General features: G+C 40.9%; 3 protein-coding genes and 1 long non-coding RNA gene across 6 annotated transcripts; 3 read left to right on the forward strand and 1 right to left on the reverse strand.

Annotated features, from left to right (window-relative positions):
* Positions 1–19,476: 19,476 nt before the first annotated feature.
* Positions 19,477–20,447, reverse strand: LOC139064298 (uncharacterized). Its single transcript, XR_011517371.1, has 2 exons — positions 19,932–20,447; positions 19,477–19,816 (listed from the first exon to the last, which is right to left on the reverse strand). It is a non-coding gene; the product is annotated as an uncharacterized lncRNA (long non-coding RNA).
* Positions 20,448–23,940: 3,493 nt separating this feature from the next.
* enpp2l (ectonucleotide pyrophosphatase/phosphodiesterase 2-like) lies at positions 23,941–58,016 on the forward strand. The gene is made up of 25 exons (XM_015973346.3): positions 23,941–24,117; positions 28,410–28,515; positions 29,414–29,563; positions 33,994–34,119; positions 34,222–34,282; positions 35,582–35,679; positions 35,786–35,865; positions 36,111–36,230; positions 38,371–38,426; positions 39,194–39,259; positions 39,473–39,545; positions 39,648–39,756; positions 41,480–41,605; positions 41,692–41,723; positions 41,859–41,986; positions 45,778–45,856; positions 45,999–46,086; positions 46,571–46,743; positions 46,847–46,907; positions 47,262–47,401; positions 48,803–48,944; positions 49,032–49,109; positions 50,773–50,905; positions 52,899–53,052; positions 57,681–58,016. The coding sequence occupies exons 1-25, from the start codon at positions 24,100–24,102 to the stop codon at positions 57,849–57,851; spliced, it is 2,568 nt and encodes an 855-aa protein (XP_015828832.3). The 5' UTR covers positions 23,941–24,099; the 3' UTR covers positions 57,852–58,016.
* A 6,978-nt stretch (positions 58,017–64,994) lies between these two features.
* Positions 64,995–114,789, forward strand: LOC107394417 (venom phosphodiesterase 1). The gene is made up of 25 exons (XM_015973344.3): positions 64,995–65,142; positions 65,746–65,833; positions 67,791–67,925; positions 69,881–70,006; positions 73,020–73,080; positions 73,620–73,717; positions 74,038–74,117; positions 74,990–75,109; positions 79,622–79,731; positions 82,873–82,938; positions 83,024–83,096; positions 91,825–91,933; positions 92,989–93,111; positions 95,006–95,037; positions 95,223–95,350; positions 95,864–95,933; positions 96,067–96,154; positions 96,290–96,462; positions 104,008–104,053; positions 104,169–104,323; positions 105,002–105,137; positions 106,298–106,375; positions 106,457–106,589; positions 107,083–107,239; positions 113,595–114,789. The coding sequence occupies exons 1-25, from the start codon at positions 65,098–65,100 to the stop codon at positions 113,766–113,768; spliced, it is 2,604 nt and encodes an 867-aa protein (XP_015828830.3). The 5' UTR covers positions 64,995–65,097; the 3' UTR covers positions 113,769–114,789.
* A 3,772-nt stretch (positions 114,790–118,561) lies between these two features.
* On the forward strand, positions 118,562–129,856 carry LOC107394416 (tumor necrosis factor receptor superfamily member 6B). 3 transcript variants are annotated; one of them, XM_070547647.1, is made up of 5 exons: positions 118,562–121,048; positions 121,119–124,495; positions 124,597–124,999; positions 125,315–125,491; positions 128,064–129,856. In XM_070547647.1, the coding sequence occupies exons 2-5, from the start codon at positions 124,493–124,495 to the stop codon at positions 128,399–128,401; spliced, it is 921 nt and encodes a 306-aa protein (XP_070403748.1). In that variant the 5' UTR covers positions 118,562–121,048; positions 121,119–124,492; the 3' UTR covers positions 128,402–129,856. The 3 variants fall into 3 exon arrangements, with proteins under 3 accessions (XP_070403748.1, XP_070403747.1, XP_054600967.2); XM_070547646.1 differs by having other exon boundaries at positions 118,562–120,689; positions 120,805–124,495; XM_054744992.2 differs by having other exon boundaries at positions 118,562–124,495.
* Positions 129,857–136,482: the final 6,626 nt, after the last annotated feature.

Here is a 136,482-nt window from a genome sequence, read left to right on the forward strand (position 1 = left end):
TCCTCACTTTTAAGATTTGTATTCAATCAATGGTCATGTTTCAGTGGCTGATCATGAGTCAAACAGCCAGCATGGCTGGAGATAACAACACTTAGATAACAGGGACAACTGTTGACAACAAAACAAAAAGCACACTGATATTCACAGATAATGTAGTCTTTTGGTCTCTCTCAATGAAAACTTCCAGCACCCATTAGACTGACTTACAGCTGAGAATACATCACAACATTCAAGTTGTAGACCATAGTCCTCATTTGGGAATGGGTGGATTTGCTTCCACTGGGTTGTGAGATAGGTCCTGCTCCAAGTAGAGGAGTCTGGTTTATTAGAGAGTTTAGTAGAGAGTTTAGAACAGATTGGAGAATAACATAAACAAGGAGACTGTTTCATGGTCTACTGCATGCCTATTCAATTCCAGGCGTCAAGGGATGGTACCTAGCACATTTAATTGGTTTCTCTGGTCCAACACACTGAATTCAGTGGTTGAATCACCCATTCAGCAGTTCAGCAGGCTCTGCAGAAGTCTGTTAATTACCTGCTGATTGAAATCAGGTGTGTTGAAGCAGGGTCAAAACCATAACGTGCTGGATACCGGCCCTTAAGGTCCGGAATTGAATAATCAGTCAATGTACCCAAACATCGTCTATCTTTATGACATTGTGAGAGCTGGGTCATTTGCAAAAGGCTTATCAAAGAATGGTTTCATCACATTGAAATGAGCTTGTAGAGGGTGTTTGGACCTTTGAGTATAAGATGCTTTCAGGATACATGTGCATGGGAGGTGCTTTGGCCATGTACCACTGGCATTGAAGGCAGTTTTGATTGTTAATGCCTTGATGTACCCTATATCCATCCATTTATTATCTTCCTCTTGTCCTTTGTCTTGTTGCGGGGGCAGCCGCCTAAGCAAGGAGGCCCAGACTTCCCTCTCCCCAGCCATATGGGCCAACACCTCCGGGGGAATCCCAAGGCATTCCCTGGCCAGGTGAGAGACACAGGGTGTTTCTCAGTGTCAAGGTGCCTGGACTTGCGAGGCGATGTCTTGCAAGGCCAGGCGCCTTGTTTACGAGGACACTGTCCTTCCTTAGTCAAAGAAAATGGTTAAACTGAACAGACTTGCATCATGTGACCGCGGCTTCGACGGCGGTCATGTAATGTCACGGGACATGGGAGACAACGTTATATTTTATACATATGTTTCAATATAAATATATAACGAGCCTTTAACTATTTAAATTTTGTATATATTTGTTAAATTAAATATGTAAGTAAGTTACTACCCGCTAGCCACCGAGGCTGCAACTAATAAGCAACTAACCAACAACAGATAACTTCTTTGGATCTAAAAAAAAAACATTTTAAATTAGTCGACTTACGTTTAAACTTGAAATTTGCCCTCGAAGTAGCTGCCGGGTTTTGATCTGCCGTCCTTTTGAAAATACTGTGGCGTATTCTGGGTAATTATTGACCAAGGCTATCAGAATCAGAATCAGAAAAACTTTATTTGTCCCCGAGGGGCAATTAAAAGGCTAGGCTACAAGACACCTCTCGTGTATCCTTGCTCAGCTAGCTAAACGGCTAACAAGCGCAGAACAGATGGCTCGGTAGAACACATCTGGACAGCTTCTGATGACATGTCTCCTAGGCAACCGGGGCGGGGCCAAGACATCAAAGCAAGGTTCCTTGGCATTGAGAGACACCCATAATCCCTCCAACGTGTCCTTGGTCTACCTTTAGGCCTCCTCCCGCTTGGACGTGTCCAGAAAACCTCACCAGGGAGGCGTCCAGGAGGCATCCTGACCAGATGCCCGAGCCACCTCAACTGGCTCCTCTCAACGTGGAGGAGCAGCAAATCTACTCCGAGCCCCTTCCGGATGACCGAGCTTCTCACCCTATCTCTAAGGGAGAGCACAGCCACTCTTCAGAGAAAACTCATTTTGGTCGCTTGTATCCACGATCTCGTGCTTTCGGTCACTACCCAAAGCTCGTGACCATAGGTGAGGGTAGGAACATAGATCGACCGAAAAATCGAGAGCATCGCCTTCTGACTCAGCTCTCTCTTCACCGCGACAGACCGGTACAACGGCCGCAACACTGCAGATGCAGCACCAATCCGCCTATCGATCTCATGGTCCAGTTTTCCCTCACTCGTGAACAAGACCCCGAGATACTTAAACTCCTCCACTTGTGGCAGGACCTCATTCCTGACCCAGAGAAGGAATTCTACCCTTTTCTGAATCAAGACCATGGTCTCAGATTTAGAGGAGCTGATTCTCATCCCAGCTGCTTCACACTCGGCTGCAAACCGCTCCAGCAAAAGCTGAAGAACACGTTCTGATGAAGCCAACAGGACCACATCATCTGCAAAAAGCAGAGACCTGATCCGCAGGCCACCAAAACTGATGCCCTCCACACCTTGGCTGCGCCTAGAAATCCTGTCCATAAAGGTTATGAACAGAATTGGTGACAAAGGGCAGCCTTGGCAGAGTCCAACTCTCTCTGGGAACGAGCCTGACTTACTGCTGGCAATGCGGACCAAGCTCTGACACCGGTCATACAGGGACCTAACAGTCCATATCAGAGGACCTGGTACCCCATAATACCAAAGTACACCCCACAGGGCCCCCCGAGGGACACGGTCAAACGCCTTCTCCAAATCCACAAAACACATGTAGATTGGTTGGGCAAATTCCCATGCACCCTCCAGGATCCCCCTAAGGGTATAGAGCCCTCACTGTAATATAAATTTGTTGGTAATTCAAAAAGTAGCTTGAGATATTTTGAGAGCTGACTGTAATTCATCGTAGGCATTAGCTTAATATTATCCTCTAGCCTTCTTTAGCTGATATGAAAGCAAAAGGATGCTGAGGCTTCTTAGTGGTCCAAGAAATAACTTCTGGGTCGCTCATGTTACTGGCTTTGGATCTTTACTAAACACATTTGTAGAAAACAATTCATTGTTTCTATTTCTGTTTATCTAAGTTATTTGAATTTCTTGAAACTCCAGATTATTGCTGAAGGTCGTTTAAATTATCAAACAGATTATTGTTTAATTTGAGCTGAATCACCAAATGTTACCTACAGCTAGAAAAGGGAGGTTAATCAATTGATTGGATTGTTTTTTAGTATCAGTGACAACTGTTATTGTTCAGAATAAAGCCTCATTTATCTATTATGGAAACCCAGTGAACCAAAACAAGCTCTTCCATCTTTGACACAGTGACCCCAGCGATCACACACCCAGCACATGTCTGAGTCTGCTGACCGCTTTGTTTACTTTCACCTTGGAAACAGTTAAGTTCTTCGACTGACATCTATAATTGTTATCAAGACGAAAATGTCTGATCATCACAACTGGGAATGCTTCTTATTGAACTCCTTTTATGTAACTGCAGATTTCAACTGTTGACTCTGGTTTTATAGATCTGCTTTTACATTTTGGCCCTTTATTGTGTCCGGAGTGGGTTTAATGTCAATTTTTGTGCTTTATTTGAGTTCATTTAACTCAATAATTTTAAGTTAATTAAACTTTTCATGACCAAATGTGATTTTTCTTAATACAATGTGTTCTGTACTTTCAACCTCAAACTGCTCCAGATCTTCTTTTTCTCAGTACAAACATCTTTTGAATATTTACGCATGAGAAAAGTGGGTTGAAAAAGAGCTTATTAAGAAAAAGAAATACTATGTAAATAGTAGGAGAGATGACATAATTTATTACACAAGTATATTCTCGCAGGAAGGGACCAAACTGCTTAATTCTCCCTATTTTTGCTGCATAGAGATGCTTTTATCTCAGAAAAGTGCCCTGAAATAGATGTCTGGTGCGGACTTCCCGTGACACTTCCCTCCTTAGCGCCGTCCTCATAAACACAGCAGCTTGGTGATCTAATGCTGCCGTGCTCCATTGATTTCATGAATCAATATGCTCATCGAGTTCAGGGCTGAGAACATTGCGATCGATGCACAGAGTGTTATACGGACTCAGCACACTGTTTCATCATTGACTGATTTTGTATATTTGAACATAAATTGCACTTTTCCCAGTGATTCTCAGTAGACATTCCTGACACTTGGAAATGTCGTGCATAAAAAAAAATACATCTTATCATCTTGCTGGTCTTTGCACATGCATATGCAAAACTGCCAGTGTTAGTGGATTTTCACCTTGGGATGATTAAAAATGTTGCAAAACGTTTTTATGTGTTGCATTTGTTTCATTTCATTTGCCTCAGCAGATACTTTGAAGTCACCTTGGCAACTTTGGAGTTTTTTGCTCTGATGTCACAGTTTGGTGCGGAGAGGATGCAAATGAAGGAAAATGTGCTTTAGACGAGTACTTTTTCAAAAAGATAAATTATTCAACACAACCTGTAGAATCCTGAAGAATGGAGTACATGACATTGTTTATGCATGTGAAACTGAATACGGATGAGTCCCAACACTAATCCTCTTTTGTCATCTATGTCCTGTTTTATGTAAGGTTTTAATGTGATTTAATGCTGCCCCCTGCTGGACAAATGCCTTTCTCAGATTCAAATTAGGGTTGGAAAGCCACTGGAGCAAGATATTTTTGGTTTATATTCAACAGTTTTTTCTTTTATTTTGCACATTTGGACATTTTATGGTGGCATTCATGGAAAATATAGTTTTGGTTTGTAGTCATTCTCTGAGCACGGTTACTCTTGGTAATGAGAACGTCATCAAACGTGAAGCAAGTTCCAGATTCATACCCTGTAAAAAGTATAATGCATTAGTTTAAATTTAGATGAAGAATAGGAGGATAAATGAAAAAATAACGACCTTTTCAAATTGTCGTGGATGTTTGGAGTTTAAATTAGTGTTTTTGTTTGCAGGTTTTTATAATTTGTGCACAACCATTTGACCTCATTTAGTCTTCTGGATCTTCAGAATTTCAGTTTCAATAATGTTCTGAATGATTTGGTTTAGTCCTGGAGACATTTTCCATTGTTTATCTTCTTTTTAACGTTTTAAAGCAGTTGGCACACAGCTTCCTTTGTTTTCTTCGGCTCCCAGTCATTCAGCACCTTGGCCTCCTGTTCTCCATCTGATCATCCAGAGATCGGCCTTGCCTCCTCGGTTTCTCTGCCAGATCCTGATCGTTGCCTTTGGCATGGTTTCCTTCATCCTTAAAGAGCTCCAGCTGTTCTGAGCTTTCGTGTTTCGTTTGGTCATTAAAACACAACATTCATTTTAATTTCTGTGCTTCAGGATCTGGTCCGTATTTTAACTGCTTGTGAAACAATATTTACTTAAATTGACCTAATTAATAACAGTCAAAATAAGATATTATATATGTATCAACAAGTTTTAAAACTACCAAACAGGCAAATTTCATTTTATAAAAGCAAATGCAGAGACAATATTTTGCTGTTTTCTGTCATCTGGGAAAGATATGAAAAGCTAAAATGAACGATATGTCACGCTGAGCTGGAGGTTAGGACCCAAAAACGCAGAACACACGAGACAGGAGCAGATGTAAATAAATAAATCCTTTATTTTAAGGAGGAGACTTGATCCAGTGGTCCAAAAACTAAACAGAAGCTCACAACTGAGCACGGACTCGGGCAAAACTCGGGAGGGAACAGAACAACGTAGACACAACACAATCGACCGACAAACACTGAAGGACAAGACAGGGTTTTTAAACACTGAGGGAGGTGATCAGGGGAACAGGTGGCAGGTGTGAGGAGTGAGATCTGGAGGAAAAAGCAGGTGCATACAATAACCTAAATGAGAGGAAAGAAACAAGCAGGATGGCAGATAAACCTATAAAACACGGATAAAATTAAGGCCTAGTCCACACGTAGCCGGGTTTTTTTTTTTTTTTTAAACGAATATCCGCCCCTCCCAAAAAACTTGCATCCACACCACCGTGTTTTAAAAAAAAACTCTGTCCACACGTACCCGGATAAATACGTTTTTAAGGACATGCCAGACCTGTAGGCGGCAGTACTTCCCCCGTTCTTAACCTCGTCCTTCGTCTGTGGTCTTCCACAAGGAGCAGTAATTCCGCTTGCAAAAACAAACAAGCAGAAAGCGCTTGGACGATTGATAAAGCGAGCGCAGCTCTGAGGGCATCCTGAATCTTGATTTTATATGGAAGAACAAAAATCACTACATTCGAAAAAGCGATTTAATTAAGAATTATGAAGATGGTGGTATAAAAGCTATAGATTTTGAAATTTTGAATGGAGTATTAAAAATTAAATGGCTTAAATCCTTCTTAATAAATAGAGAGGAAATTTGGCATACAATTCCGAAATTTATATTTGAAAAAGTTGGAGGAATGGAATTCCTATTAAGATGTGATTTTGAAATCCCGAAGTTGCCTCTCAAACTTTCTGAATTCCACAGACAAGTCCTCTTTTTTGGAAAAATGGTTTTCAAACATAACTTCAGCCCACATGATGTTCCGATATGGAATAATAGAACTATTTTGGATAGAAACAAAACCATATTTGTAAAAAGTTGGATGGACAGAGGAATTTGGTCAGTGACACATATTTTAGACGAAAATGGAAATACCCTTTCACTTAAGAATTTCAATCTCAAATATGATGTTGACATTTCTGAAAATGAATATAATAAGGTGATTAAAAATATCCCAAGTGCTCTGGTTCATCTAGTTAAAGCTTCTATCGGTTATATATTTAACCCTAGACTCAAAATATTAGCAGTTGATGGGATAGAAATTTTCAATAAAAAATGTAATAATATTTTCCTGAGAAACAAATTAAACAAAACCTTTTATCCAAACCCAATACTCCGATTCTCGTTACTACACAACTTTTCAAAAGGAGAAATTAAAGTTTTGAGAACCAACTATCTAAAATTCTCTTTACCCCCAAAGTATAAAGAAGTCCATTTTAAAATCTTGAATGATATTTACCCATCTAACCATTTTATACAAACTAGATTTAAATTCAATGTGGAAAAATGTTACTTATGCAAACAAAACGATGAATCGACTAAACATCTTTTCTATGAATGTGATCAAATTTTAATGATGTGGAAATCACTCCATGATTGGCTGAACTCCAATCAAATTTATATAAACAATTTCAAAGTTGAAGATATCTTATTTGGCATTATACTAAAAGATAAAAATAATGAATTTCTAATTAATAATCTCATAATCTTAACAAAATTTTTCATACACAAATGCCGATATCTCAAAAATCCACCTACGTGGAATAATCTCAAAAATGAAATTAATCTGCTGTTGAGATCCATAGGTAAAATGTCCACCCCCAATGCTATAAAGCTTTATGATTTCATTATGAACACTAATCTCCAACTGCTTTTTGGATGATATACACAATTGACCTTGTTTGCTCTTTAACTTCCCCCTTGTAAAACTTTATTTATATTCACATAATTTGTTTTTTCATGCTGTCTTATTTGTATCCTTTCATGTTCTATTTTTTTTTTTTTTTTTTTTTTGTTTATTGTCTTTTTACTATACCAAATTGAATTGTAGGTACAAAATGAAAGTTAAGATGAACACGAACTTTGGAGCTACTCTGTAATGTCATTCTGCTAACAATTTCTGAAATGTAGTCGTTTTTGTTCGTTTCACAAAGGTTCAATAAAAGTTCTTAAAAAAAAAAAAAAAAAAAAAAAAAAAGCTCTGAGGGCATCCATGCTGTCAGCTAGTGTAAACACAGGTCGCACACGTGATGTCAGCATTTTTTTGTCGCGGAAAGTGACGTTGCGGACCTTAAAACTCCGGTTTTGTCTGTCCACACGCAGACACCCAAAACGGAGAAAACACAGATCTTCACTTTGGCCGGAGTTTTTAAAAAGATCTGTTTTCGTGTGAAAAAACTCCGTTTTCGTGTGGATGACAGGCCAAAACGTAGAAAAATATCTACGTTTTGGCAGATCCCCGGCTACGTGTGGACAGCGCCTAAATCTGAAGACTGAGGGCAAAATTAAACAACTAATAACTAGATGGATGAGGAGGATTAAAATAAGATTGACTAGGAATTATCAGGGAGTGATTAGGACACCTGAGGGAAGTGTAGAGAGGGCTGGGGACAGAGGGACACAGAACATGACACGATACAATTAGTTTTAATAGGAAACACGGATATTTGAAACATGTAAGAAACATTTTATGTTATTATTTAGATTAACTGTATAAAGTAAAACTGGCATCGTTGTAGTTGTTTAGAACCAAGTATTTGTTTCTAAATCATCATTAGATTGTTAGCCTCTAGCCTTCTTTGCCCAATATTAGAGTGGCATGGCTTTTTAGGGGTATAAGAAATAGCTACCTGCCACTGGCTCCTATTATGATTACAACGCTGCTGCTGCTTTTTTGTCTTTGTCAAATTACAAATGCCGGTGCAGATTTAGCAACCTCACACATGACTGGAAACCTCACGGTTTAGTTGGAATAAAGTAGAATGCCTTATCTGGGCCAGGGATGAGGTCCTGCCCCAAGTGGAGGAGTCCAAGTTTCTCAGGGTCTTGTTCTCGATTGAGGGAAAGATGCAATGCTAGATCGGCAAGAGGATTTGTGCTGCGTCTGCAGTGATGCGGGCATTGTACCGGTCTGTGGTGAAGAGAGAGCTGAGCCGGAAGGCAAAGCTCTTGATTTACCGGTCTATCTACGTTCCTACCCTCACCCATGGTCACAAGCTTTGGGTAGTGACTGAATGAATGAGATCGCAGATACAAGCGGCTGAAACGTTGTTTTTCTCCACAAAGTGGCTGGGCTCTTCCATAGAGATAGGGTGAGAAGCTCGGTCATCTGAGAGGGGCTCAGAGTAGACCCGCTGCTCCACCATACGGAGAGGAGCCAGTTGAGGTGGCTTGGACATCTAGTTAGGATGCCTCCCGGACGCCTCCCTGGTGAGGTTTTCCAGGCACGTCCAACTGGGAGAAGACCTAAAGGAAGACCCAGGACTCACTGGAGAGACTATGTCTCAGGGAACACTTTAGGATTCCCCGCAGGAGCTGGCCCAAGTGGCTGGGTAGAGGCTAGGCTACTGCCCCTGCGACCCGACCCCAGATAAGTGGCCGGAAATGGATGGATGGACGTATGATTGGCTCTGGAACCAGGAAGTACATGAGTGAGGCAGACAAACAAAAACTACGCTCCTCTTTGGCCTTTTTAAAAAGAGAAAACTGACAACCTCTAACCGACTGAGAAGTAAATTATTTTCAATGTAAACTTCCTTCTGAAATGACTGAGATTTTAGACTCCAAACTCATCCCCTTTAAAGATCCAGCTGATGACTTTAACGATGCATCTCCTGAGATAGAATTTAATTCAACTATCAACTAGAAAAATGTAATGCTTCTCTTTTGAATGAAGGTGCTACTTTTTAGGTAATAACATTTTCACTACTGACATTAGTTTGTGACCCTGTTTTTTACTTTTAGCAGGTACAGTAACAAAATGACCCACATGTGGTTTTGGTGCTCTGCATAAGAGTTTTGCTGTGTTTGATCGTCTATTTCAGGCCAGAATCATGATGTTCACGACTCAGAAGCCTTGCAAGCTTGTTCACTAATGTCAGTTTTGACCGGCGGCGGCACGTGGTTTGAAGGAGAGGCAAACAAATAAATCAGGTTGAGGTGGCTTTATTGCAACATGTTTGTCACCAACATCTCTCTAATACCAACACTTACTGCCTTTTATAACTAAGTGACTGATTGGAAGAAACCAAGAAGAGGGGTAATCAAAGAAATAATAACTAAATAATATTTACAGAACCCAACTACCAAAATAATAAATGGTACCAAACATTATTTACATAAATACAAATCATACTAAATAAATCCAAGTTCAATCAAACAGAAACTAGGTTTCACATAACTCCTCCAAAAATCACACCTCCTTATTTAAGTGGTATGCTCCAGCAGCTTAAAAGCAGCACCTGGGACACAAATGTCCCTTTGCTGCCCCGCCCTGCTGAGGAGACAACACCAGAAAGGTGAGTGAAACTTTAGATCAACTTAAACACAAATTGACATTTAACAAACATTTCCTTTTTACACAGGAAGGGTGGCCAGTCCCTCTGCTTCTAAAGAATCTGTTTTTAAATGTCCAACAAAAAATAAATAACTTCAATAACAAAACCTTTTGTCTGTAACTCAATCAGAAACATAACATAACTCATAATGAATGGAACCCCTGGTCTCCATTACAACTAAACAATTCAGAAGTGTGTGTTTTTCTGATTGTTCTGAGAAATGTGTTTCAGCAACACATTATCTACAAATCTGACTCCATAAACCTTAAATTGTTGACATGTTTGATCTCAAGTCCTGGACTGTTTTGACAAATAAAACAATAACTAATGGAACATTTGGAAACTTGAGTTTATTCCAACATGTGGCAATTTTGATGTTCAAGCAGACTCCCCACAGAGATGTACTGAAATGCTGACTAATAGATTTCCGTTTCGTGAACTTTCATTGCACTGTCTTGTAAAGTAAGAGTATGAAGTCTAAGGAGTTATGTAAAAGGTCTGAAATCATGCTTTTTTTTACACCTTCCAGAGTAACCGTAAGTCCAATCCATGATAAAGTATTACCAGTGGCATAATTAAGATGTCATTTTCTATTAAATTTTGTAGTGGAATACATTTTTTAATTATGACCAATAAGATGCAATGATTCCATATAAATATGATATATCAATCTGATTGATCGTTGAATGTTTAATCAGAAGACTCTGTAGGGTTCTTTGCTTCTTCCGGGACCATAAACACACTTTGTATTAATTCAGACAGAGTCAGGTATATACGTTTTTAAATGAATTTCATTCTTTTTCATAAACTAAGGATTATACATGACAAGATATGAATAATGACATGTGGTGTGGTGTGGTGGATGTGAGGTGAGGTGATGTGATGGAAGCTAGATGTTGTAGCAACCGTTCTTTGTATCTGAGAGAAATTGTGAAATCTGGGTGTAAAAGACTTTATTGTTGGTTTCTAAACTAGAGAGTTGGTTATTAATAAAAAACCTCACCAGACACAATCTGTTGTGTCTACTACCCGTGTGGAGACCCCCAGTGCAGATCCAGGACTGTCACAAGTCGGGTGACCTCAATGTATCCGAAGTAGATTAACTCCGATGCGACCCGTCCAGTCTTGAGATGTCTCCGAGTCACAATAGGAGGTAGAATGCTTGTTTGCTTCCAAGGTGGAAGTGTGACTCTTAAGGAGCCGTTTGGCTGTATCAGCTGCAGTGTTGCAGAGAGACTTTGACAGAAGGTCAAAGGAGTTTGTTTCAAAAGAGGCTTCTTTCCCGATTTGGCCCGAATAGGGAGTCGGCTGGAAACTGAATTAATGCTGAAAATCTGGCAAATCAGGATGTGCCATGTCTTGAGGCTTTACCAACATCCCTCAGAAAGCCACGCCCCCTCTCTAGATACAAAAGGTTTAACACTTTGTGAATGAGAATGTCTTAAAACACTTATGTGAGGTGAATATTAACCTTAATATGTATCTTATCGTAATGTGTATCAGTGTAAACAATGATTAACACAAACACATACTGATCATAAGATCTGAAACAGATCATTGTAAGAGCAATATTCATTTTAAAACCATCATTGCTTTAAGCACAGATTATACAAACATTTGATTTAAACATCTTGTTCATTCAACACATGATTATTTAATTTATGATTTGTAAAATCATGGAGTCTTAACTTATTCAGAGTGAAGATTGTTGATGTCTGGCTTTCACGCAGACAGTTTTGCTATTTCTTTCTTGTATGTCAACAAGCAGAACCTTCTGGGCTTGGAAGGCCAAATACAAAGTGGATTTATTTCTGTAGATGAAAGGTTATTATGTTGATCAATTTATAAGTGAAAATTCTTTTAATTCCATGTTGTCGTTCTTTTTTTAAAACACAGAAACGGTTTTGTTACCTGTAATTGACGCTACAGTTTCGCCGACGGCTGCCGACTTCTTCAGGCTGATGCTGATGGTGGCGCGTCACTTCCTTCTCCGTTTATCTGCGGGCAGCAGAGGACGTTGTCGCCCTCTACTGCCCGCTCTCCCCTCTCCGACGATGCAGTCCCATGCGTGGTCCAGCGTGTAAACTCCGCCGTCCCTGTTCATGGTCCCACATCCACGTCTCCTTATCTCGATTGCCTCCTTGATCCATCTTTTGTATTTTTGTTGTTCGGTGGTTATGATCCTTGTGTTGTCCCAGTCCATTATATGGTTTTCTCTTAAGCAATGATCTGTTACGGCTGACTTTTTTATTGTACTTTCTGCTTCTTCTTTTGCTGCTCTTGTGTGTTTTCGATTTGCCTCTTTCTCACACTCCTAAAAAAAGAACGACAACATGGAATTAGAAATAACGCACAGCAAGAACACACCTAAGATGAAAATTCTTCTTCCGGCTCTTGGAGAGTACAGACACTTTTTTCCTCCTCTCCTCCCTATCTTATCCCTGAGGCTCTTTATCTGTCTTTGGGTGTACGGAGCTTCCACATTTTTTCTGAAAACTAGAAATGATTAAAAATGGACCTGGTCAGCTGGTCACTCAACGTGATTGGCAAAATTTTCTCAATGATGAGAACGGGAGAAGGGGCTCCCGGGTGCCCCTTTGGGACAGATCCAGTTGGGCACATCATGGACTCCTGGAAACAGTGGAACCTGATCTGCTTATCTCAACAGTCTGTAGAGGATTCTGAAGATGTCTGGATATTTGTGGTGTTGGTGTCAGGTTTCCTGCTCTTTGGCCTTGGAGGTTACCTGACTTACCGGAAAATTAATGAGCTGTCGAGGAATATTGGCTCACTCCCGGAGCTCAGACATGGATTCCACCGCGCTGTGAATTCAGACTCATATAACTGTCGAGATGAGTCGTAAGCTTGGAACTTTGGCTGAGATTCATGCATTGGCACAAAAGATGGATTTGATCAAGGAGCGAGTGGACAAATCAGCATGGATTGGGATAGATTATTCTACGCCATTATTGGATTTTGAGAGGTTGAGGACCAGCGGAGCTCTAAGACAGAGAAGAAATTATCTCTGTCTGGCCCCAAAGCAATTTCTTATGTGAATCTGGTGCCCTTGAGCCTGTGAGGCTGAAGTGATCCCCCCCCCCAGAAGAAATGTGGAATGCTGCCGTCGCCATGGCAACTCTGTCTCCCTATCCCGGCCTGGGCGGGACTGCAAGCTGTGAAGGCAGCTGAATCGTTCCAGGAGTCACTGTGCCCTCTAAACCCCAATGACCTCCCTCCCCTTTCCAGACTGAGGTGAAGAGCGCTGCTTATTGCTGCTGCTGATGCGCGGAGACACCCAAAACCCTACCACCCCACCTAGTGGACACTTATGTTGTGTAATGTTTGAAGTCTGTTGCATTTCTGTCTGAGGTGTTTTTTTGCACAGCAAAGCTGCCCTCTTTGTGGAGGGTTAGGCCTAGTCCACACATAGCCGGGGCTTTTTAAAAACGAATATCCACCCCTCCAAAAACTTGCATCCACACCACCGCGTTTTAAAAACAAACTCTGTCCACACGTACCCGGATAAATACGTTGTTAAGGACATGCCAGACCTGTAGGCGGCAGTACTTCCCCCGTTCTTAACCTCGTCCTTCGTCTGTGGTCTTCCGCAAGGAGCAGTAATTCCGCTTGCAAAAACAAACAAGCAAAAAGCGCTTGAACAATTGATGGATCGGGTAGTGACAGAGCGCAGCTCTGAGGGCTGATGCCGGCTAGTGTAAACACAGGTCGCACACGTGATGTCTGCATTTTTTTGTCGCGGAAAGTGGCGTTGCGGACCTTAAAACTCCGGTTTTGTCCGTCCACACGCAGACACCCAAAATGGAGAAAACGCAGATCTTCACTTTGGCCGGAGTTTTTAAAAAGATCCGTTTTCGTGTGAAAAAACTCAGTTTTCGTGTGGATGACAGGCCAAAACGTAGAAAAATATCTACGTTTTGGCAGATCCCCGGCTACGTGTGGACAGGGCCTTACTCTGAAGTGCCTTTTTCCCTCCACCTGATCCAATCCTCATGTAACCCCTCTGTTCTCTATTAAGGTAGCACAACTCGGGTTGCGAATGACCACAGTCTCCAATTCTTGTCATGTGTCTTTGCCTATGTATGTCTGATCTCTGAATTGTGTGTACTAAAACTCTAATTTCCCTCTGGGATTGATAAAGTATCTTTGAATTTGAATTGAATTGACCCTTTTGGTGCGTTAAAATATAAATTATTTTCATGACTCATTCCTTCAGTCTGGAAATAAGATGCTTGGATTTCATTAAACTTCGCCTCCACTTGTGTGAATTCCACAATAGTACACAGATGCAGACCCAGAGACTCCAAATGCATGCTTGCTGCAGATTCAAGCCAACATGTCACGCTCAACTCTTCACTAGCTACACGGCGATACTGAGAGTTAGTGTTTACAGTCCAGGCTAAGAAGGATCAAGACTCAAGACTCCCTGGATGGGGAGGAGTGGTCCGTTGTGACATAGCAACAACCCCATCCAACCATCTGCAATAGTTTAGCATAGCTTACTACAGCTGAAGGGACGAAGCAGTCGAGACAAGAAAATGTATGCGTGAAGCCAAAAATTTTGCTGGGTGTTTTTTTCGTGAGGAAATAATAATAAAACATAGTCAAATGCTTCAAGACGTGGATTTTTTATGACATGGCTTTTAAGTCTAATGATGGTTCCATCAAACACTTTTAAAAAGAAGGAGCTTAGAATCTTCCTTAGAACTGAGCCACAATCACTGTTTTTCTGCTGATTTCAATTTTAATCTGTGAGTCAGTCTGGAGACAACCAACACTTCCTTTTGCTATTTTAAAGCCTTCCTTTTCCATGCGTGGTTGGTTGTTTTGATTTGTCAGCTTGTTTTAACTCGATGGCTCATTAAGGAGGCCCTTGGATGGCTTTTGTGTCCATTATCAAATGCACATTGCCAATAACCATTGTTCTTGATTAAAACAGTGAAACTCACCATCTGCATTAGAGTTTCTTGTATGTCAGTGTGTGGTCCATGAGTAATGGTAGGAAAGAATGAAAAATGTAGCCTAGTGAACTAGACCAAATTCTTGCTTTGCAAATTTTGCACTAGGCACGCTCCATTGGAACCTCCGCAGCTCCGACCAGGAATCTGGCTGGCCAATCACAGCTTTCTAGAGGGGTTTCAAACACATAAAGAGCTGTGATTGGTCCATAATGGTGGGCCAATCATAGTGCTCTATCTGCTTAGTGAACAAATCACAGAGCTGTATCCGCTTTGTGGGCCAATCAGGGCACTCTATATGCCTGGTGGGTGGGATGATGCAACAGAGTGAAACAAGAGTATGTCACATTCATTGTCCAGTGGAATGCAGAGATCATTTGAAAGACAACGGTAGAACCCGCCCCACAACCGAGAGCCGTCAATGGAGAGTGGCAAGACTAAATAATACATTTATTTAGTCTGGCTTGCCAGGCTACTCTCCTACAGCACCTTGGCAGGACTAAATAAATGTTATGAAACATTTTGTGAACATCACTAAACAAATATGCTTATGTTTTTTATTCATGTTATGAATGCAACAGTACAGTTCTTGCTGTCAGTATTTGCAAGATATTGGTATTTGGGCCTGTACTGGTTAGGCTTAAAAGAGTTAAAACAAAGTCTATAGCAGGGGTGTCAAACTCAAATTCACGCTGGGCCGAAATGAAACTCTGGGACAAAGTCGCGGGCCAAACTTAATATTTTTTGAATAATAAATAATACATGGACAGACAGATGGAGATTTCCTCTTCTGTGATGAGAGTACCGCTTGTGTCCATTGTGGGGAAGAAGTAGCTAAGTTGAAAGGTTTTGACCCTCACCTGAGTTCATGAAATCTGAGCTGTGACCTTAAATGAGCTGCCTAGGTGACGTGCAGAGCTCAACCATTCAAGGGGGGGGGGGGGGGGTCCTTATAAGGGGAGCAAATTCTCCAGGCCACTGGTAAAAGATGCTGTAGCATGCCCAGACTCTCTCAGAAGTTCCCCCCAAAAATCCCTGGGAGTCCCCAGGGGCAGCTGAAGCTGGGGGTGTCCAGGCTTCTATATTGGATCTGTTACCATAGCAACCTAACCTTGGATAAGCAGGCATGACAACACTCCTGAACTCAATGGATGGACACCTGTGCCATGGACGACTATGTGCTTTGTTACCAAGTCTTAGAGATTCGGTTTGTTCTCTACTTTGCATAAAATAAAATAAAAGCCAAAGTTTGAGAAACTAAAAAAAATATGTTCTTACAATGGACATGTTTCTGTTTCTTTTATAGGCCTGACACCAACTACACGTATCAAATGGTGAAGAATGGGAAATACACTTTTAAACGTCTTCGGGAAGCAAAAACACTGATTGAGATGAAAAGATCTTGCCTTTGGGAGCTAACACACAAGGAAAATAGAGATTAGACAAAGGCCAACTTTCCTCATATTTTAATACATCTGCAGTGGACTGTAGTAGAAATAAATGCCTTGTAAGTGGTACTCCAGTGCTCCTGTTTGAGGACGTATAAGTCAGTTGGCAGACGGTGTTAGAAAACGGCAGGATTTGGAGTCTAGATATTTGGACATCTTACCTCTGATTAGCAATGCGACTCTTACCACTCATCTGTTCGTTGTTGTTGTATCGTCATACAAGCCTGAAGGAGTTCTACTGTGAGGTGGAGATGGTAATGCTAACGATTAGCTCCTACTAGTTGAGATGTTCTCTGCTGTTTCCTGGAAGCTAAACCAACAACAGCCTTTCCTACCCCGAGTCAAGATGGGTGAGTCCAAGAACGTTAAGTGAGTGTGATGTAGATCTGTCAGTATTTTCAAATCCTAAAGTTTCACTATTTTTTTTTATCAGAAGCTAATGCAGGAGACTATTTTCATGTTCAGCCTGCATGAAAAACTCAGTGACCAATTACAATCAGAAAGCAAATGTGACCTTTAAACCTTACTTTCTTAGACTGTGGGATCGTTTTTAAAGAGACTATGCAAAGTGTTAACTAGAAAAGTTCAATATTCTCACAGAATTCTGGATAAAACATGATCATCCGCTGCTATTTTTAAAAAAAGTTATCGAAGACTTATGTTTACTCCAAAGCTTTTAACACCTTGGGCTGAAAGGGTTGTCCTGTTTTTATGACTCTTAGTGTCTGGTTTTATTTTTGTGCTTGTTTTATGTTTTTTTATTGACTCTTGTCATTTGATTGTATTTTTTTACGTTAAGTACTTTAGGCAACATTGTTGCATTTAAAGTGCTTTATAAATAAACTTCTGATTGAGTATAAATGTCATTAACTTTTGGTATTTTAAATTATTCCTAGTTTGTTTGAATGTCTTTTGATGCTTTTTTGCATCTTAATCCAGGAGCTGAAACTCAAGCTGCACACTTCCTCTCTCCTAGGATCAGCTCTTTAAGCATGGCTTTGGGCCGCCGATTCACAATGACCAACTGATTGTTCTGCTGCTTAGGGACTGTAATCTGTGCTGGGGGGGGGGGGATGAAATCTTTGTGCTTTGGAGTCTATCTTCAAGACAAATCTCCTGCTTCACAGGCCTCAGCAGCTTTGTTCAGAAAGCTTTGAACTGTTTTGTACTGCTGAAATGTTTTGTGTGTTAATGTGCATGAAAGTGTGTGTGTGTGTGTGTGTGTGTGTGTGTGTGTGTGTGTGTGTGTGTGTGTGTGTGTGTGTGTGTGTGTGTGTGTGTGTGTGTGTGTGTGTGTGTGTGTGTGTGCGCGTGTGTGTGTGTGTGTGTGTGTTTGGCATGCAGCCGTGCCTCTGTATATGTGCATGCCCATGCATTTGTGATTGTTTATATATGTGTGTGGTCTTTGTAATGTGAGGATTTGTCCCCTGTGGTGATGGATGTACAGATCACTTTCAAAGCTGAAAGATTTGTTCCCCTTTGAACAAAATGTTCCCAGCAGAGCGCAGACTGTCGGCGTTAGAAGAGCCGTTTTTTAAAGCTCTGTTTTTACACGTTTTGGAAGAGGAGTAACGCCATGTTCAAAATCAAAAAGGAGACACGTTGCTGTTAAAAGCTGATTCTCTTGCGGAGATCTCCCGTAGAGTTGTTTGCTTCGACAGAATGAGAGAGACAGAGGGCAGAACGACTTTGGATGAGAGAATTTTTCATGCCTGTCTTCTAGTTGGATGCTCCTTATGACAAGAACAAAACTGCAATGGAAGGCTTTTCAACAGGTTTAGTTGGTCCAGTTCTGTTTTTTATTTGTTTATATATTGAGCAGAAACAGCCGAAAATTTTTAGGTATTAATAAAGTGCACGCTAAAGTCCAAGTGCAAGTTTCTTGTTTGTAATCAATAAAGTTTTATTGCCTTTTTTGAATTCAGACACTAGATTTAAAGGGGACCTGTAATGCAAAACTCTCATTTTGTGGGTCTCCACTGCCTTTATAAACATTCCAAACATGGAAAACAAAGTCCGTCTGTGTGCTGTCAGTATTTACTTTTAGGTTATTTGAGCCTAAAACAAGCTGTTTAAAGAAGTCCTCATTTGTGATGTCACAAATGGGGAAATTTGATAGAACCTCTCCTGTGCAGAAAAGCAGCTACTGGTGGTGAAGCAACAACTCTACTCTGAGCCCCTCCAGGATATCGAAGCTTCTCAGCTGAAAGCTTTGTCCGTTGCTTCATGAGATGTGAATTAAATTGTGATCCTTCTGACGGCTGGAATGTCTAAAAACTAGATACTATTGTGATATTTTCATAAATCACATAAGAGCTCTTTTAAAATCAGAATTATTAAATAAAATAAAAATTACCACAAATTGCATCCACATTTATTTAGTTTTAATCCTAAAGCTCAATAAACACAATATTTGTTCAAATGCAAGATATTCTGATGACTGACAAACCAAAAATAAAATAAAATGCACCATTGTTTAAAAAAACTGATCGGGTTACCTGAAGAGCAGGTTCACTGAGAAACCACATAGGCTTGGTTCAGAAAAGCCTGACAAATCTTCGTCACACTGTCACTTAGCATTCATGTACACACTCATCTTGGCTGGCAGTGGGGAAGGTTGTTGTTGGTTTAACGCCCAGGAATCGTCAAAGAATGTCTAGACTAATATAAGCTAACCGTTAGCATTAGTAACTCCACCACATGGCAGAACTCCTTCAAGCTTGTGTTATTTGTGGAGATAAAACATTAACAATAGCTAAGCAAATGAAGTCAGTGGTAGAGTTGTGTTGCTGTTAGCATTCAGAGGCAGGATGTCTACATTTCAGGAAATAAGACTCCAAATCCTTTAGCCAGTCTGCACCCAGCTGGCATCTACGTCCTCAAACAGGCACACTAAGGCCCAGTCCACACGTAGCCGGGTTTTTTTTTTTTTTAAACGAATATCCGCCCCTCCAGAAACTTGCATCCACACCACCGCTGTCATGTTGTGTGGTAGATGCCTAACCCACGACATACAGAATCAGTCCACAGAGTCAAAGAAGATCGCAAACAATAATTTATTAGAAAAGGAGAACAGAAGGAGCTGCTAGGAAGTCTAGCAGTATTCGGCAGAGAAGCGAGGTTCGGGTGTGGAGAATCAGGTTGGAGGTGAGACCTCGTGAGAGAGGGAGGAGTGACCGGTCTGGGGAGGGCAGGAGGCTTACTGGAGGCTGATGAGCTTGGAGTCCAAATGAGGAGGGAGCTGAGCATGAAGGGTAATGGTGATCCAGGAGGGAGGGTGGGCAGCCTGGAGTGGGAAGACCAGAGGAGGACGCTGAGAGACGAGTGGACAGTGAAGAAACCAGGTTGGTAGCAGCAAACGAGGTGAACTGATAGGTGATATCTGCAGGAGGCAAAACAAGCAGTCAAAAACACAGAGATCTCAAAAATCAAAAATCCATAACCCAGAAATTCTCAAAATCAAAGCTTATTTTGGATTTGGCTGTTAGGAGAAATACCCAAGTTGAGTTAATCATCCAGCGAAGTGAAGGCGTCTCTCAGGAGCTTAAATATCCCTGGCCAGCTAATCAGCAGATTACCTGCAGCCTCCCAACTTCCAGGCACGCCCACCTGCAGAGGAGAGATGAGACTCTACACCAATTAGTGTGTGAAAAAAAAAACCCAGACCGTGACAACCGCGTTTAAAAAAAAAAAAACTCTGTCCACACGTACCCGGATAAATACGTTGTTAAGGACATGCCAGACCTGTAGGCGGCAGTACTTCCCCCGTTCTTAACCTCGTCCTTCGTCTGTGGTCTTCCGCAAGGAGCAGTAATTCCGCTTGCAAAAACAAACAAGCAGAAAGCGCTTGGACAATTGATAAAGCGAGCGCAGCTCTGAGGGCTTCCATGCTGTCGGCTAGTGTAAACACTGGTCGCACACGTGATGTCAGCATTTTTTTGTCGCGGAAAGTGACGTTGCGGACCTTAAAACTCCGGTTTTGTCCGTCCACACACAGACACCCAAAACGGAGAAAACACAGATCTTCACTTTGGCTGGAGTTTTTAAAAAGATCCGTTTCGTGTGAAAAAACTCAGTTTTCGTGTGGATGACAGGCCAAAACGTAGAGACATATCTACGTTTTGGCAGATCCCCGGCTACGTGTGGACAGGGTCTGAGGCTTTTTATCCCCATAGAACAACTTAGGCTATCTTCATTCCTACTATAAACCACTGCAAATGTATTAAAAATATGAGTAAAGGTGACCTTTAATGAAGCTAAATCTTAGACATCAGCTAATTCTCCTCAAAGCGGGCATCAACAGTCTCAGAAATTTCAAAACATAGCAGACCAGTTTAGAAATATTGCTAGCTAAGAATATTCATTAGGTGAAAGGAATAAAAACAGTTAAGATCACACTGCTTCTATCAATTTGCTATGTTCACTTTAAATGTATAACACATTGGCAATGCTCACATGTGTTCTGTCAACAAAATAAAGATGGTGTTTCTGTCGGAGGATTAGAAAGATCTGTTTGACCGCAGATGATCTAGACTTGAACACTAATCCCAGACCTCCAGCAGTTGACCCCGCTGCTGAAATGTGAAGCTTTCTGTAAAATGTGATGGGGCACCTATACATGGATGACTGGGAATTAACACCAACAACACGCACAATCACGCGAAAGGGAAATGTCAGCAACACCTCATCTCTACGTGTTGTGTCTGAGCTGTGGGATTATCATGGTGTGAGATGTTTGGTGGGTGGTTTGAACTCGTGAGCTGCTGCTGGTGCTCTTCTTACATCATCTTTTAACAAACGTTGCCAGGAAATCAGAAATGAAAGGTGCACAAGCATGCAACCATTCGTTAAATGGATGAATGAACGAGCGAACAAACAAACCAGCCAACCAACCAACGAATAATCTGCCTGGAGCTTGACCATGTAAGAAGTGGAGCAATAAGTGACTGACGATGAAATCGGACCACGTTTTCAACATTTATCAGATTAACTTTCTTGATGCACGATGATGATGATGCTTTAAATTGATTATTGAAATCCTTAAGGTTTAAGTTTTTTTTTTTTTTTTACCGTGTCCTGTCTGGCTGTGAAGCAAACAGAAATAATGTCTGAATGCTGGTGACAAGCCTTACAGATTTACTCTCAGGTGGAGCATCAAAGCGTCTGCTTTTAATGTCACGCCTGATACTTAAAACTTTATTGTTATTGTTTTTGAATGCTTTGTAATTCAGACCAGACACGGAGACAGAGGTGAAAGAGAAAGGAAGAGAAAAGTTGGGGGGGGGGTTCCACAAAAATAAACAATAATTAACAAGAGTCTGCTTCTAGACCTGCAGAAAGAGAAGAGCAGAACAAAAAGGGACACACAACAATACATCAGGAGCAAGCTATCACTGCGTCAGCCTGATGATGAAATATAAAATAAACATTGTTTAACTTAACAATCACACAATAATAAATCACAGTGCATTTAGTGGCAACGACAGCCTTGAGACATGTGTTGAACGTGCCCAAGCCCATACTTTTGAGAGCACCATGTGAGCACCTGTGTGTGTACACGCGCTTGTTTATGTAAGGTTTCTCTAGAGGAGCGTACAACAGAGAGTGTGAGGGACCACAGATCTGCCATCTGACAGACAGGTTTAAGTTTTTTTGAAGACATTATAGAAGAAACGTGTTGTGTTTCGGTGCACTCTGACCATCTGAATTTCGGTAAATCATGCAGGCTGTGTTGTTCCGTTGTGAATCTCTTGCAGTGAATCACGAGGAATCACACCCGACTCGTGATTGTCAGCAGAAAGAAGGGACAGAAAACTCATAACAAGTTTCTTTAAAAACTCAGCAGCCTTTAGGTTTTCTGCAGTTTTTGCATTTTTAGGATTAATCACAAGTAATCTGTGGAGTTATGCTTCTCACACAATAGTAGTTGGTTTTGTTGTGTATGCGGCACCGATTCAGCAAAAAAGTGAAAACCAGATTTTGTCAATATTTATAATGTCTTAACGGAACTATTTATTCCTCATCAGGGTCACAGGGAGCTCTTGCCTATCTCCAGTACTCACTGGGTGAGAGGCGGGGGACACCTTGGACTATGGTCCCTTACAGGGACACACAGGGATGATAACACAGCCACACACTCATTCAAACATTAGGAACATTTAGCATATCCAGGCAACCTAAAATGCATGTTTTTGGTCTTTGGGACAGAAAAAACCCCACACATGCATTAAGAGAACAATCTAATTCCATGAAGAAATGCAGAGATTTAAACCTGCAACCTTCTCACAGCAAGGCAACAGTGGTTACTGCTTTAACGTTAGAGTAAAATATACATACATGTGTAGGTAAATCTAAACATTTGGAATCCGGTGGAAATAAACAAATATAAAAAACATAAAATGTAAGAATATATTGCGGAAGTTTTAAACTATATTAAATGGAAGCAGCATAATAAAACAAGTCTGGGGTTAACGAATACTGTAGAAGTAAATATGTTGGTTTAATGCATTTTTTATTATTATTAAAAATGTTTTATTTTTTTTCTAAATACTTAAGTTAAACTTCATCGAATTTGATTTGATTTTAGATGTTTTGGTGAAATGTTAAATTTTAAGATGCGTTCCTAAATATTTGGGTTTAACTGTGTACATTCAGAGTTATTTCTCAATTGTCAGGAGTCACTTTACATATTTAGTTTTGATTCAACATATTAAAATTTCATTTAATCTCTTTAGACTTAATTTTAAATATGTAGGTTTCAGTGTTCTATTATTTCTTCTAAATATTTAGATTTACCATTATAACTTCAGATTTGATTCTACATAGTTCTGTTGTATTTTATTTATTTCGACTTAGTTCTGAATATTTAGTTTTAACTTTAGAAAATAATGAGCTTTTTAACATTTCATTTCAGCATTGTCTTTTAAAGCTGTTTGGTCATAAACAGCAATTAGAAAAAAACATTTTACTTTTTCAACTGATGCCCTTTAAACTGAAATCCCTTTGACCTATGTTTCTCTGCATTGACCTAGAAAACTGCTGACTCGTCAGTAAGCCAGCTTTAGCCTAAAGTCTGATTCAGTTTTTTTTATTTTAAATTTTTTGTTTCTTTTAAATGAAACAGGAATCAGAAATCAGGGAACTAAATAAACAGCTGTCAAATAATCACGTTACTAAATTGCACAAAAGTTCAAGATCTTATGCTCCCCTGTTATCAAAGATCTGTTGTGTGTGTGTGTAGGGGGGGGGGGGGGTGATTACACAAACCCTCTTCTCCCTGTGAGAGCCTCCCCTCCTCCTCTTGACTGTGTTGGACTCTGGTGCATCCACCCGACCTGACGCACTCTTGTACCAGAGCACAGCTGTCACCATTACTTCACGCTCATTGGCCTAGCACTGAGAGAGTCAGAGTGAAGGCAAACAAGCAGGGAGAGAGAGAGAGAGAGAGAGAGAGAGAGAGAGAGAGAGAGAGAGAGAGAGAGAGAGAGAGAGAGAGAGAGAGAGAGAGAGAGAGAGAGAGAGAGAGGAAAAGAGAGAGAGAGACAGAACTGGACCTCTGTGCTGAGTTCCATCGATCTGAGGTGCACGGAGGATTCTCTCTTTCGGGACACATTTCACAGATTTGGGACCTTCTGGAATGCCAAAGTTGGATTCACTGCTTGGAACATGCTACTGGGCAATTTGGTACGGTAAGACTGTCACAGTTAGTGCTTGATCTCTGGTGTATAGCCGCTATTTGGATGTCCAAAGGTTTCCCACCACCCCCCTTCCTCCTCTCCACCCTCCCAGAAAAACACAGATAGGGCTGCTGCAGGACAGATATACTGACCTGTCAGAGAGAGAAGCGCAGCTTCTTAGCTTCACTAACATTTGCACGCTTTGCCTTAAGAGAGGAGGAATTACATAACTCTTAGGATGGGTATGAATCATGCAGCGGACTGGCTGCTGTTCATTCTGACCCATGCTGAGCTGAACTGGGGTTGATGGATCGGCTCAAATGGATTTATTTACCTGGGGGAGGTAAAGGTAAGCAAACGCTGTAGGTTAACGGTCACACATGGATTGATCTCATTTCCGACTGTCTCAGTTTGGCTCGTCATCAAACATCATTAATGATTATAATCCACACAGCATCACACATTTTACTGGAAACAAAAAGCCAAAAGGCAAATAAACTGATGTACAGTATGTTCTGTTTTACTAAGTAAAGCTTCACAAAAATCTGTGGTTGTGCTTCCCGATTGGTGGGTCAGCTAAGACCAACTTTCTAGGAAACTTAGCTGATTTTTGTGATATGAGACTAAATCTGATTCAGCCTTCTGATGGAGAATATTTCGAGCAGAATGACGCCGCAAATGTATTTTTGCTGGTGTGATTGATCGAGATGTACAGCAGGAACACGTTTTGGCATCCCTCTGCACGTTGCTGGCTCTCTGATAAATGAGCCAGAGATAGGAGTTTAAATTCAAATGACAACCCTCTTAGCTCCTGTTACACTGAACTCACCAAAGGAGAACTGAGAAATGTGTATAAGGAAGTATTGCTACTGATCCCAGAGTTGGGAAATTACTGAGCAGCTGTAGCAGCAGGAGTACGACATACAGGAAACAAGACAACATAATCCACATAAAGTACGATATAAAATATAGCGATGACAGCGACAAATAACTAGTGATGTAAAAAACACTCAAAAGCTGTTTTAAAAAGGAATTTTGAAATGTTTTCTATTTTAAAAAACTGTTTTCTAATTAGATCTTTTCAATTTTTTACACAAAATAAACTTACATTTATTTTTATATCGCTAATTCTAAACAAGTAATCTCAAGGCCCCTTACAAGTTTCCTATGCAAGGAAACCCAGCAGATTGCATGGAGTCACTGACTTGTTGTGTCCGAGACTTTACTGCAAGCCTCATACTAAGCAAGCATGTAGTGACAGTGGGGAGGAAAACTCCTTTTAAACAGGAAGAAAACTCCTACAGAACCTGGGCTTTGAGAAGACTTAGCATCCATCCATTCTCTCCTGCTTATTCAAGGTCGGGTCGCAGGATCAACAGCCTGAGCAGAGAGGCCCAGACTTCCCTCTCCCCAGCCGCTTGGGCCAGCTCCTCCAGGGCAATCCCAAGTCGTTCCATGGCCAGCTGAGAAACATAGTCCCTCCATTATGTCTTGGGTCTTCCTTTAGGTCTCCTCCCAGTTGAACGTGCCTGGAAAACCTCTCCAGGGAGACGTCCAGGAAACGTTCTAATCAGATGCCCGAGACTGAGCTCCTCACCCTTTCTCTAAGACCGGGTGTACACCGTACGACTTTCTCACTTTTTGAGCTGATTTTTCCCACGTGCGAGAATGCACAAGATCAGGGCGAGTTTTGCGCTGAGTGTCGTGTAGTAAACGGGGGTAACGAGAGGCGAGTAACACCACGTGACCAGCTCCTGGTCAGCAGTCGTCAGCTCGCATGGATTTATCCCGTGTTTGATTTTTGCATGTCCGTCGAGAGTGCATCGCACCGTACTAAAACACGGCTTGCCAGCTATTTCCCTATTTTTGTTTTATTTACACACCTTTTTTTTCACACACAATGACAAGGGTTGTCAAAAAAACATTTTTTCCATGTTTATGTCAAATTAAACTGATAAAACATTCATTTAATTTCTTTGTTTTGTATTCCTCCTCCAACTCCCACAAGTGCCTGTGTGCCCTCCTCCTACAGCACTCTCGAAGGACAACAGACATCAATAACAACTCAAAAAAAAGTCTAACAAGTTGCATAAAAACTGCTATTTTCAGGTCCGACTGGTTGCTACCAGACGTACAGTGTGAGCAGTCAGGTCGCATCCAAGAGTTGGGTCGTGCGGTGCTCTGCGAGGAAGTCGTACTGTTTGAGCTGAAGCTGAGGGCTACGAGTGAAAAAGTTGCACAGTGTCCACCCGGCTTAAGAAAGAGCCCAGACTCCCTCCAGGGAAAACTCATTTTGGCCGCTTTTAGCCACAATTTCATCCTTTAAATCAATACTCAAAAGCTTGTGACCATAAGTGAGAAATGGAACGTGGACCAATCGGCAAATTGAGAGCTTTGCCTTTCTGGCTCAGCTCTCTCCTCAGCACGACAGACTTGTACAATGCTTGCATCACTGCAGATGCACCACCAGTTTTGTGAACAAGACCACAAGATACTTGAATTCCTACACTTGAGGCAGTACCTCATCCCTGACCTGGAGAAGGCATTCTAACAGTTTTCCGACTTAAGATCTCAGATTTAGAGGAGCTGATTTTCATCCCAGCTTCTTCACACTTAGCTGCGAACGCCTATGGAGAACGATGGAAACCACGTTCTGATGAAGCCAACATGACCACATCATCTGCAAAAAGCAGAGACTCAATCCTTACCCCTTCTTTCCACCATAGCCGTCAGCAGCACGTTACTGCAGCAGCACGTCATAGCTGCTGATAGGAACCGCTGTGGTCAACAGAACCTTTTCCACAGCAGCCATCAGCAGCGCGAGTCGGCCGCGTCTCAGGAGCAGCATGTCGCGGCCTTTACGCGCCAGTTCTATTTTCTACGCACGACGCCTCTGAAACGGGTCAAGTTCGACATTTTTGGGGAAGGAAAGACAGGAAATCTGACGCGGAAATGGAGCGAAGCTCCCGAGATTTTCAGAATAAAAAAACGTACTGCCTTCCGGTTGCTTTACTTTAAAAAAAAAAGTTACTAAATGTGCGTCCCCGTGAGAAGTTATCACCTAGCTAGCGGTCTCCTTTGTTTTTCAGGTCCGTATTGGCGATTATAAAACGGACAGAACATAAAACACAAACCTTTTGGAGCCATGTTGTAGTTTTCTCCTGCTTGTTGTTGTGTTTACTGACGAACTGCAGTAACGTGCTGCTGACGGCTCCGGTGGACAGAAGGGGTTAGGCCACCAAAATTGATCCCCTCAACACCTTGGCTGCGCCTAGAGATCCTGTCTATAACATTTATGAACAGAATCGGTTACAAATGGTGGACTTGGCAGAGTCCAACTCTCACTTGGAAACGAGCCCAACTTACTGCCGGTAATGCAGACCAAGTACTGGCACCGGTCACATAGGGACCTAACAGCCTTTATCAAAGGGCCTGGTACCCCATACTCCCAAAGTACCCCCCACAGGGCTCCCAGAGGGACGCAGTCAGACACCCTCTCCTATTCTACCAAACACATGTAGATTGGTCGGGCAAACTCATACACACCCTTTGTTTGTGGTTTAAATATGATTTCAATGAAGCATGCATCCAAAGCAAATCACACCATCTAACAAAAGGCTGAGAAACCACCATTCTCATCTCTGGTTTCCTGTCCAGTGACGTCTCACCAGCCTGTTTCACACATCAACTATAACCGGATGCATTCAAAGTGTCAGTGAGTTATGTTTTATGAGTAGAAAAATGTAAATAAAATTGGAAGAATCCACAATAAAACTTTTCCCAATTAAGTTTTCCCTTAGATGGACACATCATTGTGCACCGTCATTCCATCACAACCCTAGACAGTGAAGGCAGGCTAAAAACAAAAATAAACAATAGAAAGGACAAAAATTAAAGACTTATCTGGCTTTTTAACAGAATGCAAGAAAACACTGACTGACATTGTTAAAAAAAATGTAGCTGATGGCATTTTTACACCAGCTGATTCACTTTGTCTTCAACAAACATATAAAGTTGCATTCAAATGCAACCTGATGGGTTGTTAAGGGGGTTCAGCATGACCTGGCTTTAACAGCTGTTAGCCTTTGAGGTCTTTTTACTCCCAAAACAAATAATGACTAAACAATGACTGATTTATTACAAGATAACCTATGTGTTGCCTTGGCCATTTGGTTTGGTTCAGTGGGTGCACCATGACACACAATGAAGCTCTATTCATGCCTGAGCAGCTGACCTTGAATATTTGTAGTAGAAAAACCGAAAGCAGGCTTTCAAATGACATTCTGGGGTTTTGTGCAGGTAGTGGTTGTGCTCTGCCTGTGGAGTACCAATGTCAGCATAGCTTACGTGTTTCAAGCTTCCCGACCTGTAGAGGGAGTAGACAACCCACCACATCACACTAAAGGTGAGTCTTTTCAGCAACTAAACTCCTGACTTAGGGGTTCACCCGCAGCTTGTATTTATCATCACAGATCTGCCACCAGAAAACAAAAGGCTTTTGTTCTTGTTTCCTGGGCAGATGTTGTTCATTCAGTGCACTCTGCAGGTCTGGTTTGGATTTAGTTCATTTCTATGATGGAGTTAAACCACAAATAAAGACATTTTGTAACGAATTCTAAATAGATTGGTGCAGATGGTTGCACTCCATCAAGTATGCAAGTAAAGCAAAGAACAATTGTTAAACACTAAATACTTTCCCGCTTCTCCCCCCTACTTGTTGAATGCAGAAGTACAGCTGTTGTAAACAACCCTTCTGCTTGCTGTCGATTGCACCGGCTTTGCAGATAATGATACAAACGGGTACTAAATAAGCCATGAACTACAAGGATCCACACTGTTGAGCAAAAAAATATTATTACTTACAAATTCAGTAACAACAGGGCCAGGTCACCATCGGTCCGTGATATTGTAATGAGTGTAGACCGCACCAATATTCACTAGATTTAGCTCTTTGCTTTGCTTCTAAAGACATTACTCTCTTACTTTTACTAGCCTAGTTCCACCATAATGCCTCCTCCTTTTCTTGTGCTGTGTTTGTTTGTTTGTTTATTGATGATCAGCAAGTTGAAATGCCAACTGCTAACCTTCATATTAGTTAAGGGCATAATAAACAGCTATTGTCATAAAGTAGGTAGAGCTCCCACTAGTGTCAACTTGAGCCACCTAAGTTTGTAGGTCAGCAGAGGGCAACAGAGTGCCATCCCACGTGATGTTGCTGGAGTTTCTGACTCAAGAATCACTGAAACCTATGTGTATGGCTGTTTGCAGCAGTCTTCTTCACTCTGGCTCTCTGCTCCTTCCAGGTATATCAGATTGGGTCAGCACAGCAGGCTCCTGTAAGGGGAGGTGCTTCGAGCTGGAGGTGGCCGATCCTCCGGGATGCAGATGTGACAATCTGTGTAAAACCTACTACAGCTGCTGCTCTGACTTTGACACGCACTGCCTGAAAACAGGTCAGACTTACACAGTTCAAACCCACCTGGCACAGAAATGTATGTCATGCTTTTGCTTTTTCAAAAGGCAAAGCATTTTACTGGTCACAATTATACTATAACCCTCCCACTGTCTTTATGGGTGACCCCACGAGGAAAGTTGACCATAGAGCAGGATTGATGGTTTATCCCTTGGGTCCTTGGGTGTGGCAGGGGTGAGGAGTGAGCACCACCTCACCCCTGCCACATGGACCTCAAGGGATAAACCATCAATCCTGCTCAATGGTCAGCTATCCTCGTGGGGTCACCCAAAAGACAGTGGGAAGGTTAAATAAAGGGATGAAAAAAATAGATGTTTTTCCTTCATCTGAGAATCTCACATCGTTGGAACTGCAACGGTTTAGACAAATAAAGAAAAAGCAGTTGTCGAGTAGAAAACACTGCTACGTAAAAGACATGTTTCAGAAAGGCACAATATGGGGTTTGAATGTCAGAAAGTCAAGCCTATAAACTGTAGCTGATAATAAACTTGACACTCCCATATTTCATTTGTCAGAATTGAAAAAGCTCCTTGGATGAGAAGCAACATGTAAAACGTCTAGTTACCTTCATTCAAATCCCTTTGGATTACCATGACATGGATGACTGAGAATCTTCCCCAGCAGAAATTCTCTAAAACATCAATCTGATCTTAATCTATATCTTGGCTTAATCAAGAAAACACAACCAGAGTTTCATCCTGAAACAATTAAAGGCCAAGTTCACTGAGAAACCACGTTTTACTTGTTATTTTAAAAATATGAGGCACTCTGAGTTCAATATGCAGGCTAAATGTGAAAGAATGTGCTTTAGCTGCAGATAAAAAAATGGACTAGGAAACTCGGGTGGCAGACCAAGGCGGGAGCCTTGGCGGTCCAATCCCCGGACAAGAAAACTAGTTTTTGGGACATGGAACGTCACCTCGCTGGCGGGGAAGGAGCCGGAGCTTGTGGCAGAGGTTGAGCGGTACCGGCTAGATATAGTCGGACTCACCTCGACACATTGCATTGGCTCTGGAACCCGAGACCTGGAGAGGGGTTGGACACTCTACTTTGCTGGAGTTGCTCCGGGTGAGAGGCGGAGGGCTGGGGTAGGCTTTTTGTTACCCCTGAGACTCTCTGCCTGTGTGTTGGGGTTTACCCCGGGGGACAAGAGGGTAGCTTCCTTGCGCCTTCGGGTCGGGGAACGGGTCCTGACTGTTGTTTGTGCTTATGGGCCAAATATCAGTTCAGAGTACCCACCCTTTTTGGAGTCCCTGGGACGAGTGCTAGATAGTGCTCCATCAGGGGACTCCATTGTCCTGCTGGGGGACTTCAATGCTCACGTGGGCAATGACAGCTTGACCTGGAGGGGTGTGATTGGGAGGAACGGCCCACCTAATCTGAACTCGAGCGGTGTTTTGTTATTGGACTTCTGTGCAAGCCGCAGTTTGGCCATAACGAACACCATGTTCGAACATAGGGATGCCCATCGGTACACTTGGTACCAGGGCAGCCTAGGTCACAGGTCGATGATAGATTTTGTAGTCGTATCATCTGACCTGCGGCCGTATGTTTTGGACACCCGAGTGAAGAGAGGGGCGGAGCTGTCAACTGATCACCACCTGGTGGTGAGTTGGATCAGATGGCAAGGGAACATGCCGCTTAGACCTGGCAGACCCAAACGCATAGTGAGGGTCTGCTGGGAACGCCTGGCAGAAGAACCTGTCAAGACGGTCTTCAACTCCCACGTCCGGCAGAGCTCTGACCACGCCCTGAGAGCAGTGGGGGACATTGAGTCCGAGTGGGCCTTGTTCCACTCTGCGATTGTCGAGGCGGCTGTTGCTAGCTGTGGTCGTAAGGTGGCCGGTGCCAGTCGTGGTGGCAACCCCCGTACCCGCTGGTGGACACCAGAGGTTCGGGGAGCCGTCAGGCTGAAGAAGGAGGCCTACAGGGCGTGGCTGGTCAGTGGGTCTCCGGAGGCAGCAGACAGGTACCGGATAGCCAAGCGGGGTGCAGCAGTGGCAGTTGCCGAGGCAAAATTTCGTGCGTGGTAGGAGTTTGGTGAGGCCATGGAGAAAGACTATCGATCGGCTCCAAAGAGGTTCTGGCAAACTGTCCGGCGCCTCAGGAGAGGAAGGAAGCAACTCGCTCACACTGTTTACAGTGGGGATGGGGAGCTGCTGACGTCAACTGAGGCTATAGTCGGACGGTGGAAGGAATACTTTGAGGAGCTCCTCAATCCCACCAATGCGCATTCCGAGGAGGAACCAGAGCTGGGAGGCCTGGGGATGGACTGTCCGATCTCGGGGGCAGAAGTTGCTGAGGTAGTCAAACAACTACACAGCGGCGGAGCCCCGGGGGCGGATGAGGTTCGTCCTGGGTATCTCAAGGCTATGGATGTTGTAGGGCTGTCATGGTTGACACGTCTCTACAACATTGAGTGGTCATCGGGGGCAGTTCCTAGGGAGTGGCAGACCGGGGTGGTGGTCCCCATCTTTAAGAAGGGTGACCTGAGGGTGTGTTCCAACTATAGGGGGATCACACTCCTCAGCCTCCCTGGAAAGGTCTACTCCAAGGTACTGGAGAGGAGGGTCCGATCGATAGTTGAATCTCAGATTGAGGAGGAGCAATGTGGTTTTCGTCCTGGCCGTGGAACTGTGGACCAGCTCTATACCCTTGCAAGGGTGATGGAGGGGGCATGGGAGTTTGCCCAACCAATCCACATGTGCTTTGTGGATTTGGAGAAGGCTTATGACCGTGTCCCCAGGGGCACCCTGTGGGGGACGCTCCAGGAGTATGGGGTGGGTGGCTTTCTGTTAAGGGCCATTCAGTCCCTTTACCAGAGGAGCGTGAGTTTGGTCCGCATAGCCGGTAGTAAGTCGGACCTGTTCCCAGTGAGGGTTGGACTCCGCCAGGGCTGCCCTTTGTCACCGGTTCTGTTCATCACTTTTATGGACAGAATTTCTAGACGCAGCCGTGGTGTGGAGTGTGTCGAGTTTGGTGGCAGGAGAATCTCGTCTCTGCTTTTTGCGGATGATGTGGTCCTCCTAGCTTCATCCAGCTCTGACCTTCAGCTCTTGCTGGGTAGGTTCGTGGCCGAATGTGAAGCGGCTGGGATGAGGATCAGCACCTCCAAATCTGAGACCATGGTTCTCGACCGGAAAAGGGTGGCTTGCCACCTCCGGGTCGGGGGAGAGTTCCTACCTCAAGTGGAGGAGTTTAAGTATCTCGGGGTCTTGTTCACGAGTGAGGGTAGGAGGGATCGGGAGATCGACAGGCGGATCGGTTCGGCATCTGCAGTGATGCGGACGCTGAGCCGATCTGTCGTGGTGAAGAGGGAGCTGAGCCAGAAAGCCAGGCTCTCGATTTACCGGTCGATCTACGTCCCAATCCTCACCTATGGTCATGAGCTTTGGGTAATGACAGAAAGAACGAGATCGCGGATACAAACGGCCGAAATGAGTTTCCTCCGTAGGGTGGCCGGGCTCAGCCTTAGAGATAGGGTGAGGAGCTCGGACATTCGGGAGGGACTCGGAGTAGAACCGCTGCTCCTCCGGATCGAAAGGAGCCAGTTGAGGTGGTTTGGGCATCTGGTCAGGATGCCTCCTGGACGCCTCCCCGGGGAGGTGTTTCGGGCATGTCCTGCCGGCAGAAGGCCCCCGGGTCGACCCAGGACACGTTGGAGAGGTTACATCTCCAATCTGGTCCGGGAACGCCTTGGGGTCCTGCCGGAGGAGCTGGTGGACAAGGCCGGGGAGAGGACGGCCTGGAGCTCCCTAGTTGGGATGCTGCCCCCGCGACCCGGACCCGGATAAGCGGAGGAAGACGACGACGACAACGACTAGGAAACTCTGATTAGAAAAGTCTGATAATTGCATGTCATAATGTCAAATTATCATTCATGCACTCAACCATCTCAGTTCGCGACAGGGAAGGCTGTTGTTGGATTAGTGTCCAGGAGAGAGCAGAGCACATTCAGCTAGTAGAAACTAACCGTTAGCATTAGCAACTCCACAACATGGCAGAACTCTTTCAAGCTGTGCTACTTGTTATTAATCATCAACACTGCAGAACAAAGGGAGTCAGTTGTAGAGTCGCATTGCTACTAGTCAATCAGAGGCAAAATCTCTAAATATCAGGAAATAAGAAATCCAAGCCTAGCGTGTTCTGCTCACCTCTGCTCTGGCTTACTTTCGACAGCGATCGACTCACAGGACATTGTACTTGAGACCACTGCAGATGTGTTGAAATAATGAGCAAACTTGGTCTTTAAGCAAAAAGTAGCTTAATACACACAACATTTTGTGATATATTTTAGACACATTGGCTTATCTCTCATGTGTTCACGATGTTTTGGATTGACCACAACTGAAACATCTAGGGGTTCTGTAACAAAGTCAAAGTAAAAAAATGGCCTTTATTCCATCCAAGAGGGAGGGTTTGAGTGTACGGAGGATCGCTGCGGGGAGGAGAGGAATGAAAACCATGCCTGCCACTGCACAGAGGACTGTCTGGAACACGGAGACTGCTGCTCCAACTACAAATCCCTCTGCAAAGGCTCGTTTCATGAAACGTTTTTCTTAGCTGGTAACACAATCTAGAAATGGAGTTTCAATGTGGTCCAGCATCAGTAAAGAGTGCTTGTCTCTTTGTTATCAGGTGAAACTTCCTGGTTGGACGAAGAATGTGAGGAGATCAAGAGAGCTGAATGTCCTGCAGGGTGAGACTGGGTTGTGCAATTATTATTCTTGGCTGGGTAAAAGATGACAGTTTCTTCAGACAAGTATATTTGTGTGTAAACACAAAGACATTGTAGCTTTTCTTAGATGCTTTTATGCTCTTCTCACATCACAAATAACGTTAGCACAACAGCTTGCATTTTTCATTTGACGACATTGGAAAACTAGTTCAGCTTGTTTGTAAGTAATGACCTTTCATTTTATTGATAGGCTTTTCATCATTCTTATATGTGTTTCATTTTGAAATGATAATGATATAAAACAGCAGAGAATTGCGTAGTACAGGTTCAATTGCATTTGTGATTTGGGGCAGGAGTAGCTCAGGAGGTAGGGGATTATTGGAAGGTTGCAGGTTCAATCCCAGATCCCACCAAAGAATGCTGCTGTTGTGTCCTTGGGCAAGACACCCTGCCTAGCCTGCTGGTGGTGGTTGGCGGGACTGGTGGCACCATTGTTTGGCAGTTTTGCTCATTATCACCAGCGTGTGAATGGGTGGATGACTGATGGTGTTGTGAATCGCCTTGAGGGGTTATAGACCCATAAGGCCCTATTTGCAAGGCACTGCAGTTTGTGTTTTCCATAAGGTAGAGGTGTCAACCTCTAGCCCTTAAGGTCTGGTATCCTGCATCGTTTTTGTTGTTTCCCTGTTCCAAAACAGTTGACTCACATGTGCAGCAGCTCATCAAGTTCTCCAGACACCTGTTAATCACCTGCTGATTGAAATCAGGTGTGTTGAAACAGGGAAAACACTAAAACATGTGGGACAGCAGCCCTCGAGGACTGGAGTTTGACACCTGTTCCATAAAGCATTGGAAAAAGTGTTGCACACTCTCCTCCAATAATTCCACATCAAAATAATTTATTAGATCTTAGTTATTGGCTAGACTTAAACATTCATCACTGGTTTATTATGCTCATATAAAGAGCATCTTTAGGCATTTAAGAACTATAACGTCTTTCGAAATGTTAATGGTTACTTGTACACCACAGGGAACTAATTCACATGGACATTAAGGTCATTTGATGTTTTTGATGTTGTTGCTGCTATCACACTGTCTTTTTCCATTGATGTTCCAGTCTCTAAAGCTATTTTTGTCCTCTTATTTGAGCTTCTGTTACAGAGCGGGAGCTCTTAACTCAATAGGATTCATCAAAGGTTGAGACTGGTCCATACATTTATATGACTATGTTTATTTAATGAGATTTCATCACTTGAACAATAAGGATATAGAGAAACTCTTTAAAGTTAAAGTTGGACTTGTGTCGCCCTTGTTTTCCAGTTTCGTCCGTCCTCCTCTCATTATGGTGTCTGTGGATGGGTTCAGAGCCTCCTACCTGAAGAAGAGCAAATCTGTCATCCCTAACCTGCACAAACTCAGTACACTTTTATTATTTGCGAGACATTAATGTTCATCTACTTGTCTTGTATTAAAATTAAACCGTTGTTTTATTTTTACTCAAAAGTCAAACATTCTTTTTGGCAGAAAGCTGTGGTACATCAGTACCATACATGCGGCCAGTTTACCCATCAAAGACATTCCCAAATTTATACACCCTAGCCACAGTAAGTGACTTTGGACAGTGTTGACTGATTACTTAGATTTATCTGTTTTGCAGGACTTCTATAGAGCGTATAGTAAAAGCCAGGCTGTTAATGAATACCTGCATGTTTGAACACTAAGTGCACACCGATGCTTGCCAATAAACTTGTCTAGTTGGCCCTTTTGCTCTGTTCATGTCGTGATGCTGTTGCAAGAAAGAATTGTTTAATTTATTGCTTCGATGTTGCACTATGGGATCTCTCTTCAGGGTCTGTACCCAGAGTCTCATGGGATTGTGGGAAACACCATGCATGACCCAGAGTTCAATGCCACTTTCAGCCTTCGAACACGAGAGAAATTAAACCACCGCTGGTGGGGCGGACAGCCGGTCAGTATTGGCTTTTTATTGAACTCGAATTACATCAGATTCTGTTAAATCAGGGGTGCCCAGTCCTGGTCCTGGAGGGCCACCATCCTGCATGTTTTAGTTGACTCTTTGCTCAAACACACCTGATTTTTGCAGGGCTTGATGAGCTGCTGAATAGGTGATTCAAACTTTGACTCAAGTACAGACCCCTACAAAAGTCGTTTTACATTTCTAGAACTTTCTGAATTATTTTACATTGAGAAGCATTCAAGAGTGGTTTCAGATGGGCACCCAGTGAGGAAACAAAAGTAGGCCTTGTCACTGCATCATGAGGGTACTTAGAGCCGAGCGTACACTATGCGACTTTTTCACTTTTTTGAGCCGATTTTCCACTCGTGCGAGAATCCACAAGATCGGGGCGAGTTTTGCGCTGAGCGTCGTGTAGTATACAGGGGGTTACGAGAGGCAATTAACACCACGTGACCAGCTACCGATCAGCAATCGTGAGCTCGCACAAACTTCTGGCGTGTTTAATATTTTGCTCGTCCCTCGTGAGGGTATTGCACTGTTGAAGCGGCGCTGCGAGCAGCTGCGACCCAAAAAGTATCAGAACCGCTCACGGCGCATGCGCAATCCTGCATCAGCACCGCTCGCCCGCTATTTCCCTAATAACACACGTTGTTCGTTTTTGTTTCTACACGTTTTTTTTACTCACAAAGATTGTCAAGAAAGCGTGTTTGTCGTGTTCATGTCAAATTAAACTGATCACAAAACACGGATTTACTTTCTTTATTTCGTTTTCCTCATCCAACCCCCATAAATCCCTGTGTGTCCTCCTGCAGCACTCCCGAAGGACAACAGGCAAAACAAGACCAAAAAGTCTGACGTGTTGAGTAAAAACTGCTATTTTTAGCATGTTTTTAGGGCCGACGTGTTGCTACCAGACGTACAGTGTGAGCAGTCAGGTCGCATCCGAGAACTGGGTCGTACAGTGTGAGCACATGACTCGTGAGATCTGCCCTGCGAGGAAGTCGTACAGTTTGAGCTGAAGCTGAGTGCTACGAGTGAAAAAGTCACACAGTGTCCGCCCAGCTTAAGGGGCTTGTGAGAAGGTAGTGTAGCCAGAAGGTAAACTGCAGAACGGTGAGGTTTTTTCCTTGGGAGCCAATACGCTACCCAGGCTGTTATTTCATTGCTCTTTACAAGTCAGAAAAAGGATCTCCCAAGCCTCCACATGGCTTCTTTTAAATAGAATAGAAAAAAATATCACACCTGGGAACAATCAGCACCAGTCAACCATGCTCCAACAATCAAACCCAAAAGGAAATAAACATCCAACTAAATGTACGTACGTTTTAACATAAACAAAAGACAAAACTATTTATAAAGTACAAGAAACAGTTTTAAACTAATACTAAAAAAACAAAAGAAACAAATCCCACTTCATTTGGTTTGTCCAAATGAAGTAACCAATCAGAAGATGATCCAGGGAGGCAGTACTGGGTGGGCCGGGCCCTCCCCTCCCCTCACAACCTACTCTGGATACAAAGACAAACATTAGATTCAAAAGGGTAATTACATCAGCATGCAATGAAAACCCATTACATCAAAACCAGTGCAATATCCACATTTTATCTGGTTAAAATATCACACAGCAAAGTACCTTCAGACTATAGAAAGTATATCAAAGGGATGAATGGGAAATAATTCATACCACTCCGTCACAAGGCCCCACAAATGTTTTGAGACTTTTTGAAAACTGTGGGGAATACAATTTTAAATTAGTGAAAAACAGTTGCTGCCTAGTGTGATAGTGGCTTTAACTTGCTGAATAAAACCCAATTAGACATTTCTTTTTTCCTGCATTGAAAATTTAGCTTCTCCATATCCTTATTCATATATATATATATATATATATATATATATATATATATATATATATTTGCCTTTAAAGAGCTGAAACATGTACACTGATTTCTAAATCAGGGTATAGAACCGGAGGGAAAGTAAACCCTGAAACATATTTGATCAGATTATTCTGTTCTGACCCCACGTCATTCATAAATTTCACAGATAAGAAAGTCGCCTCAAATAATAATTTACACATTTAAAAATAAGTGAGATCAAGTATCTGATTTCATCTCTTCCTTCTGTTTTGCAGATCTGGATCACTGCAGAGAAACAAGGAGTGAAGGCAGGCACTTTCTTCTGGCCTTGGTACTTAAGTTAGTAGTGAAATATTCTTCAGTACTTTCAGAAAAATAAATGCCCTCAGACCCAAAAAATTACATAGTAGGACACATGTAACAAACCTAGCTATCCAATGATCCACACAGTTTATTTATTAATTTATTTTTTTGTGTAAAGCTCACTGAGCTGTCTGTCGAGGACAACTTGATATATTTTAGAAGACCTTTCAAAATGTCTCAAAGCATTCGAGAGTTCCCAGTTTCATTGTGTAAGTCGCATGTCCTGCTCTGGTGTTGTTGGAATTTTGAACATGTTTGCATTTTACAAAAACAGATTTTCTCTCAAAATGATTTCAAAGCCATCACAGGTGTGTGGAACTGGCCTAAGTTTGGTTTCAATGAGCTTTGAAAATGTGAGGAATGTGAGATTTTTTGGGAAGGGTTGGTGTTATTCCTAGTGTAACAAAAATGGGATGATTCCAGAAAAACACAAGACCCCCTAATCATTTGCACAAATGTTGCATCATGTATTTATTTTGACACGCATGTCGACACATTCCAACTGAAAAAATTCTGACAGTTTTGTCTCACCAAGGAGTCACCAACAGTTACAACCAGGAGATACTGACTTACCCATGACATAGTTATCGCAAAGTAGGACTAATATTTCTTCAAATGTACTGACAGATGTACACTGTAAACATTTGTAAAATAGCACTGCAACAAATTAGGATCTGCTGAACAGCTTTTGGATTCTGTAAAACATTTTCAACTCTTAAAGATATTTTTTTCCAGGGTGATTCCCCTTGAGAGGAGGATTTTGACCATGCTTCACTGGCTACATTTGCCTGATGATGAAAGGTGTTTTAATCTGTTCTTCAAATTTTAAGTTACTGGTTTTGTTTTAAAATAAAACAAAAAGTAAATTTAAATGTTCAATATTGTTATGTAACGTATCACAATGTTATTTTGTGATGTAATTGCAGCTGTGTCAAAAAGTTTAGTTTTATTTTTGGTTTCTGAAGCTGAAATGATACGCAGCTAACGTGACTGCCTTTGTAAACCATCTTTCAGGCCGTATGTTTATGCTGTCCATTCAGAGCAGCCGGATACTTTCGGCCATCGCCTTGGACCACTCAGCAGTGAGGTACGTGTATGAGACCGGAAATGTGTTCATTCATTTGCACAAAGTACATTTTGACATGTCATAAATGGGCCTGAATGTCTGCATTTTGTGTCTTGCCCTAAGCTGGACAACACCCTGACAGACCTTGATAATGTCATTGGCCAACTGATGAATGGACTGAAGCAGATGAACCTGCACCGCTGTGTCAACGTTATTATTGTAGGAGACCACGGTACTCTGACCTCCCTGATCTTTACATAGATCCTTTTATTTTACCGAGCCACGAAGGGCTGTTGCTGACTCTAGCATGACATCAGACTGTTATTCCTGAGCGTCCATTCAGAGAATTCCATCCATTCTATGATGAATGTGTTTCTGTAGAAGTCAACTATAGGAGGGTATTTTCTTTTTATGCAAATTTATTAACACCAGTCATTATTAACTCCTTTTGTTCCATCATCCAGTGCCATGAACCCCCTACCCCCCACCCCTCTCTCTGCTGGTTTCTGTAGATATAAGGAAAGGTCTGATAGGTGATATGCGTCAGCTGCTCTTCTTCACACACCTGCAGATGCGTTAAGCTTGGTTTATGCTTGACAAATTTACTTTCCGCTTGGTGATGCGGCTCGCGGATGGAACACGCTTCACAACTCGCAGCGTTTATGGTTCATGCAGCTCGTCTCTGTGGTGAGCCAATATTCTCCCAAACTGTAGGGGGCAGCATGGAGCTCTACAGCATGCATCCAACAATACACCATAGTAGAAGTAGAAATTACTGTTCACAACACGGCATTTCAGCATTTTTAACAGCGTCCTCGTCTTTTCCGACAGTGTGAACTATTTCTCTCCAAGAATTATTAACAACATGTTGATCACGGTAATCTCTGAGAGCTGAATCATACAAATGTCCTTATTTACGAACCTCTGCCATACTAGTTCTTGCCGGTCCGCCATGTTTTTCCACGTCCGACCATCCGCGTGGTTAGAAAATTTCCTAGGTGCGCGTTGCGGAAATTTTGGGCCGTGTGGAGGGGCGTGGTTGTTAAAATGACGCAAAATGACGCAACTTTTCCGCGCGGAGCCGTGCGGACCTCGCGGACGCGTCAAGCATAAACCAACCTTAAGCCACTTCACCTTCATTCCTTTCCTGCAGCCACGCTCCACCCAGCACCCCCCAGTCTAAATAAAAATTCCTGATTTAAATCATAATTCAATTCTAGATTGTAAATGGAACCTTTTCAGATTACAGATAATAAAAAAGCAAAAGCAATCCTAAAAACATTTTAAGTATTACGTCCTAAATTATTAATACAATATACAAAAATGCTAAATGGTTAGTGCCGTCCAGGGTTCTACACCCCTCCAAGGCACCTTACAACACAAACAGCAGTGGTGATGAGCTACAAAGTAGCCACAGCTGCCCTGGGGCACATTGACGGGAGATGAATTTGCAATTTTTATTTTACTCAAACCAAAATGTTTTTTGTATCATATTTAAGAATCTTTATCTTACTTCAAGTAGTGCCTTTTTGCCATGTATGAAAACGTTTTAGACCATAAAAAAATGTTTTTTTTTTTACTTATCTGAAAGTTGTGCTTCTTTAGTTTTCAACTGATTATTGAAAAACTGGATATCTGTGTGAATTTTCTCTAAGGAGTGAAATTCCTTAAATATGTAAACTGTAATAATTTTCTCACAGAACGGTATCTGCAGATGTGGTGAAAAGTTTTGAGGTTAACACAAATATTAACCTTTGTAAAGAGGTAAAACTGTGTAAAAACATACATTGAAAGGGATACATGTAAAAACTACAGGCTTTAATGACAAAATACACTATAATTTAAATACGGTTATTTCTTTTACTGATATGTAAAAATGCACAGTTTGGTTCAATACTGTACCCTTTCAGTTTTGCATGAGGCCCTAATAACCCTAATGTGTATTTTTATGGCAGGAATGGAGGAGGCTCACTGTGACAGGACAGAGTTTCTCAGCAGCTACCCTCTCAACCTGGACGACATCATGCTCATACCTGGGTCAATTGGAAGAATACGCCCCCGAGACTCCAGATCCACTACATGTAAGACGGCCTTTACCTGTAACCTCTTTAATAATAAAAACATTAAATAAAAACAAACATCATTTTCTCTATGCTTTTATTTGCAGATGACCCAAAAGCGGTTGTTGCAAACCTCACTGTGAGTAACAAAACCTGGGACATCAGAAAAATGTCATAAAACAGAGCAGCAGATTTTTCAGCCATTATTCTACTTTTCGGTGCGATAGACAAAGAGAAGAGTCATAGTTTTTACCTCAGCTTTTTCCTGTTTCAGTGCAAAATGCCAAATCAGCACTTCAAACCGTATCTGAAGCAACATTTACCCAAAAGGCTTCACTACGCCAAAAACCGCAGGATAGAGGACGTCCAGCTGCTAATGGAGAGGAAATGGCACATTGCTAAGTAACCCAAGTCACACCTTTTCAGAAATATTTCATTTGGTGTCAAAATACCAAACAACTATGACAGAACTAGATAATTTTTTATAAAGTTTTGAGAATATATGGGAAGAAATGTCTTTTTAAGTAATGTTTTGCTTGGTTGTGAGGATCTAAACAGCATCAATAAGTCCATGCTTTCGTTCTTTTTTTAAACACAGAAACAGTTTTGTTTACCTGTTTTGTAGCTACAGTTTCGCCGACGGCTGCCGGCTTCTTCAGGCTGACGCTGATGGTGGCGCGTCACTTCCTTCTCCGTTTATCCGCGGGCAGCAGAGGACGTTGTCGCCCTCTACTGCCCGCTCTCCCCTCTCCGACGATGCAGTCCCATGCGTGGTCCAGCGTGTAAACTCCGTCGTCCCTGTTCATGGTCCCACATCCACGTCTCCTTATCTCGATTGCTTCCTTGATCCATCTTTTGTATTTTTGTTGTTCGGTGGTTATGATTCGTGTGCTGTCCCAGTCCATTATATGGTTTTCTCTTAAGCAATGATCTGTTACGGCTGACTTTTTTATTGTACTTTCTGCTTCTTCTTTTGCTGCTCTTGTGTGTTTACGATTTGCCTCTTTCTCGCACTCCTTTCTGTGTTCTATTGTCCGTGTATTGAGTTGGCGTCCGGTTTCTCCTATGTATGTTTTATTGCTTATTTTGCATGGGATTTCATAGATGACTCCTAAGATGTTCAAAGAGAAATACGGACAACAAGGAACGAAGGACTTCCGCCGTTTGGAGCGATTACACCAGAAACGCGCACGTCTAAAAAAACCACCTTCGCTTCTGTTTAAGATGCCGGGATGAAAACATCACACCCACAAGCCTACAGCTGAAAACATCGATCCGGACCAAGACAGCACAAAATATAATAGAAAGAGCACAGAGAGCACTGCTCAAGGAGAGGATAAGGAACGTCATAACCAAACAGAGGCGTGTGGAGGACGAACTGGAAAGAGGACACCTGGACTTGAAAAGGAATTACAAACTTGATAAACAAATGGAGGAACTAATTAAAGGACACATGATGGAAAAACAGGAAAAAGAGTTCATAAAAGTAAAAGAAAGACACATAAAGAAGTTAAACAAACTCATAAACAAGAAAAAGAGGGGAGAAATACAAGGCAACTCCACACCAAACTCATGGGTATGTAACATTTCACAATACAAACTAACAGAAGCAGAAGAGAGCATATTAAAGAAAGGTTTAAACTTTGCAGTCACACCAAAAGAAATACCATATGATGAATTTATCGTAGCAACAGAACTAGCATGTCAACAGATCACAGATGAGGGAAAGAAAGCAGAACTTAGAAATAACATAGTTGGGATATTAAAAAACAGCCAAATTCAACACAGCAATATTACAAAAGAAGAACAATCAGCCATGACAGCTTTATCCAAAAATGAACAGATAATTATTCTACCGGCAGATAAAGGAAGAACTACAGTAGTTATGGACAGAGAAAAATATAAACAACAGATGAAACAGATGCTAGAGGACAAAAATACATATGAAATACTTAAAAAAGATCCAACAGAAAACATTAAGAAAAACATGAAAAAATTACTGAAGCCACTGCACGAAAAAGGCAAAATAACAGAAAAAATGTACAAACACTGGATTCCCACGGCGAATATAACACCAAGAATATATGGAACGCCAAAAATACATAAACAAAACACCCCACTTAGACCAATAGTTGACAGCATAGGTACACCAACATACAACATGGCAAAAGATATCAGCAGAATCATCAGCCCGTTATTAGGAAATACAGACCAACACTGCAAAAATAGTATAGAACTGGCAAAAGAACTAAAGGAAATTACAATAGAAGACAACGACATACTCATCTCACATGACGTCACATCTCTGTTCACAAAAACACCAACCCAAAAAACCATAGACATAGTAGTTAACAGAATCAGACAAGACAAAACTTTACACAAAAGGACAAACCTCACAGCAGATGACATAGCACAACTGATAGGACTGGTAGCTAACTCCACTTACTTCACATACGATAACACAATATACAAACAACTGGAAGGCGTCGCCATGGGTAACCCGTTATCAGCCACCCTGTGCGAGTTTTTCATGGAAGACCTGGAACAAAAAGCCATAGCAACCGCCCCCCCAAACTGCAAAATAAAACTATGGAAACGCTACGTGGATGACATACTGGAAATCATACCAAAAGGTCAAACAGAAACACTAACACAACACTTAAACAATATTGAAGACACGGGCAACATAAAGTTCACTTATGAGTCAGAAACAGAAGGCAGCATAGCATTTATGGATATGAAAATCACTAGGCAGACCGACGGGACCCTAAACATAAACACATACAGGAAACCAACACACACAGACCAATACTTATTATGGACATCAGAACACCCCACCATACACAAAATGTCAGTAATCAGAACATTATATCACCAAGCAAACAAAATAACAGAAGAGAGAGACCGTAAACAAGAGGACAAACACATACAACACGCTTTAAAGACCTGCGCATACCCGACATGGGCAATAAACAAAGCAAAACAACAAACAACAACAGAAAGCAAAGAACAACCCAAAAAAAGAACCAGAAACCCAGAAAGACAAGAACCAAGACCAGTGATAACCCTACCATACATCAGAGGCATAACGGAAAAAATAAGAGCAACAATGAAAAAACACAACATAAACACACCAACAAAGCCATACACAACAGTTAGAAACAGACTAGTGCACCCAAAAGACAAAATATCAGCTGGACAAAAATGTGGAGTCATCTATGAAATCCCATGCAAACTCTGCAATAAAACATACATAGGAGAAACCGGACGCCAACTCAACACACGGACAATAGAACACAGAAAGGAGTGCGAGAAAGAGGCAAATCGTAAACACACAAGAGCAGCAAAAGAAGAAGCAGAAAGTACAATAAAAAAGTCAGCCGTAACAGAACATTGCTTAAGAGAAAACCATATAATGGACTGGGACAGCACACGGATCATAACCACCGAACAACAAAAATACAAAAGATGGATCAAGGAAGCAATCGAGATAAGGAGACGTGGATGTGGGACCATGAACAGGGACGACGGAGTTTACACGCTGGACCACGCATGGGACTGCATCGTCGGAGAGGGGAGAGCGGGCAGTAGAGGGCGACAACGTCCTCTGCTGCCCGCAGATAAACGGAGAAGGAAGTGACGCACCACCATCAGCGTCAGCCTGAAGAAGCCGGCAGCCGTCGGCGAAACTGTAGCTACAAACAGGTAAACAAAACTGTTTCTGTGTTTAAAAAAAGAACGAAAGCATGGATTTAGAAAGACACAGCAAGAACACACCTAAGAGCATCAATAAGGTTTAAACGAGCAATATGTAAGAATTCTACAGTGAGATGATAAAAAACAGTCTAAAGTCAATCGTATTGGAAGGAAGCTTACATGGAAACAGAATACAAAGTTACTGTTTACTCTCTGAGAGCCCGTGAGGTTGCCCAGTCTGGGCTGAGCTAAAGCTGCAGCACCTGGCAGGCAAAAAGCTCTAGAGTTGTATAAAGAACCAAAGCCAGTAAACAGGAGCCACCTAGAAGTTATTTCTTGTACACCTAAGAAGCCACAGGATCTTTTTTGTTTTATTCTATGATCTAATAATGATGAATTAATAAGTAATTGTCCAGATCCTCATACATTTAGATACATTTCTATGTAATTTGTCCAAACAGGGCAGAATTTCACTGCTGGTAACTTATGCTTTTCAGGAAAGTGCCAGAAAAACCGAGGAATCGATGTGGGTTCTCTGGTGATCACGGCTTTGACAATAAGATCACCAGCATGAGGGTATAATGCTGTTTCACACTTTAATCATGTCTCTGTTCTTACTAGCTACAAAATCAGTTTCAATTGTTATTGTTCAGATGTCTACGAACAAGAATTTTGAGATAAAGTATAATGTTTTTTGTATTTTTTTTGTTTCCTGTAGACGATCTTCATCGGCCATGGCCCAAGCTTCAAATTTCAGAAAAACCTGCCAGAATTTGAAAATATAGAATTATACAACGTCATGTGTGGTGAGAAAATGTTTTGCTTGTTAACAGGAAGTAAAGCAGAGCTTGTACGTTTAAAAGTGTCTTTTAACCAAATACAGTGATCCCTCGTTTATCGCGGTAGATGTGTTCCAGACCTGGCCGCGATAGGTGAAAATCTGCGAAGTAGGGACACCATATTTACAGTATTTATTTAACAGGTACGTATTCAGTATTCAGACTTTCAAAACCCTCCCTTTACATAGAAAAAAATTACTTGTTTTTTTTATAGTTTTATTACAAAAAGTGTATTTTATGATGAAATTGATGGAAAAAAACCAGGAATTTCTTGATATTTCGCATAGAAAAATACCGCGAATCGGCGAATTTCCCTTGAATAAGGCTCCAAAGAAAAAATCCGCAAAGTCGTGAATCCGCGATAAATGAACCGCGAAGTAGCGAGGGATCACTGTATTGGATTAAGTGGTTTTTCTTTTTTTTTTCTTACTTATAAAAACTTTACTCTCAGACCTGTTGGGACTGAAACCTGCTCCAAACAATGGCACACACGGCAGCTTAAACGACATGTTGAAGGATCCGCCATTCCAGCCCACCATGCCGGAGGAAGTGACGCCTCCTTCACCGCCGTCTGATTCCAACATTCCTGTGATCCAGGATCTGGGCTGCAGCTGTGATGATGAGGTCTGAAGGCATCAGATAAATCATTATTATTATGTTCTAGCAACAGCAACACATTATTTTGGCAAATTACCACAGTTTTAAAAAGATTGGTTTGTTATTTCAGAACAGGGTGGAGGAAATTGTTGAAACTTTCACTCCTGCACCAGAGGGAATCCACAGCTCAAGTAAGATTATTTCTGCTATTAAACTGTTTAATAATAGTTTTGGAACACAAAGTATTTAGAAGGCTGAAGTCACTGAAGAGTATTTAGGCCAGTGTCACTGAGATCCTGCAATCATATTCATCCTGAACGCCTGATGCTTCCATCTGCTGAATTGTCACAATATTTTCTGAAAAATCAGTAAAAGAGCTCAATGTCACTGAGATAATGTAAAAAAGACATAAAAAACTTTCTGAAAAAGATCTTATCATAAACATTTTACAGAATTTTCACAGTAGAAAATAAATTTTTTCCTGTCTTTGAACAAAGTGGTTTTTAATAAACTATTATTTATTTATGACTTCCTCTTTTTTTCAGACAGTACCCACATCCCGTTTGGTCGACCGGCAGTCATGTTTGAGACTCAGTACAGTCTTCTACACCATCCAGAGTTTATTAGTGGCTATAGCAAAGAACTGGCCATGCCACTCTGGACGGCATACACACTGAAGAAACAGGTATATGTACGCAAACTCAACCAAATGTGAATACACACATCGTCTTTGCATAAATTAAAAAATAAACACTTAATCCACTTTTGTACAAGGACTTTTTTTTCTATGTTTTGGCCTGTCATCCACACAAAAGTCAATATTAAATGGTGCCAAAAGTGATTGTTTTAAGATCTGCAAATTCTACATTGTCAGCATTTGCTTGAGGACATAAAAAACCAGCGTTTTAGATTTTGCAGCGTCACTGCCTGCAACAAAATCTCCTGAAGTCATGTGGGACTTGTGTTTTTACTTGCTAGCTAGTTTTTATGAGCTCGATTACTGCTCTTTGTAGAAGACTACAGGCGACATTAAGGATTGTCATTTCCAACACCTAGTTATTCCACATCCAAGGAATATTTTCAGAAAATATTCCATAGATATGTGAAACTACTATCACCTAAAGGCTTGGCGTGCCTATGAATATATTCAGTTTAACCCTCTCAGGCTCAAAATAAGTTTTGATAAAAAGACGAACAACTAAGTCCTTCAGGGGTACTTCTGAGTTTAACAATGCTCATGAAATACGTATGTGGAGTAACCAGGTAGGTAGGTTTTACTGTTGCATTTCTGCAACACCTGCCTCCAGAGGGTTAACAATAACCGTGCTAGATGTGTACATGTCCTAAATGGGTGAAAATCCTCTGAGAACCAGGATTAGACACTGTTGACCTAATTTATCAATTTATTATCTAATCTTTGACAAAATTATTAGAATTTTTTAAATCTAAAATTATCTACTGTCTTTAGCAAACAAGTGCAAACAGCCTGCATTTCTGCTGTTAGTTATTTATTGGACACAAGAGTCCATTGCAATTTACTCAAAATGGAAATTATCTACCTTTATATTGCATTTGTGTAAAACATAAATGTCAAAAATAACTAAAGTTTCTAAAAGAAGAGAGCAAAAACCAACATTTTATTAGTTTATTACTGATAATGTAGTTGTGTTGGTTTTTCAAGATGATAAATCAGCTTTCTTGGTGTTTACATTTAAAAGAATAAATCCATTTTGTCCCATGTGTCCAGATTCCAATGGTTCTAAGTGAGGGTTCACAGAGGAGCTCTAATTTTCTGTGGGTAGAGAGTTGTTTATTCCTCTGAACCAGGTGTTGGGTCACAAAATCCTGGTGCAGGCCAGGCAAAGAACCCATTGTAGAGTTTATTTGAGGCACACCAATCATGACTGACCAAATCTTAGCAGCCTGCAAACATAAACTCCCACTGCTGCAGCAAACAGAAACTCTGTACAAAGGCATACAGTTGATTGTTTTATTAACCTTTACAGGGACAAATTTACAAGATCCGGGTGTTCATGCATTCATGTGTTGAATGACCCAATGTTTGGTTTTTGTTTTTGCCCCACAGGATGACCTGACTCCATTACCGGAGGTTTCACCAGGTGTTAAATGTATCCGAGTTGACCACAGAGTTTCACCTGATCACAGCCAGAGCTGCACAGCTTACAGCCAGAACAGCCACCTCACCTATGGCTCCCTATTCCCCCCTGGTGGGTTTTTAATGTTGTTTTAAAAGGGAATAAACTAACTTCTATAATCAATATATCAATTACGTTTTCTTGTGTTTACATTGACAGAATTTGCAACATTCCCAGAATCCAGATACGATGCTTCTCTCATCACCAACACTGTTCCCATGTACCCAGCCTTCAAGAGTAAGTCACTTCTGTCATGGTCTGCGTCTTTCCCCATGTGTCTCCTAATGTTTCTCCATCCCTCTCTAGATTCCCTTTTGTGTTCTCTTAGCGCCCTCATGTGTCCTTTGTCTACATCTCTGTTATGTGTCTTAAGTTGTAGCCCTTTAAAATCATTCCTCCCAGGTCCTGTGTCATCCAGTCATCCTCAGCCCCTCTAGTTGTAGCTCCAGCCTCTTGTTCCCAGCTTAGTTTGTGTGTGTGTCAGTGTGTGTGTGTGTGTGTGTGTGTGTGTGTGTGTGTGTTTGTATGTCAGCGTTTTCTGATGCTCTGTGTGAGCTTTGTGTCTCATCCCAGTTTTGTGCTCTAGGTGAGCTTTTGTTCTTCTGGTGATGGATTTTTGACTCCCTGCCTTCAGATTTATTTTTGCTTCATCCTACAATTAAAATGATTTATTCTTATATCAACTCCTGCCTCGTGTCATCCTGGGTATCTGCATTTTTGGGTCCTAACCTTCCCATAACGTGACACCTTCACTAAAATGTCACAATACGTAAAAAAGGAATTTTAGACGATTGTTGAAATATTGTCCAGGAAGGAGGAGACAAAAGAAGTTTGAATGTAAAAATTACAAACATAAACCTGGAAATCAAAAGCACCACTATCACCACGGTCCACAGACGTTTTTTTTTTATCTCTTTTGCATCAGAGACATCCAGCAGTGTCACATAAGACAAAGGACAGAGAAGTGTTGATGCCAGGTCTGAAAGAGGGCAGGCTGATACCCATTGTTTTGTAGAGAGAGATGTCTTATCAGGACAAAACACTCTCACAGCCAAAGTCACATGAACACACAGATCATCTGTGTTTTACATATGGTGTTGTGTTTGTACGAAGGCTGTAAAATGTTTAAGAGAAATCATGTAGGCATCATTTTTTGTACACTATTGACATTTGGCAATGACATTAGACAGAGGAAAGTGAACTTTAGTGTCATCCTGATTCTGTAATGTGATGATCAGTTTCTGGATATTGCGCTGACCGTAAAACTAACAATGATTCTTTTAAGGATTTTACATGAATTCAAAAGGTGGAGAAGTTTAGTAATTATCCTTTTGCATTCCTGAACAGGATTATAAAAGTGCTAGAATTTTTGCTTTTTATTGTTGTTGTCTTTTTAAGTAGAAACTAACAAAGTACCACAGTTAGGATCGGTGTGTCATGTTGTTCAGAATATTTGTTTTGAAGCAAAAACGCATTTCTTTGTTTCTGGAACACACACATGTTTGCATTTCCATACTTGTGGGGACCCGCCGTTTTCTTCCATTCATTTTAGTGACTGAATTATGCCTAACTATACTCATTACTGATCTATTCCTAACCATAACCTTAAGTAAAAGTTAACTAACATCAAATTTCTAGAACCAAGTATGAATGAGTTTTTTTCACTGTGGGGACCAGCCAAGTGTCCTCGCAATATCAAAATGTCCCCACGTCATGGGTTGTATTTGAAAAATTGTTTCCCCCCCCCTACACACACTCACTCACTCACTCACTCACTCACTCACTCACTCACTCACTCACTCACTCACTCTCACTCACTCTCACTCTCTCTCTCTCTCACTCATTCTGCCTGTGTGGGCACATTTTAATGATTTGTTTAAAAACATATTTCTTTTTGTAGGAATGTGGAGTTATCTGCAGGGGGCAGTGTTGAGACGTTATGCAGAGGAAAACAATGGCATCAATGTTCTCTCTGGGCCAATTTTTGACTCCAACCATGACGGCCTTAGAGACACGATAGAGAAGATAAAAGAGTAAGTTTGTAGCTGTTGGCTGCAAAGACACTTGAATCGTTCTACAGACTTATACTTTTGATGATCTGTCTCTTGCAAAATGTGAGCGGTCACATTCGTAGTTAATGCTGGAAGTCAAATAAAGCAAAGCAAAACAAAACAGTAAAAAGCATTAAATACTTGATGCCCAACACTTTTGTCAGCATTGAATATTTTAAATGTTTTATTTTTCAAAATAATGTGTCTACGTGACATTCCACAGTGATGAATATGATAAAATTAAAATGTCTTTACTGTCTTGGAACATACACAGGCCTGAAAAGAAAATGAAAGCAACACCTTTTGCAGTCCATCCATGTAAATAAAGAACAAATCTAAAAAATTTAAATAAAAAAATGCTATCATTTGTAAAAGGTTAATGTAAAAAATAACTACACATCTTGCATAAAAAGAAAAAATTTATTGAAGAAAATTAATTAATTTAACTGAAGAAAAACCAACTTACTTTGGTAAATTACCAACTTTGTGAAAACATTCTGTTTTAATAAACTAGCACATATTATCTCATTACAAATGTCCAGCTTTTCTGATAGGAATTTTTGCACGTAGCTTTTATGTGAACAGCAAAAAGTGGAAGAAAAGTAGAAAAAGCAAAAAAGTTGCATTTTAGTGGCTTTAAAACAAATTTGACTGTGAAAGAGATTTCCATCCAGCAGGGGTCAGCGTTACATCACATTACAACATTTAAAAAGCATAAGATAGAGATGAAACCCAGATAATTACTTCTGAGACTCATACACCTTTAGTTTCACATGCATGAAAATATGTTTATTTTCCAGTCTGCTGATTTCTACAAGTTTATTTCTTTATGTATGCTTTACGTAGGAAAAATACAGTTATGTTTTAGCAGTTTTTCTTTGATTTGCGTTATCTCTACATCAGCCTCGTGAAGACTTGCTCAGGTGCAGGGTGTAAATATATCGTGGGCGACTGCAGAAACAACATTGCTCTGACTCATTGTCATCTGTGGTGACAAAAGTCAAAAATGTCTGTCAAACAGGGTAAATCAGGTGCTTGTCCTTATGCACACCTGCAGCTTTAACCCTCCCCTGTGGAGGGTGTGAACCAGTGAGGAATGTTGACCATAGAGCAGGATTGATGGTTTATCCCTTGGGTCCATGTGGCAGGGGTGAGGAGTGAGCACCACCTCACCCCTGCCACATGGACCCAAGGGATAAACCATCAACCCTGCTCAATGGTCAACTTTCCTCGTGGGGTCACCCATAAAGACAGTGGGAGGGTTAACAACAAGCCCTGCAGGCAAAAGAGTTCCCTGCAAATACAAAAATAGTAAACGACAAAGATATGACAAGTCACTGTTGCAACACACTGATTGTGTGTGACCATAATTCTCGACCTTTGAATACCGTATTCCTCCTCAGAGCACACTGGTCTGGTCTCTATGACCAACACCATCATTACTAATGTAAAAACATAGTTAGTGCCATACTGTGAATGTTTCATCAGTTTTCTATATTTCTCCTCTAAAGCATTTTGATTCAAATCATTATAATATTAATTTTAAGGACCCTTAGAGTAGAATAAGTCCTCATGAAACCATCGATTTAACAGTTACAGATCAAATCTACTTAATGTTAAGTTTTGTCCCAAATGCCAACATCATGCTCTGTAAACAACAGTCACATACATACCGGTACATTGTAGCTGTGTTTTCCAACCCTGGTCCTCAGGGCACATTGACCTAAATGTTTTCCATGTCTCTGCTTCAGCACACGTGATTTACATTGCCTCCTCAGGAGGAAATCAAGTGCTGTAGATGTTAATCACTCATTCATTTAAGTCAAGTGTGTGGCAGCAGGGAAACACTTGTGTTAAAAGGGGCAACATGTAAAACATGCAGGGCAGTGTGGCTTGAAGACCAGTGTTGGGAAACGCTACATTATAGTGTCAGTGGCTTATTGCTGCACATTTCTAACCTGTGCTTTTCTATCAGGTTCTCTGATGACTCAACACCTGTTCCTAGTCACTTCTACACTATTGTGACAAGTTGCCAGGAGATGAACCAAACAGTAGAGGAGTGTGATGGAGCTCTAAAGGTCTTGTCTTTCATCATTCCTAACAGACCAGACAACAGTGAAGCCTGTAACGTAAGTTACTATAGTAACAGTAGTGTCAATTACCAACCCTGCCCTGCCTGAAAGGCTCGTATACAATATTCTGTTTGCTTCATTTTCATGAATACGAGATTAAAAGAGGAGAGGACAAGAATTTTTTTTAGCTGTAATTATGATTACTTTATTTTTTTATTACCCTTAATAGCGTGACGGTTAAATATGTTTGAATAGCATTTTTGTAAACATCTCCTTGTTGTTCTGAAGTTCTTTACGTACAGAGCAATAACTAATTCATGAGTAAAAATGCAATGAATTACATTGTACAAAAAGGAGTGTAAATTGTTCTATTCATTAAATTACTAGGCATGTTCCAGATTTGCTTTTGCCAATATCCAAAATACCAGAATAGTCTAATTCATAATTTCTGATACCAACATGTTCCAATCACCCTCTCATAAAAATAAAGATAAACTAAATACTTTTAGGTAACTAGCATTATCTCCTACCAAGCTAACTTAAACTTTAAACATTATTTGTGCAAAATATGACAGCTACCTCATTTAAAGTTAGGCAAAGGAAAATAATAAAATTTTCCTGAGATATTCCTGACAAACATCTCAAATTCAAATTCAAATTCAAATTTTATTTGTCACATACACAGTCATACACAGTACGAAATGCAGTGAAATGCCTTACACAGCTGCTCGTGACCTAAGAGTTGAAAATAAAAAGACTGTACACCTCGGATTAAAATGAAGGGTAAATTAACTGGGAAAGAGTAAGGTAAAATATATCTGAATTAAAGTTGAATAATAGAATAGCTTTACAACAAAATACACAACACAATACAAATTAGAATAAAAGGTTAATTTAGCTGGGAAGGAATAAGATAAAATATATATAAGTTGAAGCTGAGAATAAAGTAACTGTACAACAAAATACACAGTATGTAAATGTATAAGAATGTATGAAGAAATAAAAATATCTGTACAAAACAGCCGCTGAACAAGTTTTAAATGGAAATGAAAAAAATATATATATAATGTCCAGAGTTGTGCAAACCACATTTTAGTGACTTTGTAGTGCAACTGTGCTTAAGCAAAGTCCAGGCTGTTCAGTGTGTGTGAGAACCAACATCTACTACAAAGCGAATTTAGACTTAAACTATACCTAGAACCCACGATAATCAGACTTTTTGAGTTAGAGGAGAAATAGTTGAAGAGTTTGATGTAAGCATGGGGTTTGATGTTGAATTGCAACCATAAAAACAAACCGAAAATCCTAAAATTCCTTTTACAGATTTTGGGAAATTTTCTGGAAAGCCTTATTCGCAAAGCTCAGTAAATGTAGAAGGGTCATTCAGGGTCATGGGTCCCATGAAGCAGATCTTAAAAGAGCCTCACTTTACTTTAGAATGTAATGACATTTGCAGTGACTTGTTCTGACTCATTTTTAACTGTCACCTGCGAAACTTAGTCATGAAGACTTGCTCAGGTGCAGGGTGTAAATATATCTTGGGCGACTACAGAAACGACATTGCTCTGACTCATTGTCATCTGTTGTGACAAAAGTCAAACATGTCTGTCAAACAGGGTAAATCAGGTGCTTGTCCTTATGCACACCTGCAGCTTTAACAACAAGCCCTGCAGGCAAAAGAGTTCCCTGCAAATACAAAAATAGTAAACGAGAAATATATGACAAGTCACGGTTGCAACACACTGATTGTGTGTGACAATAATTCTCCACCTATGAATACCTCCTCAGAGCTCACTGGTCTGGTCTCTATGACCAACACCATCATCACTAATGTGAAAACTGCCATACTGTGAATGTTTCATCAGTTTTCTATATTTCTCCTCTTAAGCATTTTGATTCAAATCATTACAATATTAATTTTAAGGACCCTTAGAATAGAATAAGTCCTCATGAAACCATCGATTTAACAGTTACAGATAAAATCTGCTTAATGTTAAGTTTTGTCCCAAATTTTAATCATTATGTAGACACATGTAATATTATTTTAAAGGCAAATTAATAATTACCATGTATGAAATAAATTATTAATTAAGTTATTATTAATGAACATGATATTGGAGAGCTCCTGTTCACCTGAAACAATATAAATGCTTTTACTTGTTTTAAACTCCAATACAAAAGGAGTCCATTAGGGTGCAAAATAACTTGTTCTGTTAACTCTATGATAATATTTATTGTTACACGCACTAATAGGGGCAGCTGATCACTTTCTTCCTGTTTAAAATGGCATGCAGAGGCCCAGCCCAAGCCTTCGAAGGGCCCTAAGCAGGTTTTACTTTGAGTGGTATGTTATTGTGGCATATTAAAATTTTTTGAAAGCAACATTAACCCTTTGATGCATAATGGTCACTACAGTGGACAGGTACTCAAAATTGTTATTTATTTGTTTTTGCTATTAAGCACAGCTGTTGAAGACTTTATTGCATTTGGGCTCCTCCATTTGGACTTCGGTGAGCCAAGCCAACATATTTCATGCTCAGAATGTACGTTGTCCACTGAGGTGGACATGAAATAAATTATTTGTAAATTATAAAATTTTACAAAAAATATTTGTTGAAATTTGTTTCATTCACACCTAAAGATGAATGAAAAAAAAAAGTTAAAAAAAATCGTGGTTGAAGATTTCATAATTCATGCATCAAAGGATTAACACTGAATTTACAGTAAACAAGCTGTTTTTATTAGTTTTTTGTTCTTAAAATTTAGAACAGATGTGAATTAAATGTGCAATCACTACCAAATAAAACCAAAAGGCACTACATAAATTATGCTATACAAAATAACATGAATTATTTCTCCATGTTTATTAACATGTACATTTTTTATTAAGTAAATGTTATCTTCACAACATGCCCTATAGGTTAGAAATTGTAAGTCGCTTTGGATAAAAGCGTCTGCTAAGTAAATAAACATAAACATAAACAAATCTGTGCAATATGATGGGTGCAGCGGAACCCATGAATTTAAATAGGTGTGGTGGAAAACTAAACGTGATTAGTTAGAAAATGCAGGGATAGTGCAGGGGAGTAGCAGTTTAATCTGGCGACTGGGAGAACATTCTGAGCCAAGTCTTAAACATCAGGATAAAATATTTGAAGCTTTCTGATGGAAGCCATGGAGCTGATTCAAGGGAATGCCGGGTGTAGCCATGCTGCTGCATTATTTAATGAAAATTTAGATGTAATTTAGGAATTCTAACTCTAAAGCGAATGCAGCAGGCCAGTCCAGTCTGGTGTCACTTCAGCATTTGCTTAATCAGAGTGAACACTTGCTAATTTTAAAAAATGCTCGTGGACCGTTTGTTCCCCGTTCGCTGGCCGTCAGAGTGGTGGGGGGTGGGGATGGGGTTGATCATTCTAGGCTACAGTAACATGGCACCAGTGCGTTATGGGAATCAGGAAGTAGAATTAAATAGTAAGCAGCTGCGTTACCAACATGTGTGAGGTCTTCCAGTTAATAGCTCCTAAGGCACCGCTGTTTGTTCCCTCTTTGTGTCTGTTAGTAGAACATGTAACATTGTGTTCATGCTTATTTCAGTTTGTTAGATTATTTAGAGATTGTGGACCTAAAATGGTTATGATATGTTAAACTAGTTGTTACGGTAACAGACAATGTGTGAATTTCTATAACAAACTCAAAAAATTTGAATATGGTACAAAGTTCATTTATTTCAAGAATTCAAATTAAACTGAGAGACCATCTAAAGGGAACCCTTTGCAGGTGTTTTGGGTTTATTAGCTGATTAGCGTGTGACAATTTGAGCCTAATGACAAAAATACTTCAAATGTCTGAGATTTTGAATGTGGGGTTTTCGTAAGTTGTAAGCCATAATCATCACAATTAAAACAAATAGTCTTGAATTATCTTGCTTTGCATGTAATGAGTCTATCTCAGGGTATGATGGCGGGTGGCGGGGTCACATAAAAGTGATGATGGATGGAAAGGCTGGTGGGTGGAAGTTTTTTTCCTGTGATGTAAGTTAGTTTTTCTTTTTTGGTTTTCTGGCACATTTACACGTAAATGATGACATCATTTTGTGTCATGCACCCACAAGACAGGAATAACTTTGACTTTCACATCTTTCCAGTTTATTTCCGTCATGATGCCAAAAGAAGCAAGCATGTAAAAGACTATTGAAGTGGTTCCCCACTTTATTTGTGGTCTATCCAGATTTGTCGTGCCCACATCAACATTTACGACTCACGCTGTTTACAGTGTGTGGAAATAACAGGACTGCTTTTAGTTTCTTCATTTTTATATTTCTTTCATTCATTGATTGATTCATTCAATTTCTTTTGACAACAAGTTGGCGCATTGGTTTTGAATTGGCGCACCCAATGATCAATCTTATGTTGGTGATGAATTAAACATTTTTTGACACAGTCTAATTCTTAAAAGTTTATTTGCATGAATTAGAACACATTACTCACTGTGTACCACAGATTTTTTCTGTGTTTGTAGTTCAGCAGTTTTCTGATGTGTGGACTACAGAAACATGTTTTTTTCCCCTCACTGCCCTTTGATGGTTGAAATTGCAGTGTAATTGTGCAATCTCAGAGTGTTTATTGTAAAAATGAGTGCCAGTTGTTGGGTATCCTCACAGTCCCCCATCTGTGTTTCTGCAGAGTGATGAGGATGAGTCCCAGTGGGTGGAGGACCTGCTGAAAGTCCACACGGCTCGAGTCCGAGACGTGGAAATTTTGACGGGTCTTGACCTGTACCGATCCACCAACCTCACCTACACCAGCACCCTGATCCTCAAAACCTACCTGCACACGTTTGAGGATGACAACTAGAAGCACAAACACATACGTGATATTGTCCCGCGTTTTCACTGCATGCTTTCTGGTGGTGCACAGCTGTTCAACCTCTAAAGGGACTGTCCCAGACATGCTTTGAAAGTGAAGCACATTTTTGAGAACTGAAACAATTAAAAACAATATTCTTTGTTAAGATCATTACAGGATTTGTTGATGCTTTCACAAAATTCAGAAAGTTTAATCAAGCTCAGGACGGAGGCAGAACAAGGGACACAAAGCTGTCAGAGAACATTTCAGAAATACTGATATACTCGTCAGCCCACTTAAAGCACCAAAACAGTTTTGTAGCCCTGCAACCTTAATGGATCTTTATTAATAGTTTTACTAAACATCAGATGCATTTAGTCAGGTTTAACACACATTTAAAGTTTGTTGTTGACTTAAAAGGAAGAATATTTAGTAGGTTGCATTTAATGTTACCCTGAAAATTACACAAAAATGGTCAATAAAAAACAAAACGAACATTTCAGAACATTGATGTTTGTAGAAATTAATAAGCTGAAAATGTGTAATAATCTTTTTGAGACTCATGCTTAATCGTATTACTGCAGATATTGTATTTTCAAGATAAAACTTAAGTACGTGGGCTCTAAATTAATTGTTTTATAAAATAGCTATATGTCTGCAGGCTGAAACTAATATTTGCCATATACAGATAATATACGTAACACACAGGATAGAAAAAAGGTCATTTAAAACAAAATATGTAGCATTTATGTTTTTTTTTTTTTTTGGATCACTACTTTGAAAAAAATGAGTACTTCTACTGGAAGCATCAGTGGCGCAGAACGGCAGCAGAACTTTGCTGCTTCAAATAGAATCCATTACAGTCTATAGGGGTAATCCAAACCAGCCGTGAGGCGGACATTTTCCGGTGCGTCCCAGAAGCACTGTGCTGCTAAAGATAGAACTGGGCTCTATTTTTAGTGCTAGACAGAAAATCACACGGTTTCAGTGTAAAACCTCTGGTAATTTTCTAAATTAAAGACTATTGCATCAATGCAATTTCATCTATGTAGATTAGGTCTATACATGCAACCTAACGGCTTACTTACTCTCAGCATCATTCAAGAAGTGCTACGGCGTAATTTTATAGGCTTTAATCCTGGCAGGAGGAACAACATTATATATGACATCAAACATAATTTCCAACTTTTTGGTTTAATGGCGGATGGCATAAACAAACCATGACCTTTGGAGACTCAAGAGATCTTGTGATCTCGTGAGTCAAGCACGGAGGATGGCGGACGTCTCAGGGGATTTTGTGATCTTGCATGAACTGGCACGCAGCAAAACTTGCGAGTAAACCGTTCCGCGCTGCTGATAGGGGGTAAGATGGGAATAAGGTTGTTTCAATGGGTGTATTTTTCACAGTGCAATGTGGAAGAGGGAAAATATCCATTTGGTTGTTTGACCTTGAGAATGACCACTCAATTCCAACAAGTACATCAGTAGGGCCAGGCTACAGACCCTTGGGGGAAATCTCCACTGGGAAAATAGATCTTCAGCTTCACCAGAATTTTACATACTTTTACTAGCAATAATTATTGTTATTATTGTTTGTGATCAATTGAACCCAATCATTGTGAAAATGGTTCTACAAAAGTGCAGCACTTAGAATAAAAATCTGAAAGCGTGACTCTAAGGACAAATACATGTTAAATATACTCTTTTCTTGAAGTTGCTGTCTTAAAAAAATTATCATCATGGAACGAAAGCACACAAATTTATCAGTAAAAGTGGCTTGTTTTCAGTCAAGATGAGGCCATGTCCATTAGGTGGAAGCTGCTCTCAAAGTTTGCAGTTAAACTATGTTTCAAGGTAGTCTTTCTAGAAAGACTTTTAAACAAATTTCAATTGTTATATCAAATATCATTTTTTTTTTTTTTTACATTTTTCTTTACAAAGTCTTTGTGCATGCCTACTTTTTCATGTTTGGCGTGTTCAAGAGTCGGGTGTCTTTACTCATTGGAAAAATTGAAGGAATTAATATTCTTTAGCAAATTGTAGCTGTCAAGAACCAGTAAAATGAATTGTTTGTTTTGCAGTACTTCCGTTTTAAGCATAAAAAGCACTTGTTTCATTGTCTCATTTAGCTTTTGACTTTGTTTTGCCTTTTTAAAGGTGCAGTACTCGTGCACAGAACTCTGTACAGAAAAATTAGTCAAGAACCGGTCTTTATATATATATATTTACTTGCATAACATTACATTGATTATTAATGTAGTCAAATACAAATAATCAATGGAAGGTCAATGAATTGACGTTAGAAGCTCTTCAAGTTGTAGATGAAGCTATTTGTATTCCTGTAGTCTTTCAAATAAAAGATAAGTAGATTGGGAAATCCTCCAGTGAGTGGATCTGAGTTGGTTTTTCTTCTGAACAATTTATGAAACCAAATAACACTGGAGATAATTTTTACCTGCTAGGCAATCATGAAGCTCGGTAAAGCAATACCAGGTTATAAAGAACACAATATGCAGTTCAGTTAACTTTATTCGTAGCAAGGCCCTTCACAAAGTAAACATTCCAATTGAACCTACTCTTCGGTGCACTGAGTTCAGTTCATTACACCTATGGAAGAAAACCCAGCAGACTGTATGGAGTTACTAACTTGTTGTGTCAGAGACTTTAAATGATACATGATGAACAACTTGCACTTGTATACCACCTTTCAGAGTCAGAGGACTCCAAAGCACTTTAGACTACAGTGTATCTTTCATCCATTCACACGCTAATGCTGATGATCTCTGAGTAGCCACAGCTGCCCTGGAGCCCAATAACAGAGGCAAGGCTGTTGAACACCACCAGCAGGCACTGCAAGTGTCTTGCCCAAGGATACAACAGCAGAATTCTATCTCAGGAGTCGGGGTCGAACCTGCAACCTTCCGATTACTGGACAACCAGAAAAACCTCCTGAGCTGCTGCTGCCACATATTACAGCAATCTCATACTAAGCAAGCATGTTGTGACAGTGGAGAGGAAAACTTCAATCAATTCAAGTTTGTTTATTTAGCACCAAATCACGACAAGAGTCGTCTCAAGGCACTTCACATAATAAACATTCCAATACAGGTCAGTTCATTAAGCCGATCAGTAAAGCCGGGCGTACACGGTGCGACTTTTTCGAGCTGATTTTCCACTCGTGCGAGAATCCACGAGATCGGGGAGAGTTTTGCGCCGAGCGTCATGTAGTGTACAGGGGGTTACGAGAGGCGATTAACACCACGTGACCAGCTACCGATCAGCAATCGTGAGCTCGCACAAACTTCTGGCGTGTTTAATATTTTGCTCGTCCCTCGTGAGGGTATCGCACTGTTGAAGCGGCGCTGCGAGCAGCTACGACCCAAAAAGTACCAGAACCGCTCACGGCGCATGCGCAATCCTGCATCAACACCGCTCGCCCGCTATTTCCCTAATAACACACGTTGTTCATTTGTATTTCCACATGTTTTTTTTAACTCACAAAAATGGTCAGGAAAGCGTGTTTGTCGTGTTCATGTCAAATTAAACTGATCACAAAACACAGATTTACTTTCTTTATTTCGTTTTCCTCATCCAACCCCCATAAATCCCTGTGTGTCCTCCTGCAGCACTCCCGAAGGACAACAGGCAAAACAAGACCAAAAAGTCTGACGTGTTGTGTAAAAACTGCTATTTTTAGCATATTTTTTAGGGCCGACGTGTTGCTACCAGACGTACAGTGTGAGCAGTCGGGTTGCATCGGAGAACTGGGTCGTACAGTATGAGCGCATGACTCGTGAGATCTGACCTGCGAGGAAGTCGTACGGTTTGAGCTGAAGCTGAACGCTACGAGTGAAAAAGTCACACAGTGTCCGCCCAGCTTAAAATGTTTCATATATAGAAAATTTCTCCTTCTCCTTCTTCTTCTATAAAAGGAACCCAGCAAATTGCATCAAGTCACTGATTTACAGCAATCCTCATACTAAGCAAGCATTTTGCGGCAGTGGAGAGAAAAACTCCCTTTTAACAGGAAGAAACCTCCAGAGGATCCTGGCTCAGTATAAGCAGCCATCCTCCACGACTCACTCGGGATCGAGAAGACAGAACTGACACACACACACACACACACACCATCACCCACACACACACAACTTTTATACCAAGTAGTGTTTCTATGGTTACTGTTAAGCAGAGCCGAAATAGATACTGGCCTAAACTTGTTTGTGTCTGGAGAGAACAAACATGACTAGAGTCTGGATGCAATGAGAACACACAATCAATCATTTATTGGTACAGGAGTCTTTGAGTGCACTGAAAAGTGCTATATACGTTTGATGTATAATAATAATAATAATAATAATAATTATTATTATTATTATTAATTATTATTATTATTATTGTTATTATTATCATATGTAATTCTAAAATTCCATTAAAAGGTGTACCTTTAGATTCCAATCAAAAGAAAATGTAAAGGTGGAATACCAAGTCCTGTATGGCTTCCACACTAGCCCCGGCTCCATTCCGCCTAGATAGGGTAGGGAGTGCTCACATCCCCATAACCTGGATTTTTTTCTGCGTGCAACCGGTCGTTTTTTTCAGTCCACTTCCAAAGGAGGCCAGCTCAAAGTCATGCCTACCAGTGTACCAGAGGGAGCCTCCAATTGATGGGTAGAATCCAGTGGGGGCTTCCTGAATGCACGATTCATTATCATTCTCTATGCTGAGGAGAAAACATCTCCTCTGACTGAAGCTGTCTCTGTGTGATGAGCACACACACAAACAGTGCTGCCAGGGTTGAGCTGTCCCACAGGAAGATAGACACAGCAGTTTGGATGCAATATCAGTGTCTCCAAAATGAACACTGCTAACACTTGCCTTTGTTAAATATAAGGGAGACACCACTGACTTATCTGCACATCTTTAGCTCTGCCAACGTGCCTGGAGATGTGCTGATGACATCACGGACATCTTTGAGCCAATTTTGGAAACCGCCCTTATGCTCACGTCTGCATTCTGCATGAGGATGTGTGGAAGAATGTGTGTAATCAATGCAGCCAGGCTGGGGCTGGTAGAGTGGAGCTGGCCCTAGTGTGTAAAGGGGCTTTAGAGATAGTTATTGTGCACACAGTCTATGGATCATCATCCCACTAGACACGATGAGGTAGGTATTCACACTACATCTTTCTGCCCCCCAGGTAAGTGATGCCAGTCAATGTGGTTATAATATAGTGGAGAATGTGATTAATAGATTATTTTATCAAACAAAACATCAGCTCTTTGGTCTCGACTTACCCTTCACACTCAATGTGTGGCAGACGGCATGAATCAGCTTTGAGATAATAACAAGTCTGGAGTCTCACAGTTCCATGCCTTAGTGACTAGTCTGACCACGGTACTGTCATATGTCTTCTGGCTTTCTTGTGTTCTGGCTCAACCACCTGTTTTGGTTTGGGGCCATGGATCACTGAGAACCTCTCACAGCCGCAGATGTTTCATTTAGAGCCATGATGTGGCAGACCTTAGAATCACCTCGGGGTGGAAAGGAACCACCAGTGTGGTTCCCAAACAGCTGTTAACCATGAACGTTCACGTGAGAAGAAGAATGATGTACGTGATAAAGGTTTTTCCAAGTATCACGCTTAAGCTGCTATACTTGCAACTTGTCTGCAGCAACTTACATTTCTGGATCCTGTGCTGGAATCCTCTGTAGGTAGAAAAGTAACCACCATGTGTTTCCACTACACAAACCTGGGCCAAAATCTATACCAGGATATAAATGGTCCTGCTAGAAAGGCATTACTTTAACCCTCCCACTGTCTTTATGGGTGACCCCGTGAGGAAAGTTGATCATTGAGCAGTATTGATGATTTTAAAAATGTACTCAAGTAAAAGTAAAAGTACAGATTTTAAAAATGACTTAAAAAGTATAAATATACAAAAAAAAAACTACTCAATTACTGTAACGTGAGTAAATGTAATTTGTTACTTTCCACCTCTGGTTATAATATAGTGGAGAATGTGATTAATAGATTATTTTATCAAACAAAACCACAGAGGATCCAGAAATGTAAGTTGCTGCAGACACGTTGCAAGTATAGCAGCTTAAGTGTGATACTTGGAAAAACCTTTATCACATACATCCCTTGAGGTCCACGTGGCAGGGGTGAGGTGGCACTCCTCACCCCTGCCACGTGGACCTCAAGGGATAACCCATCAACCCTGCTCAATGGTCACCTTTCCTCGCGGGGTCACACCCATTAGGACAGTGGGAGGGTAAAAAGATTTTGTTCCTCCCACTTACCCAATTAACTTACCACAAATGCTCAATTTTCTCAGCATTACAAGCCACCAATTAGAAATAAACAACATTATTCAAACCTTAGAAGAAACACTGAAAACCAGGGTTGGGGAAAAAAGTTGATGTTCCAAGAAAAATTGAATTCCAGGGTTAATTTGTTCCAGTTTTTAAAGAGAAAATACTGTATTACTTAAAGGTCTGGAATACATGCATGCTTTTATACTTGCCAACGTTTGTTTGAACACCTGTCTAAGTTGTTTTTGTCACATCAGCTGAAGAAAATAACGATGAGATTTGGGAATGTCTTGTTGCAGCCTGTAACCACCCCTCCATGTTTCCCAACATCCCTCATTATTCATCCTAACAACGTGCTTTCTGGTGCCTTAATGACCCCATTTGACTTCTTTTGATATGGAGGAGTAGCAACTTTACTTCAAGCTTCCTCCAGATGATGCTGTTCCTCATCCTACAATGCTCGGCCCAGCCACCATTTGGAGATATCTCAATTATGTCAAGGTTCTGGGTTTGGGAGCCCTCAGTCCAAAGTCAGAAAATGGATCCAATTCAGAAAATCACTTTAACTGATTAAAATTGTGTCAAAATACTTCTATACACTATGTATGTACTTTCTGTATTTAATCCTAATATTTGTCTAAGTAAAAGTAAAAGTTTCAGATTGCGTTCAATTTCATATCCATGGATAGAATCAGTTTTTTCTGTTATTAGAGGCCCTGGATTGATCCACATACTTATTCTATCCTTTACGTCTGTTGCATATTTGTGTCTGAAGTTGTGAAGTGCCAGAATAGCTCCTGAGATGTGAAGTTATTGCTACTTTCTGACAATCAATAACTTATCTGAAGTCTCTATCCGGTCCAGAGGTCACCGTAGTGATATCTCCTCTTTTCTGTTTCCTTTTCCGTCTGCCTGTGTGAAGCCATCAGACCTATTATAGACATGGATTGGAAGAAGGAGGCACAGAAAAACAAGAAGAAAATCATTGTGAGTATTTCTCTTTGGTCTGAAATGGTTTTAATATTAGCATTTAGTTTTAACACTGAAGTCATTTGACTTTTTTTGAGAAGCTGTAATGTCCAGCATTTCTTATATAGTAATAAGGATTTTGATTGCTTGATGGAAAACCTGGTATATTCAATCTTTTTATTTGTGCACAATGAATGAGAGAGTGACAAAGTACAGTGCAATGCTTTATGGAAAAGTTGCCTATCATTTTATAGGGTGTCATGACTTATTATGCATATTCATTGTAAACATAAATACACTGATTATTAGATTCCTCTTGCAAAAATTGATGTTATGTGTAAAGTTTCACTGTGACATGATTACCACAAAATGTATATAAGTTATTTTAACTTACTTAAATCCATTTATCTTTAAAAATCCAAGTCATTTCATTTCAAATTTGTTGAGAATAAAACTCCTCTTTGAGGATATTGCAGAAGAGTCACGTGCTTGATACAGAGAGAAATAGATTTTCAAAATGTATAAATGTGTATGTCCCTTTATCTACAACTATATAAAATATATGACTCAACATGTGATCACTAACACAACTTTAAATGTTCTCTTTTGTGCGTGTGACAGATAGGTGTCTTGGCCACATCCATTGTGACCCTAATCCTTGGTCTTGGACTTGGTCTTGGACTGGAATTGGAGAGATGTAAAAGCAAAGGTGAAGTCAGACACACACACATACATGCGCACCCACACACGCACACACACAGGCACATGCACAGGATGCAAGCACGCCTGCCTCAGCCTGCTCAGATACCTCACAAACGTTTTCTCTGACATTCATAAAGCAAGTTTTGCTTCATTTCATTTGAACTCATCACGGCTTTTTAGGTTTACATTGCATGCTAGTAACGAACCACACATGAAGTCTGATGACCCAGAAAGATAACGTTTTATAAGTGTCTAACAAATGCTAGATAAAAAAGTTGATTAGGCATTATTAAAGATTGTGTAAATATTACTTATCGCTTTAAGAGGTACTTAACCGGGACAAACTATGAGGTAAAGTATTTACAGGAACATTGGCATTCACAGGAAACTTTTCCTGATCCATACTTACATTGTTGCTGTTTTAACCTAGCCTAGGAAGCCATCCTTTTCTATACTGCCTGGCCAAAAAAACAGTCGCCGCCCAAAAAAATCTCACACACTAATATTTTGTTGGATTACCTTTAGCTTTGATTACGGCACACATTTGCTGTAAGAAATGTATTCTTAAAATAATTAAAAATAAATTAAAAGAAGAACACAAGAAGTTAATCAGTGTCAGTAATCCTACCTACAGTATTTGTGAATGTACCACATAAGGAACCAGCGATTAGTATTGTAAAGTTGAACCAAAATTGATCTTAAAGCAGATAAATTATGTAAAACTATTGAAAAAACCCAAAGGATCTAAGAACTGAAAAATAAGAGAAAATGGAATTAGGATTAACACAACAGTTAGCTGGATTACTCGGCTTTAACTGTTATTGACTTAGTCGTCACAGAACTACAGGAACCCACAGCACGACCATCTCAAGTCACCCAAGTCTGCACGTCATGTTTAAACAGGAAGTATATCCATGTTCACGTGTACAAACACAAATAGAACTTGTGTAACCCGACAGAGAGAACTATGGGACAGAAAAATCTAAAACAAATGAAATCACCCGCCTTTGTGAGGTGAAGATTGAATCGGACGAACCGGATCACCCGGCGCAGGCGGAAGTTCCTGGTCAGCCGGACTATCACAGACTGGCGCCGTTGGTGCAAGACCTCTAGATAAGTGGTTTCCCAAGCTACGGACCGAGTCCCTTAAGGAGGCCACCTACACAGAGAAGTGACGGAACAGGACAAACACCAACCCAAGAGACAAACAACAGTTGAAGCATGCAGTGAAGAAAACAGTCAGAGGAGGACTGTGAATTTAAGCACCTGGAGTAGTATGTGAGAGACGTCAGCTTCCGAGTGCCACGTCATTGTGCGAGTCCAGTGGGCCCCGGTTTCTGAGAGGTTGCCAAAGGCACTCATCAGTTTCTGAGTATACGCCATTGCGGGGTCAAATTTAACAAAAATGTGTTGTGAGAACAGGCGGTAGTTAGTCATTAACAGGCCTGGGTGCTCTCGGCGCGTGATACCCGAAGAGGGCCCAGGTTCATACAGTCGCGGTAGGGGAGGCTGTGGAGGAAGCTTAGCTGCATTTGACATCAGACAGACACACGCAACTAGCACAAGATACTTTGTCTGCCCCTCAAAACTGAAACCAAGGACGCTTTAGACTGTAGACTGACGCAGCCTTACGAGGGTAAACTATATTTATAATAAATTGAGATTGTACTCTAGTTCCAGTCAAGACAACAAATAAATAGTGTCTTAAGGGGACCTTAAATAAAAACTTCAATACATAAAAGAGGCACTCAATAAAAAAGAAACATGGAAAAGAGCGGTATAGAACTTTCAGCTGGCATTAAGATTAGGGCTTTTCTACGTTTGTGACAGAAACAATTTATTTTGTCAGATGTTTTGTTGCAGTTTAAAAGACGTGTGAATGCATGATTGATCATCCCATTACTGCACCCTTTTGAAGTCCTTTCTAACAGTCAGTCAAAAATCAAGATGTCCTCGTCTTTCAGTCGTCCCCCAGACTTCCTGCAGGGACAGATGCTACCAGCCTTTTGACGATGAGGTCCCCGGCTGCAGGTGTGATGAAAACTGTTACACCAGCAACAGCTGTTGTCATGACTATTATGACATCTGCACTGTTCCAAGTAAGATGTAGTTTTAGAAGTTATCCTTTCTTCTTTGCTTGAAGACCACCAGGAAACATTTGCTGATCCTTTATTAGACCTTTCCTCTACTTTTGGCACCGTTGAGCATCGTAATTTTGTTTGATAGGTTTTAGTCATGGGTAGGCATCAGTGGCACAACTTTTGAGTGGTTCCGCTCTTACTTTTCTGACAGTACTTTCAGGCTTCAGAATAACGACTGCTAATCTCCATTTCTCTCTCTCCCTTTGGGAGTATTGTAAGGTTCTGCTCTCTGGCCTCTTCTCTTTTCAATCTATATCCTTCCCTTGGGCAAAATTCTGGAGAAATATGGCCTTGCTTACCATATTTATGTAGATGACTGTCAGATCTACTTGACCATGAATTACCCAAATGCCCTCTCACTCCTTGACAAACGCTTAGCGGAGGTGATGGGTTGGCTGGTTGTCAATATTCGGACCCCCGTAGTCATTCTAGACTCTTCTCCTGTCCCTTCTGTTCTCACGTTTAGCCCTAAACAATGTGTGACTAGTCTTGGGGTCAAGCTTGATGGAGGTCTCTCAATGGTTCCTCACATTAATGCTGTGGTTAAGTCTTGTTTCTTCCAACTGCGCCGTTCAGTTAGTCTAAAACTGATCTTGAAGCGCCCGCACTTGGAATCTGTCATTCATGCTTTTACTACTTCCCACTTGGATTATGCCATCTCTATCCTATTTGGTGTCCCTGCTTTGGCTTTAAATAGACTACAGGTAGTTCAGAATGCTGCAGCCAGTTTCTTGACTAACCCCGGCTTTCCACAGGAGCCGTCAGCAGCGCGAGTCGGCCGCGTCTCAGGAGCAGCATGTGGCGGCCTTTACGCGCCGGTTCTATTTTCTACGCGCGACGCCTCTGAAACGGGTCTAGTTCGACATTTTTGGGGAAGGAAAGACAGGAAATCGGACACGGAAATGGAGAGAAGCTACAGAGATTTTCAGAATAAAGAAACGTACTGCCTTCGGTTGCTTTACTTTAAAAAAGTTACTAACTGTGCGGCCCCGTGAGAAGTTATCACCTAGCTAGCGGTCTCCTTTGTTTTTCAGGTCCGTATTGGCGATTATAAAACAGACAGAACATAAAACACAAACCTCTTGGTGCCATGTTGTAGTTTTCTCCTGCTTGTTGTTGTGTTTACTGACGAAGTCACTCGTGTGACTTCGTGCTCGGTCGGCGACAGCTGCTCCCCTGCTGCTTCGCGTCTCGTGGGAAGGGCCAAGCAGCAGCTTACGCAAGCAAGACGTGCTGCTGCAGTAACGTGCTGCTGACGGCTCCCGTGGAAAGCTGGGGTAATACTAACAGGTGTACTCACATCACTCTGGTTTTGGCACATCTGCACTGGTTACCAGTAAATTTCCGTGTCAAGTTCAAGATCCTGACTTTTGTTTTTAAGATTCTGCATGGCTCTGCCCCAGGGAATCTTTCTGATTTGATTAATCCCTCCGTGCCGAACCAGGCTCTGAGGTGATCGTCTGTTGCTTTGTATACCACCAATGAGATGTATATTGCAGGGTAAGCGGGCTTTTATGTCTGCCGCCCCCACTCTATAGATTACACTCCCTCTCTCAGTCTGTCAGTCAGGCTGCCTCCCTCTCTCGTTTCAAATCAGACATACTTTAATGACATGGCCTTCTCTCATTGTTGATGTTTTCTAGTTTTATTGCTGCTCCTGTTGTGTTTCACTCACTGTGTTTTATCTTTGTACCTGTCAGCTGTCATGCTGTGTTTTTAAATGTGCTTTAGAAATAAATGGTATGGTATGTCTATGGTTTTTGCTTTACCAGCTTTTTTTAAATAAAATTAAAAAAAATTCAAAACACAACTGACACACCTGGCTATAAAAACTGTCTTTTCTCTACTTTTTGAATTTTATTTTGATATTAATAGAGTTCAGTTTTCTACTTACCTTTTTATTTCCTGTTCAGTCCAGCAGTGGGAATGCACAAAGCTGCGCTGTGGTGAAACCAGGCTGACGGAGAGCAAGTGTCACTGCTCTGACGACTGTCTGTCTGCGGGAGACTGCTGCACAAACTACAAAAATGTCTGCCACAGTAAGGCTTTAGAGAAAATCAAGTGCAAGTAATCTCCTAAATGAAAATACATTTTTTTTGTAACACTTTAGTTTAGGGAACACAAATTAACCATTAATTAGCTGCCGATTAATATGCATATTAGTGGACAACTAAGTCTGAACTAGTCATTATTAGGCATTTATTAACAGCTTATTACTAATGCTGTAATTCTAACATTAACAGGCCAAAAATTAAGAGTTTTATCAAAATAAGCCATTCATAATGGTTTGTCAACTGAAAATAAATGGTTTGTTGCCGATTAATGCATATTATAATTAGCTCTAATCAATATGTGGCTTTTAACTAAGTAATTCACGGGGAACATATTCTTGCCTTTAAATTGTTAATTAATACTAAACTACTAGTAATTAGGTATGAACAAAATCTGACTTTAGATTAGAATAGGGAACATATTCTTGCTTACAAGTGGTTAATTGATTGTTGTTTAGGTGCTATTAACATGGAGTTTGGTGTTTATTTACATACTAGCAGAACATAATATGTTTGGTTATTAATGCAGAAGAACTATTCCCATTGAATTACTTTGTTAAAAGCCACATATCGATTAGAGCTAATTAATGTGTGCGTTAATCAGCAACAAACCGTTTATTTTCAGTTAACAAACCATTATGAATGGCTTCTTTTGATAAAACTCTTAATTCATGGCCTATTAATATTAGAATTAAAGCATTGGTAATAAGCACCTAATAATAGCTTAATGGTGACTAATTCAGACTTAGTAGTCCACTAATTTGTATATTAATTGGCAGCTAATTAATGGTCAATTTCTGTTCCCTAAAGTGTTACCAAGGGTTTTTAATTTTTCCAGTGCTTATTGTGAGCTCAAGGACTTACGTCTCTGTTTATAAGTCATAGGATTTGATGAGTGAAAGTGCCATATGGTTACTAAATCTGTGTTATAATTAAATGTCCAAAGTTCAGTATTGTGCAGCACCTTTTAGATGTTTATAAGGACAACAGCTGCCTCTTGTCTCTTGCCGGTACTTTATTTTGGGGAATTTTTTTTAAGTCTCAGATGTGTACAAGATTCATGTGAGGTAAGTTTGTAAGAGGGATCTGTTTGTTGAAGTGGTTACTTTAACTGAATGATCAATAAGATGTGAAATTCCACATAAATATTAATTATCAATCTTATTGGTCTTTATTTGATTTAATATGAACTTAGCTTCTTTGAACGGTCAGGGAAACACACACTTCATAATAATTCTGTCAAGGGTATAGTTTATAAAAATGAATTTAATACTATGTTTCTAAACTAATGATGACACAAAACAAATTATGATGAATGATGGTTGAAACAAGATGACTGAGACAATGAATGAAATGACTGAATGTAAGCTTAGATGTTATGTAGCAAAACTTTAGTAAGTGTCTTAGAAACTTGTGATGTCTGAGTTGTAAAATCAGTCTGACTGTATGGTTTAAATAAAATGTCAATTATTCATAAAACCATCTGGCGCCAGCGTGCAGAGTCTACTAACCCTTGGGTAAAGATCCTTGTGTGATCCAGGAGATCAGAGAGGTCAGTACAGACAGACTGCCAGTGGCGATGACCTCTGAGGTATTGGAGCTGTAGCTCTGCCCCAAACACAAATCAGTGATACCTTCCAGGTGACCGCAAGAGGCTGGCGGATCGACTTTGCATCAGATGCAGCTTGCAAAGAAGTTATTGATCAAAAGGAGAGGATGGTTCCTTGTGCCTCGCTTACCTCGTCGGCCGACCCGGGTAGCTCGAAAGAACTGGCTTGTTCAGGGAGTGAACTAGCTTTTATTAACTATTGTTTATCAATTTGGACAAATCAGGGTTTGACAAGTTAAAGTGGGTGTTTATCAAAGATCTCAGACACCACTCCTTTCTCTAAACACTTAGAGAGTTTATTCACCTAATGTGGAGTAAATCACATTAAACATGTGAATATGTTAAACATTCATAATATTATTATTAATGTGTGAATATACCAATAAATATACTAATCTGGTGTGATTTAAGATCTGAAATAAATTATTACAGGAATAAACATTCATGTTAACTCATCATTAATAGAGTATTGGACACATTAAAACACTTTGGATGTAAACATATTGTCAATTCAACAAAACATGATTATATGTATCTTATGAATTTATAAAGTCATTTTATGAGCCAGAAAAGATTAACTTCATTCAGAGAAGATTGACATGAAGTCTCACATCTTCTGCAGCCTCTTGATACCCTGTGTGATATCTCACAGGATTAGTTTTGGACATTAGTCAAGATCATAGATTCCATATTTGCACCGCGATGTCAGCGTGGTCTGACCGTATGAATATGGCGTGTAAGTTAAAACGTTAACCTCTGGTCATTTTGATGAAATCTATGGACTTTTGGCACGCTACGTACAGATGAAACACATTTGGAAGCCACAACTCAAAACAAAGATTCAGTTCCTGTTTAGTCATGTGATTACTGTTGAATTGCCAGCCGTTTGCTGATCGCTAAAGGCCTTCGCTGCCAGCGTTTCTAGCCATTTTTACTGTTTGTTTAAAAGTCGCAGAACGTTGCACGCTAGGATGATGTTGACGCTAAAACAACCAAAACAAAGCGGAGACTCACCTCTTACATAAGGAAGAATCCGCGCGTTATCCATTCTTTCATAATCCGTTGTCGAATTGTGATCGACAGACGCTTTTCCGGTTCGTGCCTCACTTTTTTTACAGCAGCAGCCCAAAACGATCTCCTAACACATGGATTTTCTGCTTCCTGATCACGTGACGTGTGACGTATGCGGATGAAAATTCGGCTTCAGAGCTGAGATGTTTGTTCTCACGGTGCGGGGGCTCGTTCCGATGCCCAAACAGTAAAAAACTACAAATGACGACTTTAGTCGTCATTATTAGTGAATGAGTCAATCACGAGATTTTGAATAATGTGTTGAGCAGTATAAAAGAAGACTGTTTTTCAGTAGTCACCATGTTTTCTGCCTTATTATAGGAGAAACACAATGGGTGGAGGATAAATGTGAAGACCTCTCAACACCAAAATGTCCTGCAAGGTAAGGTCATTTAACTACCCGAAACACTGACTCCTCATACTAGGACGTTGGCTGTGTGCAGAATATGATTTCCTAAATACATTAGATATGTTTTTATTCACACGAGATTTTTGTTTTTATTTGTATAATTTACTTTTATTTTACTGTCCCACCACTCCCAAATAGTTATGTGAAATAAAATAATGTGCATCAAGCAATCCTTTCAATGAAAAGTTGCACAGTGTATTCCTGGCTTTAGCTATTTATTAGAGTGACGGGCTTCCATATTATGTGCTTCAAAAATAGATTTTGATACACGTAGTAAATTTTTATGAAAAATACTTCCATAATCTCAAATTTCTCTTTGAAGAACAAGATGTTCAATGTTAGTTTTTGTCGAATTACCTGGTGTAATATGAAGGATTTCAGTGGAAATACTAAAAAATTCTTCAAATCATATTACAGATCTGATTGTTATGCAGTGACAGCAACTCTGTTATTTTAACCAAAGCATGGTCACATCAATGTTTAATCAGTTCACTATTTTGTTTTTCTTATAGCTTCAAGCGACAGCCACTGCTCCTTGTTTCTTTGGACGGACTGAGAGCCGAATACCTGCAGACGTGGAACACTCTCATCCCTGTTCTGGACAAACTCAGTTAAATAAAATTTTTATAATTCAAGAAAACACTCAGTTACAGCACATGCATGTTTCTTTATTATCAAAAAATCATGAAAAAAGTTTGTAAAATTTATTTTTACTCTGTTAAACTCGACCTCCTGTTGAACTTTATTTACGATGTGTCAGAACGCAAGTACAGTTGTCCTTGGCCATTAGCCATGCAGAGACAATGCTTGAAGTAACCCAACCCACATTAGCAGCAATGACACACAAACTGAACTTTCAATCCAAAGAAGAAAAAAGAAATTGTGTCCACAGCGATGCCCCGAGGTCATACGGTGTTTTGGTGTCTGCAGGAAACTGTGGAACGTCAGCTCCCTACATGCAAGCAGCATTTCCAAGCAAGACTTTTCCCAATCACTACACAATTGTTACGGTAAAGAAACTTGGCGTGCTGAAATTCAAAACACTCATATTTTTGCTGAGGGTTTGTAAAATGAATGACTGGGTCTAGATTTGACGCATCTGCAGTTACTCAGCTTTGCATCAATAGATCTCTAGATTCTATTGAAACTAGCCTAAAAACGTTTACACACCTCAAGATAGGAAATATTACCAGTCTGACAGCAAATTTGTCTTCATGCCAAAACTGAGTCAGGCAAATATTAGGCAAGAATGCTTTTACATGGCTTTCTATTATTCAGTTGTCAATCAATTTTCCATTTAACATCTTTACATAATAGTTGCTTGTCATGTGAGTACTTTTAGAAATTGCACTTGGTCATTTGCCATGCTGATATCATGCTGGAACTAATCCATCACACATTAGCAGCAGTGACACACAAACTGAACTTTTATTCCAAGGAAGACTCAAGATAAATATGTTTTTTTTTTCACAACGATGCCTCAAGGTCAACAAGTTTATCAGCAGGAAACTGAAACGTTCCATGCAGACATCATTTCCAATTTGGGTTTTTTCCCCACCACTGAACCATTGTTTTAGTAAAAAAAAAACTCACCCTAGCATTAAATTAAACATTCACGGCGTTGCTAAGCATGCCTTTTAGATGAGATTATCTAAATTTGAGTCATCTGACATTTCTGAGCCTCTCTTCTTCCAAATAAATGTTAATACACATCAAAAGCGGGAATCCATTTAAATCTGATATCATCTTCATGCCAGTTAGCATTTAGAAAAAGGTAGTCAGGCGAAGAGTGCTTTTACATGACTCACTATTATTTATTAATTATTATTCAGTGTATTGGTCATCAAATATTTATCAGTGATTCCTGGCATTTCTTTTTTAGGGATTGTATCCAGAGTCCAATGGTTTGATTGACAACAGCATGTACGATCCAGTGTTGGATGCCAGTTTCAGCTTGTCCAGTCCTGAGAAAGAAAACCCAGCCTGGTATCATGGACAACCTGTGAGTCCTCTTCAGTTCAACCTACTCTGACTCACAGAGAGTGTTGCCAAATAGAGACAAGGTTTTCCAGCCCAAAATTATGTGAAAACCAGCCACAACACCCCAAAAACCACCCAATCTATATGGTGGTATAATAACTGTATGAGCATTAATGCACATTAATACTATGTACAAATACATTTAACAAACGGTTTTCAAAAAGCTACAATCCAACACAAATCGCCCAGTTGTTCTCCTGAAACAAGTCTGAACCAGGCAACCAGCCAGCCCATCACCTGACATGCCATGTCCTCCCACGTGTGTGTGCAGATTGAATTTACTCTTCACATTTAACATACTACAACATTTAATTACTGGTAGATTTAAATTTAAAATTCTTACCTTCATGTAGAATAGACTGTTGGCTGAAACTCCACATCTGAGTGTGGATCATCTGAGCACTGAGTTTTCCTCCTTTTACTTAACTATTATACAATCCATTGTGATTTCTGATCAGTACATGGTTGAGTTAAATCCCCCCAAAGCAGTCAGGGAGGATGGAATGTTGCTATGTCCATCCAGTCCTTGTTAGTCCTGAACGCACATTCATCAAACTTGACAGAAGCGCCAAGCCCACACAATTTCTGGAGTTCTCTTGAATCAGGTCAACCTGATAAAAAGCTCTTCCAACAGGTGCATTTGAGAGGGGGAGATTAAGGAGTTTCATTGCTCCAAGTGCTAAATCCTGAAAGCATTGGTTTCCTCCAGCATCTTTGAAAGATTCCACCTCCAACCAGAATGCATCCATCGTCAGGTCAGGAGAGAAATCTGCAGAGGCAACATTTCTCCACTGTGTCTCCAATAACTCTTGTGAGCCTGAAAAAAACCTCCTTTGGCAGGACTTGTACCCTAGTGGACATCACTGTTGCAGGACACAGAAGCTCCAGCTTTTGGAGCAACTTCACGGATGTGGGTAAGCGCAGTTACTGGGCCAAGAGTTATTTTAATGAGTCCATGCACTGTGTCAGACCTGCATGTTTTTTCTCAGCTGAGAAAGAACTGACATCTAACATCTGACTAAACGTGGTCCCTAAGTCAGCATCTGCTGGTGACAGGTAGATACTTGATGATTTTAGGTCAAGTTTCAATGTGGACACATACAGCCTGTTGAGGTCCTGAAACACAGCAAGGTTATCCCCCGTCTCCAACTGAAAACACATGTTCACTGCTTTTATCTCTGACAGCACAGGACGGAGAAAATGCAAATCTAAACTGTTGGTCTTGTCTTTATACATTTCACTCAGGAGCCATACTGAACAGCAGTGCTCAGAACTGGCTACTAAACTAAAATGTAAAGTGAGAGCATCTTCTTGGTCAAGAATCATATCAATGCAATCTGCTTACCAGCAAGTGAGACTTGGCGAGATGAGCTTTAAAGGACACCCCCTTAATTGTCTCATTAATGGACCTTTAGTCACTTTGACATTTAGCTGAATGTGCAAACCAGTTACAAGTCTCCTTGATCGTGCAATCAATATTGCTTGGGAGTTGCTGCATTGCCTTTGGAGCCACAATGTCCAATGAGTGACATACACACCTGATTAACTGCAGGTTAGGCACTGTGTTTCTTTTTGAGGAGTGTGTACACAGAATGAGGCCTTCCAACCATGACACTTGCTCCGTTCGTTGCTAATGCCAACCATATTTGCAATATACAGCTTGAAAAACTCTATAATTGCATCAACAATTCCTGCAGCATCTGAGCTTGAAAGTTCACTTAGTCCCAGATAAGTGCTGACAAACCGCATGTGTTTTTCTGACTGGTACTTAACACATATGCAAAGTAACTTCTTTACAGTGATATCAGTTGTTTCATCCAAATAAAGAGCGTATGGTGAGTCACCGATGGCCCCTCGAAGTTCTTTTTGAAAGAACTGTGCCAAAACTGATTTGATAACAGCCGTACACTTGGTTCTGTAAATCTGAAAGGCTCCAGTCTCATCCTGCAGAATGTCAGACATATTGTCCCCTGCATTGATTGAAGTATGACAAGCTACATATGTTGCAATGCGGAGCTCACAGCGTTTCTGGTCGTCATAAATCATGGTGGTAGCATTGCTTGCTGGTGGCACCATGAAATTCTTGACAATGGTAAGGCACCGCATCTAACGCTTTATTGTTTTGGCGTGGTCCTTGAGGTCTTTTAGGTGAGCCCGTAAGTCCGTATTGAAAACTTTGCAATAAGCCTTGCCGCCATCATTTTTAGATGGTGCTATCCAAAATTTGAGATCTTTGTTACTTTCCCACTCTTTCCTGTAACTTTTCTTCTATTTTCCCCACTTCGGCATCTTACCATGCTAAGTTTGTGAGCCACACTGATTTCATCTGTTTGCCTGCTGCTGAAACTAGCACACTGAGATGTTAGATGCAAATCCATCCCCTCTCCATTGTCAACGCCCTATCAGATTACAATAGCCAGTCAGTGGTGGGGGAGTGATTAGGGACGTTGCTATGAACCAATAATGATACATTTTTGGCTGAAATGTGTTTTAATACATTGATACAAAAACCGCCAAACTTCCTCCAAACCAGCCCAAATTATGGCCACCCACCCAAAGCAAATAAACTGCCCAACTGGTGGTAAACCACTCAATCTGGCAACACTGCTCACAGAAATTGTGTTTTGCTGAATCTACACTCAACAAAAATATAAACGCAACACCTTTGTTTCTGCTCCGATTTTTCATGAGATGGACTTAAAGATCAAAAATGCATTCCAGATACACAATATTACCATTTCTCTCAAACATTGTTCACAAATCAGTCTAAATGTGTGATAGTGAGCACTTCTACTTTGCTGAGATAATCCATCCCACCTCACAGGTGTGCCACATCAAGATGCTGATCCGACATCATGAGTAGTGCACAGGTGTACCTTATACTGCCCACAATAAAAGGCCACCCTGGAATGTGCAGTTTTGTCTCACAGCAAAATGCCACAGATGCCACAAGCATTGAGGGAGCATGCAATTGGCATGCTGACAGCAGGAATGTCAACCAGATCTGTTGCTCGTGCATTGAATGTTCATTTCTCCACCATAAGCCGTCTCCAAAGGCCTTTCAGAGAATATGGCAGCACATTCAACTGGTCTCACAACCACAGACGACGTGTAACCACACCAGCCCAGGACCTCCACATCCAGCAGCTTCACCTCCAAGATTGTCTGAGACCAGCCACTCAGACAGCTGCTGAAACAATCGGTTTGCATAACCAAACAATTTCTGCACAAACTGTCAGAAACCGTCTCAGGGAAGCTCAACTGCATGCTCGTCGTCCTCATCGGGGTCTTGACCTGACTCCAGCTCATCGCCGTAACAAACTTTAGTGGGCAAATGCTCCCATTCGATGGCATCTGGCTTGTTGGTGAAGTGTTCTCTTCACTGATGAATCTCGGTTTACATTGTTCAGGGCAGATGGCAGACAGCGTGTGTGGCGTTGTATGGGTGAGCGCTTTGCTGATGTCAGTGTTGTGGATCGAGTGGCCCATGGTGGTGGTGGGGTTATGGTATGGGCAGGCATCTGTTATGGATGAAGAACACAGGTGCTGATGGCATTTTGGATGCACAGAGATACCGTGATGAGATCCTGAGGCCCATTGTTGTGTCGTACATCCATGAACATCACCTCATGTTTCAGCAAGATAATGCACGGCCCCATGTTGCAAGGATCTGTACACAATTCTTGGAAGCTGAAAATGTCCCAGTTCTTGCATGGCCAGCAAACTTACCGGCCATGTCACCCTTTGAGCATGTTTGGGATGTGCTTGACCGGCGTATACGACAGCGTGTACCAGTTCCCACTGATATCAAACAACTTCGCACAGCCATTGAAGAGGAGTGGACCAAAATTCCACAAGCCACAATTGACAATCTGATCATCTCTATGCGAAGAAGATGTGTTGCACTGCATGAGGCAAATGGTGGTCACACCAGATACTGACCGGTTCTGAGTCCACAGACCCCCAATAAAGCAAAAAACTGCACATTCCAGGGTGGCCTTTTATTGTGGGCAGTATAAGGTACACCTGTGCACTACTCGTGATGTCAGATCAGCATCTTGATGTGACACACCTGTGAGGTGGGATGGATTATCTCAGCAAAGCACAGGTGCTCACTATCACACATTTATACTGATTTGCGAACAATGCTTGAGAGAAATGGTAATATTGTGTATCTGGAATGAATTTTAGATCTTTAAGTCCATCTCATGAAAAATCGGAGCAGAAACAGAGGTGTTGCATTTATATTTTTGTTGAGTGTATGTTTTTGGTAAATTGTTTTTGTTTATTTTCTTCTACTAAGTGAAAGAACACATAGTCAGAAAGAGCACACGGAGAAGCATAAACCCCCAACTCAAAAAAAAATGTACCTAATAAAAAATAAGTAAAACAACAACAGTCCTGTTTAATGATTTGTAATTTATTTTTTTTTTTCACAATTTAACAAAGACCCGATTTGTCCATGTGTCAACAGGTTTGGCACACAGCAAGCTACCAGGGTCTAAAGTCTGGGACTTTCTTCTGGCCTGGATCAGATGTCAAAATAAATGGAAGCTTTCCTGAGCTTTACAAACCTTATGATGGGTAAGAAATTAAAAAAATCTACACAAAACATGCTAAAGAGGTGATTATTATGTTTAATAGGCACTTTTCAATGTCTGGAGATTCCTGGTAATCTTCCCCAGATGTTCACCGCATGGTGCGTCTCCATTTCACTAGGCCAGGCTGAAAGGATCGCTTTCCAGGAGTACTTGCCTCGGAGTATGTACTCCCAGACTGCCTAGAGTTCCTGGGCGGACGTGTGGTGAATTCATGCTGACAGGTTGTTACTCATTGGAAAGTGATACTAACAGATGTGGCCAACGTTTATATAATTGAAAGAAGTTGCCAAGTTAGAGTTATAGAGGGTTTCTTTTACCTTCGCTTTGTTATGCATGACAGCGTCATTGCTTGTTGACGAGATTTCCTATTACTTTGATCTAACTGGTTCGGATAATTTAGAGTCGTTTGTAGTCTGACTTTTACTGACAGCTTAGTCTGACCCAGATGAAGTTTTCTATTTTCTTGGATCTGATCAACACTAGTGGTTTTATTGTGGTGGGGCTGTGTATCAATAGGAAAGAGCGTTTCTCCACTAATCAGAACGTCAGAGGTTCAACCCAAAGCCCTGGAGGGTCAAGTGTTATGTCAAAGTAACATTGGCTGCTGATCCCCAAAAAGTGCACACATCCCTCACCCACAGTGCCATAATAAGGTCAGCATGCTACATCTCAGGGATGGGTTAATCAATTTCCCTCTGGGATTAATAAAGTATTTTTGAATTGAATTTAATTGAATTGGGTCAAAGTACAAATTCTACTTTATTGTACTTTAGTACTGTTGAGTACGTGTTCCTAGGTGAATAGTAAAAGAGAATGAAAACAATTGTTTAAAGTTAAGCCCTGACTAGGCCACAGAAAATGATTGTTTACAGGATCCTGGGTCGGTCGCCGTTTAAGTCCCTGACCACCATACATCTCCTTCAGAGGACTCTTTAGCCCCCTTCAGACAGGCCATGAAAAACAGAAATGTTCAGGACTCTGTCTGTAAGACCTTTGTGTCCGAATACAAACATCCGGATAAACTTTTCCGTAATTAAACCGGACGAAGCCCCTAGTAACAGGTCCGGACTTGTCATGAACAGGGTGGCTGCTTCAGACTGGTGAGGCTGAGTTCCGGACAGGGAGGAGGGGGAGGAGGAGGGGACCGTGGGACGCTGTGCGCACCTAGATAGCCCACTGCTGTAGCATGCGGCAAACCATGGCAGCTCGCCTCCTACGGTACCGTCTCCTAGACACGCGACGAAGCGCTTCACACCACTTCCGTGATTCCTTTTAACCATTGAGCTTCATCATCCAGGTCTCTTATGCGTCTTCGTGTGCGCAATTATGCTTAACATAAGTCCGATCAGTGAGAGGAATTCCATCTCTTCGTCTGCCATGTTTGACTGAATGGCTTTGTTTGGGTAAATGATGCACCTCACAGGTGTGTCACATCAAGATGCTGATCTGACATCATGAGTAGTGCACAGGTGTACCCCCCCACCCCCCCGCTGTGTGAAGGCAGCCGAAAGGTCAAGTTCCGGTACAAAAGTGGTGTGTCTGAAAACACAGTTCTGGTTAAAAAACGGACTGAATTGTCCGCACATATTCCAGAATGTCAATCTGAAAAGGGTTTTTGGGAGTTCGACTGAAGCCTGTCTCCTGACCCAGGGCTTTATACTATTACAATCACTAAGGGAATGTGAAAATGTGGTCTCTTCCCATTGGTCGGCTGTTGTCCGTCTTTCTATAGAATGAAAAGCACCTCATTTCCAGGCAGTCTGCAAAATATCATGTCAGCACAAAAAACACACTTCCTTCTATTTATTGCTCTTTTCTAACTGAGACACTCGGCCCTAATCCGGGTCATAAGTCTCTCAGTCCGTTCTGAGGTCTGGTGCCCTATCTCCTTGTGCACTTTGACCTGGGCCACCATTAACTCGTGTAATGCTCTAGTGGTCTATGTTGCTGAGTTCAAATGTGTAACCTCATGCAGCCTTTAAACATGTATTTATTGTTAACCTTAAAGAGAGACCATATTAGCAGCTTTAATAAAAACTATGTCAAAGGCATTTTAATAAATGTGAAGCTTTAGTTGTCAAATCATAGTGAGTAAATAAATGGTGCTTTCATTATATAGCATGCATGAATAAACATTCTTTATTCAGTTATAGAAAATAGGAGACTCGAGAATAAAAGACCTTTAATACTTTGATTGAATGATTGAGTCAGAGTCAGTATTCTTTATTACACAGTGCAATTACGAAACCAGCTAAACTTATGGATCTTAAGTGATAATAAAATACTCAAAAGTGATTATAAGATATCAAATAACTATTCTATCTCCTTGTGTGATTGTCTGAGCATTAAGATGAGTGCTAGCAGGGGGTATGATCTACAGTACATTGTGGCATTAAAACGCTTTCCTTCTCTTCATCAACATTTTGAAGGACATGGGTTCTCTCCTTCGTGTCCATGCAATCAGAAAGTGCACGAGATAAAAAACATTAAAACATTGGTGATTTTGAGCTTCGCAACAACTTCGACTGTGGTTTGCAACCATATGAGTCCATTTGAGAGCTGGGGATGGGATCCTTCTTTCCTTCCCCCACACGTGGGAATGTTTGGGATATATACTCTGAAAGCCCTACTTTTGGGCATACTTTCTTCACCTTTATCAACTTTGGGCTTCTGCTGAGAAAAAATCCACCAAGACTCTTTCCTGGCATCTTTACTGATGGTATCCATGACGAAAGGCGTGTTTATCTCTGTTCCTGCACCAGATATCAGCCGTTGACGCAGCATTTATGTTTTTGAGGTTGGAAGTGGTTTATATGACCTCAATGGTTCATCATGTTATGCCGCTTGTTTATCTAAATGAGATAGGGCAGTCAAGGGAAAGAACTTTAACCTTCTTCCACCTCAAAAGTATTTGCTGAATAAATGAGCATCTTCTTCTTCATCAAGTTGACTTTCTCATGTTTTAGGCAATGAAGAACCTGAGGCTTGGTCTGTACTGGTGGCCATTTTTAACTGTGATAATCCTGGAAGTAGTAAAAGCAATGGCAGTGAGATGAGAGTCAGCCCCATACTGCGACATATTTGCTTTTGTTCAACAAATAAAATGTTTTCTTTATTCCCCTAGAAAAGTGCCATTTGAAGAAAGAGTATTTACCCTTTTGAAGTGGCTGCAGCTGCCAGATAATGAGAGGTTGGTTCATTCTATCAAATTATCAACAATGAGAAAAATGATCTAAAAGTTTTATTTATTTGACTCAAGAAACATTTTCCCTCAGACCAGATTTCTACACGTTGTATCTGGAGGAGCCTGATAAATCTGGGCACAGCTTTGGCCCCGTCAGTGGAGGGGTAAGATTATCCCAGTTTATTAAGGAAGCAGGGAAATCAGTTAATGTTAATTAAGCTTAATAGCTTGAAATTTTAATAGTTTAACATGAGTTTTGAAATCATATCTCAGCATCAAACTATTTCAGTTACCACTATGAATGCAAAAACATTTTAATGCACAATTGTAAACGTCCAATACAGTACATAGAATGTTTTTGACGATACAGATCTCTAGTTCTTTATGTGTCATAAAGACACATAAACATTACAGCACATTGCTTAGTATGAGGATTGCTGTAAAGTCATTGACACTAGTCAGTGACTTGATGCAATTTGCTGGGTTCCTTATATAGGAAACATTATTTCTGATTGGCTTAATGAACTGACCTGAATTGGAATGTTTATTATGTGAAGTGCCTTGAGACGACTCTTGTCGTGATTTGGCGCTTTGCAAATAAAATTGAATTGAATTGAATTGAATAATATAGCAAGCAACAACATAAACCACAGGTAATCAAATAGTACCCTCTCCAGATGCTGAGACTTTAACACAGATGCATTACAAGGGCAACATGTTAATAGATCTCTTCAAATATCATACGATTGTTTTTAGCCACTCACAGTATTACATAAAACAAGTAGCATCAGTTGATTTGCCCTGAACATAATTCCAAAATTACTATAATTATATTTCTGGTTAAATAAGATGATTACAATTTAACTAGAAAGAGATCTCTTTCAGTCAGAGAAGGAAATAAGTTCATCCAACAATAAAACAAAATGTGTTCATCAATAAATCTAAGAAAAAGTCGGCTAATGGCTACATCAAAGCAAAAGCCATTGCGATTTGGCGTGACTCCACTGCTTACTAAAAGCCAGTGTAAATTGTGTTTGGAACATCAGTTTTAATTAATGTAACACACAAAAACAATGAGCTCATTCAGTTGTACATCCAATGGTAAAATGTTGACGTTCGAGAACTCCAGACTAAGAGATTTTGGAATGTTACCCTTGTTGAGTCACGTACGTTTAGACTTTAAGACAGTAAAACATAAATACTCCTAAAAAATGGTCCACTCTCACGCAGATGGAAAGTGGTTTTTATATACAAAACTTGTTTTAATTGTGAGAGGGGTAAACTGCTGCTGAGAGATTGTCTTTGCTGGAGCAGAAGGCTTATCAAAGCAAGAATCTCTTTAAACGTGCAATTCATGAATACGACACCGCAATTGTGCGCCTTTGTTTGAAAAATTATCAGTATATGGAAAATGGACAGGGCTGCAAAGTGGTGCAGTGGTTTGCACTGTTGCCTTTCAGCAAGAAGGTCCTAGGTGCACATACCTTTCTGCAAGAAGCTTGCATGTTCTCCCTGTGCCAGGTGTGTGTTCTCTCTGGGTACTCCGGCTTCCTCCCAACACCTAAAAACATGACTGTCAGGTTGAGTGGTCTGTCTAAATTGTCCTTAGGTGTGTGTGTGTGTGTGTGTGTGTGTGTGTGTGTGTGTGTGTGTGTGTGTGTGTGTGTGTGTGTGTGTGTGTGTGTGTGTGTGTGTGTGTGTGTGTGTGTGTGTGTGTGCTTGGTTGTGTGTTTCTGCAGTGCCCTGCGATGGACTGGCAATCTGTCCAGAGTGTACCCCGCCTGTTTGCCCGTTGAAAGCTGGAGATAGGCACCAGCCCACCTGCGACACTGCATAGACAAGTGGGTTCAGATAAAGGATGGGTGGATGGTTGGGAAATGGATGTTTGAACAAGTGACAGATAAGAGGACTTTTGCAACCAATGGTGGCCAAACAATATATAGCGTGTTTTCTACACCTGCCAAGATGATTCAAGGCACTGAACCAATATAAAAACAAATCACAATACAGCCAATAACACAGCAATAAGATACAGACAGTAAAATAAACAAAAAGCAGTCATGTCCTATTGTCCTCATTGAGTATTGTGTTTAAATGTGTGGTTTTTTCATTTATTCAATACATTTGCAGTGTTCTCTAGTGCAAATCAGTGCCACTAAAAAATGCTATGATGCTCCCATTCTGAGATGCAGAAGTTTGCTGGTGCAGAGGTAGGCAGAAAACAGCAGGATTGTTTATTATTATTGGTGATATGCACACACCGCACTTCTGATTGGCTAATAAAATTCGTTCAGCCATGTTACAAAGTCACTATCACAAAGACACTCTCCGCTCTCGCTCTTTGCTGCAAAAAAGGCTTTCCTGTGGGTGGGGTTGAGCCAAGATGGGCGTGGCTATAAATGCAAATTCACAGTGTGACATAGACATGTCAGGGTTTTCTAATCTTAGCATTTCACTGTCAATTTTCTATCAGAAGCTAATGCTGGAAATAGGTTTAGAAGACAGTTTTCATGTTCAGCCTGCATGAAAAGCTTGAGTGACAGAATGTAGTTAGAAATATTAATTTAAAAAATGGTTATTCAGTCAACCACACATTTAAAGCTAACACTTAAAAATAAACCTTTTGTCAACAATCTTAACTCATTAACTGTCATTGGCAACTAAAGTTGCGTTTTTTTAACAGGGAGGCCTGGGAACAAGCCCCCGCACAGTGAAAATAAAAATACGGCTCTATGGCTGATCTTCACCAGTGTATGTCACACATCACATGACCAGGAAGCAGAAAATCCATTAATTAGGTGATCGTTTTGGGATGCTGCTGTGACAAAAGCAAGTCACTAACTGGCAAAGCTTCTGCAGCTCACACTGTGACAACGGATTGTGAAAGAACTGACAAGGCTAGAAACACGCTGATTCTTCCTGATGTAGGAAGTGAGTCTACTCTTTCTTTTGGTAGTTTTGGTGTTTACATGATCATAGAGCACAATGTTCTGTGACTCTTCAAAAACAGTAAAAACTCAAAAACACTAACAGTTAATGAGATAAAAGTAAATAACTGGCAATACCACCTTAACAGCTTTTCTTAGCTTCTGCAAGAGTAAATTGCCTCCTCACGTGGCTCTTGAGAGAGAAGTCTGCAGCAGCTAAATTGTTCCCAGTACAAATTAACCAGAAACAAGTGAACTCCTGTGCAATTTTAATGCAATCACAAATAGCGTGTATAAATGAAGACACTTAAACAAATGACACAATGATAAAGGCAGCTAAAATTGGATTGGCACCATTTTTAAATACATCCAGAGTAATAAAAGCAGAAGTGAATTTAGCCATGCTACACAAGGAGCTAATCACAAAATGAAATAATGAAGATTTTGATCGAGAATTCCGGTCAGAAATGAGTCACTATGCCAAGAAAACACTTTACTCTTTGTTATTAAAGCTCTGTTGTCGCTTGGCTTCCTGGGGCTGGAGGCTAGGAGGGGAATCTGGCCGTCTGGCTGGCGTCTGGGTGGTGGGTTGCTTTGCTCGGTGTTGGGCGGGGGAGCCTGCTCATCAGCACCCCAGCAGTAAGGGTCGACCTCTGGTAACCAGTGATGGTTGTACCCCATGTGCAGCAGTACCGGGACCAGAGTGAATAGGGTGTGTATTGGGAGCCTGAGTGGGTGTCTGGCGTGCATTGTTGTAAGTCTTACCCCGGCTTTCCACCGTAGCCGTCAGCAGCACGTTACTGCAGCAGCACGTCATAGCTGCTGATAGGAACCGCTGTGGTCAACAGAACCCTTTCCACTGGAGCCGTCAGCAGCGCGAGTCGGCCGCGTCTCAGGAGCAGCATGTCGCGGCCTTTACGCGCCGGTTCTATTTTCTACGCACGACGCCTCTGAAACTGGTCAAGTTCGACATTTTTGGGGAAGGAAAGACAGGAAATAGGACGCGGAAATGGAGAGAAGCTCCCAAGATTTTCAGAATAAAGAACGTACTGCCTTCCGGTTGCTTTACTTTTACAAAAAGTTACCAACCGTGCGTCCCCGTGAGAAGTTATCACCTAGCTAGCGGTCTCCTTTGTTTTTCAGGTCCGTATCGGAGATTATAAATCGGACAGAACATAAAACACAAACCATGTTGTAGTTTTCTCCTGCTTGTTGTTGTGTTTACTGACGAAGTCACTCGTGTGACTTCGTGCTCGGTCGGTGACAGCTGCTCCCCTGCTGCTTCGCGTCTCGTGGGAAGAGCCAAGCAGCAGCTTACGCGAGCAAGACGTGCTGCTGCAGTAACGTGCTGCTGACGGCTCCGGTGGAAACCCGGGGTTAGGTTGTATGTGCATGTGTGAGCATGAGGGAGGGAGTGTGTGACAGTGTTTGTGTATGACTGTATATGTCAGGTGGGGCCTTTGACCCCCTCCTCTCTCCTGGGACTTCTTTTGATGTCACACACCTTCCCCTCCCCTCCCCCTGCCACATTTGGTGTGGAGTGTGGTGCCTTGGTCTGCCTGAGTGTTCACGGATCCCGGGTCAGGGGGTTTAAGATTTTTGGCGTCTGCCTGATTAATCCCGGTGTCTGCCTGGTGGGATCTGGGTCCCTGGGCTCTGTTGGGTCTCCGGCGGGGCTGGTCGCCCCTGGGTCCCGGGTCGCTGGGTTCAGGGCTCGGCCGGCTTGGGGGTGGGAGGCTGCGGGTGGGCCTGTGGGTTTGTCACTTATATGTTCCGGGACTCTGCTGGCTGCTGGTTGTGGCCCCCGGGGCAATCCTCTGCGCCTCTTGAGGGGCCAGGGGCTTTTCTGGTTGCAGTCTGCCTGGGGTCCCTGTGCTCTGGGGCAGCTCCTGAATCTCTGGGACTTGGACTCCCTCCATCTCCTACACATCTTTGGGGGGCAGATCTGTGGCCCCTCACACTCTCTGTTGGACGCTCCTATAGAGAAACCTTAAATATACACTTGCTTGCTGGCTGCTCGCTGCCCAGCCTGAAGGACTTAGCATACCCCTGTTATCTCAGCAGGGCTTCCAACATCATTAAGGACAAGTTCCATCCTGGGAACCACTTGTTTCAGCTGTTGCCATCGGGTCGTCGGTACAGATCCCAGAGGCCCAGGACAAACCGCTTCAGAGACAGTTTTTTTCCCAGGGCTATCATGGCGGTTAACAACAAAAAGAACGTGCTAATTTGAAAGCACATGTTCTTATCTAATGTTTGCAGGTGTAGCCATGATGGAACTGCACAAGCTGCGTGGTTCTAATTTCATATAATTTATGAAGGAAGGATTTGTCCAGACTGAATTTTAATTATTGTAGTGTTATGTATTTCCTTTAGGGATGTATTTGTCCTGATTGAATTTTAACTGTTAAGTGTTATGTATTTCTTTAAACTAGCACCCGGGAGTGGCTTCCAAATTTCGTTGTACGAGTGTGTACAGTGACAATAAAGGATACTCTAGTCTATTCTACATAAACAAGCGCGTGTACACACACAGGTGCTCACATGGTGCTCTCATAAGTATGGACTTGGGCACGTTCAACACAGGTCTTAAGGCTGTGGTTGACCCTTAATGCACTGTGATTTATTATCATGATTGTTCAGTAAAACAATGTTGATTTTATTTATTTTTTTATATGATTTTATATTCCTCGTCAGGTTGACGCAGTGACAGTTTGCACCTGTTGCATTGTTGTGTGTCCCTTTTCTTTTTTTCTCCTTCTGCAGGTCAAGAAGCAGACCCCTGTTCATCATTGATTGTTAATTTTTGTCTCTTCCTTTCTCTTTCACCTCTGTCTCCGTGTCTGGTCAGAATTACAAGCATTCAAAAACAATAACAATAAAATTATAAGTATCAGGCGTTAAATTAAGAGCAGACGCTTTGATGCTCCACCTGAGAGTAAATCTGTAAGGCAGACTTTAATTCTGTTTGCTTCACAGCCAGACAGGACACGGGAAAAACAAAAAATAAAAAACACTTTATTGAAAAAGGGTGAACCTAAATGAGTGATTCACACCGAGTAGTCATATTTTAGGCAGATGTCTGATACCTGCACAAAACAGCAGTTTCATAGGGGAAAACACTCAGGGTAAGAAGATAAATGATTCAAATGCCAGGAAATAAAATGAACTCACTGGAATGTTTGGAATTATGAGAATGAAAATGTGAAACATGAACATTTCAGAAATTGGCAGAGCATGATCCACAAAAGTTGTGTCCTTAACCGTGTGTCTGATAATAACTCAAGCCAGATACGTGAAGGAATGTGTATCTTTTTGTCCAAACACATGTTACCGATTCCATATTTTCTGGCATTTATTCACACCTGGATTTAGAATTTTTCATTAATATTATCTTCTCTTTTCTGGACAGTTACACCATTTTAAAAAATCCGCAAAGTTCATAATTTTTACACATTTAAATTAATCAAATTCAATAGAAAAAAATATTATATTCTAGTTTTTAGTGATTGAAGATTGAAGAAGTGTTGTGATTTTTATTTTTTGCTATTTGAACATTAATTATATGTCTTGTTTAGCTCAAGGTTTGACCATCACTGTTTTTCAGAGTCCTGTAATGCAGTCTCGGTGTAATATGACAGTTTTTCTCCTTTTACACCTGTCCATCACCTTTTAATTAGTTTTCTGCTTTTCATTAGGATTGGTGTTCTGTTTCTCACTTTCCCTGTAATTCCCCTCAAATATTTTTAAAAAGTAGATTTTCTTTTTTGTTTTATTTGTAAAAATATTAAATAAAAATGTAAAATGCCCCCAAAATTTGTTTATTTCATAAGTCACAGAAAATGCAAGACTTGCATGTTAGAAGGACAAGTAGTAGCTCCTGTGTTGCTGCAAGGTGGCAAGCATGCTGCAATCGTTTGTTCAAAAGCAAGTCACGCCCTACCAGAGTCTTAGGCCACTACCACTTCCTGTTTGAAAAATGCAACAAATGCTGTTGCCCAGCAGACCAAGAAGGCAGAACAAATATACGCACAGGCTCACAACAACATCGTCACATCATAATGTACCAGCTAACGTCATAGGTTACCTCTTAGCCAATAGCGATGGCGGATTTAAATTAAAATGCAGCGTAGAGTTTTTTACCTGAAGAGGGCGCAACAATGACTTCGCAGAATATTTCAATTTTAACTAAGATGCGCTAAAGGGCCAAATTATTGACTACACATGTCTACATCACAATTAGACACATTTATGCAGTTTATCAGCATAAAAAAGTTGAGTTGGGGGTGAATTACTCTTTAAGTAAGTAAGCAAATGTTATTTATATAGCACTTATCACAGACATAGAATCACAAAGTGCTTCACAAAGATGAAAACAAAATAAAACATAAAGTTGTTGCAATCTGAAGGTGTTCAGAGACGTGTTAGCAGTGACATAACTGTTTTTAAAGCCAACCCAGTCTGCTTCAGCCTGAAAGGTAAAATATCATGGCCTTCCTGGATGAGGGGGTCCTAATATCGAAACTTATTTAGAATGAGAAACTTCCGAGTAACAAATGGAACAGATAACAGTGGGGGGAGTTCAGCTTTCTTTTCATCCAGTTTATCAGGAAAAGCAAAAATAAGAGAAAAACGCCCAAAACGAAAGAGCTTCTTGTGTATCTGTTGGCAGCAGATGTGTCCAGCTGTCAAAACAAACACATCCTGTTTATGCAAGGCCTTTAAGAGGCAGAGTCACTCTCTTGCACTTATGAGATGAATGGGACTGAGTGTTCTCACGAATCAGACAAAAACAAATCAAGGCTAAATCATAAAAGGTCAATAAGAAACGGAGGCTTACGCCTGAGTGGAAATTACCCAGCAGTCTGGTGGTGTTGGACATAGGGATCCAGCTAACGCACAAAATGAAGTCAGTAACTTTTTTTTGTTATTTTTAAATAGGAATGCATCCACTCTAGATTAATGATCACATGCACTGTGAGTGGCTGAACTCAGAGAGAAGAGCGATGAAGGGAGCGGTCCAGGTTCGGTTCATGTGTGTTCCAATATCTAACCAGATCTGGCAGGTAGAGAGGAGTCCAATTCCAGACAACGGTCAAACATTTGCATAATCAAGAGCACGGTCCAGATAGCAAAGACGTGATCTCGATGATTTAACTTGCTAATTAATCACAGGTGAGCAAGGTTACATGACTGGGTAAGGAGAGCAGAGAGATATTCGTAGAAAGCTGTCAAAGCATGATGTGAAACATCCTTCAACATGAAAAATTACACAGAGGAGGTTTAAGATTCAAAGTTTATTTTACACGGGTGTCATTCACAGACACGTTTAGCTGGTCGATATATTGTCCAATAAATTATATTATCGAGGCCAAAATAACCACTTATGTAATGTTAATATATCATAATAATGCAAGTGCACCCTTTAAAATGCTACAATTTCCCTTTTTTAACATTGGAATGTCCAGAACCAGAACTTGTAAATAAATAAATAAAACAAAGAAATGAATAATAAATAAATAAATAAATAAATAAATAAGGACTCTCTGTTAGAAGATATTGCACCAAAAACAATGAAATAGATCCTGTCTCTCCAAAATAATAATTACAATGGCCTATCCAGTGTCAACAACCAAAACTGCTCTTCAAAAATGATAATAGATAATAATAATAGAGCTGTACATTTCTGAACCATGATATATTAAGGCTGGAAAAATGATCGACTACGATCTGTCGTACGATGAATTGATTTATTGATTACCATCCCTGCCACAGTCAGTCGTCAAACACCTTCCCTATCCAACTGGTGTTGTATCAGCAGGTTATTGTTCAGTTATTTTAATCTAAATTAGGAGGATCAATGTAGAAAATAGGAACAGCTCACATTATGTGAAAATATTAAAATAAAAAATAATGACATTTGATATTGAAATTGACTAAGTTCACTGATTTGTTTGTTTTTCAGATCATTTCGGCCATCCAAGGAGTGGATAAAATAATGGGTCAGCTCATGAACGGCCTCAAGCAGATCGACCTGCATCGCTGCATCAACATCATTGTGGTTGCCGATCATGGTAACGCTAATAATAACAATGTGGCTTTAGCATGACCTCTGTTGGTTGCTCTTATTGATTATTGGCTTTATAAATCTGAACTGTTGTTAAGTCTGCAGCAATGTAATTTTCTGAGATGAGGCTAAAATTTAAAAAAATGACTGTTTATCTATAGCTAGCCCAGAAGTCCAAATGCTTTATACTGTCAGCAAATTTTTTATCGTATATTTATTTTATGTTTTTGCTTATTTGTGTCTTTTTCAAAGTTCTATTTACATTGGATTTTAGTGCAATACACATAAAATAGAGAGTTGTACCCATTTTTTAGCCAATTTCAGCGGCAGTGGCCCTCTTGGATTGACCCCAGTCATCCACTGAATTTCAAATATGATTTCAACCCATCCAGTAATTCAACACACTTATTCATGACCTGTTGAGAACATAGCGAAGGGTGATAATCAGTAATGAAATGATGCTTCTTCTTTAATACCAAAACCATCTAAACTGAACCATGTCACTGACTAGACATGCTTTCCTCCCTACTGTGCACAGACACGTCATTCATGCACGTAGATAAAAACATGTCTTGGAGTGGAACAATTTACAGAATTAACAGCTAAATATTTATGAAGCCAAATATAATGTATCGATGTGGCTGGTGTGCAGACTGTCTCCACGTTCATAGCACACTAATGCATCACTGTTCATTGAGCATCCTGCTAAAATCACCCTCAGATGCTATCATTCGTCTCGTGTGGCATTGTAAACAAACTGTATTATGTCCTCTATTGCAACCGCAATGGAGGACATGGGCCAATCCTTGCAGCTGGAAACAGTTCCAGCTTGAACAATGGGAAGCTGTGAATGAAATTTCATCTAATTGGTTGCCAGGAAATTGAATTCTGATTATGAAAATAAATAACAACAAAACAAGGTCTCTGCAAACTAAACTTACAAGGATAAAACATTAACATTGCGGGTGATTAATCTAAAACACAACTCCATGTTTGCACTTCATTTTCTCTGAAAAAGGTGGATACATCAATCTGAAACCCATTGGTGTGAATTTGTTACAGGCATGGAGGAGATCAGCTGCAACAGGAAAGAAGTGATGCAGGAACTGGTGGGAGAAACCAGCAGTTACGTGGTTACTGAGGGGCCATTTGGACGAATCAGAGCCAAGAACAAAGATGCTGTCTGTGAGGAAACAGGAAAAGAAACTGTGCTTTAAGTCTTTACTTAAGAAAATGTGTCAATTAAACCACAATTCCTTACAAAAGACACAAAACCAGTATGTGTCAAATCTGATCAATGAACTTTACAGAGTAAGCATTCCAATTGAACCTGCTTGTCAGTTCATTCAGTTTGGTTCATTATGCTAAGTGGTTAATATATAGGAACCCAGCATCGATTCACTGACTTGTGTCAGCAATCCTCATACTAAGCAAGCATGCAGTGACAGTGGAAAGGAAAACTCCATTTTAACAGGAAGAAACCTCCAGCAGAACCTGGCTCAGTATAAGCAGACATCCGCCACGACTCACTGAGGGTTTGAGAAGACAGAGCAGAAAATCAACAGATGCACTAGTTGTAGTACTTTTTATGTTTAAGATAGTCAAACGTTAATAGCAGGAATGGGAGAATGTTCTGTGGTTGGCAGTAGCGTCAGCCGATGGCCCCCTTCAGGAAGCTATCACAGCTCAGCAGAATGCTAGACCTGGTGGAGCTTCTCTGTATAGAGAGACACATAAAAAAAGAAAGAAACTGATCTTATATATAGCGCCTCTCAAGATAAAAATCATGAGGCATTTAAAGAAAACAATATTAACACATTTCTTAAAGTGAAATACTTTTTGGTTTTGAATGAAAGCTTGCAAGCAGCACCAACATGACACCTCTGTATGGAAGCCTAGAACTGCCAACTACTTCAAATAAAATTAGGACAATATCACGTTATAAGATCATAACGTTAGTGTTCTAACAATATAACTTTCACATTTGTACAATGTACTATAACATTCTTACAATGTACTATCAAGTACTTAATAAGGTTTTCACATTCGTACAATTTACATATTTATCATGTTCTGACAATATAAATATTATATTATACAGGTGTGCTATCTTGAATCTGCACCGAAGGGCCTTGAGCGTCTGTTAGTGCTTGTTTTTGTCCTCTTAAACTTTTGCTTTGCACTATCTTCCATTGGGAAAAGAGAAGGAAACTCATCTGTGAGTTATCCTGTTGTCTAGTAGCTTCGGTTTGGGCCAAGGGAAAACAATCAGAGGCTGTAAATGAGCCGTTTCTCCCCTCCCTGAAAGCACTCATCAGGTGATCTAGGTCTCAACCATTGCAATCAGCTGGTGCATGAACACCTGTTTCCAATTAGTAGCACAGCATAAGTTTGGTGGCATAACTGAAGCGTCAGCCCTTGTGTCTCAGCCCCTCCGGGGTAAAGACATACGTGTCTACCTGCGCGTGTCCACAGAGCAAACAAACTCGACCCAGACGCTGCTCCATCGACACCTAGCAAAATGTGCCAATATCCTATACCTGTGATCACTGGCTTCAGAGGAAGGTCACACACAGCAAACCACTTTCGCAACCTTCAAAACCTCCGCTCGCTAAAACCAACTCCCCCCAAAGACATCGACCTGTCTATGGGACTTTGGAAGCCACTAGATGGTGCCATCGGATAAGAGAAATACGAGTTTAAGTCAACTTTGACGACAGTTTTTTTGGACAGTTTTTAAAAAAACATTTATTTGTAGCTTGTTGATTTTAATCTGCAAATTTAAATTCTTATTCTAGGTTTGTACTTTAAGTAGTTTATATATGATTCAATCGACTTATATTCTATTATAAATTAATCCTGTACTTATTGTTTCAATAGGATAAGTAAAATTATATGAGGTTTTAATTAAAATGTATGTTGATATTGTCTAAAACTTCAAGTGCGCCATTTATAAAATACTGCAAAAAAACTAAAATAATAAAAGGTATTGGCCTATTTTTTATTCTGCAATGTCTTAAACTGAATGACCTTTAAAATTTTAATTTTGACCAAAAAAACTGTGTTCCTCTCTTAACAGTGGATGCAGCTGGACTGGTTGCCAACATGTCTGTAAGTATTTGTTGCTGCTGAAGGTGATGGCATCTTGTCGATATAAATCTTGCTCTTAAGCTTTATCAATTAAAAAAAAAGATCATTTTGGTTTGTGAGAAACAAATTAAACCGATGCAGGTAACACAGCTTATGACTAAAAAAAAGCTTCACAATAAAACTGCTTTTATTTTTAATGATTCAAGTGCAAGAAGCCGGAACAAAAAATCAAGCCATACCTGAAGGCCAACCTACCGAAACGGCTTCATTTTGCCAACAGTCGTCGTATCGAAGACGTCAGTGTTCTGGTTGAACCCAAATGGTTGTTTGAGAGGTATTTCATAATTATGTGCAAATTTTCTGCTCTGCTAGAGTTTAGATTGTTATTAAAGTTCATCTAAATATTTTTCCTTTTGATTTCCACTAGCAAAGTTCAAAATCGTGAATGCAGAGAAGTTTAGGTTTGGACATCGGTAGCATGGCATGAGCAAATGGACGATGTGGTGGTGGTTGCATTTTAGAAATCTTACTCTTTTTCCTTTGATTTGTTTAAAACTGCATCAGACCTGATCAGACAGAATCCAACAATGACCAGTAGAAGCAGAAATAGATGGAAGTGAGCAGTGGGTTTTCTATGGAAAGACTAATGTAGCACCCATTTTAGTTTAACAGTTCTAAGCGTCAGAATAGAAAACATCATAAAAGAAAAAATACATAATGAGATACTTAAGCAATGATTAAATTTCTTCAGAGTACAATTTTCACTCTGATAATAAATAAAAAAGAAAGCTGATTACATTTCCAAAGTCTCCGACCATTTAGGTTTATTGTAATTTGTTTCCCTTAGAGATCCAGGATCTCTCACTTTCTGCTCTGGTGGAAATCACGGCTACGATAACGACGCTGAGAGCATGCATGTGAGTCACACAGTTTCTCCCACAGTGTCTGTGGTCAGACCCAAGCCACCTGGACCTTTTTTTAAGTACAATGATTATAGCAGCACAGATATCATCACTTGTGTTTCCTCCCCTTCATTTATTTTTATCCCAGGCCATGTTTCTCAGCTATGGCCCCAAGTTTCAGCAAAAGTCTACAGTTGAACCCTTCTCTAACATTGAGCTATACAACCTCATGTGTGGTGAGCAATTCACTTCTGTTTGCTGTCCTCTTTAGGAATTCTAACTCTAAATACAAAGTTCTAACAACATCTAAATGTGTTTTGATAATGTGAGTAAAACGGGTTTGACTCACCTGACTTTTTTCCCCCACGTAGACATACTTGAAATCATCCCTGCTGAGAACAACGGGACACATGGAAGCCTGAATCATATCCTGAGGAAACCCTACCACACACCGATCCCTCCTGGGGAGAACAGCAGACCAACTGAGTGTCCATTAGTCAGCCTGGACCCTGAAGACTACTTGGGATGCTCTTGTCCAAGCCTGGTGAGCTTAATCACCTCCACATTGCAAATTAAAGAGAAACTGGAAAAGTCTCTTAACAAATAGTTTTTTCATTACTCAATACAAACTGCCTAGGTTAATTTCCCTGTGTCTGTTTATTTAGCAAATATTCTTCTAGTTTCCCCAGTTTACCCCTTCTGTTCATTTCACATTCTTGTGTTTTTGTTGTCTTGTCGCGTAACTCTTTCTACTCGCCTGCCCCTTGTTTTCCATGATATCTTCGTCTTCGTCTTCGTCTTCCTCCGCTTATCCGGGTCCGGGTCGCGGGGGCAGCATCCCAACTAGGGAGCTCCAGGCCGTCCTCTCCCCGGCCTTGTCCACCAGCTCCTCCGGCAGGACCCCAAGGCGTTCCCGGACCAGATTGGAGATGTAACCTCTCCAACGTGTCCTGGGTCGACCCGGGGGCCTTCTGCCGGCAGGACATGCCCGAAACACCTCCCCGGGGAGGCGTCCAGGAGGCATCCTGACCAGATGCCCAAACCACCTCAACTGGCTCCTTTCGATCCGGAGGAGCAGCGGTTCTACTCCGAGTCCCTCCCGAATGTCCGAGCTCCTCACCCTATCGCTAAGGCTGAGCCCGGCCACCCTACGGAGGAAACTCATTTTGGCCGCTTGTATCCGCGATCTCGTTCTTTCGGTCATTACCCAAAGCTCATGACCATAGGTGAGGATTGGGACGTAGATCGACCGGTAAATCGAGAGCCTGGCTTTCTGGCTCAGCTCCTTCTTCACCACGACAGATCGGCTCAGCGTCCGCATAACTGCAGATGCCGAACCAATCCGCCTGTCGATCTCCCGATCCCTCCTACCCTCACTCGTGAACAAGACCCCGAGATACTTAAACTCCTCATCTTGAGGTAGGACCTCTCCCCCGACCCGGAGGTGGCAAGCCACCCTTTTCCGGTCGAGAACCATTTCCATGATATCCCGTCACTTATTTAATCTCACTGTGTCTGTGTCTGTTGTTAGAGTCAGGTCCTCTGATCTTTTCTGGGGGGTGCCACAGGGTTCTGTTTTAGGTCCTTTTCTTTTCTCCTTGTACCTTTTACCACTTGGGTCACTATTTTTAAAATAAGGGGTGAAGTTACATTTATATGCTGATAATTGTTAGGTCTATTTTCCCCTGTGTAGTGGTTCCCATGGGTTTATCACTGTTTGGATGATGTCAGGTCATGGGTGGTTTTATTTAGGGATGTTCCAATCACGTTTTTTTGCTCCCGATCTGATTCCGAGTCATTTGATTTATACCGAGTGCCGATCTGATACTTTTCAGAAAAGCATTAAAATAAGAAGAAAAAAAGAAGTGATTTTTAGCAAAGCATTAGAATAAGAACAAAAGGGGGAGAAAAACCAGGAAAACATTAAAATAATAAGATAACACAAATTGTCCTTTAAGTTTCACTTTAATTTTTTAAGGAAGTACACAGAAGAAATATTTGTTTATATTGCATATGCCTCAAAGTAGTAGCATTGCTCTTACTTCAAGTTGTTTACTTCCTCAATGTGCAGCAGTGAACCGTGTTCTCGTAAAGGAGAAGGCAGATGGAGCCTTCGGCAGGCATGGTAACTTTTCTCTGCATAACACCTGTAGCTCCAGCATGCAGCTCCAGCGCTCACCACTAGAATCAAGGGTTCAGCCAGCCGCAGAGCGCACTGGTGTGCAGAACTAGAAACCCAGATGTGTTGCAGTCTGTTGGCAATTTCTCTTTGTTCATTAACGTAACTTTCTCTGTCGGCTGGCTCCGCGTTTTTGTCTGACTTCACTGTGAACTGTGATTGTTAGAGGTAAACTGGGAATTAATGGGGACCGGTGATTTGCTTTGTTGATGCTCGAAGGGAAACGCCAACAGAGAAATTAGCTGTTTTGAAGGCAGCGAATGATGGAGCTAGTATGTTGAACACTTAGTATGCACACATTAGAAGTGTCTGTAGCTCTGCCTTTGCTCTCCGGTATAAAATACCACCAAGCTGCAGATAGGAGACACGTTAGCTGTGTGTTAGCAGGCTTACTATCAGCGGCACTTGGTGTCTGCGTCCTTGCCTGCTGTAAATTGTTTGATGTTACTGTGCTTTCATACAAGAAACAAATGTTATTGACGTAGAGGGACTTACTGAAATTAAAACAAAGCCATTTTTATTTAATTTGAGAATCTCCATCTCAGGATGAATTTAAAATGTCATGATTGTTGTTTTAAAAGTTTAAATCCAATTTAATTCTCCTGATTCCAATCCTTTCAAAAACACGTCATCTGGCCCGATTTCCGATCACGTGATCGGATTGGAGCGTCCCCAATTTTATTTTCAGAATTTTAATGAAAGGAGGAGGGGTGTCCTAATTTTTAGACCTAAAGATAGAAATGGTACTTCAACCATTTGATCAATATTTTTTGGCTACTTAGTAAAATGATGTGGTGATCAATCTGGGGTTGAATTTGATGCAGCTCTAATCTATGACAGCCATAGCTAGCTTTGTCCCAGTCATGTTACAGAGAATAATGTTTTTACTGTTGCAAAGCTGCCAAGGACTTATGAGTTTGGAGTGCCGTTGACATGGAAAAGGCTGATGACCACAATGTGCCTCAGTGAATTTAGTGGCCAGTAATGTAAGAGTTTGACCAGACACAAACACAACCAGAGAATCATTATCTCAGCAAACAGTCAACATCCATATTCTTATAATAGTTTTATTATTTTTATTTTAAATGGCTAAATGCTTTTTACAACATTTTCACCAGAAATACATTCAAAAAGGTCATTTGAAAGTCAAAGAACAAATGATCATAATCCATAACCTGGTGAAGCATGCTGGAGCATATCCTAGGTCTGCAGAAATGTGTAAAAGGACGAAACTTTAATAAAACTTTTCCAGAAAACGGCATCAAAACATTTCTCTGTTTTATGGTAGAAATCCAGCGAAGAACATGATCAGACTTGATAATCGCAACCAATTATAACTGACCCCCCCCCCCCCCCCCCCCCCCCAAAAAGGAACATCGAATTGCAATTACACTCCTGAATGATGTCAGGATTTGTTTATTTGGAAACATCAGTTTGAGTGACTTCTTTGTGGAGCAAACAAGTTAGTGATCCGAGCTGTTTTTCTTTGTCTGAGCTGAGAGGTGGTGTAATTTCAGGTAACTGTTCCAACAGTATTCCAGAAACCGCCACAGTCTTTGAATTAGCACAGTCATTGGTCACTGACTCTGTCCTCCCTCTCCTAACAAAAAAATGGCATTTCTTCAAAAGAGGTGGGAAGAGGTAGAAACTTAAAAATGTCTGAACTGCCTTTCGTCAGAAGTGAAGTTAATTGTCTGTCCCAGTGATTCAGTATGACATTGAATTTTATGAAATGTCATACTGACAACAGAAGGTCAAGACTTTCTGACATCTACTCCCTAAACAGAGTCAAGCTGTAAAAATGTCGGTGCCTGTTTTCCAAAAATTCCCACGTTTGTCATGTGGCCCTCTTTAAATCTCACAACATCAACCATGATTAAATGTCACGAGCAGAACTCAGAAGACCTGTGAAGACACCAAACACAGTAAAAAGTAGATAAAGTCTTTTATTTGATGTGGAGTTACCAGAGGAGGGCGAGGCTGGAGACAGAGTCGGGGAGGAGGCGAGGGTCAAAACCAGATCGGACAAGCAGATACAGGGAACAGGCAGGAGACGAGGTAGAGGATAGGCGAAGGTCGTGGTGGCAGGCAGAGTACAAGGCAGGGGTCAGGAGTGAAAACGAGGTCCGGAGGCTGAGATCAGGCAGGGTGAATGGCTGGAAGATTTACTTGTGTGAGCTTTCAATAATCTGGCAGAGAACTGGTGGCTGGCTGGTGAATATAAAGCAGGAGGAACAGGTGTGGTGAATGAGGCTGATGACAGGAAGAGGTGAAGTGGATAAAGCTGGTTGCGGTAGGCAGGGAAACAGGGCTTGTCAGGAGCTTGATGAGGGGACCAGGTGTGCTGCATAAAGGCTGAAATCTAGATGAAGAGGCAGAGGAGGGTGAAGGATTGGGAGCCATGACATTAAAGGCGTACTATGCAACTTTTTCATATTATTAACTCATTTTCGTGAGCCATTATATGCTAAAAGGACCCTTTACAGGCCAGAATACTGCACTTGTAATTTCTGAGTGCCAGTCCAGTTCCTGTTGGACTTAGTAAAGTGGAGCTGACATGCCTGGCCCTGAAACCTGCTTCCAGCATATTTCCTACATGTTTTAGATCATGAACACAGCTGATTTGTTTGATTCATAGATGAATTGCTCCTGTAGACACAAATGAAGGCTGAGGGGACATTTCAGCAGTTAGATTAAGGTGTTAAAAAGACGAACACACAGCAAAGAGATAAGTTTTACTTTTGCTTTGACTTAAGAATAATAGAGGGTGCTAAAAGCAAGCCAAAACTGCAGAGTATCCCTTTAAACAAGAATATGTTCATTCAAAAGAACACTAATTATTTTCAAATCCTCTCTGGGGTTAAGCGTTCACTGTTATTTATTCATTTTTAACTTTTTAGTCCCGTTGTGTATTTTCCTTCGCAAACTAAGTCCTGTGTACTTTTGATGATGGCGTACTTTGGTAAAGTCAAAGGTATTTTGTTTTTTTTTCTGCATTTTCCTCATTTGAAACATTTCTTTAAAATGAACAAACAGGAAAATTATATTATCACATTACTATGAAACGATAAAATAATTCACCTTTAGAAAGATGTGTTTGACAGGTTTTGCAACAGACAGCCAGTGTTGCCAACTCAGCGACTTTGTCACTGTTCCTAACGACTTTTTGACCCCCCTCAACGACTTTTTTTCCAAAAAGCGCCTAGCGACAAACCTAGCGACATTTCTCAGGACCCGTTGCTACTTTCTGTAGAACTTTCCTGTAGATATTCCCCACAGATTAGCAACAAAGAAACCATTTGCTCTCTGAACTGTTCTTCCGGGAGTAAGGAAAGAGAACGACAATTTGCGCATGTGCACGAGGACTGACCAATCATAAACCGTTTTCAGCTGGGCTGAAGACAGTTGCAGAGCTGGAGACCGCCTATTTACTTCTGCTGCTGCTGCAGGCTCACGCTTCTACTGGAGATGGCGCAGACGTCGACCTGCGATCTCTGGTTCTGCAGCCGTCAGATACTTTGGTTTTTCCTGCATTTGGCAAATAAAGTCATCGGGAGTTTCAACTACCATCCCGTTTACACACGCAGCTCTGTGGCTCATCTGAATTTCCTTCAATGACACAGGGATGGTTATACTATGAGACACCCGCTCCCTTTTGCTCGGAGCACCATTATTATCACGATGGAGAGAATACACAACAGAGAAGTTGAGAAACTATGAGGTGTAAAAAAAAAAGCTTTTTTAGGAAAATGTCTGTGAGAATGGAGAGCAGGTCTGAGTTATATCCTACAACAGAACTGTTTGGATCACCACACCATATCTGTCTTAATGCCACTTTATTGATACTTTTGGAATTTATTGTACATATCAAAGCAATTTGGGCCATTTTAATCATACTAATGAATAACTTTAACACATAACAGCTTTTATTTTCCTCCCTTTTAGTCCTATTATATATATATATATATATATATATATATATATATATATATATATATATATATATATATATATAGCATCTTTTAGATGCTATGGGGAAAATGAACGCCAATGTGGCGTGATGACGTCATCAGTATGTATATTAACACGTGACGTCATCTGGCGACATCTAGCGACTTTTGGGAGTAACTTCAGCTACTTTCAGTCAAAAGCAGTTGGCAACACTGCAGACAGCCACATAATTACTTTTCTAACTGGATTGTTTGTGTTTCTGTGGAAGATTCTAAATATTTTTCCCACATGATTCAATTTTCCTCTAAAAATGATCCATTCAATTTGTATTTTGGAATATACACACCAAACTGATGTACATATGTTCAGAGACTGCTAGAATCTCCTCTTCCCAAATGTTTATTTTCTTCCTAAATCCAAGTTTAAACAAAGTCAAATCCCAATGTTTCCTATTTGGAATTGGTGTCACAACATCCATGAAGGAGGATGACCCAAGTGTAGGTACTGAAACTCCAGAGTCAGGCAGGTAGACTCAAATGAACATTTAATAAGTTAAAGGGACATGAGGAGAGCAAGAGACAACCAAGGGGATGCAGAAAGGACAATCTAAGGCCTAGTCCACACGTAGCCGGGTTTTAAAAAAAAACGAATATCCACCCCTCCAAAAACTTGCATCCAAACCACCTCGTTTAAAAAAAAAACTCTGTCCACACGTACCCGGATAAATACGTTGTTAAGGACATGCCAGACCTGTAGGCGGCAGTACTTCCCCCATTCTTAACCTCGTCCTTCGTCTGTGGTCTTCCGCAAGGAGCAGTAATTCCGCTTGCAAAAACAAACCAGCAGAAAGCGCTTGGACAATTGATAAAGCGAGCGCAGCTCTGAGGGCTTCCATGATGCTGGCTAGTGTAAACACAGGTCGCACACGTGATGTCAGCATTTTTTTGTCGCTGAAAGTGACGTTGCGGACCTTAAAACTCCGGTTTTGTCTGTCCACACGCAGACACCCAAAACGGAGAAAACGCAGATCTTCACTTTGGCCGAAGTTTTTAAAAAGATCCGTTTTCGTGTGAAAAAACTCTGTTTTCGTGTGGATGACAGGCCAAAACGTAGAAAAATATCTACAGCAGATCCCCGGCTACGTGTGGACAGGGCCTCAATCTAACAAAAATGGAAGGAAAACTGGCAGTTTAAACATTGAGACGAGGAACAGGTGTGCTAAGTGATGATAAATTACAGGTGTGCATGGTACCGGGGCCTGCCATACTCCTCCTCTGTTTAATTCTGCACAGAGAAAAGGTCTGGTTACTCACCGGCAGAGAGACACATGAGGGGCGGGACTAGGCAGCTCAAAAATAACCAATCAGAAAAAAGACGGAAATGCCGACTGTACCGCGCCATGCTGTCGTTTTTTAGCTGTAGTCAAAAATAGCGTCTGGCAACAGCGCATGCATCTTTTTTTTCAGAAGAAAGGCTTTTAGCACTTCTACTTGTGGTTTTAAAGACATTCAAGTAGAGGAAAAAACCACAGCGAACTCTGCTTCCGTCGCCATGTTTTTGACAAACTCAGCGTTGTGGTGTGTGACGTACGCTGCTCAGCGCTGAATGGCTCGGTTAGAATTCTCACGGGGAGGGGTTATTTGAATAGGAGAGTTCCCAGAGCCTTTCTCTGTGCAGAATTAAACAGAGGAGGAGTTTGGCAGGCCAGGCTAACCAGGGAGCCAAGGTAAACAAAACAAAACAACACAAGGGAACACACCACATGACAATAATTAAACCTCCCAGGTATTTAGAAGCTTTTAGAGCAGAGAACAAAATATAAGGTTCTTCTGCTGAGAGACAGTTTGTCAGTTTGTATAAAAACTGGACTTTTATGTTGTATGTATATAGTAATATAATTGAATCCCAACATAAACAGTATATCACCATAATTGATATTTAACCTGTTTGTACATTTAGGATGGAAATGGCATCAACATGCGTTTGAATCTAACAGCGGAGAAGGGTGAGCAGTTTTAAGGTCTTTCATTCACTAAAACGTTTTGAAGGTATGCAGTGCGATTGGTTATTGATCGAAATGCATGAATGAGTTGATTGAAGTTCTAATTATTCTTCAATAGTCTCTGCTGCAGAGAAGATGCACATGCCGTTTGGCCGTCCCCAAACGCTGCAGCCGGATCAGAATTACTGCATCCTTCACCAGGAGGGATTTGTCAGCGCCTACAGCCATCAAGCTTTCATGCCTCTTTGGAGCTCCTTCACCATTGAAAAACCAGTGAGTGCGTTAGCGGCCCCCAAAGTGAGTCTGTTAGAATATCCATCAATAGGATGGTGTAGTTCTTTGGCCATGCTAACAGTTTATGAGAATTTCTACTGAATAGTTCGGACTCATTCACTCATTTATGTCTCTAGTATGAATGACTGCCTTGTGAGTCGTTTTCAGTGAAATAAAAAAAAACTGGCACTCCTGTTTCAGCCTGGAGTTTTTCAGAGGAGTGGAGAGCAAAAAACGGCAGAATTACAATGTTTACTCATTAATATTCATGATATGTAAAAGATTTGCCTCTGATTGGCTAAGAGCAACACAACTCTTCTGCTGCCTTCGTTTGCTCTTCTTTCTTGCATTAAAAATGCAACATTGGTGTGTTAACTCCGCAAATAACACAAGCCCGAAAGTGTTTGGCCATGTTATGGAGATGCTAATGGTTAACGTCTACTAGCTGAGCTGTCGTCTGCTCTCTCATTCCCATGGACAATCGCAAACCAAGGCCATGAATGCTAATTGTCCGTTTGACATTGTAGCTTTTTTTTTAATCAAATACATGTCCAGTTTATTTCATTTCTATGTCTACTGCAGGCGATAAGAATTAACATGCACGTGCAACTCAGAGTGACCAAGAAGCTCATAATGCATGCAAGCTGTGATTTTAGCATTACCTTTTCTTTGCTATAGGTCACATTAGAGCCGCTGCCACCAGTGATGTCAGACTGTTTGAGGGCCGATGTGAGACTGTCTCCTGATCAAAGCTCCAGATGTGATCAGTATGAAGCTACTGGGAGGTGGACCCATGGTTTTCTGTATCCACCCAGTAGGTGTCGCCACCTGCCTTGTGCAGATTAACCACACTGGTCTGTGGGCCGTACAGTGCAAAAGAAAAACACATTTTTCCTTTACGGTATCTTGTCATTGAAAGGTCATGAAAGTCAGCCATCTGGTCATTAAAAAAGAGCACGTCACCGAGCATTGCAGGAGTTCCTTGTTAATTAGATGTTTGGGGGTATTTTAAACCTCTAATTAAAATTTGAGGTTTAAAATACGATTATTAAAATCGACTCTTTGACGATGACTGTTTTGGTGGTTTGTGTGTCTTGAAAGCTCAATGAGAATTTGCTTTACAAGTCGCAAATTCTTATTTTAACTTGTGATGATTGGACTTGATTGAACTCTGTAGGAGTTTAGCTCAGAAACCTGAGGCTCTGGTTTCACTGCTACTTTGTGACACACTGAAACTACCAGAGGTAAAGTGCCAAGATAAGAGGGAAGAAACTAAATACCAGCTGGTTCCCCTGGCACATGATTGAAAGTCGCTTTGGCCTGCGGGGATTGGCTTGTGAATTATTCTCACTTAGACCCCCCCCACCCACCCCCCCACCCACCCACACACACACACACACACACACACCTATAATTATCTCAATAGCTGTAAAACTGGTTATGTTTCAGTTGTGGATGTACATTCCACAAAGTCTTTCTAAGAGTTTCAATAACAGCAAATGTTGATAGACATAGTTGGCCGATATTGGCATTAAAATGCAATATCCTGAACTGTGTGGGGTTTTCCCTCTTTTAAACTGTAACATGCTCTTATTAAACATGAAACCCTTCTACTCTCACTCCAAATGTCAAAATATGAATAATTGTAGGTATTGTTTTTGAGATGTTTTTCATAGTTTGGAACAACTGTAGTTTATGCTTGCATAAAATGTTGTGTTTGTTACCTAAAATGATTCAGTATGTCTTCCTTTTTTCATGACAGGAGGACCACAAGTATATTAGTATCATTTTATATCGGTATTGTAATCTGTTTAATGGATCATCGATATTACGGTATACCAGATATTGGTATGAAAGCCAATATCAATCATCCCTAGTGATAGATAAAAATCTGATTTTTTAAATGATTTCACAATTGTAGTACATTTATCATGATATTACTAAAGTAAATAGTTTTTTTTTTGTATTTTACAGATCTGAACATCACAGATGAGCAGCAGTATGATGCTTTACTAATGAGTAATGTAATCCCAATGTACCCCGAGTTTAAGAGTGAGTTCACGTCTCAAAGTCTCGGAAAATGGACTTGATTATTTCTATTCTATCATTTCAATATATTTTATTTATTTTTAGAGATATGGGATTACTTTCATAACACTCTACTGAAGAAGTATGCCTCCATTTACAATGGCATCAACGTGGTGACCGGTCCTGCTTTTGATTATAACTACGATGGCCGATTTGACTCTTTAGAGACGATACATCAGTAAGTGTCAGTTCCAAGCAGCGATACTGTTGCACCCTTTATGATGCATGCTTTAGCATTAATTGCTACATTAAATGGTTGTTTAGGAAAGTGATCATTTCATTGTTCTACTTGTAGATCTGAAAAGGTTTTTTTATCTTTTTCAACAATTGAACAAAGTTTAATTGATGTAATCATGAATTACAAAGAAATAACAACAAAAGATATGAAGAAAGTTATATTTTACAGTGAAATCCTTTGCAGCAAGTGTTGTTTTTAATCGCTCACTGCACTTAGCTGGGAGATTTTGCTTTTGCCAAATAATTCCTGTACATCAATGAAAGTTTATTTCAACCTCCTAAAATGAAAATGTAAGCTCCAGATCCGTATTTCCTCTGTAACCTTTGGCTGGGATTCACTGGAAGAGCTGAGCTTATCAGTTTCATGTTCTGTGGATACCAAGGAAGTGTCCTGTCTGAGTCCTACATAATGAGTTTTTCCTGTTCAACTCAAGGTCCGTGCATGGAAAAAATCTCTCCATCCCCACACATTACTTTGCAGTGCTGACCAGCTGCAAGGACCCAGGTCAAACTGTCACAGCTTGTCTTGGTGAGCTGCAAACCGTGACCTTCCTGCTCCCTCACCGAGCCGACAACATGGAAAATTGCAACGTAAGATAATGAAAATGCAACCCACTCAGTCAAACAAGTATGTACTTTCATTGAAACGAGCTCCTAATGAGCCCCCTAAATTCAATTCAATTCAATTCAAGTTTATTTATATAGCGCCAAATCACGACAAGAGTCGTCTCAAGGCACTTCACATAGTAAACATTCCAATTCACAGTTCATTAAGCCAATCAGAAATAATGTTTCCTAAATAAGGAACCCAGCAAATTGCATCAAGTCACTGACTAGTGTCAGTGACTTTACAGCAATCCTCATACTAAGCAAGCATGCAGCGACAGTGGAGAGGAAAACTCCCTTTTAACAGGAAGAAACCTCCAGAGAATCCTGGCTCAGTATAAGCAGCCATCCTCCACGACTCACTGGGGATCGAGAAGACAGAGCACGCACACACACACACACACACACACACACACACACACACACACACACACACACACACACACACACACGTAATGTGTCTATAGTTATATTGTGATGTCTTAGTAAATATTGTATTTGGTGAAAGATAAACTTTATTGTATTTATCCTAGTGGATCTATAATTAAACGGATAAACTAGTATTAGCACATCAAAAGTCAATAAAAAAACAAAAAGTTATTATCAGGAGAGAGAGAATGTTTAAGTGGTTAGCAGCAGTGTGCTAGTCGATGGCCCCCTCCATGAGGCCACCACAGCTCAGCAGAACGTCATTGTAGCTTCTTCTGGGGAGAAAAACACTTACAGAGAAAATAAAGTTAACAGCTGAAATTGCACAAAATAGTACAGTTAAAGAGCAGACTGTAGAATAAAGCAGTAGAGTGTGAAAAGTGGTCAGTGTGTCCTCCAGCAGTCTAAGCCTATAGCAGCATAACTACAGCGTTAACTCTGGATAATCTATCCTATTTAGATGGAGGCATGTTGGAGGCAGGGCAAGGGAGAGCCGTCTTTACCGACTGTATACTCCACCTCCCTGTAATCCCCCACTTGTCCAGATTTAGGCTAACATCAGATTTTAACTATAGGCCCTATCAAATAAAAATGTTTTATGCCTATTCTTAAAAGTAGACAAAGTGTCTGCCTCACGGACTAAAGCTGGGAGCTGGTTCCACAGGAGAGGAGCCTGATAACTAAAAGATCTGCCTCCCATCCTAAGTTTAGATATTCTTGGAACCACCAGTAGACCTGCAGTCTGAGAGCGAAGTGCTCGGTTAGGAACATATGGAACAATCAGATTACTGATGTATGATGGACCTTGATTATTAAGAGCTTTATATGTGAGAAGAAGGATCTTAAAATCTATTCTGAATTTAACAGGTAGCCAATGTAGGGAAGCTAAGACAGGAGAGATATGATCTCTCTTTTTAATTCTCATCAGAACTCTAGCTGCAGCATTTTGGACAAGCTGAAGACTTTTAACTACATTCTGTGGACTTCCTGAGAGTAATGAATTACGGTAATCCAGTCTTGATGTAATAAATGCATGAACTAGTTTTTCAGCATCACTCCTGGAAAGTATGCTTCTAATCTTAGCAATATTCCGAAGGTGGAAAAAGGAAATCCGACAAACTTGTGAAACCTGGGATTTGAATGACATGTCCTGGTCAAAGATAACACCAAGGTTCCTTGCTTTGTTCTCGGAGATTAATGTAATGCCATTAAGGTCAGGCGATTGGCTAAGCAATTTCCTTTTCTGGATTTCTGGTCCAAAGATGAGAACTTCCGTCTTGTCTTGATTTAAAAGCAAGAAGTTAAGAGTCATCCAATTTTTTATGTCCTCAAGACAAGCCTGTAATCTACCCAACCGATTAGGTTCATCAGGGTTAATGGATAAATATAACTGAGTATCGTCAGCATAACAGTGGAAGTTTATCCCATGCTGTCTAATGATTTTACCAATTGGGAGCATATATATAGTAAAAAGAATTGGTCCAAGCACTGAACCCTGTGGTACTCCGCAAGTAACCCTGGAGTATGAAGAAGATTTGTCATGTACATTTAAAAAATGAAATCTGTCAGACAGGTAGGATTTAAACCAGCCTAACGCTGCTCCTTTGATCCCTACAACATGTTCAAGTCTTTCTAAAAGAACATTGTGATCAACTGTGTCAAAGGCAGCACTGAGATCTAACAAGACTAGAATGGACACAAGATTCTTATCTGAGGCCATAAGAATATCATTTGTAACTCTCACTAATGCAGTTTCAGTGCTGTGATACTCTCTAAAACCAGACTGAAATTCCTCAAACAGATCATTAGTGTTTAAATGCTCACATACTTGGATGGCCACTATTTTCTCCAGGACTTTGGATAAAAATGGAAGGTTAGATATTGGTCTATAATTCATTGGGTCATCTGGATCCAGAGAAGGCTTCTTAAGTGAAGGTTTGATTACAGCCACCTTAAAATCTTGTGGTACATATCCATTTACTAAGGATAGATTGATTATATCTAGAATGGGGGCAGTAACCAAAGGAAATGCTTCTTTAAATAATTTGGTTGGGATTGGATCCAAAATGCAAGTTGAAGGTTTAGATGAAGCTAATATTTTTGATAACTCTGAAAGCTCAACTGGATCAAAACGGTTCAAGCACAGATGAGGATCTACAGTCACCTCTGAAGCTGCCTCACGTACTGAGGAAGAAGAAATTGCATTAGGGAGGATGCTAAAGATTTTGTTTCTAATAGAATTAATTTTACTTGTAAAAAATCCCATGAAGTCATTGCTGCTGAGGGCTAAGGGAATAGATGGCTCAGAGCTACGATTCTGTGTAAGTTTAGCAACTGTACTGAAAAGAAATTTAGGATTATGCTTATTCTCCTCAATTAATGCTGAAAAATAAGCAGTTCTAGTTTGTTGAAGCTTATTTTTATAAAGCACAAGACTATTTTTCCAGGATAGGAGGCCTCCTCATGGTGCGTAGAGCGCCATGTTCTCTCCAATTTCCTAGAGTTTTGTTTTAAGGCTCGTAGATGAGAGTTAAACCAGGGAGCCAACTTCCTGTCCCTAATTACCTTCTTTTTTAAAGGGGCAACATCGTCTAATGCCACACGTAAAGAGGAATTCACATGATGAACTAAGGCATCAATTTGTGAGGGGCTAGAACTGAAAATATTGCCCTCTGCTACATGCCTCTGAGATGCTGAGGACAGTAAAGATGGAACAGTTGATTTAAAAGACGCAACAGCGTTGTCAGATAGACCGACTATAATGAAATTTACTTTCATGTCTCGAGAACTCAGTTATAAAAAACTCAAAGGTTATCAGAAAGTGGTCCGAGAGGACTGGATTATGTGGAAAGATTGTTATTTCCTCACACTCAATGCCATAAGTCAGAACAAGGTCCAATGTATGATGGCAGGAGTGGGTGGAGCTATGTATTCTTTGAGAAAAACCAATTGAGTCTAAGATATTACTAAAGGCTACATTGAGGCTATCATTTTCAATATCCACATGAATGTTGAAATCCCCCACTACAATGACCTTATCAGTATTTAGCACCAAATCAGATAAAAAATCAGAGATCTGATCCAAAAACTCAGAGTAAGGGCCTGGTGGACGATATAAAACTACAAACAAGAGTGGTTTTACAGTTTTGCAATCTGGATTAGGAAAACTAAGAATAAGATGTTCAAACGACCTGTAACTATTAATCTGTAAGGGACTGATTAATAAGTCCGAATGAAAATTGGTTGCCACTCCTCCTCCTCGCCCTGTACTTTGAGCAATATGATGATTTAAATAATTTGAAGGAGTTGACTCGTTTAAGCTAACATAGTCCTCTTGCTGCAGCCAGGATTCTGTGAGAGAGAGCAAAGAGATCTGATTATCACAAATCAACTCATTAACTAACAAAGTCTTAGAAAAAATTGATCTAATGTTCAACAACCCACATTTAATTTTTCTAGTTTTCTGCTCAGTTGAATTTGTTCTAATATTTATGAGATTTCCATGATTTGCTTTATTAAGCCTGATATTTAATCTGTGTGGTTTTGGCCGTGGGCAGGACACTGTCTCTATGGGGTAGTGGGTGGGTAACAGTACAGAAGCTGCAGAGGGGTGGGTTAAACTACGACTCTGCTTCCTGGTCTGGACCCTGGGTTGTCAAATGAACCCCCTGAACACAACGGTCTTTCTACACAATTAGTGTGTGCAAAAGTGTGAGTGAATGAGTAAATGAATGAATGAATGATGTCTGCAAGGCGCTTAAAAAATATGACGCTAATAACGAAACTGCATGAGCAGTGCATCGCTTACCTGGTAGGCTGAACAAAGATATGTGCTTGTCATCGTTTCCTTTTCGTCCTCGTGTTTAAAGTGTTCCGAAACTGCCTGGAGGAACACTTCCAATCCAATCCAATCCAATTTTATTTATATAGCGCATTTAAAAACAGCATGTCAGCTGACCAAAGCACTGCACAGAGTTAAAACCTAAAAAGCCATTTAAAATACACATTAAACACAGATAAAAGCTGTCATAAAATAGAAACACCTAAAAACAATACAAATGTATAAAACAGCCAATAAAAGACAAGTCAATAAAAACAGAAGTCAGTAAAACAGAAGAGTCACAGCATAAAAGACCGATCATTGACCAAAAGCCAAATTAAAGAAATGTGTCTTCAGGCTGGATTAAAACTGTGCCAGTGAAGAAGCCTGGCGTTCCACCAGAGGGAGTGCATTCCAAAGTCTTGGAGCTGCAAAGGCGAACGCACGTTCCCCACAAGCTTTATATTTCATTTTAGGGACTATGAGCAAAAGATGATCAGCAGACCTTAGTGAACAGGGGGGGGGGGTTGGGGGGGCAGCTCCGACAGGTATAAGGGGGCTAGACCATTCAGGGCTTTGTAAGTAAAAGTAAGAACCTTGTGTTGAATTCGAAATTGCACAGGAATCCAGTGTAGATCTTCCAGAATGGGAGTGACGTGGCAGCGTCTATTAGCATTGGAGAGAAATCTGGCTGCAGCATTCTGGACTTTCTGCACTTAGGACAACAAAGTTCATAATGCTTGGAAAAAAGATCAGATTGTTTCTGTTTCTTCTCAAATCTACTGGGCTGCATGGTGGCACAGTTGTTAGCACTGTTGCCTCGCAGCACGAAGGTTGCAGGTTCGAAACTCGGCTGCGGCCTTTCTGCATGGAGTTGCGTGTTCTCCCCGTGCATGCGTGGGTTTCCTCCGGGAACTCCGGTTTCCCCCACAGATCACAACATGCCCTATAGGTTATAAATTGTAAGTTGCTTTGGATAAAAGCGTCTGCCAAATAAATAAACATAAACATAAATCACTCGCTTTTATTCATTTATTTTCTTCTAAATCTAAATAGGGACAACAAACAAGATTGGACATAATGGAAATACTGCAAGATCCCAAGATAAACAATGAATAGGTGTATTTTTTATTAGTACTATCAAAATGTGTCAAGTAATAGTGCGACGGTGGCACAGGAGTTAAGTGCTCGCCCCGTAGTCGGAAGGTTGCTAGTTCGAGTCCCGCTCAGTCTGTCGCTGTTGTTGTGTCCTTGGGCAAGACACTTAACCCACGTTGCCTGCTGGTGGTGGTCGGAGGGACCGGTGGCGCCAGTGCTCGGCAGCCTCGCCTCTGTCAGTGCGCCCCAGGGCAGCTGTGGCTACATTGTAGCTCATCCCCACCAGTGTGTGAATGTGTGTGTGAATGGGTGAATGACTGATTGTGTTGTAAAGCGCCTTAGGGGGTTCCAGGACTCTAGAAGGCGCTATATCAAATACAGGCCATTTACCAATTAATATTTAGTTCAATGATCTCTACCACCTTCTGTTGTTGAAGAGTGACACCATGAGGTCCCGTTTAAAAAGGCTTGAATCTGAGCAGCCAGGGTGCAAGGCTGAAAATCCCATCTATGCACCTGCACATAATCATGATGGGAGTTTTATATTTAACTACAACTAAAAGTACAGGAAAAGTGATTTTTTTTAAAACATGCAGCAGAATTTAATAGCAAAAGCTCGTTCTGAGTGAACGTACTGTTCCATTTGAATTTCTGGATAATTCGTATGTAATCCCACCACTAGGGTTCTACTTGGAGTCTGCTGTTAGGGGCATGAGACACACCTGGGGCCTGTTGGTAACTGGTCATGTCTGGGTTTTTGCACCATGTACATTTCCACACATGTAGGAGTTCAGACATTGCTCATTAGATATGCTACTTTCTTGTTTTGTCCTAAATGCCATCCCCTTGTGCTGTCGCTGTCAGAATATGACACAAAAGCCAAAACAATGCACAAGTATCCTTTTAAAAAGTAAAAGTACATTTGGTAATCTCAGTGTACTTTTTGGGATTTGAAAATGTTTCAACTGTATATTTGTTTTGTCCTATTAACAGAGTGCAGAGCATGAATCCCAGTGGGTGGAAGATCACATCTGGTTTCACCAATCCCGCGTCAGAGATGTTGAGTGGATTACAGGACTGGACTTTTACCAAGGCAGTGGTCAACTAGTAGCAGAACTTCTATCGATGAAGACAAGACCTACAGCAGCCATTCAAAGAAAACAATGAAAAGAGCATTTACACACACACACACACACACACACACACACACACACACACACACACACACATGTTTGCATTACTACACTTGTGGGGACTTCCCTTCATTTTAGGGACTGCATTATGCCGAACCCTGACACAAACTAACCATGACCGTCACTGGACTATTCCTACCCTTAACCCTAATTAAAAGTTAGTTCACACCATACCTCTAAAACCAAGTCTTATGGTTTTTGTGCACACTGGTGCCAAACGTGGCATGTAACAGCTGCAGATGGCCTCCCAGCACACCCTCCCCACACACACATTAAGTCTCTCTCCTAAAGTTGGATAATGTAGTTTGAGTGGCTTTGTTTATGTATCTTTAATTTAATCATGTGTCATTGTGATCTTTTGATCCTATTGCTAAAAAAATATCTCATTTAAGTGCAAATATATTTTCTACAGCCTTATAATTTTAGTAAAGTTTTGGTTGATTTTAATTCTTCCACAATTGGCATTAAAGGGAAGGTCAGATACTGTATTCAAAACACCTGAAAATGTGAACAAGTCTGTGTTAAAAAGCATTCACCACTTCCTAACGGACGTATTTTCTGATTTTCTTGAGTGGAATGAGTGTTTTGCACTCCTAAATGTTAAAATGTGAATGGTTTCATTAAGATTTTATAAATGTTTTTCTCAAAAATTAGAAAACTCATTGAAATTGTTCTTTTCTCTTTAGTTTCTGTGTAACTATGTGATAATTGTCAGTTATTGTTTTTAGATATTTCTAAGTCAATGTGATATAAAGAGCTTTGAACTGGAAGTTTTACACGGCTGTGATTCAAGGTTAGGAGGTATTGTGTAGGATTCTGTTTGAAGGAGGAATTTTAGCAAAGGATCCAATGTATTTCCTGTACTGCTACACTCCACGCTACGTAGTTAAACAGTTGTGGAAAATATTTCATTCATGTCAGTTTTCTTGGCTCATGAAGCAGTTGACCAATGAAAATAAAAGTCATAACTGCAATGCTCTGCTTTCAAAAAGCTACCTCACATTTCATCTGGATCTGTTGCTGTTCAATTTATAATACAAATTATTTATAGTATTTTAATAACTGCTGTAAAAAAATCTAATTAGCTGAAATTGGAAAAGTAATTTGATCAACACTAAATATTATTGAAACAGAATGCTGAAAATCTTCCTACTACAAAGGGTGATATTTAGGCTAGATATAACCCATCGACTTTCCTTTTTGGCACTTCTCAGACAAGGAAGAGCAGTTTAATTCCCAAAACTTCTGCAGGGTTCATAAATGCTGGAAGGATGAAAAAAAGTTTTTATGCAATTTAAATAAGGAAGTAAAGCAAAATAACAAGGTCATACTAACCTTTGTGTCCCTGCCAATCCAGGTGTCAGTGTTGTTCTTTCTTCCTGTAGGCATAAATTAACATTTACATTCACCCCTGCTGAACAAATGAGTACATTTACATGCAGCCAATATCCGGGTTATGATTGGGTTAAGGTCAGTATTCGGGTTTCTGAGTTGATCAGAATAACCCGTTTACAAGCATAAATAGAAAGAGTTACCTCTAACTCGCATAACCCGATTTAAATGCGGACGTTGGGGTAGCGTCAGGACGTATGGACTACGTCCAGACGCAATATACGTCATTTCCGGTTCTTCTTGTTCCGGTATCCATGAAAACAACAACATGTTTCCCAGTTCGGAAGAGATAGCGACCGCGTTTGTTTGCGCTTTAGTTTCCTCGTCACTCCAAAAGTGTGGTGCTGTGCCGCGACTCGCCATGTTGCTCCCAACTTGTTGTTTACTTCCGGTGTTCTGGCGCATACAAGACGTCTCGCTACTCAAAAGACCAAGATTCCTTGCGAACAGAGCATGTGCAGAACACACGCTTTGATGGGGATATCCCGGTATGCGTTTACACGACCAAACATTCGGGTTAGAAAAGGGTTACCCCAGGTGTAGTAAACGGGTTTTTAAAAACCTGGTTATGAGCATATCCGGGTTTTTGGCGGTGTTTACATGGACCTGCGGAACCGGGTTATTGCGAATATTCGGGTTTTAAAAGGGTTACTGGCTGTATGTAAACACACTGAATGAGGAGCTGTATGAGTAGTGATTAATCATTTGAATGTGCCTCACCAGGCTCGCACTCAGCAGGCAGACCGACGAGGAAGTAACATAAATTTAACAAACTAGAACAGGAAACAAAACATGGTGCAAACAGAAATTCTAAAAATATCTTCGTATTGATTACTGCAGTTGACTGGAAGGACTAAAAGGAAATGCATAAGGAAATGGAACCAAAAACCTGGGGGAGGGATATTAAGGTCAGGTTTGCAGGAAAGATAGGCTGTGGGACCACAGTTTTTGTTGTGTCAACATTCGCAGTGGGCTTTAGTAGAATGAAAAGCTCCAGAGTGCCCGTTTTAGGGCAGATAATTCAGCTGGAAGAGAAATTAGCTACAGACGACAGGATTTTGAGTCTTATTATGTGATATTTGGACATCTCACCTCTGACTGGCTAACAGCAACACAACTCTAAAACTTTGCTTTTCAACGTAGATGTTTAATCTCCACAAATAGCACACGCCTGGAGTAGTTCTGCCAGGATGTGGAGTTGCTAATCCTAAGGGTTAGCTTCTGCAAGTCGATATGTTTTCTGTTGTTTCCTGGATGCTAACCCAACAACAGCCTTCCCTGTCACAAGATGGGTGAGTCCATGAGTGCTAAGAGACACTGTGACATAGATAGATCTGTCAGGCTTTTCAAATCCAAGCGTTCTATTGGACGCTTTCTATTTTAAGTTAATGCAGCAAATCAGTGTAGGAGACTATTTTCATGTCCAGCCTGCATGAATAACTCAGAGTGACACGATGATAATCAGAAATTATTTATTTTTATTTCAGCGAAGTTGACCTTTAAAAATTAAATTTTTTACAAAAAAACAATCCACTACAATCTATTTTAGTGATGGTAATGGTGATTTTCTCCTTGGTGAACGAGGAAGCAGTCCAGGTTAAGGCCTAGTGAGGTCCAGTGTTCACTGACAAGTTCGAATGTTCTACCACTAATTAGAAGTGTCACATCTTCACAAAGGAACATGAATTTATGTGTCTTTTGCAAATTTTAACTGTAGTTTTGGTTGTTTTATCTTTAAAAATGTCTTTCAGAAGCCAAGTTTTTACTGGTTGAAACCCTTAATCTTCATTATTAATAAAAGTACTGCAGGTGAGTGTATACTAGATTACCTGATGCAAACAAAGTACTTGGACCGAACTTGAGTCAAGACCAGACTTCAGTAATAGAAGTGATGTATTACAAGTTTGTGAAATCAGTATCAGCCAACACAGTCATATATACAGTTCATGTTCTTCTTTTTATTTTATTTTTTTATATACAGCGCCAAATCACGACAAGAGTCGTCTCAAGGCACTTCACATAATAAATATTCCAATTCAGGACAGTTCATTAGGCCAATCAGAAATAATGTTTCCTATATAAGGAACCCAGCAAATTGCATCAAGTCACTGGCAAGTGTCAGTGACTACACAGCAATCCTCATACTAAGCAAGCATAAAGCGACAGTGGAGAGGAAAACTCCCTTTTAACAGGAAGAAACCTCCAGAGAATCCTGGCTCAAGCTTCTCTGTGAAGATATCTGTGTTTATTATTTTTTTCTTGTTTCCTGTCCTGTGGTTGCGCCCAGGGTGGGTCTCTCTTCAAACTCTTGACCACTGAAGATCATCAATGATTCATAGTGACTCAAACTAGGTTCACATGGATGGATGGTTGATAATGTTTAGTTTATAAATGATGAGTAGTTAGCTTATCTGAAATTTCCATCGCAAGGCAAATTTAAAGTACCCCACTCCCCCGAAGCCCCGAGACAAGAATGATAAATCTCCTGAAAAATGGGACAGTCCAGTCTTTGATATTACTCACTCTGACGACGTGTGACTTGTGCAGCCCGATGCCTTGTGTCTTTTTTTCTACACATTGAAGGCCTTATAGACAAAGATGGGTTTCAAATGGATTCTAAAGCTAGATAAACACCAGCAGCTAGCAGCGGTAGATAGACCACAGGGGCTGCTAGGGCATTGCAACCCTTGGCTCGCATCAAAACCTTCAACTCTTGGGTTTCAATTAATAAGTCAAGAAAGTCACTACTTGTGTTGATATATGTCCATCCATCCATCCATCCATTGTCTATACACACTTGTCCATGCAGGGTCGCCGAAGGGGTTGGTGCCTATCTCCAGCAATCTCTGGGCAGACAGGCAGGGTACGCCCTGAACAGATTGCCAGTCCATCGCAGGGCAACACAGAGACACACAGGATAAACAACTATGCATGCAAACACTCACACCAAAGGATAATTTAGAGGGGCCAGTCAGCCTGACGGTCATAATTTTTGGGTACTGTGGGAGGAAGCCGAAGTACCGGAGAGAACCCACAGAGATAACATGAGAGAGAACATGCAAACTCCTTGCAGAAAGACCCCGAGTTGGTATGTGAACTCAGGACCTTGTTACTGCGCCAACCACTGCTACACTGTGCATCCCGTGTTGATATATGTATTTTAAATAAATAAAAAGTGGTAATTAACCTTGTGACCTCATACAGTAAGTTCTACATGCTCTTTTTTTTACAGTGTAGCATTTAGTCTTTGGGTAAAATTTGCAATAAAAACTATTTTATGTTGTGATAGAAGGTTTTGCATTGTTCTTGATAAAATCATTCAGTGGTTAATTGCAATATTCTTTGATATTATTATTAGTCAAAACTTCTAAAATGTCCATGAGGCAATTTTAAAGGTCTTGATGTGACTTCTAAACAAATGTTTTGGGACTTTTGACTCAGCGGGGAAGACACATCAGAAATAACACTCAATGCTGGTTATGGAACATAATCACATCTGTAAGAAATGGAGTTCAGTGGAAGAGTAAGACTCGTCTTGTCATCAGCAAAAATATTTTTTGTTTCTTTCCCTTGGTTACAAAAATAATCTATCTACAGTATGTGAGCAGGGACACATTCGTAGAAGTAACCCAGTGGGTCTTTATTAGCCTGTTTTCTTTCTTTTACTCACTCATTTTGGGAATTTCTACTATTTTCCCCTCTTTTTTCCTGGAAAACCTCTTTGTAAAGCCAGCCACAGGTGACTCCTAAAACCATGTCATAAAATTACTATTTCAGTCAGTTACTCTTTCTCCTTTATTTGATGTTTCAGATGATGGTACCAACTGACAGTGATGGCCTGACTCCCACATATTAACACCATAAAAAAGAGTTTTTGGTTTGTTTTACTCCCCCAGCTTGGTATTAATGGCTCAGACTGGTTGTTGGTGGTGTGGGGGACTTTCTTGTGGGCCAGTTTGGGCCCCTAACCACCTACCAAGCATTGTTTAAACATGCGTTCATCTCTTTGTGACCACAACGGACCCATCCAATGCCTTCTTCCATCAGGACAATGTACCAAGCAGCAAAGCTCAAAACACCTCACACCAGTGTCTTGAACATGACATTGAGTTCGCCAGACTCCAACGGCCTCCACAGTCAACAGATCTCAATCCAGTTCAGAACATTTGGGATGCAGTGGAATGAGATACTCACATTATTGTCAACATGGACCAGAACCTCTGAGGAATGGCTAAATAAGGCACTACTGAAGGCAAAATGAAGGTCCAACCCGGTACTAGAAAAATTTAGGCAGCTTTATTTATATAGCACATTTGATACACCGAGGCAATTCAATGTGCTTTCCATTAGCAAGAGTTGCATGATCATTAAAATCAACATGACAGCACAATTCAAATACACACAAATTCATTTCAGATTTAAGAATAAAAAAGGGTGAGCAGCTACAGAAGAAACAGTCATTTAAAGGCTGATGAGCACATGGAAGCTTTCAATTTTGATGTAAAGGTTAATAGAGTTGGTGCAGATTTGAGGTGATTGGGAAGCTGATTCCATCTGTGTGCAGCATAGTGGCTAAAAAGCAACTTCAACCTGTTTGGTTCTGACCCGGAGTTCTACAAGCTGACTGTTTCTTAAAGATCTCAGCGCTCCCAGTTACCTTCCATGTACAGTTGAAGTTATTGACTTTTGTGTTTAAAACCTTGCATGATTTAACACCTCCATATCTGTCTGACCTGCTCACCCCCTAGGTACCCATGCACACATTGAGGTCAGCTGATCTCCTGCTACTTTGCCCTCCCTGGATGTCCTACAAATCATGGGGTGAACGAGCATTTGTCTATGATGCCCCCATGCTCTGGAATTCACGTCCCATTACAGTAAGGCAAGCATCCTCTCTGGCTGTTTTTAAATCTCGTTCAAAGACCTACTTTTATGGCTTGGCCTTTAGCCAGTGGCTCCTTTATTGTTTTTATAGTCTTTTTATTGTTCTTATTATTTTTGCTGCTTTTAATGCTTTCCATTGATGTTTTACTTTCTTTTTTTATGAACTTGCCTGTGCAGAACTGACTGGTCAGCTCTTATGCTGTATTTTAAATGTACTATATAAATAAAGTGGTATGGTATGGTATGGTGTGGTATGGTATGGTGTGGTATGGTATGGTGTGGTAATGGTAACCAATGTAGAGATTGAAGAACCGGAGTGATTAACCAAATGAAATATTTATTTCACATTTTCTTTAAAGTCAACTTCAAGATTTTAATTGCTCCATCAAAGTTTTCCCCTACTAACCATCTCAAATGATCCTTTTAGAGCTCACGGTCAACTCTAGTGTCACGGTCTGAGGTGCATTCCTGCTGTCACTCCCTGTCTCTCGAGTTTTCCCTCTGCAGGTGGGCGTGTCTGGAGGTTAACCAAGCTGCAGCAGATCTGCTCATCAGCCGGCCAGGTGTATTTAAGCAGCTGAGAGACTTCTACACTTCGCTGGATGATTACTCTACCTGGGTACCTTCTAAGCCACCTCTCAGTACTATAGTCGAGCCTTTTGGACCTTTTGAGATTTTTAGATGTGTTTTGGAGTTTGGATTTTGCATTTACCCTTCCTGCTCTTGTTCACCAGATAAAACCTCCACCTTCATCTCTTACTGGCTGAACTCTGGAACTCCTATCATCTGGAACTCCAACCTGCTTGTCTCTCAGCCGCTCCCTGGCCAGAACCCCCTCCAGCTGCCCACCTAAGCTCCCTGGATCTCCACAAACTCAGCTTCCTCCACGTCTCACCTTTTGGATCTCAGTCCCAGGAAAACGCCCTCAGCTCAGACCGGACCACTCCTCCCTCAAGCTAGTTTCCTCCTCTCCAGACTGTAAGTCCTCCGCCCAACTCAGATTCCTTATTCCCTCCTCGAGTTGGATCTAACTCCCATCTGTCCACAGATCTCCCGCACCAACTCCCTGGTGAAAGAACTCGGCTTTGTTTATGCTGCTTCCTTGGTTTCCCTTTTAATAAATTCTTATTTAAACACTTTACCCCCGTCTCTATGCTGATTCTTTATGTCGTGGGTTAGATTTCTACACCACAACATGACATCTAGACTTAGGGCAGGTTCAAACTAGTTTGGTTAATTCTTGGGTTCTCCCCTGAACAAGTTTTCCTTGTCATGATTCAGTCCCTCTGTCACATTAGATACCATTTGTAGTCATGTGCATTGTTTATACAAACAAAATTCATAAAAGCATTAAAGCAACGTCACTAGCATCCTATTCGTAATTATTCAGTGATACTTTGACACATATTCAAAATTTTCTATAATACTGAAAATAATGTGAGTGATGGTTGACCCTTTCTTTCACAAGAACATAGTAAACATCACCTTTGGCAAAATGTCATTTATATGAACGACGACGTTCCACTGCAGAAAATTCAAGCAACTAAGAAGAAAATTATTGTAAATATTGTTATAAACTAAGAATCAGCTCCTTTTAATCTGAGGCCATGGCCTTGTGTCCAAACCGAGTAGAATGCCTTCTGTGGGTCAGGACGAGGTCTTGTCCCAAGTGGAGGAATTTGAATGTCTAGAGGTTTTGTAAGTGAGGGAAAGATGAAGCAGGGGATCAGTGGGTGGGTTGGTGTGTTGTACAGGTCTGTCGTGGTGAAAAGTTCGCTGAGCCGGAATGCAAAGCTCTCAATTTACCGGTTCATCTACTTTCCAACCCTCCCCTATGATCACGAGCTTTGGGTAGCGATCGCAGTGGCTTGGGAATCTTGTTAAGACGCCTCCTGAGGTTTCCTGGCAAGTCTAATCAGGGATTCCCACGGGATTGCCCAAGAAGAGCTGGTCCATGTGGCTGAGGAGAAGGAAGTCTTGGACTCTGCTTCGGCTGCTGCCCCCATGACCCAACCCTAGATACGTGGAGGAAAATGGATGGGTGGATATTTTTATAAACTAGATGTTTTAAAGCAGGCTGGAACAAGGCCAGGTGAGCTCATACCAGGGGTGATCCTTCATGAGAGCTGAATCGGGAATTCCATTCCCAATGAAACCCAAAAGCTCACCCAATAGGAATGTGTCACTGTTATTCCAGTCAAACCAACTTGTTCCCCCGGATTTTGTTCAAAAACATCATTTCACAAATCAAAGATGGTGAAACAAACTGCATCTGCGAATCATCTGGATCTTAAATATTCCCTGCTGCCTACTGAGTAGGAATGTTTAAAGAAGCACACGCCTGTGTTTTATCAGTGAGAGTTTGTGGGACTGTTAGAATAAATCCAACAACAGGGAAAACAAGTCAACAAACCCGTCTAGTCAAATAGATGTTGAATATAAAAGACACAACTTACTGCACTTGCAGAAGAAAGTGTTTCCAGTCTAACGAGTCAGTATCTGTCTTGACTTGCCTAAGCTGAGGCATGTTTACCTTTATTTGTTTTGTACTGTAGAAGTTACAAATGCGTTCTAGTTTCTAAATATATTTCTCATGAATAAAAGGAGTTCTGCTTAAACCGGATTATTTTCCCTTTAACGAGATAACCTGGTGATGCTTAAACACATCATTCCTCAGGATGCTGAAACCAAAAACTGGATCTCCCTCCATTGTTCCCCTTACAGTCAGCTAAGCAGTGATCTCATTTCACAGCCCTGAGTCTATGACTTACTAATACATAGATCATCAGTTCTGCCAGCCAGCTATATTTAGATCATTATTTATTTATTTAGTTCATTAGAGCCCCTAAATATCAGAGAATGTTTAAAAAAAAACATTAATTTCATAAAAAAGGTTCAATGTGCTCATAGCCCAGGCTCTGCAGCCTTGTTAGAGGTGCAGCTTGATGATACGTATTGATAAGTTGGGCATAAATTGTGATGCTAAACTTTTCTGACCCCCAATTTGGGGGCACTCAGGCTCACAGGGATACATTTTTATGTGTTATTCATTTCTAAATGATTTATCCCAATTAACGGATTAAACTCCCACCCCTTATTTTTTTATAAATCCCCAAATTTTCTAAATAATCTAATTATAATGGACTTGGGTAGAGTTTCTTTGTTGACCATGATTTAGACAGTTCTTAAATGTCTTATTGTAAATTTGTTTCACAGTTATTTATAGGTCCGAATCAGAGATTAACACGCATCTGAATGTTGAGTTAAAAGTGTCAGGTGGTTCTGACCCGAGCCAACCCGCAGCAGTAGTATCAGCTAGATGTCCTGCCAGGATTTTATTTTGTTCACTTTCTATCTCAACAACCGGCAGCTCTTTATGAATTAATCTCTGCGTGAGAGGATTTATTTATTTACTTACTCTTGTACTTGTTTGCGAATTTAGAACAGAACCGTCAGCCTTCTTAAGGAGCCAGACGATTAATCGCTTTGGTAGAAGCGCAGGCTCGGCATCACGTGCCAGCTAACTCTCTTGAGTAGTTCTAGTTTGCTTGTCTCAAGGTTTCAGTCTAGTGGTTTTGGTTACTCTGCCTCTAGGTTAAATCGTCCATTACCACCTCAACCACAGACCATCCTCACCTTTTGGAACCATGTTCCCCCCCTCCAGCTCGACCGTCTGCTCTCCACTGCTCACCTGCCCCCTTGCAACCCAGCTTTGAGTCCTGGAACCTCTTGAGCCCGCCACCTCCTGCAGACCAGACCCCTCCTCAAACTCTTGACTGCAACAAGGGATCAAACCTTCCTGAGTCCAGAGCTGCTCTTCTGCCGCACGTTGCAGCGTGTCTTTGGTTTCTTTATTTGTGATATTAATAAACATCTTTTACATTCTTGCCTGAGGCTCTAGGCTTGATTCTGTATGTCCTGGGTCAGGAAACTCCACCCAAACATGACAAAAATATTATGAAGCCCTGCAAAATATTGCTAACACCACAAAAACCCTACAAAACTACATAAACACTATGAAAACTACAAAATTCTACAGGGAAAAAAATATACAAAACCGACACAGAAATACTACAGAAATACTACAGAAAATGCCAAGTACAAGCACATTAAATCATGATTTAATGTAGTAAATCCTAATTTGGCAGCTGCGTGGTTGGCTACAATGATCTTTTATGCAATGATGGTTAAATATTTGTTGTAAAATGTGATGTAAGAATGAAAAATAAATGAAGAAATAAAAAAGTTGTTTGGAAAAATTGGTAAAACTTGAAAAACCGGTAAACATGATCAGCTGCTTCACAGACGCTGAAAATCGATGACATTAATCACCAGTGACGTCATCCAACCTTGTATGTATATATATACTCCTGTACGTTTTGAGTGAAAGTACCATCCTCTGACGGATCCTGCTTGCTCACGATGGTAGGTGGAGACTGGAGCAGACGGCTGTGGACGCTGGAGGAGACAGACGCAGCAGCGAGAGTTTGTTATTCCGTCCTGACTTGTTTTCTCTCCTTTTCCAGGGCCACTTCTGGCATTTTTTACCAAGCCTTCTTCCAATCGCGCTGCTGTCAGCAGTCCTCAACGTGGTCTACCCTCTAACCTTCACGCACCGGGACCCGTTCACCGGTAGGTCGCTGCAGTGCGACCGGTGTCCACCTGGAACCTTCCTGCGCGCGCGCTGCTCCACGGCCAAAAGCAGCGAGTGCGCACCGTGTCCGCAGGGCTCCTTCACGGAGCTCTGGAACTACGTTGGCAGGTGTTTACGCTGCGGAGTGTGTGGACGGAACCAGGTGGTGAAGAAGGAATGCACGGCCAAGAGCGACTGTCAGTGCGAGTGCAAACGGGGCTACTACTACAGCCATGACGTAGACATGTGCGTGCGTCACAGCGAGTGTCCGTCCGGATCTGGGGTTCTGACACCAGGTACGGAACTTATAGCACTTGATGTGTGGCCATTAGAACTACAGTGTGTGCGTGTGTGTGAGAGACTGACCTTATTGTGTTACCATTCTGAAACAGAAACCCGGCCGCGTGGTATCATTGTTTATTTCCTGCTTTACGTGCATACTGTTGCCATAGCAACGTTTTTCCCCCACGCTGATGTTAAGAATCAGCTGGGGCTGTGCTGCCCCAGAGAGGCAAACTGTAGCATTTACATTAAAACAGCAATAACTACAAATGAAAAAAATAAAAGTTTTTATTTTATTTTATTAAAGACATTTTTTTATTCTCTTGCAGGTACACCAGAGAATGACACGGTGTGCCACATTTGTTCCAATGGAACCTTCTCTGATGTCTCTTCTGCTCATGAGAGGTGCAAACAGCACAAGAACTGCAGCGGTGCTGGGCAGCTGTTGCTGCTGCAGGGCTCCAGCTGGCACGACCGTTTGTGTGGAAGCTGTGGAGAGCTCACAAGTAAGAGTTCTGGCCTTAAAGGTTGTAGAAACAAGGAAAAAAGCAGTGAATCTTTGAAGTGAAGGAGACATTTATAGTGCTTTTTTAAATTTACACATTTACTGTACTCCATTAGCCCCTATTCAAAAATAATCATCTTCCAAGTTTGCAAAAGTGACATATGCGTAACATCACTGGACCCGAAACTTACTCAGTAAAAAAGGGTTTATTTTTAATGAAAATGGGAACGCACCTCCTCCGTGTGACGACTGGTCTGAATCAGGCAAAACGGGATTACCAAAATCCAGGAAGTCCAGATAAATAAAGTTTTACCCTGTCAGGGTGGTTTCCAGATTTCCTCTGAAAATGAAAGGCCACAGGGGGGGAGGGTCTACCTTCATGCGATCAGCCCAGTTAAACTTGTGGGTGAAATGGGGAGAGAACACAGCTGGAAGGAAAACAGGAAGTGGTGTCTGATGCCCAGATGGACTTTTAGGCTGAGAGCTCCTCTCTGTGGTCATGTGGAGGCAGCAAACAGACTCAGACAGTGGTTAAACCAGGGTCTGTGGGCCAAATCTCAGCATGTTAAAAACAGAATGACATGACACAATGACAAAACGAGACTCTGACAAAAACAAGCACAGAGGGTTTCAATTCATGAGGAAAATCAGGAAAACCGTCGGGTAGGGTACTTGTCCCCAGTAGGCTGTCCATGTAAATATAAGCTTTCTAACATTTTAATGTTCGGAATTTTACTAAAGTTTTTTTTTTTTTGACATTTTGATGAGTACAAATGGGGAAAAAACAACAAAATATTTTTTTGCATTTCATTAAATATATAATAATAATAATAATAATAATAATAATAATAATAATAATAATAATAATAATAATAATAATAATAAAATTATCTCATTTTTTTGGCCCCTTGACATTTTTGGCCCTTTTCTTGAAATGTTTGGTCGCCATTGTCTACACTCAGTAGACATGTGGGACAACTGAGTCACCAAACACTTATTGTATCATTGTTGTATATATGGCTTATTAACAATGTTTGGCAACACTTTACAATAAGGTTCCTTTTACTTAGTGCATTATTAAGCATTAATAAACAAAAGAACCCTTTATTAACATTACTGATAATGTTAACCATTAAGTGTCCTAAATCAAAGGGCCAAGGGGGATGTTTGCTTAGTAATGCGTTACCTAATATTAAGATTATTATTAAGCTGTTATTACTTTATTTAATAGTTTATTAATGTTTAAGAATACACCAAGTGGTGTTGATAAATTGACCGAGTACTGTAAGTTTTACCCAGTGTTTGCTATGTAATAAAAGTACTTGAGTGTACTGATGTAACTCCAGCAGCAGGGGGCACTATAAGCTCCATGAGCTTTTGGGCAAAGCAATAAGCTGGAAAGCCTCGATGCTACATGAGTCCACCACTAAACATGGGAGAAAGGCTAGAAAGCTGTAAGGGAGGAGAAACGTGGGTGGGCGTGGCCAAAGAGAAAGCAGCAGAAAAGCACGACGGGAGCCGAAAACGACTAAATCATAACAATATGACATTGAGACATCCGTGGAGGAGTAACAGTAACAGGTAGGGTAACAATCATTAATGTCCCATGTGCAGACGCCACAGCTTCTCTGGATTATTATGACTAACTGCAACAAAAGAGAGGTGCATCATGTAAAAGTTAATAACAATGACTATTCTGGAACTGCGCTGCTCTGGGTGGCTGCATGTTGGAGTAGCTCTGTTGACTATATGTAAGTTTTGCCTTTTCTTGGACATTTTTTCTTCTAGTTTCTCAAGAAAAACTGTATTTTTTTGGACATTTTACTTTTCTGTTTCTGGTGCTGTGAAGCTTGGAGGATTTTTACTGCTATTTTTTTTAGCTTTTTTCACTTTTTGAGCATTTGTTATAATGCGTAACCATGGCAACAAGCTGGTTTACAATCGGTAGCAGCTGATTAACACTGGAAAGGCTGAAATAATACCTCAACTGAAGCCACAAATCCCAGATGAGCTAAAACGCAAGAAGCGTGAGCAAAACGGAGACAGAGAAAGGAAATTCAAACCATCTCTTCCATCGATCATAATCGATCATAATGGGCAATGTGAGATCACTGGTCAACAAGATGGAGGAACTCCAAGCCCTTTCAAGGACTCAGCCAGAGTTTCGGCAGTTTCGGAACCGCTGGAGGAGATAATGCAGAGGAGGATTCTCCAGAGAATCAAGAAAATGATGGACAACCCTGAGCGTTCTCTTCACAAGACTGTCCGACAACGGAAGAGTGTCTTCAGTCAGAGGCTTCTTCAGTTTCGCTGCAACACTGACCGCTACTGGAGATCCTTCCTACCAACAGCCATTGTAATATACAACAACTCTTTGATGACTTGATTATTATTATTATTCTGAGCTACTACAGCAATCAATTTCCCTCTGGGATTAATAAAGTATTTTTGAATTGAATTGAATTGAATTATTACAGCTTTCTTCTGCAAACATTCCAGTAAATATCAGTGTTTATCTGTTTTTGTGTCTGCGTCATCCATTCTGACCACTTATCTCTGATGTGTTCCTATAGATGGAGCCGAGTGCATCAAAGAAATCATCCCGAGTTTCTTCGTTCACCACACAATGAACATCAAAAGGCTGCGCCGAGTTGTGAACAAGCTACCTTCTGACGGTGGCAGAAGCCGAAAAGAAGCACAGGAGCTCAGCTTCTCACAGCTTCTCTCACAGATCAACAGCTGGGTTTCCTCCGCAACCATAACGCAGATCAAGTTGCTTCCTGATATTCTGGAAAAATGTGGCGCCGCCAGCAACGCGGAGAGAATACAAAAGAAGTTTGACCAGATTGACACACGTCTGTTAGGGATCTGTAATTCAGGGAGAAGAAGGGAAGAAGATGCAACCCTTTAAAGCAACATTTCATAGTAATCAGGCGAAAGTGCTGCACAGGTTAAAAAGGCTCAGAGCTTTTGTTGCATGGAGTTTACATGAGCTCCTCATGCGATAAAGGGGTTTCCTCCCATAAACCCAAAATATGCACATGCCCTCACACATGTCTAGGTTCTGCTCAGTCATGGCGTCTCTGGCATGAACGTTTATATATATATATATATATATATATATATATATATATATATATATATATATATATATATATAATTTTCTGTAATAAAGCCAATATATCACTTCAAGGCAGCATCTTTTTGAGGGCGTGTCTTATCAAAAGGCAGGACTGATTGACTTAAGTGCTGTGAATATTTGGAGAAAGGAAAAAGAAAAGGAAATGCTTTGGGCATCATTTCTCGGAATAAAATCCCAAAGAGATTTTGTATCCGTTCCTAAAACGACCAACATGAATTTTTTTAGGGTAAACGGTTGCATTCACCAGTCCATCTACCTCTCATAGTGTCTTTTGTTGGAAATGGGTGGAGCTCCTGTTATTTTTGTTCAAAATGTTGACTTTTATGTTCCACCTTTACAAATATGTTCCTGCTTAGAGTGATACGTATATTTTTGTAGTAATGAGCTACACTGGACAAAGTTTTAGACCAGCTTTTTTAGTTGTTCTTTTTTTTAATACGCAGGCGTAGGACTTTTTCATTTAACACGTAATCGTTTTCTCAGTCGACTGTTGCTCAAATAAAGTGATAAATATGATCAGCAGTAAACATTTTTATTATTATTATACAAAGATACTACATGCAACTTTTAATTTTTTCATCTCTACAATTCTGTCAAAAAAATCTTTGTGTTTGAATCCTGTTGAGCAACCACAATAGCAAAACCACGCTTTACAGATTCACATCTTCTGTGTGTAGCAATTAATACACATTATTTATGACCAATAAGACTTTTAACTTTAGAAGTTCAGTCTCCATATATGGAGTTAAATTGTGGAATAAATTGAATACTGAACTCAAGAATGCAAAAACAATATTGACTTTCAAAAAATAGATCAAAAATAAAATGATTAACTTATATAGATCCGTTACATAAATGTGTGAGGGGAGGGGGGTGGGGGGGATGAAAGGAAAAAAAACCTAGTATGTATTCGTATGTGTATATATGTATGTATATAGATCTATAACTTAATGCTTCTTTCTGTGTAAATTGTTTTCTTTTTTTTCCCTCAAATTCATGGGTTGTGATTGTGTCGGCCAACAAGTCCAGGAACTTTATTGTTCAATTTCATTAAGAATCATATGATTATTTCATTTGTATTAATGTTATTTTAGTTAAAAGGGGCAGACAACATAAGTTTTTCTTCTTTCTGTCCCCTTTTTCATTTTGGCTTGCAGCAATTTAGTTCTGTATTTTTATTTTAATGTCAATAAATGAAAATAAAAGATTGAAAAAAAAGTTTAATGAGGTTGACAGCAGACGCTTATGAAAGTCACAAACTTGGTTGTGAAGAGTCAGCGCTCTTCAAGATAAGCACCTCCCTGGCCGTCAGACAGGAAGAGGAAAAGAGAGAGAAGCTCCTTCTGGTTCAGAGCGGAAAACTCAGAGAATAATAACTTTAGAATGAATTATCACAAAGTGTTATAATTTAAAAAGGACTGGTTTATGACCAATAAGGTGTGATATTCCATACAAATATGAAATATCAATCTGATCTTTGAATGTTTAATTAGAAGATTCTAGGGTTCTTTGATTATTCAGGGACCATAAACACACTTCGTATTAATTCAGACAGAGTCAGGTATATAGTTTATAAAATTAATTTAATTATTTTTCCTAAACTAATGATACATGACAAGATATGAATAATGGGATGTGGTGTGGTGGATGTGAGGTGTTGTGATGGAAACTGTCATGTTCCTGGGAATGTGTTTAACCCACGACACGAAGAATCATCACATGAAAGGGTGGAAAGTTCAAAACAATGATTTATTGCAGGAATCTAACAAAAATGTCCCTGGAATAGTCCCAGATTAGCTGGAGACAGAGAGAGTCCAAAGTTCTGCAGGTGGAGGAGGTCGAGGAGGGCAGGTGGGGTGAAGGAGTGAGTCCAGGAGAGAGAGCCAGGCGGGGTGGCAGAGGAATAAGAGGAGAGGCGAACCGTGAAGTCCAGGAAGGTTATGGACGATTGCCAGATTTACTCTCCATTGTGTCAGGAGAAAGGTCACTCTATTCAGTCCTTTGTCTCCTGTGTCAATGAGGTGAAGTCTTGGCTAATGTCCAACTATCTACATCTGAATGAGGGAAAGACAGAGCTCATTGTTTTTCACCCCAACAACAGGAATGTGGATCGTTATGCTGATCTTGACCCTCTTTCTCCATACTCAAAACCAGTTGTTACCAGTTTGGGGGTGAAACTTGATGTAGGACTTAAATTTGATGCTCACATCAATTCTGTGATCCGGTCCAGTTTCTTTCACCTGAGACGCCTTGCTAAAATCAAGCATATGCTGTCGAGAGCCCACCTGGAGCGGGTACTGCATGCCTTTGTAATTTCTCGGCTTGACTACTGCAACTCTCTCTATGCAGGGTTGTGTCAGTCATCACTGCGTCGCCTACAGGTTCTGCAGAACAGCGCTGCCAGGTTCCTGACTGGGACCAGGAAACGGGACCACATCAGTCCGGTTCTGGCCTCTCTGCACTGGCTTCCGATTTCCTATCGCTCACAATTCAAAATCCTCGTCTTTGTTTATCATTTCTTCCAGGGTGGTGGTCCCCCCTATCTGGCCACTCTCCTGAACAGACACTCCCCATCACGCGCTCTGCGCTCCTCTGACCAAGGCCTGCTCGCTGTCCCTCGGTCTAGGTGTCGTACCCGTGGGGACCGGGCTTTCTCAGTCCTAGCACCGTTACTCTGGAACCAGTTGCCACCCTCAGTTAGGCTGTCCCCTTCTCTGCCAGTCTTTAAGAATCACCTAAAAACACACCTCCTCCGCTTGGCGTTTCCAGAACATGTTTGATTTTGGCCCTCTTTTATGTTGAATCCATTCCACAGTTTTCATTGGTACACTCAATCCATCCACTCAATCCAATTGTGTTTCACACATTTGTATTTTACCGGAATGTTTCATCTATCTTGTAATTTCCATTTTGTATTTTGTAATTCTTTTATTAATGATTTATTCAATATATTTACATACAACTGTACAATGTTCAGCGCTTTGGGCTTCCTGACAGGGTTGCGGAAAGCGCTTTATAAATAAAGCTTTGATTGATTGATTGATTGATTGATTGATGGTTCTTTCCAGGTGAGTAATGCAGTACTGGTTCCGCTTCTCGGATGGAGGATCAGATCCAACAAACCCAGAGCGTCAGGGAAGGTTGTCCAGGAATCCTGGAGAGAAATACAAACTTGAGTCCAAAAAAATCCAACACAAGAATCCAGGAATTATCCAAAAATCTCCAATAACTGTAACAGCAAATTATCAGAGTAGAAACCGAGTATTATCCTAGAACGAGGCCAGATACTACCGTGAGTAGCTAATCATCCAGCGAAGTGTAGTAGTTCCCTCTCCTCTTAAACAGAGCTCTGCTGCGGATGACCTGAGGAGCTGCAGCTGCCGCTGATTACTAATGCCCCACAGCTGGTGAGCTCCCTCTCCTGAAATGAAGAACTCAAAGATGTTCTAGAGATGAAGGAGTACTCACCCCACCACACAACAGAAGCTAGATGTTGTAGCAACCGCTCTTTGTATCTGAGAGAAATTGTGAAACCTGGGTGTAAAATCATTTGTTTGTTTTAAACTAGAGTTGTTTATTGATAAAAAAACTCATCAGACGCCAGTATGCAGGCTTACGATACCCTGGTATGAGTTGCTCCCGGCGGTCTGGAGGGTTGCGGTCAGAGTGGTGAGGTCACCAGACGTTGAAACCACAATACTCAGAGATTAGTAGCTTCCTCTGAGTTTGGCTTCGCCCGCCATTAGATGCAACCCGGGGTCTGCAGATTAGGTGTCTCAGGTGTGAAGTAGCTCTGAAAAGAGCTGTTGTGTCTGTAATCACTTGCAGCATCGCAGAAAGGTTTTGAGGTCAAAAGAGATTGTTTCAAAAAGAGGCGTCTTTCTCGATTTGGCCGAATCGGGTCAGCTGGAAACTGAGTCACTCTGGAAGTAATCATTGTTTTATTAAACTACTTTGTTATGATTTCTGGCCAAGTTTGGCCAATCAGAATTTGACACGTTTTTGAGTATTTACCAACATCCCTCAGAAAGCCACGCCTTCCTTCAGATACAAAAATGTTTTTAACCTTAATGTGTCTTATTGTAATGTGTAGAAGTGTAAACAATGATTAACTTGTTAAAACAGTGATTAGTGATAAAAATGGATCATTGTAAGAATATTCATTTCAAATTCATTGATTTAAGCACAGATTATTCAAACATTTGATTTAAACATCTTGTTCATTCACCACATATTATTTAACTCGTAACTATAACATGGTGGAGTCTTCACTTATTCAGAGTGGAGGATGTTGAAATCTGGCGTTCACAGTGAGTGTAAGAACCTTGGGTGAGAATATTTGTGTGTTTTGTCTTAATGGAAAGTCAACACGCACTGAGCAGAACCTTCTGGATTTAGAAGGCCACAAAGAAAGTGGATTTATGCTGTAGATGATGTTGGTCAACAGGTGAAAATTGATCCTTTTGGTACGTTATGTGTCAGTTGTGAGGAAACCAGGACATCTGGTGAAAACCCAGACCAATCAGAGCTACATATGCAATCTTATGAATGATGCCCCTGACCTCCGCTGTCGTTACACCAGCCTGCCCCCACTTTTTAGTATGGCTGCATTCGGACACAGGATACTTCTTTCATGCTAAAATTGAACCTGCTAGCTATGTCAGAGAAGTTTTGTCTCATGTTGTGAGGCAAGTGTCAAACCCATGACCTACAGAATCAGTTCGCAGACTATGGAGAAAGTTTTAAACAATGTATTATTAATGGAGAAACCAAGGAAGCAGCATAAATGTAGCCGAGATCTTCAACAGGAGTCGGGTGCGGGATCTGCAGACAGATGGAGGTTAGATCCAGCTCGAAAAAGACAACAGGGGATTTTAGTGATCTTTTGAGAACTTACAGTCTGAGAGAGGAAATAGCTCGAGGGTGGAAGTTGGTCCGGTCTGGGTCGGTGAAGCTTTCTAGGAGCAGGGATCCAGAGTTGGAGGTGGAGGGAGCCGAGCGTGAGGATGGTGCAGATCCAGGTGAGTATCGGTGGGCTACTGGAGGTGGAATTGGCCAGGGAGGGACTGAGAGATGAGCGGGTGTAGCGGTTCTCCAGAATTCTGCCAGTCAGAGATGGGAAGTGGAGGGTTTGTCTGGAAACAACAGCAGGAGACTAAAAATGCAAAAATCCAAAGTCAAAAATTTCAACAAATACTCAAAGGCTAAAATACTCAAATATCTAATTAAGGCCCTGTCCACACGTAACCGGGGATCTCCGAAAACGTAGAATTTTTTTACGTTTTGGCCTGTCATCCACACGAAAACGGATCTTTTTAAAAACTCCGGCCAAAGTGAAGATCTGCGTTTTCTCCGTTTTGGGTGTCTGCGTGTGGACAGACAAAACCGGAGTTTTAAGGTCCGCAACGTCACTTTCTGCGACGAAAAAAAATGCTGACATCACGTGTGCGACCTGTGTTTACACTAGCCGACATCATGGAAGCCCTCAGAGCTGCGCTCGCTTTATCAATTGTCCAAGCGCTTTTTGCTTGTTTGTTTTTGCAAGCGGAATTACTGCTCCTTGTGGAAGACCACAGACGAAGGACGAGGTTAAGAACGGGGGAAGTACTGCCGCCTACAGGTCTGGCATGTCCTTAACAACGTATTTATCCGGGTACGTGTGGACAGAGTTTTTTAAACGAGGTGGTGTGGATGCAAGTTTTTGGAGGGGCGGATATTCCTTGATAAAAAAGACGGCTACGTGTGGATTAGGCCTGAGGGAAGGACTCACACAAACACATACACACATACAATGAACTGGGGCAGGACATGCACACACACACACACTGACACAAATAACTCACACACACATACACACACTACACACATACACTAAGCTGGGGAACAAGAGGCTGGAGCTACAACTGGAGGGGCAGAGGATAACTAAATGAACACCGGTCCTGAGGGAATGATAAGAAGGCCTACAAACAGAAGACACATAATAGAGACGCAGACAAAGGACACATGAGGGCGCTATGAGACACAGAAGGGAATCTAGAGAGGGTGGAGAAATATCAGGAGACACAAGAAGGGAAGGACAGACGCGGACCATGACACCTCTTCCATCATCTCGATATCTGATCAGCTGCACATCCCATTCTACAAGCAGCATGTTTGTTCCCCCCCAAATGAGACAAAGACAATCCAATATACATTTGAAAGCCTAGATTTATGGTTTAAGCAGTCAACGTCCTTTCGAGTGGACCAAAGTGCTCGTAAGACACCACACAAGGTAAGATTATCTGATAAGATTATCTTGCAAGTGGCCGCACCAATGAGGTGAAGTCACCGGAGCATGGATGATGAGCTCCACAGCAGCAGAGCGTGTCAGGCACAACTAAGACAGAAAATACCAGGAAATATGAGCAGGCATGCATGGGCATCGCACCCATGGGGGATGTGGGGAATTCAACACCCACACTTTTCTTATTGAGATCGTTCAACAGCCACACTTTTCCAGCCGTTTTGCTCACCTCCACACCAGTCTGGTTTCTCACACTCACTCTGTTTGCCTCATCTCCTTCTTCCTGTCGCGTTCTGAGGATGTTTAGGACCCAAATATGCAGATACCCAGATGACAAGAGGCAGAAGTAGATTCAAAGTAAAAATCCTTTTATTTGGAGGATAAAGAACAAAAAGTAATCCAAGGCAGCGAGCCAAAGTCCAATAAGTCCTGGGGAACAGGAACACCCAAAGCTCTTCTTAAGAGCACAAAACCCTGGAGACAAAGCTCAACCAAGAGCACGAAGACCTGAAGGCAAAAGCTCACACAGAGCACGCGCAACGCTGACAACATACAACAATGAACCAACACCAGACACAGACAAGACAGAGCTTATATACACATGGAGAAGTGATTAGGGAAAATGGCAGCAGGTGTGTGAAGTGAGGGCTGGAGGGAAGACGGGTGAACCTAATAATCAAAATGGGCAAACAGAAACTGAGGAGGGCAAACTAAACCTAAAGGCTGCGGGAAGAATTAACACACACACACACACACACCATCACACAGACACAAATGCACTAACATAAACAGGAATGGGGAATGGACAAGCACACACACACACACACACACACACACACACACACACACACACACACACACACACACACACACACACACACACACACACACACACACACACACACACACACACACACACACACACATTGAACTGGGGAATGGACACACACACACACACACACACACACAATGAACTGGGGAATGGACACACACCCACACACAGCTGGGGACAAAGAGGCTGGAGCTGCAACTTGGGGCACAGAGGATAACTAAATGAACACTGGACCTGAGGGGATGATAAAAAGGTCTACAAACAGAAGACACCATATAGAGATGCAGACATGACACATGAGGGCGCTAGAGGACAACAAAAGGAGCACCTAGAGAGCAAATGGAGGACAAAAGGAGACACATGAGATAAGATGCCACAGACCATGACACTTCCTCGACTGAATTCATAATTTTACATCTTGACATGAGCTGTAAATTAGTCAAAATACCCAAAACCATTTCTCAATGATGTTACTAAGCCAGACCAATGAGACAGAGCAGTTTTTATAACATGACATTATTGTGACAATTATTCCAGAAGCTTTTAATTTTTTTGTACTCGTTTACAAAACACTACAAATTAGTTGATAGTCCCTAAGCTAACCACCGTTTCCATTAACGAGTATTCGGAGCCCAGCTGTGGCGCAGCGCATGGCATGAAGACTTATCGCTGACCGCAGTTAACCATTCTCTGTCGAATATCCAACTTCCAACTTCAAGCTAACTTCATCGCGGT

This window comes from Nothobranchius furzeri, chromosome 19 (genome assembly GCF_043380555.1).
Source record: "Nothobranchius furzeri strain GRZ-AD chromosome 19, NfurGRZ-RIMD1, whole genome shotgun sequence".
In the NCBI taxonomy this organism is placed as follows: Eukaryota; Metazoa; Chordata; class Actinopteri; order Cyprinodontiformes; family Nothobranchiidae; genus Nothobranchius; species Nothobranchius furzeri.

Bases quoted from the DNA above. Each gene is read 5' to 3' on its own strand.
- enpp2l (XM_015973346.3), top strand. The intron at 34,120-34,221 runs GCTCGTTTCATG...CTTTGTTATCAG, and splicing joins CTACAAATCCCTCTGCAAAG to GTGAAACTTCCTGGTTGGAC. The intron at 46,744-46,846 runs GTCTGAAGGCAT...TTGTTATTTCAG, and splicing joins GCTGCAGCTGTGATGATGAG to AACAGGGTGGAGGAAATTGT.
- LOC107394417 (XM_015973344.3), top strand. From the start codon at position 65,098: ATGGATTGGAAGAAGGAGGCACAGAAAAACAAGAAGAAAATCATT. The intron at 82,939-83,023 runs GTTGGTTCATTC...ATTTTCCCTCAG, and splicing joins CAGCTGCCAGATAATGAGAG to ACCAGATTTCTACACGTTGT. The intron at 95,934-96,066 runs GTGAGTCACACA...TTTTTATCCCAG, and splicing joins ACGACGCTGAGAGCATGCAT to GCCATGTTTCTCAGCTATGG.
- LOC107394416 (XM_054744992.2), top strand. The intron at 125,000-125,314 runs GTACGGAACTTA...ATTCTCTTGCAG, and splicing joins ATCTGGGGTTCTGACACCAG to GTACACCAGAGAATGACACG. The intron at 125,492-128,063 runs GTAAGAGTTCTG...GTGTTCCTATAG, and splicing joins AAGCTGTGGAGAGCTCACAA to ATGGAGCCGAGTGCATCAAA.